At 35.7% G+C, this 129,320-nt stretch overlaps 6 protein-coding genes, 2 long non-coding RNA genes, 2 other non-coding genes and 1 pseudogene across 17 annotated transcripts; 5 read left to right on the plus strand and 6 right to left on the minus strand.

The window, feature by feature from the left end:
- Positions 1–9,451: 9,451 nt before the first annotated feature.
- Positions 9,452–22,014, minus strand: LOC111883626 (riboflavin synthase-like; annotated as a pseudogene).
- Positions 22,015–24,793: 2,779 nt separating this feature from the next.
- Positions 24,794–27,836, minus strand: LOC111883640 (uncharacterized). 2 transcript variants are annotated; one of them, XM_042901019.2, is made up of 10 exons: positions 27,628–27,836; positions 27,300–27,477; positions 26,590–26,733; positions 26,197–26,299; positions 26,047–26,106; positions 25,894–25,950; positions 25,645–25,806; positions 25,468–25,552; positions 25,185–25,402; positions 24,794–25,078 (listed from the first exon to the last, which is right to left on the minus strand). In XM_042901019.2, exons 3-10 carry the CDS (start codon positions 26,703–26,705, stop codon positions 24,989–24,991), a joined length of 891 nt encoding a protein of 296 aa, XP_042756953.1. In that variant the 5' UTR covers positions 26,706–26,733; positions 27,300–27,477; positions 27,628–27,836; the 3' UTR covers positions 24,794–24,988. The 2 variants fall into 2 exon arrangements, with proteins under 2 accessions (XP_042756953.1, XP_023735729.1); XM_023879961.3 differs by lacking the exon at positions 27,300–27,477.
- A 1,084-nt stretch (positions 27,837–28,920) lies between these two features.
- LOC111883634 (50S ribosomal protein L3, chloroplastic) lies at positions 28,921–30,306 on the minus strand. Its single transcript, XM_023879956.3, has 2 exons — positions 29,589–30,306; positions 28,921–29,358 (listed from the first exon to the last, which is right to left on the minus strand). Exons 1-2 carry the CDS (start codon positions 30,181–30,183, stop codon positions 29,069–29,071), a joined length of 885 nt encoding a protein of 294 aa, XP_023735724.1. The 5' UTR covers positions 30,184–30,306; the 3' UTR covers positions 28,921–29,068.
- Positions 30,307–46,857: 16,551 nt separating this feature from the next.
- On the plus strand, positions 46,858–46,964 carry LOC111883657 (small nucleolar RNA R71). Its single transcript, XR_002847503.1, has one exon. It is a non-coding gene; the product is annotated as a small nucleolar RNA R71 (small nucleolar RNA).
- Positions 46,965–50,255: 3,291 nt separating this feature from the next.
- LOC111883652 (uncharacterized) lies at positions 50,256–54,589 on the plus strand. Its single transcript, XR_002847499.3, has 3 exons — positions 50,256–50,394; positions 50,883–50,944; positions 54,197–54,589. It is a non-coding gene; the product is annotated as an uncharacterized LOC111883652 (long non-coding RNA).
- Positions 54,590–55,731: 1,142 nt separating this feature from the next.
- LOC111883636 (beta-hexosaminidase 2) lies at positions 55,732–57,673 on the minus strand. The gene is made up of 2 exons (XM_023879958.3): positions 56,808–57,673; positions 55,732–56,708 (listed from the first exon to the last, which is right to left on the minus strand). Exons 1-2 carry the CDS (start codon positions 57,586–57,588, stop codon positions 55,765–55,767), a joined length of 1,725 nt encoding a protein of 574 aa, XP_023735726.1. The 5' UTR covers positions 57,589–57,673; the 3' UTR covers positions 55,732–55,764.
- Positions 57,674–66,007: 8,334 nt separating this feature from the next.
- Positions 66,008–68,048, minus strand: LOC111883637 (beta-hexosaminidase 2). Its single transcript, XM_023879959.3, has 2 exons — positions 67,229–68,048; positions 66,008–67,129 (listed from the first exon to the last, which is right to left on the minus strand). Exons 1-2 carry the CDS (start codon positions 68,007–68,009, stop codon positions 66,180–66,182), a joined length of 1,731 nt encoding a protein of 576 aa, XP_023735727.2. The 5' UTR covers positions 68,010–68,048; the 3' UTR covers positions 66,008–66,179.
- Positions 68,049–73,463: 5,415 nt separating this feature from the next.
- LOC111883651 (hypothetical protein At1g04090) lies at positions 73,464–75,486 on the plus strand. The gene is made up of 2 exons (XM_023879976.3): positions 73,464–73,617; positions 73,823–75,486. Exons 1-2 carry the CDS (start codon positions 73,503–73,505, stop codon positions 75,376–75,378), a joined length of 1,671 nt encoding a protein of 556 aa, XP_023735744.1. The 5' UTR covers positions 73,464–73,502; the 3' UTR covers positions 75,379–75,486.
- Positions 75,487–75,542: 56 nt separating this feature from the next.
- On the minus strand, positions 75,543–75,614 carry TRNAD-GUC (transfer RNA aspartic acid (anticodon GUC)). Its single transcript has one exon. It is a non-coding gene; the product is annotated as a tRNA-Asp (tRNA).
- A 918-nt stretch (positions 75,615–76,532) lies between these two features.
- On the plus strand, positions 76,533–79,019 carry LOC111883653 (uncharacterized). 7 transcript variants are annotated; one of them, XR_008231532.1, is made up of 4 exons: positions 76,534–76,976; positions 77,067–77,571; positions 77,815–78,759; positions 78,874–79,019. It is a non-coding gene; the product is annotated as an uncharacterized LOC111883653 (long non-coding RNA). The 7 variants fall into 7 exon arrangements; XR_008231535.1 differs by having other exon boundaries at positions 76,535–76,976; positions 77,067–78,411; positions 78,519–78,759; XR_008231534.1 differs by having other exon boundaries at positions 76,535–76,976; positions 77,067–77,972; positions 78,062–78,759.
- A 9,400-nt stretch (positions 79,020–88,419) lies between these two features.
- Positions 88,420–90,448, plus strand: LOC111883627 (hypothetical protein At1g04090). Its single transcript, XM_023879950.1, has 2 exons — positions 88,420–88,540; positions 88,872–90,448. Exons 1-2 carry the CDS (start codon positions 88,420–88,422, stop codon positions 90,446–90,448), a joined length of 1,698 nt encoding a protein of 565 aa, XP_023735718.1.
- Positions 90,449–129,320: the final 38,872 nt, after the last annotated feature.

Raw genomic sequence — 129,320 nt, forward strand, 5'->3', positions numbered from 1 at the left:
TGTACAAAAAATACAATTGTACTTTTTTTTGTACACACATCACCAATCAACTATAACTTTTGTACATATATGACCATTAAACTTCACATTTGTTCAAAAAATACCATTATATTACCGGTAATAATAGGTCATTAGCCACGTAGCATGCCACGTGGCTGCTGACGTGGATTTTACTGTTTATTATGTATACATTATACCATTAAACTATTTTTTGTACACATTATACCATTAAACTTTTTTGTATACATTTTACCATTAAACTTTTTTTTGTACACATTTTACGATTAATGTTATATAACTTATTGAAAAAAATATCATTTCAAAAAATACATATTGTTACATAAAAGTAGGTTTCCCATCACCTGATGTGGATTTTACTGATTTTCTAAATTTTAGTAAACTTATCATTATAAGTCATTTTCCTATCGGTAAACGACATAATTTCAATGCACTTTTTTAATCATCAACCATAATCAAGAAGAGGGGGGGGGGGGGGGGATTATAATAAGGTAACATGTACAAAATGTTTCATCAGTTTATAAGTGTGTCTCAAAAGTAGTTTCCTAAGAAAATGAATTATAAGAATATGTTTATTTATTAGACATTAGCTAAAATAATGAACAATTGCGTATTTCTTCGCCGCTCCAGATAAAAGTCTCAGGTTCAAACCTTGTGGGTTTCAATTGATGTATGACCAACATAAATTCACAATGTAGTTGTAAAAGAAAGTCCTTAGTATCATTGTAAAAAACAAACCGTTTCCCCCAAACCTTACAAAATCATGGAGTCACAATAGGTGATGGAAAACCCATTTTATGTAAAAATATGTATTTTTTGAAATGATATTTTTTGAATAAATTATATAAGATTAATGGTAAAATATGTACAAAAAGTTTATTGGTAAAATGTACACAAAAAAAAGTTTAATGGTATAATGTGTCCAAAAAATAGTTTAATGGTATAATGTGTACATAATATACAATAAAATCCACGTCAGCAGCCACGTGACATGTTACGTGGCTGGTGACCTACTATTACTGGTAACATAATGTATTTTTTGAACAAAGGTGAAGCTTAATGGTAATATGTGTACAAAAGCTATAGTTGATTGGTGATATGTGTACAAAAAAAAAGTTCAATGGTATTTTCTGTACAAGTCTAATACTTCATTACCCTTACAAGTTATTTTCCCATGATAATATTGTTCAGAATGAGATATACATGGATTTTTGTGCATTTACTCCCAAAAAGCAATTTGAATTCAATTGTGTCGGTTGTAATAAATGAAAATAATATTTTATAAATTATATTTTCAATTAATTTCTTGTTTTTTAATGCAATATTATAATGTACAATGAAAACTTTTCAAATAAATTTGAGATATTCAACTATAAATACCCATTTGCATTTTAATATAGGCAACATATAGTTCTAAAATCATGAGATTGGTTGCTCAACAATTTAAATATCATATAAAGAATTTCTTTGGTCAATTGTCAAACTTGGTTGAATTTGCAAACATGGTTAGGGTAGCGATCCACAAGCCAGAGCTGGACTTGATGAAGATTATGCTTTTGTTACTTGTGATGACACCTTTGATGTTGTTATGTATTTACAAGTTTGCGTTGCAAATATTGGTGTCACTGATGATGATAACTGTTATTGTGATGTGGGTTGAAGACGTTATGGTGCATCCACTAGTCTTACTTCTGTTGGTAATTGTTAGTGTGATCATGTGTCAGATTTTGATAATGTCATCCAATACACAAAAAATGGAAAAGATGACATATTTCAAAATTAAGATTAATTATACATGAATATAATTTTGAGTGCTTTGTTTCACTCATGATCCATCTATATCAAAGTTTATTTCCCTTTTGATAAAATATATAGAAAAAACCAAATCATTGAAAATATATCAATTCTCTATGTTTATGTCCTTTTATGGTTGTTAATGTGGTTTACCCAAAGTTGATAGTTTTAATTAGGGTTAATTTTACATAATACTAACAACTTTTGTTAAGGAAAACAAGTATTTTAAAATAGAATTGTTCTACTGATTTGAACCCTCAATCTCATGGAGGGAGGCGACTCATCGTACCGCTAAAACTGTTATACTTTGTGTAAATTCATCGCCCTTGTATAATAATTCGGGTGTCACAAACTTTGTATAGGATAAATCCAGACTAATAACATTTTAAATTTATGCAAAAATGATAAATCCTTCGAACTAGAAATGTGTATGGGAACTCAAAGTCTAAGAAGAACTAAAAATAGGTATATAATTATTATATATAACAACAATACCCAAAAAAAAAAAGATAACGATATAATGGTTTTTGTAAGTTAAAAACAATTCTTAGTCATCTAAAATCAACAATTGTAAATTCATTAAAGGGAACCTCCAGGATGAGCCTGGCTTATTAGAAACTTGGTATGAAACATTGTTGGTTCTATTATTATATAATCTATGGATTTGTTAAGAATATGTAAAGTATAATTATTTATGGATACTTTTTGATTAATGAGTTGTGTACGGATGTCAAGATTGATGAACATAGCGGATTTGACAGATAAGAAGTACTTTCTTGAAAAAAAATGTCAGTCTGAAAAACTGCTCATAGCCAGGATAGGGGTGTTCGTTTGAAAGTATTGGTTCGATACGATCTTATCAAATGAATCCAAATTGATTTCAGTTTTCAAAACATTGATCTAAATAGTATAAAAATAAATTCAAATCCGATATGATCCACTTCAATTCTGACCTAAAATTTTGTTTAGGTTTCAAGGTGATGCCTCTTAACCATGTCACTTTTCATGTTTTGGATCAAACTCACCTTATACAAGGGTCAATTATGCACCACCTAACTTGCATTAGATTATAGTTTGAGTCCATTTCGTTACTTGTATAACTAGTATTAAATCATAATTTGAGTCTCATTTGACATTAGTATAAATTCAATTTACATTAAGAGTTCATGTGACAATAAAAATCACCAACACTACCTTTTGATATGTTAAGGTTCCCCAACTTCACAAGTTCAGAAATTCAATAAATGCCCATATATGAAGTTTAGGAGTTCAAAAGGTGACCAAACTTTTGATGTTCGCAAGAATGGCTTAGACATTTTCTTTAGTAAAATTGGATCCATTCATATTAGTCTTCTACTTCTGTCCATGTTTTTCTACCGTACTTACAATTAGGGGTTAGCAAGACTACTGAAATTCTGGGTCCAAACCGGTATTGGTAACGGAACAAAACTATTTATGTTAATATCAGAGAGTACTCGATACTCTGAAATTGAGAAATTTAGGATTTGGTACCATCGGCTTCGGTGCACATATCGAAAATCGATAAATACCAGGTTACCAGTAAAGGTAGTTTGGTTTGGTATTTAGTATCGTTTTTCACCTATTTTGGTACTCGATATTATTGGGTAAGTACTAGTTTTGTACCACGCTCATCCATACTTACAGTACCACGCTCATCCATACTTACAGTCAAAATATCTACTTAGGTAACGGGGTTCGTTAACTGTGCAATGCATGTTGCCCATTGATCCTTACCATTCGACATGTTCGGAACAAGTTTACACACAGTACCGCATGACTTGTATCTTATTATAGGTCAGATTCCCTTTGAAACTTGTATAAATTTCAATAACGTAAAATGACCTGATGACATTAAAATCACTAACAATGAACATAATGATATGGTTAACAAGGTGGGTTACCTTTTTATATTTTAGGATTACCATTTTTCCTAATTATATTATTATTTTTTAAAAATGACGTGTTTGACTTGAGATACTATTTATTATGAGTATTTATTATCTAACGGTTTCTGTGTATCTAATTCAACAACAATTTATTATAGACCGGTAACGGCAAGGATAACAAAGAAATAATGAGGGTCAGATTACAATTACTAATAATAAAAATAATAATAATTTGACATGGTTACTATTATTGATGGGTTTTCTAGGTTATAAAATAAAAATTTACGCAGCGGAATCATAAAACTATTTATAGGCACATGTAACCTAGAGATCTATGACATTTCTCATTATAGTAGCATACTATGAAACTAAAGATCTAATATACTAATTTTGTAAATCAACAAGACTAGAAACATATACCTTAAGCTATAATAAAAAATAACAACCTTGAATCTTCAAATCATCCTTTGGAAAACAAGCACCAATAATATGAATGCATCTAATAGCTCACACCCAATACACTAGAAACCCTAGGAATGAAATAGGAGAAAGGATGGAGAGATGAAATCCGATCTCTGCTTGTGTATGCTTAGGGATCGAATTTTGCTAGGGTTATGGTCCCTATTTATAAATGTTCGGTCTTCGGGATAAACCCTAATTTGAATAATTAAATAATAGAATTTAACCTATCTAAAGTAGTTATCCTTATCAGCTATATATAGGCTTCTAGAACCTTTTCGGAACCCCTTAAAACCATCCACTATAGGGAGGTTCCAGAATTGTCTCCCTTGATCAACAATTAAACAATTGCAATTCAACTCTTGCACCTTTAAATAACTTTAATTAATTTCCAATTAATTCTGATTAATTCTAAACTATTTCTAATTAATTTATTAATCATATAATAAATTAACAAATCATTTCTTCACTCTCCTAAAGTCGTTTCTAGCTATTTCTATTTATTAAGGGCAACCCAAAAAAGACTTTACTTTTATTTCATAAAGTTATACCAATTTAGTTATGATCTTACACACTTAATCCAACAGTCACCCACTTGGATAAGTCATCAACTATAATTACAAATATAGACTTTGAATAACCAGAAAAGTGTGCTTTCCAAAACCATTGCCTAACTCTGAATTAAATCACACATTGGCCCTAAGATAAGTGATTAACTATTGCATCACTCTAAAAGATATCGTATGAACACAAGAAATGGATACAAACCAATCTCATAGTCCAATATTTTGTTTCCAGATTTCTAATTTATGATGATCCTATTAGACTACAAATCGGGTTAGGCCCATCACTATAATGTTAACATCAAATCATCGAAGAGACCAAAGATATCACTTTCCTTTTAAAGGAAAAAGCAATAAATAAAATTTGATTACATAATTATAAACTTTACTTATAATTCTATACATGGAACTACATTTTATAACATCTAGTTACAGATGAGTTAATGTAATACCAATGCACAATAGAGTTGTAAACTATAACTTATGTATCTCTGCTTGAAGAATAGAAAATATTATCGTCTTAGAAGTACTCATGATTGAATCAGTAAAGTAATCTCTAAGCGCATGTTTAACCAAATCTTAAACCCATGTTTAAATACTCGTGAGTATAGCAACAATCTCTATACCATATCCAATCACTATAACAAATAATCTACTAATACTCCATGACAGTCTTTAATCAGTACTTTACTCCCAAAAGTATGACCGAATATGGCGTTTTGAATAATTTAATACTCGGGAAATAAACATGCAAAACAAAACACAACAACAAATAAATGAAGATAGTAGTACACAAACTCATAAATAAATTTCTATTATTTAATCACCACAAACAGTTACAATTTATTTTGTTACATGGTTTCAAACTATCAACTAACTACTAAAACTAGCATCATCTTTTAATCCAATGCTCTTAGTATGCTTGAAGTGCTTGTGCTTGCATAACCCCTTTGTAAAAGGATCAACATGATTATTCATTGATGATACTCGATTCACCAAGAGGTCGCCATCTTTAACTCTATGTCAAACGTAATGATATTTTCATAGAATATGCCTTGACCTCCCATAGTCATCGATGCCGAAACATCCCAAAAATACAGTCCAAAAATTTCGTTTTTGAATCATTATTATAACCATAAAAATCATCATCATAATAGAAAATCATAAAATATGTATCTCAAAATATAGTATCATCTTTCAAAGACGCCAAATCTTAAAACAATTATCAGAGTAATCTCCCAGGCCAAAAAGATTGTGGTGTGTGCCATGCTATCAACTCGAGCCCTTCCCTTTGCTAGCTGAAGTACCTGAAACCAAAACTGAAAACTGTAAGCACGAAGCTTAGGGAGCTCCCCCAAAATACCACATACCATACACATAAAATATAACAAATAGCATAACTCTAGGACTACTCCCAACTGCATCAGGACGAACCCGACATCGGGCTCACCCCGGCATCAGACTATGTCTGGAATCGGGCTCACCCCGACATCGAGCTTACCCCGGCACATACACATCATAACATATATCATAAACACATAACATAATCACATAACCTGCATCAGGCTTGCCCCGACATCGGACCGAAGTCGGAATCATATAACATATAACATATAACATATAAACTGGCATACATTGGGCTTGCCCCGACATCGGACTGAAGCCCGGAACACATAACACATAACATATAATATGCATGAATCACAAAGACATCAAGCATACATAACTTCTTATCGGGACCGCCCCGACATCATACCAAAGTCCAGAAACATGTAATCTGCATCGGGCTAACGCTGGCATCGGACCAAAGTCCGACATACTGTAACTACATAAACGGGCCGACATTGGTGCCTTAGACCCGTTCCTACTGGAGGAAAACTCACCTCTCAATCTGGCTGCTGAAAACTCGTGCAAGGTAACTCTATTCGTTGCTCCAACTACTCCCCTACTATTATGAACAAATAAGCACTTAGTCAAAAACTGAGAATCCTTCTAAGGGTAAAATGACTATTTTAACCCTTTTGATCTAATTTGGGCCATGACCTAGGCCCAATCCTTTCTAGTCCTTTCAAACTCATTAAAGCCCATTAAAGTCCCCAAATGGCCCAATTTTCTAAATTGGGCCCAACTCCTCAAATGGGCTTTCCTCTCAAGCCCAACTAGTCCTTGGGTCCTTGAATGACTCCTAAAGTCCCATCACGGCCCAACTACTGCTATGTCCAAAACTTGGCCCTAACCGAGGCCCAATAACATAAAGCCCATTGTCTGAGCGTACGATGAGTGTACCCTTATGTACGTTGTGCGTACTGCTTGAATGGCTTGTACGCTATGCGTACTGGCGTGTACGCCCAACGTACTCTCCTGTTAAGCCATTTTCTCCAAAACTGCTTAATCCCTTAAGACACTACGTCCAAACTACATATCTGAGTCCAATACTTCGTCCTAACCCATAAAGTCAATCACTTGGTGGCTTGCAACCCACCAAATGAACCCAACTCTAAAAATAACAATAAACTTCCTTGGAAATGGCTAGATCTCATGCATGGCTACATAAAGGCCTCAAAGCTTGAAACATTACTGCTAAAGGAACACTTTGAGCTTCAAGGGTGGCAACCCTAAGCTCAAAAGCGAAGTTGCATGAACAAGATCCATACTTTGGACCTAAAAAGGTCCAAAGTTTCAAAACCCTAGATCTAAGCTTCTAATAGGAAAGATAGGAGCTTTATACCTCCTTTGGGTGTCAAAAGATGAACTAGTTCCAGATCCTTGACCTCAAGTGTGACATCCCCAAAATCTCGGCCAGAAAAGACCGATTTTCATTTATGCTTTTAAAATAATTTCAAAGTAAATCCTTTTGATTTGAAAGAGTTGTGAAATTTGTTCCCAAAAAAAAAGTATGATAAAATAATATTTACCAAAGCATTTCATAAAGAAATGTATTTTCATTATATAATCAAAACTCGGGATGTCATGTTCCGATACAGACCATAAAGCATAAACGATAACATTACAAGTCGTTCAACAAATATATACATATACAGACTTGTAAACAAAACAAATTGATAATTCATCCATCTTATGCCCTTCCGTCACTTCCTGTAATACAAATAAAACTGAGTGGGTCAGGCTTGAGAGCCTGGTGAGCATATAGGGTTTTCAACCCACAATAAATAATTATATTTAATTCCACCAACCAACAATAACCCAATTACCCATTCCCGTTATTCTCACTTTACGTCCCTAAGACAACTAACATAAGGGACGTAGTCTAAGAATATTTTACCGGGACGACAACACATGCTTCGGGGGTTCCTCAGCAATATAAGTCAAATAAGGCAACCATGGGGGGGATGGAGTACATCGAATGAACACCCGAGTTCATTAACACCTACAGGTGGCGAACCTGCTAGCGTTCCACAGGACTGTTTAGAAAAGTTTGTGGTCATCATCTAAACTCCGCTAGATGACTAAATCAAAAACATCGAGGCCTCTCATCTTTTTATCACAAGACAACTATCTACCCATGTTCTAACCAACATGTTAGTAGATAAAATACACATTTTTATACATAGTTTAAAACATTTATAGTATGTTCATTCAAAACACATTCCAGATAAAAGATGAGGCACATAAACATAACACATATTTCATAGAGAATAAATCATATCTATGAGATTAGAAGATAACATCGATACACTCACATAACACATATACTTAGTACGTTAAATCGATACTTGTATAAAATTGTGCATTTGAAAGAGATTATGTACCCCCTTCAAATCAACACCAATATATATATATATATATATATATATATATATATATATATATATATATATATATATATATATATATATATATATATAAACACATAACACGTATTATAGTAAATACTTCGTATTTATGTGACACACTCACTTGATCAGAAGATGATCGGACAACACTACGGCTTATAGAAGTAGTATTCTTCGGCAGATCTGGAAGATCTTCACAAAAACCAGACTCCTCGCCGGCAGAGCTTCGGCTCGGGAATTGCACTTCTCGGGATCTTCGGGGCTTCGGGACTTGCTTCGAGGCTCGGGAATGATACCGGGGCTTCGGGATAATTCTTACACGAAAAACGATGAAAAAACGCGAGAGAAAGGGAAGAAATGAGCAAAGAACTCGGCTGCCCTCGACATCCTTTTATAGGGGCTGGAACTTCGAATTACGCTGGGTGTAATGAGGATCAGCTCGCTGACTCCCCCCCTTGGATAATATCGGATAATTTATATATAAATTAAATATCGAAAATATTTAATAAAGACAAAACTTCAAAAATGGTCCCTGTGGTTTTAAAAAATATCAAGTTTAGTCCCTAAGTTCAAAAAACCTCACAGATGGTCCCTGTGGTTTCAAAACTTTTAACAAATGGTCCTTTTCGCTAACTCCGTTAACTTTTGACCGTTAGGTGAAGGGTATTTCAGTCATTTCACAACCACATGGACCATTTATGAAGTTTTGCCTTAATTTTTTTAAAAAAAGAAAAATAAATATAATTATTTAATATTAAAGGCTCTCTCTCTCTCTCTCTCTCCTAAATTATCATACACTTAGAGGTCCGACAAACACAATATAATTCTATTTGAATGAAACTCACATACTTGTTACACAAAACAACATTGCATATCATATTCAAACTACAACCTGGAAAAACAATGGAGCACCTGATCATCTTGATTTTATACTCTCTACAAATCCACTGTTAAGAAGCCTCTCTACATATTTCCCCAATATATCCACTTCAAGATTCACCTTCTGTCCCGTTTGCTTCAGTGGAATCACAACTTTCTGCTGTGTATACTCCACCAACAGGAAATTGAAACACTCCTCTTCATCAAACACATCCACCACCATCAAACTAGTTCCATCCACCGTAATGAACCCCTTCGCCACTATAAAATTTGAACTCTCCGGCGACGTCTTCACCTTAATCCATAATGAATCCCGTTCCACCTCCATTGAAACAATCTCCCCTGTTCCATCCACATGCCCCTGCACGAAATGTCGACCCATTTGTGTCGATGGTTTCACGGCTCTCTCCAAATTAGCAACTGCACCCTTTTCCAATTTGATTAACAAATGTTTCAGGAGCCAACTCAACTTTGAATTCCAATCGCTCGGAGTTGAATTCTGTAACTGTTAAAGAAGTTCCATTTACCGCTATGTTGTCGCCGAGGTTGACATCTTCGAGGACGATCGGCGAACGGATTACCATGTCGAATGATTCGCCGGATTCGTCGAAACTGAAGAGGCCTTTAGATCAATCAATTTATCAAACAATAGCAGAAAATAAGAATAAGAGGAATTCACGAAGAAAAGCTTTCACTAAGAAAGATAATCTCACAAAGAGATTATCGTGTGCACAAAGCAACGATTAGGGTTTGTGAAAGGCGTAGCCATTCACAAACCTATACAGAAGATTATATACTGCTATTCTAGACAATCCCTACAAATCAGGGATACGCCAGCTAACTAATTAGGCTAACTATGGAAACAAGATAAATACAAGATTTGTTACAATTCACTGAATAAACTGAACTATTACAAACTGAGCGCTGACACGCTGATGCTGATACTGAGATATGCGCTAATGCTGAGTCTGTTTTAAACATTATCATATTTCAAGGTTTGACCTTACAATTTCCCCCAATATGATGATGTTCAAAACAAACTAATCTAAAACACCTCTGGACAGGAACTCTTCATACTCAGCTTCAACTTCTATTTTTACTGGCCAGTAAGGACTATCCAGCAACTCCTGTCTTCTGTTCAGCAGCTCCATGGCATTAAGAATGTGAAATTCTCCGGAGAGATCTTGATGACTCATGCACATTTGCCTTAAGCCAACAAGATGAGTGGTTGGAGCCTTTGGGATCTCAGCAGTTTGCTGAAAACACATCTTTCTGTTTTTATCAAGATAAAACATCCCGTGTTTAGGAGCTGAGATAAACTTATGCTGAACCGGATCAACACTGATAGGAAGAGAATTGTTTATTCCACCAGCACCAAAGTCCAGAACCAATACATCTTCACCATCAACTTGAAACTTGGTTCTTCGAGTTCTAGGGGCAGATAACCTTTGGCCTTGATGCTGAGGTCGTTCTTTGGGAACAAGATCCAAACGCTGAACTTTCTTGATCAGCAAATGAAGAGCACAAGTCAGTTCCGAAGAGTGAGCTGAGGTTTGCTTGGATGCTAGTTCAAGTAGTTCCATCCATTCAGAATATCCATACCTGATCAGCTCATCCCTCTTGACAACTTCAGTGTATGAATGCTGAGGACCTTGACGAGTGATCAGCAGCGTAAGGATTTTCTCATTTCGTGGTTTAGAAGCTTTGACTTTGATGATCTTATCACCACACATTCGTCGATTAAGAACATCTTCAAACCTCTTTCGATCGATCTGGTCAAGAACACTGTCAGTCTTAGGCTTACTATTGCTAGGAGAAGGTTGAGAAGATTGAGATTTGGACTGGAACTCCAGGAATTTCTGCATCTGAGCTTCAAAAGATCCTTTGGCCTGAAGTTTGTGCTGAATAAGAGATTCATCAGCTTGAGCAATGTTCTTTAGAAGCTGAGCTTGATTAGTTTCATCAAGAATTTGCTTAACTTGATCAGGAGACATGTTCCATTCAGCCGCAAGATTTGATATACTGACTATGGACCTGGGTTTCTTGCCAGGCAGAGAAGTATCAGTTTGAGAATGAGCCAAGTCAGTATCTGCTACCTTACGCTTTCGAGATAGCGGATGAGAGTCTTCACTGGCAACGTCCGAATCTTCTCCTTGGACCGGAATAATGGGATCAGCAATAGGATCGACTGATTTCATGTCTGGACTTCGAGATTCATTATCAAGATCATCAGAACTTTCTTCTTGAACTGGAATAAGAGGATTAATGAAGTTCATATCCAGTATTTAACAATCATCATCTGGTTCATCATGCTCTTCATCATGCTCACTATCTTCAATCAGCTTTTCAGTAGCTGCTGGACTATTATGCCCCACAGAGTCAGTTGGCTTTGGTGACTCAGGCTGAACAATGGTGTTGTCAACAGGTTCGGTGTCTCTGTCATTCGGTTCATTATCAGCATTATCATCAGCATCAGCATCATCATCAGTATCTCCCCCTTTTTGAGCATCATCAGATTGGGGACTAGAGGGAGGAGTATGCAGGAGAACTTCCTTTAGCTGATGAACATCAGCCTCAATGCGTAGAAGACGCTGATTCATGTCCCGAGTCAGTGTCAGAAGTTCAGTAAATGCCGAGGGCGGAATTTGAACAACTGAAGTAGCTAGAGCTGCTGGAGAGCTAGGAGGCATTACCGGAGAATATTGGTCCCCTTGGGGTGGATACTCCCCCTGAGATGGATGCTCCCCCTGGGATGGTTTCTCCTCCTGAAATTGTTGCTCCCCCTGACTCAGTGAATCCTTTTGAGCTGAGGGAACATCAGCAACTGAGACGATATGATGAGACAGTTGAGGAGAGAAATGACCACCATCATGTGGTTCATCCTCTTGACTGGCATCATCTACTTGGTTACCATCAGCGCTTCCTTCATCAGTGTCAGCGGTGAGAGAAGGAACAGTGTATGGATTTGCAATCCATTCTCTCATCCTATCAGAGATTCCGATGTCAGTATCCAGGGGATCATCTTGATACATGCGAACAGACATGCGAGGGCATTGGATGGGATTCCCAGAATGCGAAAAGTAGTCTGCAGCGAAAAATTTGTCGAACACAAGAGCAATCCAGCGTGGAAACGGAACATGATCAGCGCGTACATTTGCACGAAGAAGCTGAACAAGTTGATCAAAGAATAGGGCCCCATAATCATGTCTTTTGTTGAGAAGAAGTGAGCAGACGACTTGTTGCTCATAGTTACTCAATTGATCACCACTTCGAGACTTGTGACCCACACACTTGCACAGAGCACCGGTGAAGAAATTCCATCCTGGGGTCATACATTGGCGCAAAATAAGAGCTGATCGAGCACCAGCCTTTGAGTGATCATATCCCAGTTGATCAAATAATCGTCGACATCGTTCAATAGAAGGAGGTTCAGAAAAGGGTTCAAAAATAGGTAACCTTAGTGCAGCACTGAGAAGTTCTGCGGTGATAAAGACAGAATGTCTTCCACGGCCAATTGTCCCGGTAATGGCATTGTTGTCGTCATTGATAGTTGCAGTGTAGTAGAACTCACAAACTTGTTCAGGAAAGAACTCTGATGCAATGTCACTGATTGCGTATCGAAGGCGGCAAGAGGCTAAATATTAGCAAAATCATCAAGTCCAAGACCTCGATGAACCTCGGGAATATCAGGGTTGAACACAACGTTGGTGGCTTTGATGTATATTGGGAGAGGAGGAGAGTTTGGGGCAGGGATTACCCTTCGTGAAGTAGAAGAGAAGGTGAACAAAGAGGCAGCCATTAGAGAGTTTTTAGGGTTTTAGGGTTTTGAGTATAGGTGAAAGAAGGTTAGATTGTGGAAGGAAAGTTTGAAATAGGGAGAGAAGAGGTTTAAATATGGAATTAAACGGGCCTTTCAAAAAGGTAATGATTATCTTCTTTAAAAGAAAAACGGCGTATCGTAACAACCTGTCAGATAAAAAGTAGCCATTAAAAAGTAGCCGTTGGGTAAAAGAGTCGTTGACTGAAGATGAAACGTCAATCAGTGTTTGCAGAAGCGCTGAGATCAGTGTCACAAAAATTACATGCTGAAAGTATATCTCCGTCAATTCAAGGTACAACTTGCTCAATTGAGGCTAGCAAGGAGATTGGTGCGTGTGATAGATACTAGTTGCATTATCTAACCATCGGCACAGAGTGTTGTGACTTTATCAGTGAGTGGTTTATCTTACTGAATCATTAGACACTGAATGAGAAGAAGGTAAAGAAAGGATTGTTGCGTGTGATAAACCTTGGTGTTTTGGTCTAACCATCGGCAAAGATTTTTAAACTCTCATCAGCGTGTGTTTTGTCACACCGAATCACAGAATCAGTGTAAGGTTGGTAAGAAGGGATAGTTGCGTGTGATAGATCTTGGTGTTTTGATCTATCCATCGGCAAAGATTTTTAAACTCTCATCAGCGTGTGTTTTGTCACACTGAATCACAGAATCAGTGTAAGATTGGTAAGAGGGGATAGTTGCATGTGATAGATCTTGGTGCTTTGATCTAACCATCGGCAAAGAGTTTCAAGTTGTTATCAGTGTATGGTTTAGTACAGTGAATCATTCAACTTTAGTTTAGAAGACTTGAAGAAGAGAGAAAGATGGGAGATCAAACCAAGTACTCAGTATGCAAAAATCATCAGCATGTCATCATCAGCACAATGTACATCAGCTTATAAGACAATACCAAACATTAGCATAATTAAACAACAAAATTAATTACAAGGTAATCATTCCAAGTTCTCCAATAATGTAAGCAGTTGTTTGAGAATCCAGTGCCTTAGTGAAGATATCAGCAAGTTGCTCCGAAGTCTTGACATGTTCAAGAACAACCTTTCCCTTTTCAACATTATCTCTGATGAAATGATGCCTGATTTCGATATGCTTCGTCTTTGAGTGCTGAACAGGGTTTTGTGTGATTTTAATGGCACTGGTGTTATCACAATATATGGGAGTCTTTGAGAACTTGATCCCATAGTCGAGAAGCTGATTTTGAATCCATAAGAGCTGAGCACAACATCTCCCAGCTGCAACATACTCAGCTTCAGCAGTTGAGATGGCTACTGATGTTTGCTTCTTGCTAGACCAGCTGATGAGACGATTTCCAAGGAAGTGACATCCACCAAATGTACTCTTTTTGTCTAAATTGCATCCTGCATAGTCTGAGTCAGTGTATCCAAAAAGTTCAAATGCTGAGTCGCGAGGATACCACAGTGCTAGGTTTTGAGTCCCTTTCAAGTATCGAAAGATACGTTTGACGGCCATGAGATGGGATTCCTTGGGATTAGCTTGGAATCGAGCACAGAGAATGGTTCCAAACATGATATCAGGACGACTTGCCGTGAGATATAAAAGAGATCCAATCATTCCTCGATACAGAGAGTGATTTACATCAGTTCCAGTTGGATCAGCGTGTATCTTGTCAGTCTTGGACACTGGAGTGGAGGCTGGTTTGCAGTCACTGAGAGAATACTTAACAAGCAAGTCAGAATATATTTACTTTGGCAAATAGAAATACCTGACTTTTGTTGCTGAACTTCAAGACCTAAGAAGAAGGTCATCTTCCCCATCATGCTCATTTCGAACCTTTGAGACATGATCTCTGCAAATTCCTTGCTCAGCTTCTCATTTGGAGAGCCAAAAATGATGTCATCGACATAAATTTGAACAAGAACCATATCTGAGCCTTTGTTTTTGATGAAGAGAGTATTGTTGATTGCTCCTCGTCTGTATCCATTTTCAAGAAGATACGATGTCAGCGTCTCATACCAAGCCTTGGGTGCTTGCTTCAGTCCATAAACAACTTTGTCTAATCGGTACACATAATCAGGGTGATCTTTGTCAACAAAGCCTGGGGGCTGATTGAGGAAAACTTCTTCTTCTAACACACCATGAAGAAAGGCTGTTTTCACATCCATTTGATAGACAATGAAATTCATGTAGGATGCGTATGCGAGAAACAGTCTGATTGCTTCAATGCGAGCAACTGGAGCAAAGGTTTCGCCGTAGTCGATGGATTCAATTTGAGTAAACCCTTGAGCGACAAGCCTTGCCTTGTTGCGAGTAATGATTCCATCTTTATCAACCTTGTTGCGATAGACCCAGCGAGTTCCGGTGATAGTCTTTCCTGATGGTCTTGGGACAAGAGTCCAAACTTTGTGCCTTTCAAACTCATTCAGTTCTTCTTGCATGGCCTTGATCCAATCAGCATCTTGAAGAGCTGTGTGAATCTTGTCAGGTAAGATCATTGAAACAAAATTAACATACATGCAAAAGTTATTAGATACACGAGATTTGGATTGGACACCATCATGAATATTCCCAATAATTTGATCAACTGGATGATATCGATGTTCAGAAACTGATGCTGATTCCGAAGAGTTTGACACTGACAAGTTATCAGTTGCAGGAGAGTCTTCAGCTTCAAGGATTTCATCAGCACCTAATGAATTATCTGCTGATCTGGCTGCAGTATCTTGATTCAAGGAACATGGAACTGGAACGATAGAATCAGAAGAATCAGCTTCATCTCCAGCAAGAGGAACTTCGTCAAATGGACAGGAGAGAAGCTTTTGAAAAATAGATGAGGAATGAGTGAATTTTTCATCAGTGTATGATTCCTCATCAAACTTCACATGAATGGATTCTTCAATGCATTGCCTGTTCACATGAAAAACACGAAAAGCCTTTGAAATAGATGAGTACCCAACAAAAATACCTTTATCAGCCTTAGGTTCAAACTTGGATCTTGGGTCACGCTGATTTAGAATATAACAAATACATCCGAACACGTGAAAAAAAAGATACATCTGGCTTTCGATCTTTCAGCATTTCATATGGTGTCTTCTTATGAATCCTGTGAATTAGAGATCGATTCTGAGTAAAGCACGCTGTATTGACAGCTTCAGCCCAAAATGACATAGGAAGACCAACATGGATCATCAAGGTCCTTCCTGCCTCAATCAGTGTTTTATTTCTTCGTTCAGCAACTCCATTTTGTTGAGGAGTGCGAGGAGCTGAGAAGTTTTGCCCAATTCCTTTATGATCACAAAAATCTTCAAGAGTTGAATTTCGGAACTCAGTACCATGATCACTTCTTAGCCGCTTAACTTTGAGACCTGTCAGTGTCTCATTTTTACGAATCAGTGAAATAATTTCCTGTGCAGCATGACTTTTCTTCTTCAGGAAAACCACCCATGTAAATCGAGTGAACTCATCCACAACCACTAGAGTATACTTATTTCCACCTAGAGAACAGACAGGAATAGGTCCAAACAAGTCCATGTGGAGTAAATGAAGAGGGACTGATATACTGGAACATGACTTGGGTTTGAAAGAGGACTTGGTTTGTTTTCCTTGTTCACAAGCTGAGCACATCTTGTCTTTCACAACGCTGAATTTTGGGAGCCCTCTAACTAGATCTTGATTGGATATTTTGGATAGGTTCTTGAAGTTCAGATGAGAAAACCTTTTGTGCCAAATCCAGCTAAGATTGGTCTGAGACTTAGTAAAGAAGCATTGCATCAGTGCCTTGTCATATGAGAACATATCAAGAACATATATATCATCCTTTCTACTTGCTGAAAGTACGATGTTCTTGTCAGTGTTGACAACTCTACCTTCCTTCTTTGTAAAGTGAACTTCATAGTCAGCATCACATAATTGACTGATGGAGATAAGGTTGTGTTTGAGACCCTTTACATATGAAACATTTTGAAAAACCACGTTATTGCATTTGATATTTCCATATCCTTTAGTGAACCCCTTTCCATTGTCTCCATAAGTAACTGCAGGACCAGTTTTCTTGACATAATCTTCCAGGAGAGACTTTGATCCTGTCATATGCCTTGAGCAACCACTATCTAAGTACCAAAGATGCTCCTGACCCTGCAGTGCTGAGAAACTAGTTAGAACACACTGACCCATTCGAGGATGGGTCATTCACAAAGTTATTTGATAATAGATTATAGCACTCCTTAGGAAGACAGTTTAAAGAATTTGACTTAAGAGTCCATTTTTTATTTCTAACTTTAATATTATCAGCTCTTAAGGATGATTTATCAAATGAACATTCACTGATCTTGTGAGAGGTATCACCACATCTGTAACAAACTCTAGTACCAAAGTTCTTCTTGGTGAGCAAATTTTTGGATTTAACACATTTTGACATGTAAGATTCACCAAGAGAGCTTTGAATCCTTTTGTTTATCATTGAGTCACAATTGAATTCAGTGTCAGAAAGAATTTGATCAGTGTTAGATGATGAGCTATCAGTGTCTGATTTGGACTCATTCACAGATGAATTGCAATCAGGAAAATGCTTAAGTTGTTCATGAACAGCATGAAACACTCCATTTGAGATAGGAAAGGCAATAATATTCTCAATGAGTGGAGTTGGTCTTACAAGATGTGCAGGGTAAGAGGTTGGATCAATTCCGATAATTTCAACATTACACTCAGTAATACCATCAGAATTAGTAATACAATATTCATCAATTAAACTCTGATTAATAAAAGAGTTACTGACAAACTTATTTTTGAAATTGTTTTTCATCTCATTCATGGAATAAAACTCAGATTCCTTTTCTTGTGATTTAAAAACCTTTTCACCTTCTGCAAAATTACCCCTAAGAATTTTCTCACATGAATGTGGAATTTGAGCCGAAATAATATAATTTGCATTCTTATGAGATTTTGCCCAAGTATGAAGCACAATTTGTTCTTTGATCAAAAGATTTTTAACATTGTCAATTTCATCAGACAAAGAAGAATTTGACAAACTAGTGATTCTAAGATTTTCCTGAGTGGACTCAATAATGTTACTTTTCATGGATATATCAGTTTCAAGAAGATCAATTTGATTTTGCAAATCTCTTATTGTTTGATTCTTCTTAGAATTAATGACGCCCAAATACTCAAACATTTTGATTTTTTCATTCATTGAATAGGAAACAAAGTTTTTAACCTGGTACATTGAAGAAGAGTCAGTGTTGTGCTTCCTGGAATTTTCAACAGCATCAGACATATCAGCATCAAATGTACTTTTGCCTTTTTCAGAAACATCCGGGTCTTCTATCTTTACCATTAGACACTTGACTTCATCATCTGATGACTCCTCATCAGTCTTCCATTTTTCTTCTTCAGCAACAAGAACTTTGTGTTTCAAGTTCTCTGCTTTCAGCTTCTCAATCAGCTTGTTGTACTTCTGCTTCCAGTATTCATCTGAGCCTTGTTTCTTTTGTTTACACTCCTTTGCAAAATGATCAGTGCTCCCACAGTTAAAGCACTGAGCCTTCTCTTTCTTATCAGTACCATGCTTTTTATCAGCTTCTGATCTTTTTGAAAACTTTCCACCCATCTTCTTCTGGAACTTTGAGAAGTTTCGACCTGATTTCTCAAAAGTCTTAACAATCAAAGTTGCACTAGCCACAACTTTTTCAAGATCATCAGTGTCAGATTTAGAGGAATCATTATCTGAATTACTTTCAGTGTCTGAATCTGACACTAGCTTTTTGTTTGAGAACAAAGCTACAGATGATTCACGCTGAGAATCTTTCATCAGTTCCTTTCTTTGAAGCTTAGATTCTTCATAGTATCGAAGATTTCCATAGAGACTTTGTAAGTCCATAGAATTGATCTTCTCACTATTTTTCAGCACATCAACATGGTTCTCCCAACCTGCACCCAGAGAATCCAAAAACTTCTGCACTAGAACAGTTCTATGCTTCAACTGATCTAGTCTCCGAAGATCATTAACAAGAGTATTGAATCTGTTAAAGGTTTGAGTCAAGGTTTCACCTTTCTTAGCAAAAAAATGTTCATACCTTCGGTTAAGATCATTTATTTGAGTAGCCTTGACTTCTTCAGTGCCTTCAAAAGATACAGTCAGAGTATCCATCATCTCTTTTGCTGAGATGCAATTTTGAACTAGCCCAAAAATATTGTATGGCAGAGCGTAGCTGATTGCGGCACGAGCACGAAAATCTAAACCATTTTTTCTTTTGTCATCTGCCGTCCAGTTTTCTCTAGGTGTTTTCTTCATGGCACCATCAGGAACGTTGTTTTTCAGAGGCTGATACATTGGGACATATGGACCCTTTTCGACAATGTCCAACATGTCTTCAACTACTGACTCTAAAGCATATAGAGCCTTTATTTTCCACATAGCAAAGTTTGTTTCATCAAAAGGAGCAATTTTAGCGGAAGGATGATTTGATGAGTTCGACGAAGAAGAAGATGAAGCCATTTGTTTGATAAGAGAAACCTGCTCTGATACCAATTGAAGAGGCCTTTAGATCAATCAATTTATTAAACAATAGCAGAAAATAAGAATAAGAGGAATTCACGAAGAAAAGCTTTCACTAAGAAAGATAATCTCACAAAGAGATTATCGTGTGCACAAAGCAGCGATTAGGGTTTGTGAAAGGCGTAGCCATTCACAAACCTATACAGAAGATTATATACTGCTATTCTAGACAATCCCTACAAATCAGGGATACGCCAGCTAACTAATTAGGCTAACTATGGAAACAAGATAAATACAAGATTTGTTACAATTCACTAAATAAACTAAACTATTACAAACTGAGCGCTGACACGCTGATGCTGATACTGAGATATGCGCTGATGCTGAGTCTGTTTTAAACATTATCATATTTCAAGGTTTGACCTTACAGAAACCTAGTTCCCTGACTTTTCCCATTTCTTCCATGATTCCGGTGAAGAGGGATGTTATTTGGTTTCTTCAGTTGGGTTTTAGGGTAAGTGGTTTTGGTGTCTGCGATTGCGATTTGAAGATAAGAGATGAAGGGAGTTTAGGTTTGAGATTTGTTAATCTAAGAGAGTTGTAAATTGCGAATTTGGGGATCGAGGTTTATAAAATTTTCAACAGGTTAATCCGAGAGAGAGAGAGAGGGAGAGAGAGAGAGAGAGAGAGAGAGAGAGACCCTTTAATATTAAATAATTATATTTATTTATTATTATTTTTTTTTTAAATTAAGGCAAAACTTCATAAATGGTCCCTGTGGTTGTGAATTGACTGAAATACCCTTCACCTAACGGTCAAAAGTTAACGGAGTTAGCGAAAAGGACCATTTGTTAAAAGTTGTGAAACCACAGGGACCATCTGTGAGGTTTTTTGAACTTAGGGACTAAACTTGATATTTTTGAAAACCACAGGGACCATTTTTGAAGTTTTGTCTTTAATAAATTTCAAAAATTCATATCTTCCTCATACAAACTCCGTTTTCGACGTTCTTTATATCCACGCGTATGTGAGACTACTCTCTACAAATTTCGTTTAGACTCCGTCGGCTAATTTTGAATTTATTTTTATTATTTATTTTTAGTAGGCCGGGACAGGAAAACTCCGTTATAAAATCATAACTTCTTCATCCGACGTCCGTTTTCGTCTATCTTTTCATCGTTTCACTACAATTAACGAGATCCTCAATTCTCGTTTAGATTGTTTCGGCTAAAAACCGCTCGATCTCAAATCGAGTATTCGGGCTGCATACTGCTAAGTCGAAACTTCGAAAAATCATAACTTCCTCATACGAAGTCAGATTTGGGCGTTTTTTTTATGCACGCTTTCGGTTTAACGAACTCTAAGAATTTCGTTTAGATCACTAAGGCTAAATTATGCTCTAACGTAAATTTCACTTTTTACATCAGTCAGCGTTGTCGGTTCTGTCGCGAAACTTCGACAGCTCATAACTTCTTCGTTATAACTCGGATTTCGGCATTCTTTATATCTTCGGAATCCTTGTTTCAACCACTACATCTTTATGCAAAGATATCGGGCTTATCTCACACTTCAAATTTGATGCTTATTTTATTCTTAATTCATTTAAATTATAATAATTAAGCAATTAAGCACAAAACACATAATACTCAAATAATACAGTTCTATTATTTCAAAACGGGTTACAAAGGTTAACATAGACTATTATATCAACATTAATGACAAGCCCAGAAACACAGGCGTTACATCAAGATACTCAAGTGCTTCTCTTCCAACTTCTCTTTACTTCTTCCAAGCCTTTCTTCACCAAAATGAGCTCAAAAAGGTCAAACACACACAATAATTGAGTATAAGGCGAATTAGGATTTTCTGAGGATGAAGGACTGGTGAGGAGGCCAAAGGGGAGGCTATAATGGGGGTATTTGTATGTCTTAAACCATAAAAAATAGGGTTTGACATCTGCCCTCGTACGTTGGGCATACGCTCCCGAGTCCCTCGAATCTAATAGGCCACTACGCCCCGCGTACGCCAGGTTACGCCCAACGTATGGCTTATGAGCAGCCCAACTTCTTGGCTTATTTTGCTAAGGTCCACTCCAAAGGTCCATTGTCCAAGTGCTAGTCCAAAACTAATATTAATTTACATAATTTGAATAATACCTCGAGGGACGGATGTTACAGTCGCAAAAAATCTCCATGGGTTCTTGGATTGATGGAATAACTATGAGATCACCAATGAAGTTCTTTAACCAAGTCCCTTCCTCTACTGCCTCACTAGATGCAATGCAATCTGACTCACAAGTAGAATTAGCCACCATCTTCTGCTTGGAACTTTTCCACGTCACCGCTCCACCATTTAGTAGGAATATCCAACTGGATTGTGAAAAAAAGTTATCTCGATCCGTTTGAAAGTTGGCATCACTATAACCACTCACTCTTAACTCATATTTGCCACCAAAAACTAAGAACATTTCTTTGGTTCTCCGCAAATACTTTAGAATATTCTTTATTGTTGTCCAATGAGCTCCCCCAAGATTATCCTGATGTCGACTAACCATGCTCAAGGTATAATATACATCATGACGAGTACAAGTCATAACATATATAATCGATCCAATAGTTGAAGCGTATGAGACTCGACTCATAGCATCTATTTATGAGTCTTGATCAATTTAACAATATGATGTACGAGCTAATCCCCTTTCTTAGAGTTCTCCATATCGAAACACTTCAATATTTTATCCAATTATGGTTGTAACGTCTTGTCCCGAATCATTGCCCATTTGGGTGTGGGTGATGTAATGTAGATGATTCGGGTGTTCGGATTTGGTTTTGGAGCCAATGGCAGCACGAGTTTTTATGGAAATTGGATTTTTCTTCGGGAAATTTTATGGCAAGTATGAGTTGATTAAAGCGTAAAGCTTCTCGTTACATTTTCATGGATGTAAGGATCGTCGAAATCGGATTCATAACGAAGAATTTATGGCATTTAGAGTATCTTAGGGTTTAAAGGGAAACCCTAGTATGCGGGGCGTACATAGTGTTCCGAGTTGGCTGAATACTCTTCTGAGTACTCGCTACTCGGCTCTTTACTGAGGCGAGTCACAGAATCTCGAGTACTCCCCGATCGGCCCCTTAGTGAACTGAGTAGTGTTGTAAAACCCGGTCAACTCGGTGATTAATATGTATAATATACTTAGTGATTTATTATTTAACACACACACACACACATGTGATTATTACTACATATATATCTTAAATTTCCAGTAATTATTTACGAAGTGAGACCATTATGTGTTTTTCAGTTTTTGTGTATTCACATGTATCTAATTTTGTTATATATTTCAATCAACTTATGATTTTGACATATATAGTTTTTTCTAAAAATATTTCTACATGAATTACCAAATCCGAGTACTCTCTGAATACTCCCTAATACTCGCTACTCGATAGTCGGTCGGACAGACTAAGGGTGTTGATCGGGTAAAATTTTTGGGTTTCGGGTAATTCGGGTTTTTCATATAAAAAAATTTACTCGTTACCCTACCCAAATTAAATTCGGGTAATTCGAGTATGGATAATTCGGGTAATGGGTCGGGTAAGGGTAATTCGGGTATTACCCGATTTTTAAATTTTTTAATGGCACCTAAAAATAAATGTAATGAAATAAGTATGTTGTGCCAAACTTTGAACATTGAGATTTTTACTCAATAATATTTGAGATATCAAGTATTCTTTCCAAACTTTCGATCTTGGGTTGAATTCTTTTTTTTTCTATTTTTCTTGTGGAACTTGATCATTGGTTGGGTTGTCAACTTCAATCGTCTCATCTTCTACTTCAATATAGTTATCCATTGGTGACGAATACCAACAAAGAGCAGACGAGGTACGAGGGGTTTTTGATGTGGAGAAAATAGAACGAGCCTCAACGAGGGAAATTGGGATTTGAGAATTGGGAGGGTTAGATAAACTCATAAAGGGACATTATTTCTTATATATATTTCGGGTAATCGGGTATACCCGAAACCCAAACAACTTACCCTTTACCCGACCCGAAAAAAATTCGGGTTACCCACTTACCCGAAAAAATTAAACCGATACCCGATTTACCTGACTCGATTTACCCGTTACCCGAAAAAATCGGGTGGGTAATTCGGGTAACGGGTATTTTTGACAGGGTTAGGACAGACACCGAGTAACGAGTTCTACAACATTGATTATATATATATAAATTATCTTAAATTACTATTACGAAACATTTATAATGTCACTGTTTATAATGGTAGAAGATGAAATTAAGTAATCTAACAATTATAAATGAGGTTTTAAAAAAATCTTTTTTAATCAAAGATTTTTTTAAAATTTTCTAGTGTGTTCTAGTAATGTTCATATTTCAAAGTTTTTTTTTTTTTTTTTTCTTCAAAGAAATCTTTTTTTTTTGGGATTCTACATTTCAAAATATTTAATGTCACTGTTTTTCAATAAAACATTTAATTTTATACACTAATATCATATATAGTTCATATTACTATGTTTGTTTAATCAAATTATTTGAAAATTTGAATAAAGAAGGTGAAAATAAAAAAAAACAATTAGTTGAAAAGTATATCAACTTAATATATTTTTGATGATATAATCATGTAAAAATCTGTATATTAAAAATAAACAAGAAAATCTTTATGGTACGATTTACACCGTATTAAAAGAACCATTCATGTTATTAACACTCTCAACCTAGAGATCACTTACACAATTAAAACACTTACAAATAAACCCTCTCGTTGAAATCTCTCCGACATATATAGATATATCACTAATCAAGTAAGGGGGGAATTAATGTGAGTTTAGAATATTCGTGGATCAAGACATATGTGTTCTCTTACAAGCCACATCGACTCTTATATGCTTATCATTTTTATAGTGAAGAGCACACACACTTATAAAGATGTTGGTTTTTGAACCATATGGTCAAGTGGAAATTGTCTTTCATCAACCATTTTCCATGTGTCACATTAGGACAAGTCTGTCAATGGACAACAGCCTTTAATCTTGGCCATTGAAGTTTGTGTTGTGATAAAACAATTAAAATTACAAGACTTTGACTTTGGTATGTTTTTGAGTGAATTTTCATATATGTTGGTTTTATGGCATTACAAAAAAGTGTTTGAAGAAATACAGTACAAGGCAAACCAAACCATTATTGACAATAAATAAACCTCAAAATCATTCAAAAGACCAAACTAATAATAAAATGACAAGTGGCAAACACCACAATAGTTGGATATTTTAACTTTAATCTTGAGGAGCTTCAAATCTTGTTGGGGTGTCGATACCCGCCATACAGCAAAGACCCGAAATCAAAATTATCAGTAACACAAGCCCCTGAAGAAAAATCAAACACATCACAACATAACATTAATAACATATTTACTTTTTTACCCCTGTCCGACATATATCATTATGTAAAGATAGATAAGCTATTAGTTACCACAAAAAGTCCCTCCAACAATGATGATTTAATTTGACAAACTCCATCACAAGTTGAGGAATTGTTTGATGATGCATTTCCAGATGACTCAGCAAGAAACCTGTCCACCTGGCGATATGAAGGGTAACGCAGGACATTCACAGGGTCAGACACATATAAGACTGAGTATTTTGCTCCTGTCTCCTCCACTGAACTCATCAGCTTTGACAAAACTTCCCCTGAAATCAACGCATTTTCAATTTTCAATTTTCAAATAATAATTAATTACAACAATTCCACATACCTTCAGAGTCATCTCCTTCATTGGTAAAGACAACCACTGGTGTCTGCCCCTCAGGTTTCTTTTCCATACTTGAAGCTACATATTTCTGTCATTCCACATGGATATTTAATTATATATTAAATATATACATTATGAAAGTATATGATTTATAAATCTTCCAAATATATTAATTATTACATGGACAGAGTTGATGTCAGAGAGTTTCTCAATGTTTAATCCTGCATCATTTCCACATGTTTCTGAAAACTCAGAAACTAATTTATCTTGCACAGCTTCATCCTCTTCAGATGCAGATATGTAAGGGTATGCTAAGGAAAATGTCGAGCTCATGAAGGAAGCCTGTTAACAATGGTGTGGTTATAAGAAAAACAGAATGAGGGGTAATTTGGTAAATTTTCCAAAAACGATCTTTAGTTGAAGAATTACCCTGAGCAAGTTAAAAAGTGGTTTGTCTTCTTGTTTACGTCCAGAAATATCGAGAGGCTGTTAAAAATTGGTAATGACATTAGAAAGAATCTGGAGGGTAGAAATGGAATTCTTGGATTTTTTTTTCTTTTTGTAGTGTCGAGTGATTCTTACCTCTTTTCCAACGAAAACAATTGCAAGATCAATGGATTGTTCAGGTTTTGGACTAGAGCACTAAGAAAATAAAAGTAGATTAAGGCTTCCAAACAACTGTATGAAATATAAAAAATAAATAAATAATGAAACTAAGTAAGAAAAAATTACCAGTAAGTTTGACCAGCCACCTTCTGACATGACAGATTTGGCCAAGTCCTTTGGAGAAAGGGTTTGGTAACTCACACCTTCCTTTACTTTGCTTGTAGGAGATCTGTGGTTTCCATATCAGTAAAAGATTTAAAAAAGAAGAGCAATAATGGAACATAAAAGATATACATAAGGATATGATTAAATAAAAACAAGTTTAACCCTTTTATGACTGCTTATATCTTTATACAACTGCAAATTAATCTCATAATAAGTTTAACAAGCTCTCTTATTTATCTAGAGGATAAAGAGATCATAGGATTACCAACAATGACAAGTAAAATAGTATGATTAATTTTGAGTTCTAACAGAAACAAGAATTATTGAAACTTCTGTTATGAAATGTAGACATACTCTTCTTTGATGTTTGACCACAAAAATGCAGGGGATGTAGGTGAGAAGGTAAGCCCGAGTGGCAGTTCAGATACCACAAGCAAGACTGCTACAAAAACTGCTGCAATTGTCTTCATATCTCTCTTTTGGAGACAATATTGTCACCTGAAATGAGAGTGCACATGGATTAAAGTAAGTATACGTATGTATTTATGTAACACATATAGAAAAAACAAGACATGAACTAGTGATTATAAGAATTACATAAAACATTCTATATACATGCATGTGGGGGTATATATGAGATTCATGCATGAGCATGAGTTTACATGTTGGATAGAATCATAGAAGCTTGGTTGTAAGTTGTAACTTGTAAGTTTTTGAATGCAAAATAACATGATTTGAGTAGAATGGGAATAGAAAGGAAAATGAATGAGATCAGACAGTAAAGGATAGAGAGATCAAGCAGTGTAGATGCCAATAGAAAGGAAAATGACGACGAAATGGAAAAAAAAAATTCTGATATATCAAGCAATATATTGTAAAAAAACAAGAAATAGCCATAAAGTACATAATTCAGACCCAATCTAATGACCAGAAGTGATGGCAAGCAAGGAAAATAACAACATTCAAAAGAAATATGCAAGTGTGCACCAATGGAGATGTTGCTAAAAGAACTTTCTGCTATTCAAATGTTAAGTTTATCTTAAAGATTGTTTACAGAATCACACCTGAGATAGGGAGTAATGTGTTATAGCCAAAAGGAACAAAATTATTAAACTTCAAATCTGAAGCGATAGGCTACTATGCAGTACAAAAGTACACTGGCGATTAACAATTTCTTCATACTCTAGCACAAGAACCTGATATAACTCTAGAGCTCAATCCACAGACCAATGAACTATCGGCCTACGTGTTATAAAATTATAATAAATTATCTTCTAATCTAGATTGCAATCAAACATGTAGATCAAAAGATATATTTTTTTCAATTAAAGCATTACAGGAACATTTATTTTATATCAGATTGATTGGAAGGGGATCTAGATGGATAATTACCTCAAGGGGATTTGAGGAAGAGATATATAGGAGAAGCGGAAGTCGAAGAAACTTTGGAGGCGAGATCGCGGTGGTGATAGGCGGAGGTAGGTGGATCTTGCAAGATCAGAATACGATTTTCCGGTGAGTGCTAGGGCAGAAGGCAGATGATGAGATCGTTAATCGATTCTCAGAAACTCTCCGCCATTCAATAGATGTAATTAGGAACTTTGACAAAACGATTTTTGTACCCCGGTTCTTCAGTAAGACATATTTTCATTTAGGGTCCTTATTTTATAACATTACTCAAATTACCCCCTCTAAATAATAACGACGACAACAATAACAAAAATAAGGTAGGGAGGTAAGATGGTGGTCCTCTAAATAATAACGACGACAACAATAACAAAAATAATGCTATATCTCCATAAGTTATAATACTAAAATATAATGCAAATTATAGGAATTTGGGCATGCTAATACCAAATTGATTATATTTGTTGTTTTCATCATTTCATGTCTCAAAATTATGGTCGTATGATTAAAATGGAATTTATATATACTACCTATTTTTTAAAAAAGTTTACCTATTTCAATCATCGCACATCTCCATTGCTTTATAATTAGTTCCAACATTTATTTTTTGAGGTATAAGTATGGGTGCAAAAAAGATGGGAACAATTTCAATGGTCTATTTTTTGATGAAACATTGAAAAATATTTATATGTCGTAAAAAATGATAACAAGCCAAAAATGTGATTTTCATGTGAAGCGTGTGACCAAAAATCTGTTAATCTCAACCAATAATGAGTCAATTCGTTATAAATAAAACGACTTTAATCTTCAATTTTAACAATTAAAACGTTTGGACTAAACTACATATGAAGAGATACTCCAAGGACTAAATTCATAATTTACTCTATTTAAAAACAATATCATCTCCAAAAATCTAAAACCCTCTTTGTGAAATCACATGTGCTCTTCACGTCTTCAACATATGCTCATTTTCAAGAAATTGCTACAATCATTTGAATTTAGGGTTGATGCCATTAAATGAAAATGGTACGTTTTTTTGGTCATTTATCTTTTACTTGCGTACTCCATGAAACCTTTTCTGGGTTATCATACACAATTAGAGTTGATTTCAACTAGCATACAAAAGACAAAATCTGTCATATTTCATGTCATGTAGTTTATCTGGTTGAAATTCAATACAATGAACCCAAAAATTTGTTTATTAGTCAATTGAGTACATTAAAAGATGAGCACCTATAGATAAAATTGATTGTAATTTTATGATATTAACCCGATATATAGTCATAGAGTTTTTTGGATACCCATTCATCAGAATCATGATTCACATTACAAAATTTGAAGAAAAATGACATGGAAATAGCTTAATAGACAACAAACAATAATCCAAAAAAGAAGATATAAACCACGAAAGAAGCAAAGACACTAACTAACTCTTGGGAATATTCTTTCCAACAATCTTGGCTGGAGTTATTCTGATGAGGTTTCCAGGTTTACCAGGAACAGCCCCTTTGATCATCACAACTCTAAGCTCAGTATCAATCTTGACAACTTTGAGTTTTCTGATCTTTGTTTTTGTCCCTCCCATTCTTCCAGGCATCTTCTTCCCTGGATACACACGCCCTGGTGTTGTTCCTGCTCCGATTGATCCAAGAGCCCTATGACTCTTTGATCCATGAGACATTGGACCTCTTTTGAAGTTATACCTCTTGATACCACCTATTCACATCATAACATTCATAAGAACACCAACAACATGAAAGAAATTTAACTTTTCGCAACTAGAAGATGATAATTCCAATTGTTTGATGAGTAATTGTATCATTAAGAAAATTGGTCGCCTTATTGTATCAAATTCTTGATTCTCATGTGTTCTATGTTTTGAAAATGGTTGCAGTTTTGATGTGGTTAGATTTTAATGGTAAAGGAAGGGAGATGAGAGAGAGGACCTTGAAACCCTTTGCCAATGGTGGTGCCAGAAACATCAACCAAATCACCTTCTTTGAACAATTCTTCCAACACCAATTTCTGATTGGGCTCGAACCCATCAACGGATTGTAACCTAAATTCTTGAAGATGCCTCAATGGAATTATTCCTGATTTTTCCAGATGACCCATCTCGGGTTTTGTGAGTTTCTTATCTCGGACCCTTCTGTACCCGACTTGAACCGCATTGTACCCATCTGTATCCTCGGTTTTCACTTGAGTCACAAGGTTTCCTTCTCTGAAACCTATTACGGTGACCGGAACCACCTTGCCGGTGGATTCGAAGTACGTCATCATGCCCAATTTGGTACCCATTAACCCGACTCCGGCCTCCATGCTCATTTGGATGGAGGAAGGTCTGCGGCTGAGGGATTTGGTGGTTATGATAGGGGTTATACGGATAGGGTTGAAGAAGGAGGAGTTGGAGCAGCGGAGAGAGGCATGGTTAGTTCGGGTTTTGTGAAGGCGGAGGGGGAGGATTGCGGCAGGAGAGCAAGAGGAGTGAGATTGAGGTGTGATGGTGGTCGTAATTGAAGAAATCCGACCGGCGACGGACATGGCTTACGGGTTTAGCTTCTTAAAGTGTGAGAAAGAGAGAGGGGTTTCAGATGGAGAAGATTTGAGCAGATAACATAGGAGAAGAGGGAAGAAGAAGGAGAGCCTTTCTTATCCACCTGTTATATACCATTAAAAAAAATTATATATGTATATTGTAGAACCTTTTTTAAGATTTTAAAGTATTGAATTGATACAGAAAATTTTAAAAATGTTTTCAAGTTAATTAGAAGGTAATATTAGTTTTATGTTTAGATGTTATTTTAATATTTTAGGTTGAGCAAGTCATTTCATTCTAAACTTATGTTTTTTATTTAGATTTTAAATTTTATTATGTATTTGATCTAAACATTAGATATAATCAAGAATTCATTCCAAATTTAGTTTAACTCATAAATTTATTTTTCTATATTCTTTTTAGAACTATTTTATAATTTTTATACATTGTTTTTAAATAAATAAAAGTATGTTGTAAATATTAAAAAATTTACAACTTTTTATATGGTTTATAAACCTTTTTATAATTTTAATACAATGTTGTAAACTTGTCTTACATTTTTCTAAGGGAAAATGACTCTTGAGGGTAATTAACTTTTGCGTTTGTACTCATTTGGTCCCTTTTCTTTTTTTTTGTATTCAATATACCATCGAACTTGTTGTTGGTGTTTACCATAGCCCTTTTGACCGACTTTTGACCTGTGATAGCCGGTCAAAGGGTTATGGTGAACACAGACAACAAGTTCGATGGTATATTGAGTACAAAAAAAAGAAAAGGGACCAAATGAGAACAAACGCAACAGTTGGTTACCCTCCTGATTCATTTTCCCTTTACTCATTTACAACAAATCCCACATCATTTCCTACTGATATTAATGACTTTTATGAGATTCATTCTTGCTTCTCTTCAAAACATAACCTACGAAAGGACATTATTCATACATGTACAACTTTGTAATGCACTTGAATATTTATTAGGGGAATCTTGACTAAGCAGGCGCATTTCATGACTACATTTACATTTCCAATCAAATGATTTATCGTATCATGGATTCTAGACAAGTCTACAAACGAGTGGAATCACAAGTGCTATGATTTTTGAGTTTACTTAGCTTTAAGATCGAACTCATGGGATAAGATACAACATCCGTATGTACAATACAATGGTGTATTGTACATACTGATGTTGTATCTTATCCCATGAGTTCGATCTTAAAGCTAAGTAAACTCAAAAATCATAGCACTTGTGATTCCACTCGTTTGTAGACTTGTCTAGAATCCATGATACGATAAATCATTTGATTGGAAATGTAAATGTAGTCATGAAATGCGCCTGCTTAGTCAAGATTCCCCTAATAAATATTCAAGTGTATTACAAAGTTGTACATGTATGAATAATGTCATTTCGTAGGTTATGTTTTGAAGAGAAGCAAGAATGAATCTCATAAAAGTCATTAATATCAGTAGGAAATGATGTGGGATTTGTTGTAAATGAATAAAGGGAAAATGAATCAGGAGGGTAACCAACTGTTGTGTTTGTTCTCATTTGGTCCCTTTTCTTTTTTTTTGTACTCAATATACCATCGAACTTGTTGTCTGTGTTCACCATAACCCTTTGACCGGCTATCACAGGTCAAAAGCCGGTCAAAAGGGCTATGGTAAACACCAACAACAAGTTCGATGGTATATTGAATACAAAAAAAAGAAAAGGGACCAAATGAGTACAAACGCAAAAGTTAACTACCCTCAAGAGTCATTTTCCCTTTTTCTAAAACTTCTTTTACACTTTCATATTATTTATCTTTAATAAAAGTATTTTTAAATGTTATACAAATATATAAAAAAAGTTAACAAAAATCTATGGAATGTTTAAAAATGTTATAAAAAAGTTTAGCAAGGATTGTATGGAAGTTATAAAAAAATTGTATGAGAAAATAAAAATAAAAATAAAAAGTTATCAGAATGATTTTAAAAAATTAAAAAAAAAATTGGTTTAAAAACAGTTGTATGAAAATTTTATGAAAATATAAAAAAAATTAAAAATTATAACCAGATTTAAAACGTTGTATTGTATTGACATACATATAAATAAAAACTAAGAAAAAAAACTTTTAAAAAAAGCTATAAAAAATTCTAAAAAGTATTAAAAAGGTTGTAGAAAATTAATTTATAAATTAAACTAAATTTGAGATTAATTCGTAATGAAATTTAAAATTTGGGTCAAGGTTGTAAGCTTGAAAAGAAATGACTTTTTCAATCTGAAATAGCAGGTAAATATACATAAACATGAGTTGGTTATCTTTAAAAGAAATATGTTTGTAGGCCATTCGAAAACATTCTAAAAAATTTCATTTTAAAATTCAATAACAACCCCTTTTCTAAATAACAAAAGGTTATTATGGTGCACGAAGTGTTTTTTTGTCCTACATCAGGCCGGTAACAATCCATCATAATATGGGTTCAACTGGTTTAGCGATTATTAGGTTCATCATCTCTCTCAACCCTTTTTATTTGGTTTTTTTAAAAAAAAATTCTATCATTTTATTACCTATCTAAAGCACTCTAAAACCATTTTAAAAACTACTCTAACATGCAACGACATTCAGTTATTATATGATGCATGCCTATATATATTTTCTGTATAACTAATTTATTCTAATTATCGTTTTTTATGTTTCAAATCCCCTTATGTAGTAGCATGTTTTTTCTTAATGAAATGTTATTTTTATTTTTATTTATTTAATTGTATGTTAATAATTGTTTTAATTTTTAACTCATCATATGCATTTCACTTGTTCTTACGCCTTGTTCCCAAGTTCTATTTAACGATAAATATGAATGGAAATGAAAAGAAAGTGAGGTATGTCAAAGGAAAATCATGTTCTCAAGTTGTATTAATGGAAGTAAAGTGAGGGGAAGAAAAGAATTTTGAAACCATATTTTCCTTCCAAATTTTCCTTATAAATTGGACGGATTTAGAAATAAAGTGAGGGAACACAAAAACTTATAATTTTCCTCTCATTTTCTTCGAACTCGGAAACACAGAATAAATAAAATTTATTTTCCGCTCTCTTTCTTTCTATCAATATTTTTCTTCCATTTCCTTTACTGAATTTACAAAAAAAAAAAAAAAAAAAAAAAAAAAAAAAAAAAATACTCGTGAACAAGCCATGAATGTCATAGTATGTTAAACACCACACTCGACTCTGTTACTTGCTTCTGTTTTCTTGTATTCGACTTCCTTGTGCTAACATTTCGTGCTCACAGATAAGAAAATTTGCATTCTTTGGTGTTTTAAATTTCATGTTTAGCGACTAAAAAACCATAATTGTTACTATAAAGCGTCTAGTCTTTTTACTCTTCTTAGTAATTTAGAAACCATCATTGCCCTTTTGCCTTTTTATTTAGGGGTGTCAATTCTAGATTCAACGCGTAACTCGTTACTCGACACGAAAATAACTAGTTTTGTTGTGATTTCTGACCCGTCAACCTTTTTGCTTCATGGGTCATGTGTTTGGGTTCGCAAGTCAACCCGCCAATATATATTATATTTAAAAAATAAAATTTATTTATGAATTATAACTTGAAATATTGAATATAGAGTGCCCTACTCATCAAAAATCCAATCCTTGACTGATGAGTCATTGTTACTCAAAATGACCATAGACGTGAGATATTAGACCACTTATTAGGTGATCAGGTATGAAACACTTATTAGGTGATCAGGTATGAAGAGAAAGATAACAAATTGTAGTTGAATGTGTGACTTTATCTCTAGTCAAGGTTGACCACCAGAAGCCTTATGGAGAGTTACAACAACAAGAGATTCCAGAGTGGAAATGAAATACGGATACTATGAATTTTGTCACTAAATTACCAAATAATACGCGATGTAATGACATGATTTGGATGATAGCATGTCGGATGACAAAAACACTCACTTTTTTGCAACCAAAGAGAATGAGAAGTTGAAGAAACTTGGCAAAGTTATATGTTAAGGAGGTTGTCACCAAACATGGAGTACTCATGGTCATTTCGCTTTGAGGTTTTGGCAAAAGCTTCAAGAGGAATTGGGTACGAGCGTATATTTGAGCACAAACTTGAAACATTGTCACTGGCTGCAAGGTTGTGTTGTCATAATCTTACTCTGACACGCTGTTTATATTTATTTGTAATATGTTTCCTCTAGCACATTACTAGTAAGGTGTGTTTATATAAAATTTAATTATTAGAAAAAGATTTTATTTTTTATACCACTTACTTTAATTAATCCTTAAATTCAAATATGCATCAAGTATTTTTTTTTAGCTTAAAGGTAACAGGGTGTTATATATATATATATATATATATATATATATATATATATATATATATATATATATATATATATAAAATTTAATTGTTAAAAAAAAATTTAGACTGTTTACTTTAGTTAATCCTAAAATCCATATAAGCATCAGATACTCTTTTTAGCATAATTTTTTACCTTTTCTTTATGAATCTAAATTACTATTTCTAGAATTCTCATAATAAGGCTATACGGTGTCGCAAAGATTTCACCGGTGGTATGTTGATGTTAGGCCTGTCGAAAAAACCCGAAACTCGTTCTACCCACCCGACCTGTTCCGAATTCGGATAGAATGGGTCGGGTAAAACGGGTAACGGGCATGAACATTCGGGTAATAGGTTAACCCGATAATAATATAGGTCGGGTTTTAGGTATGAATATTTATTTTCGGGTATACCCGAATACCCGAATTCGTTTTTTAAATAATACTAAATATACAATGCAGTCATGTACACACACTTCAAATAAAACAAAATCTTTCGTTTCCTTCTTATGAACGATGGCTAGATAGTCGATGCAAACTTGCAAAGGGAATACGACGCTGAAGCTGAAGTCCTGAACCGTCATCTCATTTCTCAGTTTCTCACTATCGCACGGAATGGAATTAAAAAAGTACATAACATATTATAATGATTTGTATTGTTATTATATATGTACTTGTTAATTGTATGGAGTATTTTCCTACCCAATTCTTTATTAAACCAACCAACATGTAAAAAAAATTATCAATAAGTGTCATTTAAGAAATTTTCGGGTATACCCGATAATTACCTGACCCGACCTCAAACCCGAATACCTGAAACCCGAAAATCCGAATTACAATATAGGTCGGGTATCAGATATTATTTTTTAAAGGAAATACCCGTTCTACCCAAAACCCGAAAATTTTACCTGTTCGACACCCCTAGTTGATGTGGAGGGTTTCACAGGCGGTGAACACCACCCCCAATAGTATTATTGTCAGCGGTAATATACCGACGGTGACAATTGAAAATCAATCTATTTTCCTCATCTTTGCCATTGAAAATCAATCTATTTTCCTCCCTTTTTATCAGTGTCAATCCTAAACACCACACCCTAATACCCAAAATTTTCATAGGCAAAACATTAAATCCTTTGTGGAATCTAGGTGGCATCGGTAAAACCTTTAGGACACCGTTCAGCTTAATAATTTAGAGTTGTATTTTTCTTGTTATAAGTACACACTTTATATCTAACTTTGTCATCTCATTTGGCCAAGTGTACCTTTTTGTTGAATATTTGCACAATTTTGAAAAGACTCTTAATAAGTGCTAATCTAAAATTATTAACTGAGGTGGTGCCTATTTTGATTTTTATTGATTTGTTTTTTAAGTGGTAAGATCAAAACTACTAATTATGAACAAAAAAAACTTTTTTAATGGAATATACGTATCAATATGCATGGATAATACATTTCCTTCAACTTACGACTCCTGTGTTAATATGGTGTCATGTTAAACATGTGGTAGGAGTGTGAAAATGGTGACATCTAATGTCATTTAACCGCAAGAAAATGATCTTGAGAAGTGTTATTTGTATAAGTTACCCAAAATCTTTTTTGTGTAAATTACCCCAAAAATGCACAAATTCACTTACATACAAGAAATTGAAGTATGTATTCGTAAATGATTGTACCTTCTGGCTGTTAACAGTCTCGGAATCATGAGCAATATTCCAAAACTTGTGACCTGAAAGTTCATACAAACATTCACATTTGTCTAAACTTGTGTGCAATTAATTTAAATAGTTGAGGGGAAGAAGGAAACTAAAGTCGACCATTTTATGTTAGTTGCAACTATTTTACACTCCAAAGATTTTTAAAATTTAAACATGTGACTTGTGTGTGTGATATATAATTATAGGAAGATTCTCGTAATATAGTTTGATCTTGGGTGTTGGGTTTTTGCTAATTAAAGTAATCAAGTATATATAACCAAGGTAACTGTTGTGATTCTTGATTGGGAAAATGACTCTTGAGGGTAATTAATTTTTGCGTTTGTACTCATTTGGTCACTTTCCTTTTTTTTGTATTCAATATACCATCGAACTTGTTGTTTGTGTTCACCATAACCCTTTTGACCGACTTTTAACCTGTGATAGCCGGTCAAAGGGTTATGGTGAACACAAACAACAAGTTCGATGGTATGTTGAGTACAAAAAAAAGGAAGGGACCAAACGAGAACAAACTCAACAGTTGGTTACCCTCCTGAGTCATTTTCCTTTTACTCATTTACAGCAAATCCCACGTCATCTCCTACTGATATTAATGATTTTATGAGATTCATTCTTGCTTCTCTTCAAAACATAACCCACGAAAGAACACTGTTCATACATGTACAACTTTGTAATGCACTTGAATATTTATTAGGGGAATCTTAACTAAGCAGACGCATTTCATGACTACATTTACATTTCCAATCGAATGATTTATCATATCATGGATTCTAGACAAGTCTACAAACGAGTGGAATCACAAGTGCTGTGATTTTTTAGTTTACTTAGCTTTAAGATGGAATTCATGGGATGAGATACAACATCAATATGTACAATATCATGCTGCTTTTGCAGACACATCACCATAATATACCTTGAGGTACATGTTTATGCTGATAAATATACCTCTTGATGTGTGTGAAACCAACTAGTTTTAATCCTACTTTAAATTATAAAATTAACACACAAAGACAATGGACCTATCAATTGTGGTAAAGCTAAATAAGTAGGGTATCGAACACAGGGAACGGTAAATTAAAACTAAAAACTAATAATATCTAAAACTTAATTAATAAAGGGGGTTTTCTCTAGTTTTGCAAGACTAGAAACTTAAACAATTAATACTTGAACTAATTAACTAAAAACTAGAAAAACTAAGATTCAACTAAATTCAATAATGAAAGAGACTTCTGTTTAGTTCAACGCAATTGATCCTATGGTTGATATTATGGTAATAGTGCAATGGATTAATTCTTCTACTGGCTACCGATTCAAGTGATTAGATTCACGTTCGCTGCACTAATCCTTAGAGAACAAACTACGTCAAACAGTGGTCAGTTGTCTAATTTAATTCAATTCACTAGGTTATTTATTCGGGGTTAATTTAGACTTGTAATAGTTAACTAATTTGGTCCTTTAGTTAACCTCTTGTTGATGGTCACCACACAAGCTCACACATGAATTTACCTATTTTTCTTATTAATTCTAGTTTCATGTTCATTAATCCTAGACATATGATGAAGTGGTCACATAAACATATGAGGTTGACAATTAAAAGATGTTCATACTATATCATTATTTTCCTATTAACAGAAAAATAGTTATCATTCACACACAAGGTTCTTTAACAAGCTAAAATCAACAAAATCACCAATATTGAATTAATCCTACCATAAATCAAACCATAGTTTCAATATTGTATCCCCAAACAGAAGTTTAAGAGTTTTAGCTCATGACTGAGGTAATTAATAGCAATAAAACGAATTTTGATTGTCTAACCATAATTGAAAACAATAGATTAAGTAGAATGATGAGAATTTGCCTCAAATCTCCTTCGGAATTGGATTCTAGGTTGTATCTTCGATCTCTAGGGTTCTTCTGACTCTCCAATCGCAACTCTTCTCTCCAAAAAGGTTCCAGAAGTTCTTGTGTCGATCTGAGAAGTTATTTTTATAGATGCGACCCGACTTGCCGAGTCCATGACTGACTCGCCGAGTCCATCCCTTGATTCCCGTACACAGTAAGTCACGGAGTCTTTATCTTCTCGAATCTTCGATCAGACTCACCGAGTAGTCGACCCTACTCGCCGAGTAGGTGTTGTTTTTGGTGTTTTTCTTCTTTGTTCAACTCTCGAGCTCCCAACGGCTTCTCCTGCTTCCTTTTGCTTCCGAGCTTCACTTTTGGACTGAAAACACAATTTAAACACTTTTAAGTATCTTTTATCCATGATATGCAATTAATTAGCTAACAAATAATAAAAATCTATACTTAAAATAAGGCTAAATATGCAAATATCAAAATAACTCACACTTGACTTTTGCTTGCCCCCAAGCAAAACTGAATTTTAGCACATTAGAATCACATAGGACAACTCCAATCTAACCCATCCATTACGCCAAAACCGCAACGCGTACATTTGTTTCTAAATTTTCCTAAAAATCCCCCAATGTTCCAAATACTTACAATCCTTATAAACATTCACCCACTTATCCCGAACACTGCTCATTTTATGCATCCCTCCGAATCCATCCGCAGAAAACCTCCTATCCTCAAGGTATTTTTGGTTGAGCAACCCAAGCATACATAATCTAGAATTACAAATTATGATACCACTATAAAGCTCTTCGGAATTCATCACTTCTTTGATATTTGATCTTTAATTTCTTTGAATTCACCACCTTGTTTGTTTGATCTTTGGTATCTTCAACTTTTTGAATCTTCGGAATTTTGATTTTTTGATCTTCACTTTGAAAGATCCAAAATTCTTCAAACTTTTCTTGTAACTATATCTTTTTTTAAACATGTATCTCACTTTTTTTCACTCAAAACCCTACATGCTTAAGCAAGTGCGCTCAACTTCAACCTTTATTGGCTAAAATAATAATTTTTCTGGATACATCTCTGGTACACGATGCTAAACATATTGCATCCCTCGGGCTGAGCAAGGTCGTGTTTTTGTCCCATGATTTCAGTGGAATAGGGAAGCCACAAATTCACTAGAACGTATATAGGTCCAACTAAATCTTTGGGTCTTCATACAGTCATCAACATAATTCCAACATGGAATCCTAGTTACTTTTACCAAAATTTTCTAAATTAAGTCCTAGCAATTTTATTTATGCAAATTTTTTTTCAAAATTAAGCGTAAAATTAGGATTCTAATTAACTAACATAACCAACCCCTACCCCACACTTAATTCATGCAATGTCCCCATTGCATGCTATGCATGAAAAAAAACATGAAATGTAAAGGGAATTGGAACAAACTCCCCTGGGGTAGCAGTCGCTAGGCTGATCCTCTTCCATTAAGCTCCTACTTCAATCAACTTTAGACATGGGAACATCTCATCCATGTCTTGGGCATCAAATCGCATGTAGGTAGCTCCAAATGTGCAGGAAAAATATTGTAAAACCCTCAGGAATTTATTGCAAAGATAAAGTAGTCAAGTGATATGTCCAACAGCATCGAATCAGCAGTCTTCACGGTGTAAAAATAAATGACTCGTCGAGTCATATAAACGACTCGTCGAGTATAGTCGCGGAAAGTCTCGAAAGTGTGAAAATATATTGCGACTCGTCGAGTTTGCTTAGTGCACTCGGCGAGTCTGTGCTGGGTGGAAAAAATAAAAATTCTGCACTTGTTCCAGCTTGTGACAAACCTTAAGAACTTCCCATAACTTCTAGAATTATTCACTCATGTCCCTTAGGACCGGACTCGACACCTTAACTCTAAACTTCGCCCTTTCTTGACTCTTTTCTACTCTTCTTTCTTTCTCTCAAACTCTAAACCCTTTATGCAAGCATTCCTAATCCAAAATCTGAAAGACACCATGGCAAATCACACATCAAGCATATAAATTAAAGTCTTAACTAAGAATTCAAAACACACCAAACAAAATAAAAACAAAAATAAATTGTTCAACAAAGCATAAATAAAAAGAAAAACTAATCATCATCCTCCTCCTCATCATTGCCATATGCAGCCTCGCTCCCACCAGCTCCACTCCGCCTTTCATTAATGATCTCGTCCCAAGATGGTATGTAGGGGAAGTTACCCCCATCAATGTGCGGAATATGAAAGTGGTCAAAAAGCCAAATGTGGGACTCGTTGCTAAAATTAATACCTCTCGCCATTTGGTCTTGTAGCCGTCTCATCTCGACATTGTACCAATCCATTGGTACTTCATCATTGTCCCCCAGAATCACCGGCGGTTCCTCTTCCACTTCCCGTGCACGTCTCGATCTAACCCTCCGTCCCGGTGCCTTGGGGCCGATCACCGGATCGTCATTGGGAATAGCATAATGTCCACCTCCATGGTCTTCAATAATTCTTGCCCTCCGAAAAAAGAATAGAATTAAAGGGAGGGACAGGAATCATTGTCATCAAGTTCCATGTACCGCGGGTCATCAACCCATATGAGTTGGCTAACCGGGTCACGAACATTCTACCGTTAATCTTGGAGGTTTTTCGGTCCTTGACCGCGCCCTCCGCCAAGTAAGAGGCTAAACACCAAGGAAGGTTGTAGAAGGTGTCAGGCGTGATGATAATCCAAAGATAAAATACGTCAAGGTTGGAAACCTTGTCATCTTCCTTTCTTTGATTGATTGTAGTGGAGATAAGGCGGTGGATGAGGCGGTGTGTGGGCGACCTAATGCTCCCTTCTTGAGCCGATTTCGGAATATATAATTTGTTGGCGATTGTGTTCCACCACCCAGTACTTGTAACACCATCGGGGAACACCTTATGAGATTGTTCCAAGAAGGCGCGGAAGACAGCAGTAGTGACCAATGGTTGGTCATAAATCCCCAGTCGGCATGCAAGTTCAATGACAGAACATTGATGGTATTCACCCCCAAGACAAAAACTAAAGCTCCCAGGGTGGTAGCAATCATCTACTTCTCGGAAAGATACCGTGGAGAAAAATTCCCAGTAGAGTTCTCGAAACACCGGCTTGAATTCTGAAAACTCAGCTCCATTCATCACATGTAATTGACACCCCATCGTAAGTAAATTCCTTAAAAAGTGTAACACCCAAAGTTTTGGAGGCCAAGAAAGGAAAGAAAACCCTAATTTTTAGGGGCGACTCGGCGAGTCCAAGGAGGGACTCGGCGAGTCCGAGCGGGATCCGGGTCGAGGAGTAAGTGACCGACTCGGCGAGTCGGCCAAGGTGACTCGGCGAGTCTGGTCTGTGCGTGGAAAACCCTAAATTCTGGACTTGGAGCCTATATAAACGTCTTAATCTTCTTCCTGGGGTTCCTTACTGCCTCTTTAGCCCTGGATACCAAACCCTGTCATATCCTTTGATCGAGCCATTTGTTTCCTTGGAAGGTGCATTAAAGCTTGGAGAAGGAAGAAGGGACTTGGAGGAGCAAGAAGGGACTATAGATCTGGGATTGTGAGTTCATTCTGAACATTTGGAGGTAATAAACTAGTTCCTGGACCCTTTTTGCACCTAGATCTATGTGTGGTTGTTGGGGCTTTTTAGCCATAATGTTATTATTTTGAGTTAGAAGCCAGATCTGAAGTTGCTACTTCAGATGTAAGCATATTATGGTCTTGAGAAGCATAAAGTAGCAGCCCTTGAGTTGATTATGGAGCCTCCTTGCCTTAAACCCTAGTTTATGGTGTATTTTGCTTAGATCTCCTTCTCTACACGTAAAGTTTGCAACTTTACGTGAGGAATATGCTTGGGAAGGGTAGATCTACAGATTTGAGTCCCTGCATGACTCAAAAGTCCTCTGCATGTATGAAGGACCGGATGGACTCGGCGAGTCCTTTGAGTGGACTCGGCGAGTAGCTTGAAGATGAGGAGGAACTCGACGAGTGGGATGAACAGATCGTCGAGTCTGATGAAGTTGGGCATGAACTCGGCGAGTTGGAAGAACAACTCGGCGAGTTGGATGAAGATTGTCTTGGACTCGGCGAGTCAGGTCGCGGAACCCCAAACCCTTCGAGTTGAGACTCGAATCAGTGAGCCGAATGGAGACTCGGTGAGTTGGACAGGTCAAGACTCGGTAATCGGTAGACTCGGCGAGTCATGGACTGACTCGGCGAGTCGAGGCGCTAAGAGAAGGACTCTGAACATATGAACTCGGCGAGTCAATAGGGTGACTCGGTGAGTAGGGTTGACCTGGAAGGTTGACTTTGACCAGAACTTTGATTTTGACCAGAGTTGACTTGGTTGTCTTTCGGGGGTCAGTTAGACTCAGTGTTGCTTTGACATTGGTAGCTCGGGGAGCGAGTGGAGCAGGAGCTCAGAGAGTTGTCGGTCAGCAGCCAGAGGATTATCAACAGAGTTCAGCAGTGCGAGGTGAGTCTCCTCACTGTTTGTATGGGTCTAAGGCACCAATGCCGGCCCATTTAGAATATGCATGAAAGACCAGGGGGTGGCTCCTGGCACACTGTATGTTATTATGGATGATAGGAAGACCCGGGGGTTAGCCCTATGCAATATGCATGAAAGACCAGGGGGTGGCTCCTGGCACACAGTATGTTATTATGGATGACAGGAAGACCTGGGGGTTAGCCCTAGGCAATATGTATGAAAGACCAGGAGGTGGCTCTTGGCGCATTGTATGCTATTATATATGAAAGACCAGGAGGTGGCTTCTGGCACACTGTATGTTGTTTAACTAAGTAGAGTAGTATGTACGGTTGTCTTTGTGATACTTGCATAAAAGACCAGGGGGTGCCCCTTGGCACATGTCTGTAAGACCAGGGGGTGGCCCTTGGCACTTGTTTGTAAGACCCAAGGAGTGGCCCAGGCTTGACCAGGAAGACCACGCACGGCCCGTGGCATAATGACAAGACTATGTTTGGCACATAACACCTTACTTGATTATGGATAAGTCGGTTACGTATGGTACTTGGCTATGAATGGTTTGTATGGTATGTGGTATCTGGGGAACTCACTAAGCTTCGTGCTTACGGTTTTCAGTTTTGGTTTCAGGTGCTTCCGGTAGCGGATGATGGAGCTCGGGATGATCGCATGGCACACACCATAGATTAGTCAGCCTGGGAATGTTTTACTCTGATAATGAACATGTGTTTTGAAAACTAATACTCTGTTTATGTTTTGAAATGATGATTTTACTTTAAGTAATATTTTATTAAAAGAAATTTTTAGTCTTGAATTTTGGGGCGTTACAAAAAGGTAAGGCGCCAACTATTCCTCATATTGGACATTCTTTAACCAATCCCAGTCAATCCTATTAGGTACATAAACCTCCTTCTTCCTGATCTCAGCCAACTTCTTCCTCCACCTTGTCATCGTGGAAGCAGATTCAATCTGAGGGAAATTCAACCAAGGAAAATCTCCTTGGTTTCTACTTGAGCTTTGACCTCTTGAAAACATATTTCTGCAAAACATAAAACACCAATAATCCAGTAACACAAGAATACAGTAAACAGATATATCTGGGTCCACGACTCGACTCGGCGAGTCCATGAACGACTCGGCGAGTCCGACGAACTACACGAGTCAGTCGACGGGTCAGTCCAATTTTACCCATAACACTTAAAATTTCCTACTGGGGTTTGTCTCGCGATGTTCATACAGTATAATAGTGCAAGAAATTTCATGTAAAACATCCTAATTGAGTGAAAATCGAAACCCTAAACATGCTAGATTTTCAAAAACGGGTTTTCCACAAAATTAACACTTTAAAACTCTAAAAATTGAAAGTTTAACAGTAAAATAGAAGAGATTACATACCTTGATTGCTAGATTTCAAAACTTGGAAGACAATTGGAGAAAATGGGAAGAAAAATAAAAATTTGAGTGAAAGAGAGATGCACCCGTCGAGTGTGTCGGCTGTGTGTGTTTGAAATTAGGGTTAAAACCCTATTTACCCAATGTAAAATATTTATTATATTTTTTTCAGTAAATAACGTCGACTCGTCGAGTCGGGGTCTGACTCGCCGAGTCGTGTCGCGATTTTAAATCTCTGAGTTTTGAATGGACTCGTCGAGTAAGTCACCCCACTCGCCGAGTCACTGATTTTTTCAAAAACTAATAATAAATTTTATAAAACTTTATTTCCTCTTAAAAATTAACTTCAGCCCACCCCACACTCAAACCATGCAGGCCCTCAAGCAATCATTTTGAACAATGAAGAAGATGAAGATTTAAAAATCCTAAAAACGAAAAAATAAACTAAAAAAAATAAAAGAAATCAAACTCTAATGACGGGTTGCCTCCCGCTAAGCGCTTCTTTTTAAGAAGTCGTTAGCTGGACTCCTTCCCGCTCTACGTTTCTTCTTTGTGCTGCATCGGGAACTCACGCATTATCTTTTGTGGTTTATACTTTGTCTTATAAGCGTGCACCTTCCTGTTGTATGCCCGTCACAATTCTTCTCTCTTTTTTCGTGTGGCATCTTCTTTAATTGTATGTTTGATCCGTTTTCCAGCCTTCTTTTTCTCCACCCCACTCTTCGGACCCATCCTTTGAACTTCCTTTTCTTCAAACTTAATGACCTCATATGTAGAAAACACTCGGGCTCGAGGTTTGGTTAGCTTGATCACTCTATTTGTGGATGAGTTATTAGTATTACCCTTCCACACCTTTGCATTCTCCTTTTCTCCCAAGCTTGCCTCCTCGTCAAGTTGAGTTCCCTCATCTTCTTGCATAATTGAATTAAGGTAAGCTATTTGAACATTTTGGAAGTCATAATGTTTTTCAAAAACTTCGCCATCTGCTGTTGGACCTTCCAAAGTATTAGGACAGATCTTCATGTCAAGAACATGCAAGGAGCTGGTAACAAGCAAGTCAAGGCTGTCTTCTTTTCTGCACTTTTCGACGAGACTCGTCGAGTCTGTCAAATCGACTCGGCGAGTCGGAGCGTATTCCATAAAATCCTTTGTTTCTTCTGGATCAACTCCCCTAAGCAACCTCTCCATCTCTTCTAAGTCTTTATCAGCATCAAAGTTTTCTTCAGATGATAGCAAAAACTTACTTGGATCTTCTTCTTGCAAGAGTGCAAGTTCTTTTTGTAGTATTTCATCATCCAAATCAATAGAGGAAACTTCTTCCTTTCTTGTGTCTTCTTGCTTAGTCTGTGGTAGAGCTCTAAAGACTACTGACTCATCTCCTACCCTCAATGTTAGCATGGAATCGCATACATCTATCAATGCGCATGTGGTATTCAAAAATGGTCTCCCAAAAATAATTGGAATTTTGGGGTCTTCTTCCATGCCAAGCACTATGAAGTCCACAGGGAATACAAATTTGTCCACCTTAATGAGAAGATCTTCACAAACACTTCTTGGACGAATAATCGTGTTATCCGCCAAATGGATCTTCATATTAACAGGCCTTGGCTCCGGTAAATTCAGCTTCTTAAAGAAAGAAAAAGGCATTAGGTTAATACTTGCACCCGAATCGGTCAATGCTTGAGTAGCAAGTATATTTCCAAAATGACAAGGAACTGTGATGCTTCCCGGATTGCCCTTCTTTTCTGGTAGCTCACTCAATACTATCTTCGCGACTTCTGCCAAATCTTTTCTAGCAGCAAAGAGACCCTTTAGCAAGTTTAAATATTTGGGTGTTTGAAGCATCGTTTCACCAAATGGGATGTTGACTTGAAGGGATTCGACATGTTCCATGAAAGCTCTGTATGCTTTAACCTTTTCATCGGGTATGGATCTGATTGGGAATGACAAAGGAGGGTTGTAAGGCTTTAAGGAAACAACAGATTTGTCATAAGGGCATGGACTCGTCGAGTCCATTAGAGGGACTCGGCGAGTCTGGTCGGGTTTAGCTGAACTCGACTCTTCTGTCTTTTCTGCATGCACCTTAGTTGAGACCTTCTGTGCAGGGGTCATAGGAGTGAAAATTTTCCCATAACTAGATGTTATAGCATTCACATTCTCCATTCTCGGATTATTCTCGGTTTTACTTGGAAGTTCACCCGGCCTCCTCTCGTTCACTTGATGTGCAAGTTGTCCTAGCTGTTTCTCAATGTTAAGAATAGATGCTTGCTGATTCCTAAGTATATTTCTGGTCTCTTGTATTGCAACATCATGATCATTGTGCCTTTTCTCGGACGCGGCTATAAATCTCGTGAACATTTCTTCTAAATCGGCTCTTCTTTCCACAGTCGGTTCTTCCTTTTGATAGAAACCCCTCTGTTTTTGCTTGTATTTCTCTTCCTTTGCCTTTTTATATTCTTCGTACGGGAGCCATTCCTTCTTGGGTTTCCGCCAATTCTCGTCGTATTTGTCCCCGCTTGAGTAGAACACTTGCGCCTTCTTGTTTCCATTTTCATCCAAGTCACAATCCTTCGTGAGATGAGGTCCTCTACAGTTCTCGCATCCAACTCGAATAGCATGGATTGTTTGATCCATTTTTGTCATCCTTTTATCTAAACTATCGAGCTCAGCCATCATCGTCGCCATTCCATCATTGACCGAGTTCACTACCCCCGACTTACTTCATTTCTTGGGTTGTGGTATTCTCTAGAATGTTTAGAGAATTCTTCAATTAATTCCTTGATTACCGAGGGTGCCTTCTTTGTGAGCGGGCCTTGCGAGTCGAGCAATTGCCTTGTGGTAACATTGACTCCATCATAGAAGATGGAGACTTCTTGTTGGCTATTAAGGTCATGGTGTGGGCAATTTCTGAGAAGACCTTTGTACCTCTCCCACGCCTCATAAAGGGACTCTCCGGGTTGTTGCTCGAAGTTGGCGATAGCTTTCTTTAACTTGGCTATTTTAGAAGGCGGGCAAAAGTGGTCTATGAATTCCTCTTTCATCTTAGCCCATGTGGTGATGGATCCGGGCGGAAGTGACTTGAGCCAATCTTTTGCAGCACCCTTGAATGTCACTGGAAGCATACGAAATAGCTGGGTCTCGCGAGGCACATTCAGAACGTTAAAGTAATCAGCCACATCATTGACTTCATCCAAATGCTTATATGCATCTTCATGATCTTTTCCATGGAAATGGATTTCCTTTAGGTGAGCGAGTATGTGGCCCTTCAATTTGAAAGTAGCAGTAGCGGGAATTGCGGGTTGTACAAGTCTCGGGCCGGTGTCGTCACGCATCTTCTTCTTCCATTCCCCCATGGGGACTTCATCGATGTTCTCCATGGAAATTGCTAATTCATCTTCAAAGTCGGATTCGTGCCCAAAAGTGGGATCTTCGTCTTCTCCTTCGGATTCGTACTCGGTGTCCTTTTTAATCGGATCGTCGATGGCTAATGAGGCGTTGGATGCTCCTAGTTTGCTGCCTTTCTTCTTGCTGAAAACGGACTTTAAATTCTTCAACAGTGAGCTCTTCGAAGAAGCGGTTTCTCCAACAGCTTTTCCTTTGTTCTTCTTTAGTGCGGATTCCGGGTCTTCGAGTGGAGGGACCAAAGGTGTATCAGATCCTCGGGTCATGAAATAACTGCAAACAAAACAAAAACAAAACGCGTAAAAAGAACAAAAATAAAATAAAAATTAAAACTGTGAACGGCGATGGACTCGCCGAGTCGACACGAGTGCACTTGGCGAGTTCAAGGCAAAAACAGAAAAACTTCTAATTAACTTTTTTTTAAAACACAAAACTATCAAAAACTATACTAATTACTAAGTCAACTAAAAATTAACTTTGTGTAATATAAATCCCACACAAAGGATCGATAAAACTAGAAATTAGTGTTAATTTAGAACCGTTCCCCGGCAACGGCGCCAAAAACTTGATGTGTGTGAAACCAACTAGTTTTAATCCTACTTTAAATTATAATTTTTAACAGACAAATGCAGTGGACCTATCAATTGTGGTAAAGCTAAATAAGTAGGGTATCGAACACAGGGAACGGTAAATTAAAACTAAAAACTAATAATATCTAAAAATTAATTAATAAAGGGGGTTTTCTCTAGTTTTGCAAGACTAGAAACTTAAACAATTAATACTTGAACTAATTAACTAAAAACTAGAAAAACTAAGATTCAACTAAATTCAATAAAGAAAGAGACTTCTGTTTAGTTCAACGCAATTGATCCTATGGTTGATATTATGGTAATAGTGCAATGGATTAATTCTTCTACTGGCTACCGATTCAAGTGATTAGATTCACGTTCGCTGCACTAATCCTTAGAGAACAAACTACGTCAAACAGTGGCCAGTTGTCTAACTTAATTCAATTCACTAGGTTATTTATTCGGGGTTAATTTAGACTTGTAATAGTTAACTAATTTGGTCTTTTTAGTTAACCTCTTGTTGATGGTCATCACACAAGCTCACACATGAATTTACCTATTTTTCTTATTAATTCTAGTTTCATGTTCATTAATCCTAGACATATGATGAAGTGGTCACATAAACATATGAGGTTGACAATTAAAAGATGTTCATACTATATAATTATCTTCCTATTAACATAAAAATAGTTATCATTCACACACAAGGTTCTTTAACAAGCTAAAATCAACAAAATCACCAATATTGAATTAATCCTACCATAAATCAAACCATAGTTTCAATATTGTATCCCCAAACAGAAGTTTAAGAGTTTTAGCTCATGATTGAGGTAATTAACAGCAATAAAACGAATTCTGATTGTCTAACCATAATTGAAAACAATAGATTAAGTAGAATGATGAGAATTTGCCTCAAATCTCCTTCGAAATTGGATTCTAGGTTGTATCTTCGATCTCTAGGGTTCTTCTGACTCTCCAATCGCAACTCTTCTCTCCAAAAAGGTTCCAGAAGTTCTTGTGTCGATCTGAGAAGTTATTTTTATAGATGCGACCCGACTCGCCGAGTCCATGACCGATTCGCCGAGTCCATCCCTTGATTCCCGTACACGGTAAGTCACAGAGTCTTTATCTTCTCGAATCTTCGATCAGACTCGCTGAGTAGTCGACCCTACTCGCCGAGTAGGTGTTGTTTTTGGTGTTTTTCTTCTTTGTTCAACTCCCGAGCTCCCAATCGCTTCTCCTGCTTCCTTTTGCTTTCGAGCTTCACTTTTGGACTAAAAACACAATTCAAACACTTTTAAGTATCTTTTGTCCATGATATGCAATTAATTAGCTAACAAATAATAAAAATCTATACTTAAAATAAGGCTAAATATGCAAATGTCACATCTCATACACAATCATATCCTTTTGAAGAGAGGTGTTGACAGCTAATCACAGTAAGCATAACATAGACCATGTTTTAACGAAATTACCCCTCTGAAACGCTCTTCATATACGTTATAGCCAAAGAAGGTTGCAGTCTTTGATAATTTTGCAACTTTAATTTCATTTAACTTTTCGGAGAAAATGACTCATGAGGGTAACCAACTGTTGAGTTTGTTCTCATTTGGTCCCTTTCCTTTTTTTTGTACTCAATATACCATCGAACTTGTTGTTTATGTTCACCATAACCCTTTGACCGACTATCACAGGTCAAAAGCCGGTCAAAAGGGTTATGGTGAACACAAACAACAAGTTCTATGGTATATTGAATACAAAAAAGGAAAGAGACCAAATGAGTACAACGCAAAAGTTAATCACCTTGAAAAGTCATTTTCCCTTCTTGATTTAATTGAAGTTTAGGCATTTACCAAATCTCTTGATTTCATTTATAAGGATGTCCAACCTACATATCATTTCATTATTATATACAAAAACCTTTTGTTTTAAGAAAATAACGTGTACTTCACGAATGCAGTTTCGTTTGGCGCGTGAAGACCTTTTATCCCACTCGCACCGTTTGTGTTGCCCAATGCATGCTTTCCACACAATAATACATGCAGCTTCTTCTCCCCTCTTGTCTTCTGGCTTCCACTTCCTCGTTTTCTTCAATGCGTCTCCCCCATGCCATCGCTCAAGACTCGCTCACAGGAACAAAAAGGGGTTGGCTAAAAAGACACCACATTTTACCATTTAGACAACCCTAATTAATTTTTGAAATTTTTTTATTGGTTGAAATTATATTGTTTTCCGAAAAAACTGATTACAAGCAGTTATAGGTTATTTTTTTATAAAAATTGACTACAGAGTGAGTAAAGGATGTAAGCCAACAAAAATTATTCCATCTTCAACCTCCGCTCCTCTATAATCGACACCACCATGCTTTTGTTATGATGTGTGTTTTTTCACTTTCTCCAACGCTAGTCACCCAGTTGGCTCCGCACATCTACTTCACGCCTCCTTTTGATAGGTATTTGCATACCGGATTACCGGGACACTTGCCCTCTATTATCCCTCCACCGTCTCCATTCCTAATACCTTTCCCACACCACCTACTTCTCTCTTTCTTCAATAGACACATCCAACTCTTATATATCGATTTACTATAACTGATTTGAGATTAAAGATGTTTTCTATTCGCTTTTCACATATTGATTTGAGATTGAATTTGTTTGGGTTCGTCAAAATTTCCAACAAAGCGATCATGGACTGTGAATAGATGGGCATCGACATGCATATGATTTGAGATCGAAGATGTTTAGTCTTCCCTTTTCACATATTGATTTGAGATTGAATTTTCTTGGGTTCCTCAAATATAATTTGAAGAATTTATAGGAAAACAATCATCACATGTGACTAGATGAGTATTGACAATGTGACTTAGGTTTCCGAAATCACCTATTTTTCTTGCTTTTTCGTCCTAAATGGAAGTCATATGCGGATTTACTCTTTCTACAGGAACTAAGTCGGATGTTCATTTTATAGATACAGCTCCACCGGTCCTCATATCTTCTCTCCAGGTGATAAAATCGATATTCGTTCATTAGATTTCTACAACTTTTTTGTTTTCGTAATTAAACGCAACCCCAACTTCTATTTGGTGGGTCGACGTCCATAAATTATAATCAATTGCAGACTCTTGATGCGTCTCAAATGTTTGTCTTGTGATATGAAAAAGTAATTTAAGCCCTGTGTGCACTACTGGTTTCTCACCACCTGATCCAAATAGGTAATAACCTTTCAAATCAATCTATATGCATCGCACCCTTTACCAAATGTAGTATTTGAAAATGTAAACTAAGATACCCCTTTCATTTTGATTAACATAAGGTTTATGGTTTTTACTTTTTACAAGTTTCAAGACTATTCATGGATGAGTGTAATATTTCAACCATGAGTATGACCTTCCTGAAAATACTAAAGAACGATGAATAAATTAAGGTTCAATCTTTTCTAAGAAATAGTGGGATCGAAACAGAAATAGGGTCTGAATCACATCATAGGGTAGAGCTGATTGATCTTCATCGTGCTAGAAGTTTACTTGATAGCTAAGTAACACATGTTCACTTATATGGTTAAATGAGCTGGATGTTAAAACGGTTCCAAAGCTTTAACATTGACATAATTATAGGTATCATGCTTCTAAAGAATTAGAAAAAGCTCTCAAGTTTCAGGCTGTAGCCTTGCCCATATTTAGTCAGATTTTATATCAAATTGCATCACATTCTTATGCTAATGGCATTAGATTTTGTTAATAGAGGTCATTGGCTGTAAGTTTGATTGAAGTCACTCCCCATTAGTTACATGTAGTGATTGTGGGAAGAAACTATGGATTTGAACTTTGTAAGCTTATCTCCATGAATTATATTGTTTGGAATCATCAACAACCTGCATTATTTTGAACTATCCTTCACTTCAATCAATTTACTTTTTATTATGATTTTAATACTTTAGATTGCAAAATCTATATCCAAACGGCCCCTGATATCACATTTCTTATGTTTAATTACCTTGAATAGGAGCTTGATCATACATTAATATGAAAATCTAAAATATTTAGGGGGTGGTTGGTTTTGTGCATTTGAGGTGATTATTGTTACCATAAGAATTAGAATTAAGATGTAGTTTGATATATATTAGGAAGAGTATGGTATTTTTGGATTTCCTATGACTACTTATCTCCCGTTTTGATTATTTTGACTTTAATAAAAGTAAGGAGGTGATAAGATATAACATAGGGAGGTGATATTTACACTTTTTAATTTGATGCTTCCACTTAAATTAAAATTGTTTTTACATTTTTACCCTTAATTAAAATTTGCAAAAATAAAATGAGATATAAATGAGGGTTTATACGTTTGCCTCTTATCCATACCAAATTTAAACTTTTCTTACAAAAATTAGTTTGTTTTTTAATTTCCCTTTCTTTTTCCCCCTTATTTACTTACAAATTAATTAATTTTTGTTTTTTCTCCTCGTTTATTCCTTGCAAAAAATAGTTTGTTTTCTTATTTATTTATCAAAGTAACCCGCTAAATGATAAGTGATACTTCATATTAGACCAATCCATTTAAAATTTTAATAATTTATCTCTTTGTTCATCCACTAAATGATATATATTATGTAATGGAAATTATTTTATTTCAAAGTTATGTATATCACAACAATAAAATGTTTAAATTAATACATATTAAATCATAGTAAATTGTTACCAAGGAAAATAGTCAAATCATTATAATGTTAAAAAAAAAGTATGACTATAAAAAAAAATTTCACCTTGCATCAATTATATATTATCATTTATACAGTTGGATATGCATTTAAATCAAATAAGTTGCTCTTAAACATTTTATTATTCTTTTGGAAAGACACGAGTAAATGAAAGATTATGTGTTTATGGTGATTCCACAAACTCAAATCTTGAAGGGTTTCGTACAGTAAAATTTATTTTATTTTTCTTTTTTAATTCAGGAGATATATCCGTTGTCTAATGAATCATTGGTTCAAAGAACATATCAGATTTAGTCAAAAGTTTAGTAATATTTCGTTTACTCGTGTCTTCTAAATGAGCTATAAAGTATCTAAAAACAACTTATTTGATTTAAATGCATATTTATTTTTTATAAGTGGTAGTATGTAATTGGAGTACGGAATGTTTTTTTTATCATCAACTTTTTTTTTTTTCTAAATTATTGTGATTTATAAATTTTTGTTAGACGACATTTTAGTGGGTAATATAAATATTTTTATTTGATATGTATTAATTTAAATATTGTGTTGTGATATGCATTGATATGGAATGAATTATTTTTCGTTATATATTATTGTGATATGTATAGATAAATAATAAAGAAAAATTACTTTTTGTTAGATTTTATATTCAAATGGAAAAGTTTAATTGATCGAGTAAGATGGAATCCTTTGGTGGGTTTGTTTGATGAAAAAAATAAGAAAACAAACTAATTTGTTTTGTAAGAGAAAAACATAAATTAATTAATTTGTGTAAGTGATAAATAGGGGACGGGGACGGGTACGTTTAAATTTGTTATGGTAAGAGGCCAATCGTATAAACCCCTCTATATAATTTTGTAGATTTTAAATAAGGGTAAAAATGTAAATGCAAATTTATATTAAGTGGAAGAATCAAATTGATAAGTGGAAATATCATTACCCTATAACATATTGAGTTTGTTTTGTATTTTTTTTTATTTAATTATTAACCATATCATCGTAAACATTGTTTGGTTCATCATTAAACAACCGACGAGATACTTTACAGGTCACTAAAAATGCAGAGTTGTGGTTTTTTCTATATGGGCCATTTATATGGTAACTCATGTTTTAGGCAACATAATTACATTAGACATCCTATAATTCGGTGTAGTTGTAAGTGCACCACCATCTATTAGTTGTTTATTGGATTCAATAGCAGGAAGTACTGACATTTCTACAAGACCAAACCCATTTTGTTACTGGATTTTCTTTGTTGTTTCATGTCATACTTTTGTACGTTATTCATTTATTGTGCTGGTCTTTATAGGTGTAAGTGCAATTAATGTATTTCTGACTGACTTGTTCTATAGTTGGAAGAACACAACAATGTTTACCGACTTAATTGTTACTCAACACTTAAGGAGATACTAATTGATTGATTAGTTATGAGACTTGATATTTTATAACTAATTGTTTTGTAATTGTACTTTTATTAAATTACTCCTGCTATTATTTTTGGATTAATAATTGAATTTTCTAAAGTTTGTATATTGTGGCAGCTTGGCAGAAGGGTCCGGTGACAACTGACATGAGGGAAAAAAGAATTGCTCCTACAACTCAAAAGTTCGAGAAGAAAACATCAGTGGCTCAATATTTTACCATCTTTTTCCAAAATTTTGAATTTTTTGTATAATGAGCTTTCATAAGTTTATTCAAGTGTTGTGTTGAGTTCAAAACTTGTATAAATCCAAATTCAAGAAAAGAAGCTCATACAAACAGGATAAACATGATCTAATTGCTTTAAGATTGACCATAAGGGAATTCCTAACTAAAGAATGGTTTGTCTAGGAAAAACGAATGCTTAATGGAATTTAATCATCGTTCGTTCATTTTGTATGTATGCATGTTTTGAATACTCATGAATAGTTTTAAGAGATTTATAATTTTGCTTATTGCAGCAACAAAAGATTCTTTGAATCTACATGGACACGAGGCAAACATGATTTCGGCAAATGCTATTCCTGAATTGTATGTTGGCTTTTTTTTCTGTTCTTTCTTTAATGTGCTTTACCAGCAATGTTCCATGTGGTTTTGTTAATTTTTGTGTTGCATTTTTTTTTTGCTGTGGCTTTAAACTGGAAGAATTTTGATGAAAATGAACAGTATGTAGGGAAGGCTCAAAAGAAATCTGAAAGGCATGGAACTCGAGTCTTGAACAAGTTCCAAGGTGTTATTCAAGAATATCCATGAAACTATTGATGATGATAAGCTACTGGAGTGTTTGTTGAGTAAGGGTACAGTTACTTTCTGCATGGTTTGCCTCGAATTCAAAGTTGTAGATGCATTAATTGATCCATCAATTAAAGGGTATTTTGGGAATTATCGACATACCTTTTATTTTTTTTAGTTATCAACATATTTACTTTAAAAGGTACAAAAAAGTCTAATTACTCTAAATAGTTAATGCATGATTAAAGTCTGAAATGAATGGAAAACAGAATTCAACAATAATATCATCATGAAGTTCTTAGAGTTTATTTAAAGCTCCATTTACAAATCATGGGTTCTTTGTACTTTGATCTTGGAATGAAAGCTCTTGATTAAGTTACTGGTTCTATTTTCATACGGAAAAATTGCAGAATATAAATACTTCATTTCTTTATACCAATCGATAATTCACTTCATCTTTTACTGCACGTTTACCCATAATAGTAAGGCATCTACAATTTTTTTTTTACTAATTTCGTAGATGAAGATTTATAGAATACACAAAACACCTTTCGTGGTATGACCCTTTGACATTGCTAGTCTTGAAATATTTTATTGGTTGATGGAGTCACCTACAAAATCAAGGCCACTCTTATGGCTCAATGGTGAGTCTGGATGTTCTATATTTTATGGTGTTTGCTCAAGAGGTTGATATAATTATTATTACCATCTAGAAAGAGCGAGAAACTTAAGTAATTTCTATGTTTGGAGTAAGTTCAGGTTGATCTTGTAATTCATAATAAACTTACCTAGTAATGTTAATAAAAAGAGCTTAATCACTCATTTTTTGTTAGATTTTTTCAATCGTATGATACGAAAATACAACTTAAAAGAACATGTTTTTTGCAAAAATAAAAAATCAAGCAGTCATAGCGTTATTACACATGCCAGGATTTCTAATGCACCAAAGCGGTTGAATCGGTTCAGCCTTCACCCCTCTCTTCACCATTCTATTTATCCACTCATTCAACCTATCCGTCGCCTCCCCGGATCTCTTCATCCCCGCCTCATCACGGTTGCCGGACCACAACACCTCCGCCATTGCCGACGACCTTGGCCAAATCCTTGAATCAAGAACCGTCGCATCCGCCTGCTCCGACCACAAAGCCACCTCCCCACCCAAAACCAACTTCGCCTCCGCTTCCGTCAGCCCGTATGTTATATCATAGTTGTATATCAACTGCCATGTCTTGAAAGGCCCACACCAAGATCCGCCGTTTCCCTGTTCAGTACCTGGTGGTTGATCGTATATACTGTTATTCCCGGTGAAATCGCCATGCCCGCAGTCCAAGTAATAGTAATCCGCCGACGACACGATTGTCCGGTAACCCGCCGACACCAACCGTTTCGTGTTGTTGGGGCCGCCGTTCCATGTCTGCATAATGGTGGTTTCCGGTGGGAGAATCGAAGGATTTACCTTGATTTCGCCGTCGAGAATAACGTCCTCCCAGTAGACGGCAGTGCGATTGAGCGACAGAATGTAGGGGTAGGTAGAGTTGATGAAAATTTCGAGGACTTGACTGAGAGTGCCGTTGTTAGCAAGATACTTTTGGATTGTGGAGTCGGTTTTCCAACATCCGGGAACGACCTCATCGGCTCCGCCGTGGAAAAATGTATCTGGAAATAGAGTTGTGAGTTCTGTGAAGATGTTTTTCAGTACGTCGTACGTTTTGGGGATTAAAGGATTCAGGTGGCCGGTTCCTGGCTCTGCTGCCAGCCGGTCTTCCGCTGCCCCCGGCCACCAAAACATGTTAGCACAAGTTACGATCTCCGGATAAGCTTCCGCCCATGACCCTGTGTGCCCTGCCAAACGATAAGAAAAGAAGCCATTGTTTACATCGATCGGTTGTGGTTGTAGAACATGAAAGAACACTGACACATTTATCAAAAACGAGATTTTACCTGGCATATCGATCTCCGGAATCACTCGAACGCCGTGTTCCAACCCGAATTGTACAATCCGCTTTACATCTTCGGTCGAATACTGCATATCCGATCCATACGATCCATTTCCGGCGAGAGCCGGTTCCGATTTCAGAACCAATGGAAACGAATGCGAATCCGTTATGTGCCAATGGAACACGTTCAGTTTATTGGCACTCATACCTCCAATCAACCTCAAAAGATCCTCAACACCATAGTAATTCCTTGATGTATCCAGTAGAATCCCTCTATGTTCGAAGATTGGCCAGTCGGAGATCACCAATCCGGCCGCCACTCGGGCAGGGCTTCCCCACACTAGCTGCGAGAAACTCTCCAGTCCTCTCATAGCTCCCCAAGGCGTCACCGCTGTGAGAGTAGCGGAGGTGCTTTTGGACGGGATAGTGAGGGTGTAGGATTCATTGACGGCATGGGAGAGCGTTGCTTTGAGATCTGATATGGTGATCGTTAAAGTTTGTAACGGCAGGGAGGTGGTGAAGTTGATCGCCGGAGCAAGTAAGGGGTTGTAGTTAGCGGTTTGGATTTGGCTGAGGTAACGGTTAACCGCCGGTGTTAGGTAGGGGTGCGGCGGAGAAGTAATGGCGAAAGATGGGGAGAAAGGGATTGCCTGTGGGGTGGTCCAGATGAAGGATCTTGGTTTGGGCCATATGTTGATCGGGGATCCAACGGCTGAGGTTGAAGGAACCAAAGTGAGAAATAATAATAGTAAGTTTAAAATAGTGGAAAAATTATTGGTACCCATTTTTGGTTATGAAAAGTAAGGTGTGTGATGAGTGATGAATAGAAGAATGGAGAGGAAAAGTTTATATAGTTTTTGAATTATGATATAACAAGTCAATGGAACGACCGATATTTCATTTGTTTTAGCTTTTAAATGTATATATATTTTTTCTGATTGGTTTCTTCCATTTGGCATTTTGTGTTTAGTTCATATAAATAATTGTGTATTGTGTTTAAACGATGATTAATCGGCTATAAAGTGTTATGTATGGTGCATTATAAGGGTAAGTTGGTGTTTGAGATAACTTTTCAAAAAACTTAAAAAACTAGTAAGTTAAAAAAATATTTGTGTATTTAAAAAAAACGTTTTTTAAAATAGTTTATTGGATAGGAAAAAATAAAGCTTTTAAAAAACTAAAAAATCCTAACTTTTTAGCTTTTTAACCATTTTACTCCTGGAAAATCAGTTTTTCTTATCTAAATATTTTTTAAAATCAGTTTTTTTTTTAAAAAAAAAACCATAAGCTAATAAACATTTTTTTTAAATCACTTTTGAGATAAAAAACTAAACCAAACATTCCCTAATTTGTTTAAAAGTACTTGCAAATGTTTTATAATACATCACGTGATGCGTATGGATTGATAAGCCATATGAAATGATCATTACACGTGGAGTATGATTTCATGATGATTTGCTATGTGTTAAGCCATATGATATTTAAATTAATATTTTGCAGGAGATGTTTATTTAAATTAACATATTGTAATAAATGGAGTATGATTTCATGATGATTTAGTATGTGTTAAGCCATATGATATGATCATGATGTTTAAATTAACATTTTGTAATAAATGGAGATGTTTATTTAATGTTGATAGTACGGAATAGTAATAATGATGTTAATTTTTATTCATGTAGATGATAACGATACAAGCTAGCATAAACAAATTTTTTTTTTTTTCCAATCAACATACATTAAATTAATTTTTTAATTCACCTTAAAATTTAAATATCTAATAGTTGTTTAATTTTATTATATAAGAACATGTATTGTTAATCGGCCACTAGTGCCGGCGAGCAGTGGATTGCGTTGGTTTTCTTGAAGTGCTTTCGACTGCCGGATTTCTATTATTTTATTAACTTCTTGGGGGCATATTTTACTGTATTAAAAGATAAAGGAGCCGAATGTAAACTTTGAATATTCCTAGGACCCTTTCTAAACAAACTAAATAATTGATAATCTAATCTTTTGAGGATATAATTTTGTAAGATTCTTAGGAATATGTTTAATCTTTATCTTGGACCCCAGTTGTAATTTTTTTATGAATCCGCTTGAAGACATGTTTCTAGTCAGTATATATATGTGAAGCTTTCGGTTGAGGCAGTTGTTGCGTGCATTACGTTGACGTTGACTCGTTGACCCTTTTGACTCAAGGGTGTAAAACTAGTATGCCTTTGTAGCAATCCTAAACTGGGAGCGTAACAATAGAGCTTTGAATATGATCCACGTAATTTCTATTTCTATTTGTATTTGTAAGGGATCACTAGAGTTTCATGTGATGATGGACTATAATTGTCGTAAGTATGCTCTTGGCATCGAGGAAATCATATTTATACTCACATAGTCATAGATATATATGTAAACTATTTATTTTCTCTTGGTATCTCATTATCATTATCAAAAAATATATAGGAAAATTACAATGCATACAGTGGGCCGAGCATGGGCGGATCCACCTTGGAGCCCGGGATCCCCTAAAAAAAAATTTAGTAGTATAAATTTTTTTAGAAAATTTCGTTTATGTTTATGTGGCTGTGACACCCTAGAAAATAATTTAGGCTACCATAATTTTTTTTTTTTTTTTAATTTGTATATGGTAAATTCAATTACAAACTAGTCTCATAAGTGCTACAAACTTGTTAAACCCAATTGGCCGGTTCCCAACACAAAATTAATTTAATGACACAAAATTTAGCTTAATACCAATTATGAAAAATCGAAAATTAACAATTCAACAAATCAATCGACTTCTTATGACTTCCCCCAACCCCCCCCCCCCCCCCCCCCCCCCTCATGCGGCAATGCAACTAACGCACGCTGCAGTCGCTACTGTCGTTACTGTCTTCCTTCTTTTTGTCGATGATTTGCCTTTGGTGGTGGGTCATTATTGATCAAAGTGGACAATGAAGCAAGTAAGTACAAAAATTAGTGATTATTGTTAGGTTAACTGAAATTCAATTTTTTTGGCATTGTGTTGAAAAATTAGAAATTACCAATTAAGATTGTCAGATTAGGGACTTAGGGTTAATGAAAATATGCCATGGTTAGTAATTAGTGATTATTTATTGTTGAAACTTGAAATCAAGTTTATCGTTGGTATATTTTGATAATTTGATTGTAGGTTGTATTTGTTGTTGAAACTTGAAATCAAGTTTATAGTTGATATATTTTGATTGTAGGTTGCTATTAACAAAATTTTCAAATGACAACAACAATGGTGAAAAAACTTCAAAAAAATGCTAATAAAAATACACAAGTTCCACAACCTAATCAACCTATTCCAAAAGCTCAAGAACCACAATCTAATGAACATACTCCAAAACCACAAGAACCACAATCCAATTACTCGCTTTCGTAAAATAAAAAAATGAAGATGTGAACTTTAAAACTTAACTTTGTTATGGAAGTTGAACTTTATCTGTAATGAAATTGTGGTTTTTATTTTTTTTCTTATTGTATATTACATCATTTTTTTGGGATACCCGTTTACTTTTACCCTGGCTCCGCCACTGGGCCAAGAATATAAACATAAATAATACATAAAATAGCATACACTGTCAACCTCATGTAGTCTTAAAAGGAGGATGATTCCAAATGTTGAGACTAAATTCGAAATCAAGAAATCCCGTCAAAAGAAGACCCTTAGTAAAATGCCAGCGTATTGAGACGTAGAGGGTACATGAAGAACTTGAACATGACCCTTGGCGACTTGATCACAAGTGGATATCAATCTTGATGTGCTTTACCTTCTGATGCTGAAGCATGTTGATAAAAAAACCACAACACTAGTGTTGTCGTAATAAACAATATTGGTTTTGGTAAGCGGTCAATGCAATTTACATAAAAGATTTTTTAGCCAACATTGTTCAGCGAAAACATTCGCAACGCCATGGTATTCAACATCAGCACTAGATCTAAAAATCGTTCCTTGTCACTTTAAAGATCAAGTCAATAAACTTTGACCCAAAATACATAATAACCTATTGTGGAGTGTCTAGTATTAGGGAAGCCAACCTAATCAACATCATAATAAGTTATAAGGCCATGTGACGAAGAAGCATAAAGTCGTAAACCATAGTCTATGGTTCCCTAATAATAACGAAGAATTCTTTTGAGAATCGAGAAGTGTGACTCCTAAGAATCACACATAAATAAGTCAATATATCGGACAACATAAGTAAGCTCTATACGAGTAAAAGTAAGATATCGTAGTGGACGTACGAGACAGAGATATAGTTTCGGATCTATAACTAAAGGGTTGGTGTCATCGAGTTTCACATGTGTATATGGAGTACGAGCAAACTTATAATTAAGCATGTTAAATTTGTTCAAAATCTCCTAGGCATGCTTATGCTATTATAAAAAAAACATATTGTCCCGAGACACAAAAATACAAAAAAAATGAGATTTTTAAGGCATTTTTCTCTTCATTCGATCTTGCCCCTCTCATCTCTTATGTATTAAGCTGTTGAGTTGCTCTAACTTAAGGTAAATCATTAATATTTGATGTGGTTCTTCTAAAATCTTTGTGGTCGCTTCAGTTTCTTAGTTAGATGAATACCAAGGAAAAAAAATCAAAAGTCTTAAATGTTTATGGAAGGCTTTATAGACATCGTTAAGTAGTTTAGTTTAAATTTCTAATGTTAGAGACCCTTCATGTACACCTGATTACATTTGTGGATACTTTTTCTAGTGTGTCTTGGATGATTATTAAAACCAAGGTTGTCAAGATCATGATCTTGATTGTAAGATCCTATGATCTTACCTGTGAAAACTGTAACACCCGTTTCCCATAATGGATCAGTTAATGATGTAAATGATTACGTGTCTCGGATAGACTCCATAACGTGACATGAAGGGTGTCAAGGCGAGGAGGCTGTTTCAGTCCAAGCCCAGAATTTTTAGGGTTTTCTCTATATTTAACCCCCTAAACTCAAGGTTTAGGGCATCCTCTTCAGCCCCCAACCCTTTCAACGGAATCATATCCCCCATTGTTGATTTCTTGAGCTTTTAGTGGTGTTTTTGGAGTCTTGAAGGAGAAGGAAGTATCATTGGTTGAAAAATGTTTAATTGAGTGGGGGTTAAAAAATATCTTGACTATAAAAGTGGATAATGCTAGCTCTAATGATGTAGCTATTAACCATTTGAAAAGTGTTCTTAACCATTAGGAATATGGTGTTATGAAAGGGGCTTTTTTACATATGAGATGTATGGCTCACATCTTAAACTTGGTGGTCAGAGATGGGCTGTTGGATGTCAGTTTGTCTATTAAAAAAATTCGCACTCTTGTAAAATATGTAAGGTCATCTCCCGCTAAGCTTCAAAAGTTCAAAGCTGTTGTTGAAGAAGAAAAGATAGAAAGCAAGAGTCTTGTTTCTATGGATGTTGAAACACGTTGGAACTTAACATTTCTGATGCTCGAAAGTGTCATGAAGTTTAAAAAAGCTTTCTCGAACTTGCTTCTAAAAGATTCTAATTATGCGAAAGAGCTAAAAAGTGTGAGGGTGGTTTGATTAATGATGAAGATTGGGTTAATGTTAATAGTCTGTTGCCTTTTTTGAAGATCCTTTTTGATGTTGCTAAAAGGTCTTTTGGTTCTTGTTATGTGACTTCAAATGCTTATGTACATGAGATTTTGGGAATTGGTAATGTTATTGATGGGTTTACCATGCACGCTGATCAGTCCATTAAGTCCATGACACTTAAAATGCAAGCAAAATACAAGAAGTATTGGGGGGGGGGGGGACATAGCGAAACTTAATTAGTTTTTGATCATCAGGGTAGTTCTTGACCCAAGACGTAAATGGCAATATATTGCATGGCTTGTGGAAGAAAGCTTTGAAGAAAAGAAAGCACGTACTTTTCTTTTAAATCTAGATTCCAACATGCGGGTCTTGTTTGATCTCTATAATGCTTCCATGCCTCAAAAAGAAAAGGATGAGGAGGTGTCATCTTCTACTTCTAAAGCTAGTCCTAATTCTATGTGGGGGCATGAGGTAGTCATGGATATTGAGGAACTTATGACTAAACGTTTTGAAATGGCTATGGGGAGTTCTGAAACCATTTTGAAGAAAACAAAATTAGACAAATATCTAGGGGAAGACCATGAAGCTATGGATGCCAACTTTGACATATTAAAATGGTGGAAGATTAAAAAATGTAGATATCATGTTCTTGCAAAGATGGACCGAGATATGCTTGCTATTCTAGTTTCTACGGTTGCCTCTCAGTTGGATTTTAGCATAGGAGGACGGGTGTTTGATTGCTTTCGAACATCTTTAATTCCTAGAATGGTGGAAGCCTTAGTATGCACACAAGATTGGGTGCATGATTCTCATGATGCAATTAATGTTGATGCCATATTGCTTGAAATAGAGAAAATAGAGGATGAAAGTTGGTCTTAAATTCACAAAGTTTTTATTTTTATTTATATTTGTAATGTTTTCTTTTTTATTTTAATTCACAAGTTTGAATGACTTAACTGTGGAGCAACCTACCATCATAATTGATGAAACAGTCGATGAATTACCTGAAAACATTGGAGGTATTATTTTATTAAAGTTTCTATACATTAAAAACAATTTAAAAATGTATCTATTTTTCTACCCCGATTCTGTTGTCAAAAAAATTAAAGCTTAATCTGATTTTTTTTACTTCCTGCCATTAGATTGGAGGTTTTCAGAATCTGATTAAACTCAATTTCTACCAGATTATACATGAATCAAGGTAATCTTAAGTAATAAGTAGGGGTTGAGGTGTATGATATTACATAATGCATGCGTAATACGTACAATGATACAATCTGTCAGTTTTGTCTTAATTTTAATGTTATTTATTTATTTATTTTTTTTCTTTTTCAGAAAATGGTGTTGAAGTGCTAGTTGTTCGTTGCATTGCCGGAAGATGGAAATAGTGAATGGATATTTTGAAAAGTTAATTGTGTGTTTTAAACTTTGAATTGTTTTTTGGAATCTTGTTTGTGTGCTTTAAACTTTGGATGTTTTTTAGTTCATGAGGGTAACAAATAAACTAGAATGTTATATGTTGTCATTGTTAACATTTGAATTAGTAATATGTAATGTTATTTTTTTAATATTGCTGACATTTGAAAAAAAACAAATATGGATGATTGCATTTTTGGATATCCAGATTAATATCCGAAATTTCGGATCTTCGAAATTTCGGATACGGAATCGAATATCAATATCTACTTTTCGAAATTTCCGGATATCCGGTTATAAACACCCCTAATGAAGATATCAAAAATCAAAGAATATGATTTCTCTGTGTGTATCCACGGTCAAGAATAAGACGCTTGAAATGCTAGTTCCTTATTGTATTTTTGAGTATCTTAAGCCTTTAAGTGCTTAACCCAAATAAACACCAAAAAAGACAACTCAAGAAAGCTTTAATTCATCAGTTTACTTCAAAAGTTCCGACTTATTAATTCATACCATATGAAATAATATTTAGTTGTACTCTCTTATAATTATTATTTTCACAAAACAATAATTATTCTTCAATTTAAATACAATAATTGATATTATTTATTAATAGTCATATTAATAATAAATATACAAAAATGTGTTAACTTGATAAATGTGTGACCCTATAAGATCATGTATTATTAGCAATATCAGTCAATTATGATTCTTGGGCATATAGATTCAACATATTCTTTGTACTCTATTAAGAAGTTTCACCGCATCCGACACGAGGAAATTAAACGTATCAAATACAAATGGTATGAACACGTGTTGATTTTCCATGCATGATTTCTCATGTTTGGTGATCTTGTATGTAGCAGTTTTTAAAGCAGTCTGTCTCGCCGTGAAACCCTAACCCATCCAAAAATCAAAACCCCAGTCGGTTTAAGGGTTAACATTCCTTTTACCGGGTCGGTCAAGAAATTCATAGGTGTCTCTTTCTTGGCGGAAACTCCGACACGTTTAAATATGTCAAACAAAACATCCATAACCAAAGAACAAAAGTCATAATTGGTGTAAAAGAGTCAAAATTGGTGTTCCAATAAATTCTGATCCAAAAAAGGAGTTGAAAGTCAAAGATGATATTTGTTGTTGGTTGAATTGTAAGATTTTGATGAACTGGTTTGTGTTTTGATAGCTTCCAATTAGATAAAAATTGGTGCCGATCAAACTTAAATTTGTTTTTCGTTTATTATACATTTGAATGTTAGTTTCGTTGGACTATGGATTAAGAATTGATAAATTACGTGATCAAATTCAGTGGTCAACAAAAAAGTCTAAATTTGACTTTTCGATATTTTAAAATGAATTAGAAGTTGAAATCAAAGATGTTGATACTATCTTTGTAGTGCTTTCGATGTTAATTAGTCGAAAATGCAATGAATGATTTTGTGTTATCGAAGGGCTGAGAAACTTCGATGATCGTTCGATAGTGGCTCTTCAATGACGATTCAAACGGAAAAATAGAATTTTTCGATATTGCATTTTTGAGGGTTAGAGGTCGAACTGGTATTGAAAATCAGTGTTATTTTGACATTGTAAGATTAGAATTATTAAAATTTCGGTATTAAAAACCTATTTTAAGTTTATAAAACCGATTTATTTAAATTTCGGTTTATTGTAGCAGTCTACAGATGTTAGAAAACAAACAAAATTCTTATTACATGTTGCAAGCCGTTTGGTCTTAAAAAAAAAAAAACAGCTTCTTAATCTCAACCAGTACGACTCGTTGACTCATTTCGTTACAAATAAAACTACTTTAAACTTCAATTTCAACAATTTAAACGTTTGGACTAGACTACGTATCAAGAGATACTCCATAAGTACTCCACTGACTAAATTCCTAGTCTACTCAATTTAAAAACAATATCATCTCTCACCTCTAAAACCCTCTTTGTGAAATCACATGTGCTCATCTAGTAATTTTTATAGAACTTAGTAATCATCAACACACTTTTTAATAAGCGCTAGTGACAAATGTGTCGAGTATAATGATTTAAACCTAATCTTAATCCTCGAAAAAGCCTCCTTTTCCTAAATCGACTAAATAAAAAAACCCTAAAGTAACTAACTAATTAGAATATAGTTTTCTAACAACCTCCAAACTTTTAACTCAAATTAATGAAGTATATGGCTTATTAAAGGGTTTTCATGCATAAAACTTTGGTGGATGTTTAAACAAAACCAAATCTTTTTTCCATTAAATTCTTGATGCAGAACTAAAACGTGGTTACAAGGTAATGTTAATAAAAAGAACTTAATCACTCATTTTTTGTTAGACTTTTTTCAATCGTATGATACGAAAATACAACTTAAAAGAACATGTTTTTTGCAAAAATAAAAAATCAAGCAGTCATAGCGTTATTACACATGCCAGGATTTCTAATGCACCAAAGCGGTTGAATCGGTTCAGCCTTCACCCCTCTCTTCACCATTCTATTTATCCACTCATTCAACCTATCCGTCGCCTCCCCAGATCTCTTCATCCCCGCCTCATCACGGTTGCCGGACCACAACACCTCCGCCATTGCCGACGACCTTGGCCAAATCCTTGAATCAAGAACCGTCGCATCCGCCTGCTCCGACCACAAAGCCACCTCCCCACCCAAAACCAACTTCGCCTCCGCCTCCGTCAGCCCATATGTTATATCATAGTTGTATATCAACTGCCATGTCTTGAAAGGTCCACACCATGATCCACCTTTTCCCTGTTCAGTACCTGGTGGTTGATCGTATATACTGTTATTCCCAGTGAAATCACCATGGCCACAGTCCAAGTAATAGTAATCCGCCGACGACACGATTGTCCGGTAACCAGCCGACACCAACCGTTTCGTGTTGTTGGGGCCGCCGTTCCATGTCTGCATAATGGTGGTTTCCGGTGGGAGAATCGAAGGATTCACCTTTATTTCGCCGTCAAGAATAACGTCCTCCCAGTAGACAGCGGTGCGATTGAGCGACAAAATGTAAGGGTAGGTGGAGTTGATGAAGATTTCGAGGACTTGACTGAGTGTGCCGTTGTTAGCAAGATACTTTTGGATTGTAGGGTCGGCTTTCCAACATCCGGGAACGACCTCATCGGCTCCGCCGTGGAAAAATGTATCTGGAAATAGTGTAGTCAGTTCTGTGAAAACGTTTTTCACGACGTCGTAGGTTTTCGGAATTAAAGGATTTAAGTGGCCGGTTCCTGGCTCTGCTGCCAGCCGGTCTTCCCACGAGGCCCCCGCCGGCATCCAAAACATGTTGGCACAAGCTACAATCTCCGGATAAGCATCCGCCCATGACCCCGTGTGCCCTGCAGAACGATAAGAAAAGGAGCCATTGATAACATCAATCGATCGGGAATTACGAATCGCCGGAAAACGTGCACACAATGATAAAATTGAGAACTTACCAGGCATATCGATCTCCGGAATCACTCGAACGCCGTGTTCCAACCCGAATTGAACAATCCGCTTTACATCTTCGGTCGAATACTGCATATCCGATCCATACGATCCATTTCCGGCAAGCGCTGGTTCCGATTTCAGAACCAATGGAAACGAATGCGAATCTGTTATGTGCCAATGGAACACGTTCAGTTTATTGGCACTCATACCTCCAATCAACCTCAAAAGATCCTCAACACCATAGTAATTCCTTGAAGTATCCAATAGAATCCCTCTGTGTTCGAAGATAGGCCAATCCGAGATCACCAATCCGGCTGCCACTCGAGCAGGGCTTCCCCATACTAGTTGCGAGAAACTCTCCAGTCCTCTCATAGCTCCCCAAGGCGTCGCCGCCGTGAGAGTAGCGGAGGTGCTTTTGGACGGGATGGTGAGAGTGTAGGATTCATTGACGCCATGAGAGAGCGTTGCTTTGAGATCTGATATGATGATGGTTAAAGTTTGTAACGGCAGGGAGGTGGTGAAGTTGATCGCCGGAGCAAGTAAGGGGTTGTAGTTAGCGGTTTGGATTTGGCTGAGGTAACGGTTAACCGCCGGTGTTAAGTAGGGGTGCGGCGGAGAAGTAATGACGAATGATGGGGAGAAAGGGATTGCCTGTGGGGTGGTCCAGACGAAGGATCTTGGTTTGGGCCATATGTTAATCGGAGATCCAACGGCTAAGATTGAAGGAACCAAAGTGAGAAATAATAATAGTAAGTTAAAAATAGTGGAATAATTATTGATATTCATTTTTTGTAGTGGAAAGTAAAGTGTGTGATGAGTGATGAGTGATGAGTGATGAATAGAAGAATGGAGAGGATAAGTTTATATAGTTTTTTGAAAATATAAAAAGTCAATGGAACGAAGGATATTTCATTTGTTTGAACTTTTAGATATCTCTTTTCTCATTTTGTTTCTTCCATTTGGTGTTTTGTGTTTAGTTCATATAATGATATAAATAATCGTGTAATTTTTTAAACCATGATTAGTCGGTAGTAAAGTGCCATGTATGGTATATGATTTCATATGGATTGATAGTATTTTTAAAGTATATTTCTAAATATGGTATGATTTCATGAATGATCATGATGTTTTTTAATATGGTAGTAAAGTGTCGTGTAATTTTTTAAACCATGATTAGTCGGAGATTGTAGCTTGTGCCAACATGTTTAATGTGTTAAGCCGTATGAAATGATCATGATGTTCATGGGGTGTTGAGGGAGATAAAGTGGGCTTATAGGGTCTAATTTTTTTTATTATATATTTTTATTTAAAAATAACAATTTATAATAACGATAAAAACCTTTTTTTATTCGTCCTGGACCTTTGAGGATATTTAATTCCTCAGGACCGACCCTGATGATGTTTAAATTAACATTTAACATTTTTTAATAATTGAAATAAATAATGTTATACAAATTTAAATCCAATTTAATTTATATTTTCACTATGTATGTTATAGAGTCTCTTGTTGGCTTTTATTTTGAAAATACAAATTAAATTCACTTGGAATATTATTTATATACAAGAAATGAGTCACTAATTTAATAGACAAAGAAATAAATTTGCTTTGGAATTTTCACTGTATCGGTTCATCCCAAAAATATAAAATATAGATGATAATGATAAAAGTTAAAATAAACATTGTTTTTTTCGATCAACAAACATACATTAAATTAACTGTTTACTTCACTTTGAATATGTAATAGCTGTTTAATTTAATTTTATTGAAGTAGAAATAAGTCAAATTTGCATAAAGAACATGTATTAATAGTTAATCGGCGACTAGTGCCGGCGAGCCGTGAATTGCGTCGGCCGGATTTCCATTATTTTATTAACTTTTTGGGGGCATATTTTACTGTATTAAAAGATAAACGAGCCGAATGTAAACTTTGAATATTCCTAGGACCCTTTCTAAACAAGCTAAATAAATAGTAATCTAATATTTTGAGGATATAAATATAATGGCTCCAAAATTCATGAGTGTTGGTGAGATTCTTAGTGACATATTTTACTTGATTGTGACCTTAACCCCAAATTTACATTAAAAAGAAAATAAGGAATATGTTTAATCTTTATCTTGGACCCCAGTAGTAATTTTTTATGAATCCGCTTGAAGACATGTTTCTAGTCCTTATATGTGTTAAGCTTTTTAGCCTTTAGGTCGAGGCATTTGGTGCATGCATCACGTTGAGCCTTTTGTCTCATTTCTCAAGTTATGGTGTGTATAAATCAGTCCAAAAACTAGATGCGTAGAATTTCATTTTAAAGTCATAAACCCAATTTTATAAGAGCTCCGAACAATTATATAGTTAAGTAAATGTACCGAAGCATATATCATAGTATAGCATTGGTGAGACTGAATGTCAAACTAAAGAGGGACAAAGTGAATTAATGTTAGAAAATCAGATAACTAGTTAAATTAAAGACATCAAAACAAAGAGGATGGATTCGTTTAAACTAAAGAATACTAAGAAATAAGCAACTTATCAAATATTAAAAAATAATTAGTAAGCAGGTAACTAAATGTACTTTTTACTTCGAGTCAATTACACCCCTCAAATATTGTTGATTACTAAAAGTGCAATGTATATTAGTTGTTATTTATCGATTCCTAAGTTGATTCGTTCCTTTGGTCTGTTCTCAAATCCTAATGATGATAACGGCAAATAACACAATATTTATGTTTTTAATTAATCCCTAAAATTAGTATTTAGTTCGTATTATGTAAGATTTGATCGATTAGTTGAAATTCAATAGTCATGCCAATCAATTAGGTTCATAGAATGATCATATAATGCAAGCACATACATTAAAGCTCATAACTTTATGAACCTAACCTTATGATTTGGTTCATCACTATGATTCAAGCAAACATAATAAGGTTGGTCCTCTAGACCGCATAAACTCAATAATAGGCAATAAAATCACAATCTTTAACTATATGGATCTTTGATTAAATAAACAAGATATATTAAATATCTTTATAGATCCAAATAACAATAAAACCACAAAATCAAGGTTCATTTACATCTAAGCACAAAGAAAAAGGGTTTTAAGCCCCAAATTAGAAGTAAAACATAAAGAAAACATAAATGAGTCGCTAATGATTCAACCCAAGATCCTTCAGATTCGTGTGTCATATTTTCTAGCCAAATCCATTCCGATTATTCCAATATTTTAGGACTTATTTGTTTGTCGTACAAAAAAACTTTTGGAATTCCCAGTGGAAAGAGATTTCCCTAATGACAAAGCTTTTGATTCGGACCAAATGTGGACTTCCACGGGAATAAAAAAAATGGATTTACTTCCTTTTGGTATTTTGGCCAAAAGACTTTCAAACCTGTCCTCTTCGCTTCCCAAGAGATTGGATTTAGGTAAAAGGGCCTTGTCGGCCACTGCTTTTACCTTGGAATCTACGTTTAGACTCTAAAAATGACATCTCTAATATATATTTCATTCCAATATATGACTAGGACAAAGAGAATGACTCTAGATTAATTTTTGTGGAGTATTGAAGGCCATTTGTTGCATTGATTTTGTTAGATATGTTGGGGAATAATATGTAGTTGAGGTGTAAATATATTGTTTTCTTGTTGCGGATGGGAAGATAGGTGATGTAAAATTAGAAGATGGTTGGATGGACGTTTCCATTGTGTAGTTGGATATAGATACAACTTAGTGGACCATTGTTATGATTGAGCCAAGCCCAAGATAGAATTTGAGTTGAAAAAGGATGCATGTAGTGTTGGTTATTGTAGTTTCTACGGTTTTCACAGGTATAACCATTAATTACAGTGTTAAGGATGTTGTTTTCAGAAACCAATATGGCAGGGCTAGTAGCGGAAGGTTATTTGACGGTCATAGGGATAATGAATATGGTTGTGGTATATAGTGTGGAGCTAGTTTAATTTGTGGTTTGTTTGAGATGACAGGTTTCTTCCAAAATAAGTTTGGAGCGAGCTTTATAAAATAATGACAATGGGTCGAATTGTTGGATAATTGTGGCAACAAAATCACATGCATCAGTAGTAAGGTAGTGATATGTTGGGGGGGGGGGGGGACAAGACAATGTTAATATATAATTATTTAAAACTGTTGGATGGATGTATTGGAAAATTGTTTGAGTTTTGTGCGCGATAATTATTGATCCCACGCTTGCTTGGCGATCAAGTCGAGTGAAAGTATAATCTGTAGGAGATTGTGAAAAATAGTACTGTACATGCACCGAAAAATGCTAACATCAAGTCTTACCCAAATTGTTTTTTTTTTTTTTGGCAAAAATAGCGATGGAAGGTGGTGGTGTTGCCATGATATGATCAATTACTTGATATACACAAAATTAAATTTTAAAGTGCTTGGACAAAGAAGTATATTGGTTCTTTCCATCTTCAAAGTGATGGGAATTATGGATTTGATGTATTAAGTTGTGACGACCGGTGAAACTCAGCATTGTTTGCTATTGATTGTAGAAGAGGCAAAGAGGGTAAGAAAAAACAAGAAAGAAGTTAGGTTGGAGGGTGAGTATGTGTTTCATTGATTAAAAGTAGTGGAAGGGTTTTATTTTGTTCCACGACTAGACTAGAGAAAGAAAAGAAGAATTTAAGCTCTCATACTATATAAGTAATATTTAAAGAAAAGACGAATTAAAGCTCTCATACCATTATAAGTAATATTTCTTTGATTTATTTTCAATCTCAATATATAAGGTAATGTGGGGGAAAAGAAAGGAAAGTACACACACCAATAAGATAAATACATGATAATTACTATACGGTTTAGGTTCTTTGGAAGACAAAAAAACCCTAAAAATCATAAAAATCCATAAAAAATACCTAGAGATCACAAATCTTTTTTTTTTTACTTTATATTCTTAAAAAGCGCAACTTTTTTTTTATAATTTATCTGAATTTTTTTTGAAAAAAAAACATAAAAAAATAAAACATAAAAAAATCGATTTTTAATTTTTTTTTTCCAGCGAATTTATAAAAAAAAAACTGCGATTTTTAAGAATATAAAGTAAAAAAAAATATTTGTGATCTTTAAGTATTTTTTATGTAATTTTTATGATTTTTTTTACGGTTTTTTTTTTTTTTTTTTTTTTTTTTTTTTTTTTAAATTTTATTTTATTTTCCGTATAAACCTTCACTTATGACACCTAATTGAGACCTAATAATTATTTTTAGCAATACCAAATGAAAGGGCTTAGAGATGATGCAATCATTCAAGGCCTTCATTTATAATTTATAAACATCGATACTTTCATGGATCCATGCTATGCTCATTGTCATTGAAGAGAAAGTAGAAAGAGACTAGAGATAAAAGAAATCTACAACTTAAATATATTTTTAACATAATACTATTTTGTAGGAATAAGGTGAGGTCATAAAGTTATGAATAGTTTTACATTTATATACGTAAACTTAACCCAAAACCCAACTCATATTTCAAAGTCGAGTTTCGCTTTGGTTTTCAACATTTTAAGTCTCTCTAGATACCTACTTCTTACCTCAATACCTCCTCCCCCTCTCAAAACCGAATGAAACTCTAAAATTGTAATCTATCATCAAAATCTACCAAACATGAAACATTGCTCATTGTATTTTATTAAAATTACCACCTTAACTTATACGGCATAAATCCAAAAAGAGCAAAAAAGATACCAAGTCCAAGTGGGGTTGGTTAAAAGCCTTGGACGCCTAAATAACCATTTTTCATGGATACCTTGCACGCTATCCACTTCTTCCAACGATTCTTTTTGTCTTTCTTTTATCTTCTTTTATTATTTTCTTTCTGAAATATTATTCTCTATCAAACTTAGACTCATAAAACTTGGGTCAATATCAATATTTGACATCTTTACTAATTCTCATATGCTTATTGAAACCTAAGTTCTTATTCAAAAGATTTAGGTTATTCAATACAATCGAGTTGGACAAGATTAAATACACGATTTTTAATTGCATCTTTATAGAAAATACTGCATTATTTGTATTAAGTTGTCTTTAAAATGTAGTATTTCGTTGCTTATAAACTATCCAATATATTAAACATAAGATAAGATTTAAACTTATAAAATTTCAATTTATCATAACGAAAATACCAAGAAACCTATTTGCTGTTATATTCTCATTCTTATTTATAGAAAACACTTTTTTTGGCGTACGAAACTTACAATACCTTTTCCTATAAATAACACTTGTGTACATAGAGAAGTTGAAGTCTTGAAACGCCCAAATTAAAATGGGACTTCTAGTAAGTTTATTAGCAAATATCTTCATCAAGAAAAAGAAGCCGTTGCCAGTTGAAACCATTTTCAAATTAACCTCCGAGCCTGAGCCACCCAATTTTCCTCAAGGTAATACTTTTATTCTTTTACTTTCTTTTAGGTGGTTATAAGTATCATAATATAAAGTATCAATTCATACACAGAAGAGTTATGCTTCATACATATTCACATTAAGGATTAAGTTTCCATAGATCATGTCTTTCAAATGTAGTTTATTTGCATATTTAATTGTTTATGTTTTGAAGATAAGAATTTTCTCCTAAACTGATGATAGGAAATGGATTTGCAACCGGTACAATCGATTTAGGAGGATTAAAAGTGTGTCAGGTGACTTCATTCAACAAAATTTGGTCCACCCTCGAGGGTGGACCAGATAATCTGGGTTCAACATTCTATGAACCATCTGCAATACCTGACAGCTACCGTGTTCTTGGTCACTATAGCCAGTGCAACAACAAGCCACTATTTGGTTGGGTTCTAGCCGCCAAGGCCAGTGCAAATGACCCATCATCGCTAGCCATGCCCATCGATTACTCTCTCGTTTGGAGCAGTGAGTCCCAAAAGATAAAACAAGACAAAATCGGATGCATTTGGCTCCCTGTTCCTCCCAATGGCTACAAACCCGTTGGATACGTCGTCACAAACTCGCCAGAAAAGCCCTCATTGGAAAAAATCCGATGTGTTCGATCGGATTTTACAGAAATTGTTGAATTTGATGGATGGATTTGGGGGTTAACGAATGAGATTGATCCCAATGGTTTGAATGTATATGGGTCAAGACCAAAAGATAGAGGGGCCCAAGCCACGGGTGTTTCAATAGGTTCATTTCTAGTCCAAAACGGTTTGGCTGATTTGTCATTACCCTATTGTTTAAAAAATAACACAAATACCCTTTTGGCTATGCCTACTTTTGCTCAAATTGAGGCTTTGATTCAAGCTTATTCACCAATAATTTATTTTCACCCTGATGAAAAATATCTTCCTTCTACGGTTAATTGGTACTTTGAAAATGGAGCATTGTTGTACCAAAAAGGGTTAGAAAGTAATCCTAGCCCGATTGAACCAAATGGTTCGAATCTTCCTCAAGGTGGTTCGGATGATGATTCATATTGGCTAGACCTTCCCATCGATGATTCAGCTAAAGATAGAGTCAAGAAAGGTGATCTTGACAACGCTAACGCATATTTCCACATAAAGCCCATGTTTGGTGCAACATTTACAGACATAGCCATATGGGTATTTTACCCATTCAACGGGCCCGCAAGGGTGAAATTGGAATTTGTCACGATTTCACTAGGCAAAATAGGGCAACACGTTGGTGATTGGGAGCATTTGACGTTAAGGATCAGTAATTTCGACGGCAGTTTAAAATATGTCTATTTTTCAGAACACAGTGGAGGTACACTGCTTGATGCTTCGCAAATCGAATTTGGAAATGGAAATAAACCGGTTGCATATGCGTCTTTAAACGGGCATGCGTTTTACTCCAAACCGGGGCTTGTTTTACAGGGGAAGGGTGGAAATGGGATACGAAATGATACTGGTAAAGGGAAGGCGGTGATGGACACCGGAGTTAGGGCGGCGGTGGTGGCGGCGGAGTATTTGGCCATGGTTGAGGAACCACCGTGGTTAAATTATAGTAGAAAATGGGGTCCAAAGGTAAGTTATGATATAGTAAAGGAGATAGAGAAAGTGAAGAAGGTTTTGCCAGGGAAACTAAAAGAAGTATTTGAGAAAGTTGTAAGTGGTGTTCCGAATGAGGTGTTAGGGGAAGAAGGTCCTTCTGGTCCTAAAATGAAAAATAATTGGAATGGAGATGAGAAATATTGAATGGCATTATCTACTTTTTATAGATTATTTTACGTTATACCGATTGTTTTATGTAGATGGGTAAAATAGAGAAACTGGATTAAAAAAAAATAATAATAATAATAATAACAGCCTGGTCCACCTAAGAGTCCAATAAGCAAAAAAATAGGCTTTGAAAAAGAAAACGCCGTTGCCGGGGATCGAACCCGGGTCACCCGCGTGACAGGCGGGAATACTTACCACTATACTACAACGACAACTTGACTCAATCGCTATTTTAAGCAATATAACTCGATATTACGTTTTGTTAAGCAAAGAATTATAAAAGAATCTTCGTAATTGTTAGTGCATTTGAAACGAAGAAAAGAATGTCAACGAGAATAACTTTTCGTTTCAAAATAAAATGTAATATATGAGTTTGTATATATTTTATAACGATTAATGAAGTAATTCAAGTGTCCCTTAATGAAAGCAAAACAAAATGTGTAAAAGTAGCAACTAATTAACAAGTAGTAATAGTTAATATTGATCGGTAGTTAGATAAACGTAAGTTTAAAGAATCTAAGAAAGCAGTCGTGGTGTATTTATCTAGTTGGAATCTGTTTACTAATAATAGTTCTTACAAATCATAGTATTTTAAGAACTAAATATTTCATAGATTTTGCTTGACTAAAATGCAACCTTGGTGATTTTTGCATTAAAGGTATATGTATAAAATATTATTTGAATAAGTGTTGGTAATCAAAGTTGCTATATGCTACCCCGACTGTCATGCATTTTAGATTTATTCCTGTTACGATACACAAAAAAAAAAAATCATAAAAAATAAACAATATAAATAGGGGTGTAAATAACTATGTTTGATTAAACATGTTGTTTAAAAATACATGGTCATCAACTAAATCTTCATTTATGCAACAAGAAAGGAAAAAATCTATCTTCTCTAATAAGCGAAACCCATTTTTGTTGTCTATTCTATCCTGCCACTTTGCCACTAGACTAGATTTTCAAAATTTAAAAAATTTTCTATTATTTACTTTGTTATATTTTCAAAACATTCCTTAACTACGTCTCATTTCCTTTTTAAATTGCAAAAAATTATAACGAATTCCGAAAAATCGGGAACAAAGTTAATTTAAATACCCATCTTCCTTTTGAGTTCTGTGTCACAATTTGCAATCAATTTTGTAGTTTTTTTGCTGCAAGCTTTCGTTCTGCTTGATCGTAACATCCTCCCAACCACATTATTTTGTTTACACAACTTTTAACAGCCACCAAATGTTTTCTTTGTATTCGATCACTCCATAGGGATATCGAAAATCCTAGCCATAGACGATGCTTACTTCATTAAATCCTCTCCATCGTTTACCCCGACAACCATCCAACCAGTCGTTGTTCGTGTGACGCTGCCAACCAACTACCGCACCATAATTAATGTAGGGGATTAAAGGAAAAAATGATGGTGTTGTTAAGACATGAGATCTGAATTCCGTATGACCTGATCGCAAATTGGTCATTTCTTCTTCTTCTTCTTCTTCTAACCCAACTACAACTCAATAAATAAGTTTACTGTGAAAATTCAATCCTTTCTCCATGGTAGCTGATTTGTTAAACCTCTGGTAAGCGTCCATACCACATGGTCTAATTCCATCATTCTCTTTATTTACTGAAATATTTTGACATGCTCAACGTTTTCTTTTAACTTACAGATCTCGGTCTATAAATATCCTTATACAAATCAGGTTATATCTATTTTTTTTGGCAGCCTATAAAATGATTGTGGTTTTTTTTTTTTTTTGTAACTAATATAGTTACTATTTATATATTTTGGAATGCTTATATCGTTTCCATCTCGAATACTATGATAAGTTGGCAGACAATGTTGGATTCCCCACTTGGGAAAGGAAGATAAAATATCTTTGTATTTTAGCTTTGGTAACTCAGATATACACTTGGAGACTTGTCAGGGTTCTATATGATTAAGCATATAGTGTTTTGGGAATTAAGTCATCTTATTCATGTGATGTTTTTATGTTATTTTTAGAATAGTTATATTTGGTTTCTTCGATTGTGTTCCTACATATCTTTTTTGTCCTTGGTTTACTTCTTTTGATCATATGCCTTTCAACTCCAATCTATTTTCTAGTCATCTGAAATGCATCAGGAATTTCACAAACACGGTGGATTTGGTCAAACTCCTCTTAAAGTGCTAAGGTTATACATATTTCTTTTGTGTTTTTTCTCTTGATTTAAATGAAAACTCTTAATTTTCAAGAACTTCTAGCTGGCTATTGACTTGAGTTGTAATGGTCAAAGTATGGAACAACAAGATGATATAAGTGATTTTAGATAAAAGGGTTAATGTCATTATAGCCAATCCAATTTTTAAAGTTTATTTTATTTGGTCATTGAAGTTTTTTTTTTGTGCATTCTAAGTCACCAAAGTTTCAAATTTAGTGTTAAAAAGGGGAATATCACCAAGATGAAGGGGTCACCCGGTCATATAGGTGAGTTGGTGGATATGTGGCATTTTGGTCAATTGAACTCTTCCATGTGACATTTTGGTCGACCACATTAATCATCTTTTTATAGAGAAATAAATCTCTCATTTATGAGTATGATTCAAAATCTATTATCTTTCGTTTGTTATCTATCGTCTTTCTCTCGTAAATATGGTTTGTATGTGTGTATCTTCGAGTTACAGGTTTTTGGGCTTCTCGTTGCTGCAAATAGACATGGATTTCTTATTGCTAGGAAGTTCAAGTAAGGTCTTTTAAACCGTAAAGCTTCAAAAAACATCAGAAACAAATCCTGGTTTGTAATAAATGTATAACATAAACAAATTTTTCACTAAAATATCTTATTCACACGTTTTTTTTTCTCAATTCCATATAGGGATAATGACTTAAAAGGGGAATATATTTTTTGATCTGTATACATTTAGTCACTGTGTTTTTTTTTCGTCCACATTTACCTCTTCAACTTGTTAAACTGTACATATTTAGTCCTTATGACCGGCTACTCCAGGTTAGCCGGTAAAAATGACTTAATAGGGTAATATATTTCTCACTTTGTACACATTTAGTCCTTAATATTTTTTTGTTGCAAAATAAATCCTTTTTGTTTTTGTATTAATTCAGTACTTATGAATGATTTTTTAGGTTTTTTCTCACGACATCTTATGTGGAATGGTCATATGGTGATGAGATAGGTTAAGATGGTCCTGCTATATGTTTTAGGACAAGATACCTAGTGCGGGTCAGCTATAAGCTATAGGCACGGAGACTCGAGAAGAGCGATTGGGTTAAGGCGGCATGCCAACAAACCTTGGGTATTCCAGTCTGATGATTGATTAGACCTGTTGCATGTTGACATTCCAGTCTGATGACTGATTGGGCCAAGGTATTCCAATCTGATGAGTGTGGATCCATTATGCATGATAATACGTTTGTTGTATTGCGTATTTTGGGGGAAACTTACTAAACTTTGTGTTTACCTAGTTGTTTATGTTTTCAGGTTCTATCATTGGTCGTGGAAAGGAGAATGCATGACTGTACACACACATCAACAATATTGAGGACTCCACATTTCTTATATTACTTCAATTTTCGATAAATGTATTTTGGAATAGACATTTTTTCTTAATAATGGCTTTATAATTAGAGAGTTTTGCCTTATTTAAAAAATAAAATTTTTTGTTGTGAAAACGAGACATTACACATAAATATACACAGCCCCATACACTTCATCAATGATTGTCCCATGTAAGGTGTCGTGAGAAAAACCTAAAGAAAACATTTATAAGTACTGAATGTGTACAAAAATAAAAATGACTTATTTTGAAACAAAAAAAATATTAAGGACTAAATGTGTACAAAAATATTAAGGACTAAATGTGTACAAAATGATAAATATATTACCCTATTAAGTCATTTTCCCGACTAACCTGGAGTAACCAGTCATAAGGACTGAATGTGTACAGTTTAACAAGTTGAAGGGGTAAATGTGGACGAAAAAAACTCAGTGACCAAATGTATACAAATCGAATAATATATTACCCTTTTAAGTCATTATCCCTTCCATATATCAGCAAAATCCCTAGTGCAACAACTACCACTGTTGATTTCAAGGATTTAATCATTTAAGACATAACTTCGAGTCTTCAAGAACATGCTCCCAGTCAAAACATACATTTATTCCACCACCATCACAATCGATTTCCCAATGAAAACTAAATCAATGCAACAAAAGTCAAACCTAGTGAAAACAAAATAAAACCCAACAAAAACTAGAGATTAAAATCGGACCTGGAACACAATTTTGGAACAAATCTAGAGCATATTTGGAGCTTGACTATAAAGAAAGGAATTTCTGGAAGGGAGAAAGAGTTCAACGATGGTGGTGGTGTCGATCACGAGTTCATCCATGTTTGAACCCACATCAACGATATTAAGAGTTCATCAATGTTTGAACTTTGAACCCAACAATGTTTGAACCCAAAAAATTGAAATTAAGTGTTGATCGTCTGAGACCTAATGACGACATGACGGTTAGTAGCGAAGTTCATTAGTGAGGAGGAGTTTTCACATCATAATTTTGCCGTTGGAGGATTCATTACGGTAGAGAGAAATCGACTGTGTGTGTATTTGTGTTTGTTGATTGAAGACTTGTCTCTCTTATCGGCAACGATTTAGTGGTGTGAAGTTGTATTCAAGAGAGGGATGAACACAGGAGATTTGGGGAAAGAGAGAAATAGATGATGTTAAAGAGGATTCTAATTTAGTTTCATTTTTATTTACTAAAAAACCCACATAAGATTGGCAACCGACTACTACAAGTGAAGGATACTTTTGACAGTTAAAAATAAAGTTTATGCGTCTAAAGTGCAAAAAAAAAAACATTAAGGACTTTTTAAAACAAACTGTAAAAGTTTGTAGGGCTAAAATGACATTTACCCTAGATAAAAATGGTTAAAGAGGTAGTGGGTGCTGAGAATACATGGTGGGAGCTCATTTTAGTGTAAATCCAAACCAAAAGACATTTCTTACAATTGATACTCTTTCTTGTAGTCTAATTTGCTCTTAGTTTCATTATTTGTTTCATATTCATCAATCAACCATGATAACATATATATTGAAGATATAATGTTTTCATTTGTCATAGTTGCTTTTCTGTAGAATAGGATTTTCAAAAAAAAAAAAAACTAGGAATTGGTTATGGTGGGAAATAATCCCAATTTTGAGTATGGGATGGATAAAATGTTACAAAATGGAAGATGAATATTGTTTATAGTTTCTATGGGATACTATGTTTGACTAACACATTATTTTTTATGTTCTTAGGTTGCAAAGAACAAGTATAGAGGAGGAAAATGACTCAATTGATGTTTGAATTTTTAGATTGCCATGGGAGATTACTATATGCATATCTTAAACTTGAATATTTTAAACTCGGCTCTTTCGGTAGAACTCTTTTACATAGCTTCCTGAATAAGACAGTAAGTTTTTAGATAATTTTTTTTTACTGGCTTTAGACTTTTGGTTTTGATCTTCATGTGTTATTGTTGATAGTGCAAATCATAATTTCAAGTTTAAAATGTCAAATATAAGATTATGTACTTTAGTGTTAAGAATGTTGTTGTGTAAAGTAGTTCTCATTTTCTAAGTGAGTATTTAACTACTTATTAATTTATCTTTTTGTGTATAAAATATATAAATTAAGAGTTATCTCATGTAAGGCCAGATTGTTTTGAATTAGAAGCTTAATTAAAACCAAAGTACAATGCTTACTTAAACTAACTTATATAGAATGATGCTTTGAACCAATTTTATTAGCAAAATGTATTGATGTTATGGCGTACTTCATATGTGCATAAGCAGAGGAATCTAAGGCTATCATTCTTAATGAAAACCATGCTAAATCATGTAAAGAATACGATATCTGTCCAAAATGGTTTGGAGCCAACTCAATCATTTCTATAGAAAAAAAAACAGTGACTGAAATATGAAAAGGGTGAATGGTGAGCCGTAATATGAAAAGGGTGGCAGTGGCAAAGACGTGAATGGTGAGGCACAATATGAAAATGGTGAGGTCCGGACTTATTAGAAAATCAAAGATTGAGAGTTTTTAAAATTTTGATAATTTGAAATTGAACGGTGAAAAACAAAGTAATAGTAATTTTCTGCAATATGTTGCAATGAGAGTGAAATTTTAGGAATGGTTAACTCAGCAATGGGTTGTCTTGTCGTATCATTATTAATTAATCTTTATTATTAAACTAGGTTAAAACCCGTGGAAACCACGGGTAAAAAAGAAAAACACTGTTGATAATTTAAAACGATAACAAAGTCAAAAATTTATAAAAATTATTAAATTACAAAGAGAGAAGTTTTGTCTGTAATTTTATAATGATTAGTTAAAATTAATATATATATATATATATATATATATATATATATATATATATATATATATATATATATATATATACAATGTTGTGAATACCGATATATGTTTTGTATGTATAGACATTTGATAAAATTATGATTTTATACAATACAATATAAATTTAAATAGAGTAAAAAAACACAATAAATAATGATAATGATATTGTTATATGGTAATTTTCTTTTTATCTAAATATAATTTCCTTAATTTTCTTATTTCTCTATTTTGAGCGTAGTAGGTGTTCTTATTTGTATTGACATAAACAAAAATATTGTATATTGTTTCAAATAGTATAAGAGTCCAGTTCTTATTTGTATCGGCATAAACAAAAATATTGTATATTGTTCCAAATAGTATAAGAGTCCATGTTCGTGGTGGATGCAAATGTATAGCCCCCGATGACTAAATTTTTTACATATAAGGCCCTTTAAATTTTTGGAAAAAAAAATCAAAAATTCCCTTTATGTTTTTGAAAAAATTCAAACATGCCCGTTCAAATGAGAAAAATATTAGAATCGCCACTGCCCATGTTAATGTTTCAAACTGAAAAGTAAAAAGTACTTGGTTTATAAAAGCTTGTGAGTAGGATTTCAAACATTACGTAAATTTAAGGAAATTGAAATACTAAACTTGAAATGGATGCAAATATGAATAGAATTGAAATAAAAAATTGAAACATATGTCAATTTAAATAGAATTAGACAACATCATCGGATATATGAATAGTAAATTAAGTTGATAAATCTTATTAAATATGTTTTGAATATATAAACAAAGTTCGTTTTTGTTGATTAATGATAAAATTGTGATGTGGTAACTTAATAAAGTTCAAAACATATGGACGATCAATAATGGATACTTAAATGTATAATTTTTCTATTATCCAAATAAAGAAATCATGTGTATACAACTTAGGATGCAATAGTTCATTTAATAAAAATAAATAAATAATATATAATTAAGTAATTTGAAGTAATTGCAGGGGCAACACCATCAAAAGAGTGAATTTCAACAAAACTGCACTAAGGGCAAAATGGTAAAGACGTGGACCAAAAAAGTATAAGGTTTTCATACATCAATCCACTAATAGAATGTTAGAGGAATCTTTTAAAAACCAACAAAAACATCATAGAAACAACATCAACAACCAAATAACCCAAAAACTCATTGATAGGGTACCAGGACAAAAGGGTCAAGACTTGAAAAGTTGCAATAAATTTAAACTTCAATTTAACTAAAATGATAGGTACCAGCCATACACACATAGCCATCATTTATTTGCATACAAAGTTTGATGTGTTGATCTTAACTTTATCATCATCATTTTAATTTGATATTGTATCATTGACATTTAATTTTATATTATCATGTCGTAGAATCAAATTGAATACTAAAAAAAGATTGAAAAAAAACCATATAATACAAATGTTGACTACTCAAAATATTAAAAGAAAATGTAAGTTACTTGGTATAAAGGAATAAACAAAAAAAAAACTCATATATATATTTTTTTATGAAATCAAAAAAATTTAGATTATAAACTAAAATTTTAATGAGAGACCCAACTCTCAGACATTGAAATGAAAGTAACATCATTTGTTCTATAAAAATGAAAGGAACAATGTATAAAAGTAAAATAATTTATTAGACATCACGTTATTAAAATACTATTACTTAATGGTTTTTTGTTCTCCTACACAACCAATCTACTATTCTAATAGTAAAAATTGCTTTATTTAATTAAAAATCAAAGTAAGATGTTATATTAGATAACAAAATGAAAGTACATTGCTATTTTTTGCATTTAGCTCTAAGAAAAAACAATATTCTTTCATTTTGTTGTGTAATATAGCATCTTACTTTTATCCCGTACTCCTAATTTAATGATTTTTAATTTCAAATAATGTCTAATATAGCAATGTATTGTGCTAGAATTAGTTACGTTGCTATTAACTGACTGTACTTTGAAAGTAAAATGTTAGAATTAGCTAAACTTTGCAAAGTATAAAACATTATTTTCAACATTATGCATTTTATTTCACTATTAGTGATAATAAATATTGTATGTGCTTTAGATTTAGTCGAAAGGGAAATGGTACTTTTAAAAAGTTGACGACTAAGTAGTTAAATCTAATAAGTGAAATCCCATCAAGCATGCCACATGGAAGCTCTACTAACAAATATAATTAGTTTATTTGATATTAATGTAAGAAAAAGGCTAATGTCACTTTACACGCATACTCTTATTTAGATGGTTCTTCCTAATCATTTTCGTCAAGATAAGCTTCAAGTGGCTAACTTGTCGAGTTTTCCCTTCTATTGGCAATGCACCCAATAACATTAAACTTAATTTTTTTGTAACATAATCCCTTTCATTTTTTTCTTACCAGCCTCATCAATTCCACCGGTTATCATAAATCCAATTAACTACTACAACTTAAACTACCTAAAAAAGTTGAAAAAAGTTCATCAAAGCATTCAGCTCCCAAAAAACCATATTAAAACTCAATCATAACTATATGAGAATGTCGGAAACGACTACGTGGAATTCACTGCACCAGCAATAAACATGGGGTTGGATCATTAAAACTGTTCTTTATTATTTAGTCCAATACTTTACTACTTCAAAAAGAATCCGTATTTTTAAGTAGAATGCTATAAAACATCAATCAAATGAAAGTACGTTGTTATTGCAACAATAGAAACTTACTTTTATTTATTGGTGTTTTAACATATTTGCAAATTTATGCTATTTGTTTCTATTCCATCAGATGTAACAAAAATCATATTTACTTGAAATATATAAAATGTTACCTTGACTTTGTACATGGCCACATTTCTTCTTCCTATCATTCCCCACCAAGGCTTTCTATACCTATCAGATCCAAACCAACTGAAGTTGCAATCACATTGATTATTAGCTACAAAGTCTTAAAGTATAATTGTTTCCAAGGGTTACTTCAAAACCCCCTATTAACAAAACAATGGGCCTACTCATCTTTAAAAAATAAATCAAGTAAAGATCGTCTAAAAATCATTGTTAGTATTTATTTTAAAAAAAATACTTATAAAAGTTCAAATGAGATGATATCTATGTGTAAGACATATTGTTTCTTATCTTTTCTTTTACATTAAGTCCTGGATGGTAAACTCAAAACCATAAAAAAACATTAATAGATGAAAAAAAGTATACATGTTCAGCCCTTAAAAGACATCCATTGAAAAAACATTACTATAATGTAAAAAATATGCATATCAAAATAGTTTACAGAAACAATTTCATTTACAAAAACATTACTATAATGTAAAAAATAATCGATGTAGTGGTTAGGTATATTTCTATAATTTTGAGGAGCAACGACACATTTAAAATAAACAAACAATTTGAAAGTATGTTTTTTATAAAATTACCGATTGGATTGAACTCTTTGATTGAACAGAAAATTTTCGACTGTGATGATTTGATCCTTGGAAACACGATGCTGTAAAGCATCACGTGGACTGTGATGATGCAAATCGTTGGAAAGACGATCTTGTAAAGGAACGATTCATATCATATAATTGAAGTGTATATTTAGCATAATATGATCAAATTGAGGTAATAAAGAAAATTAAATGCAATTGATATCATTCCTTAAATACGAATACGAAATCGGATACCACAATAAGATGGTATTAATCGGGTATGTAATGAATTTTGAGTTAATATGTACATCTCACCGAGTAAAAATTGAAACAAAAACAGAGCGTTCTTTTTATCATTATCAAAATAGATGTGTAGGTGAAAGAAAGAAGGGGTATTATTGGTATTTAACTTTTGGCATAATTCAGTCGTTTAGAATGGACACGTGGATTTTTGGTTTTGTTTATTAGATAGGTAGATTAAATTATCTTTTATTTTTTATGGCTACAATTATTATTTTAACTACTGAACAATAAAAATAATATCTTAAACCTTATAAAACAAACTTATGGTAGTGTCAATATCAAAAATTTAATAAATTTTGACTGTTACACATCCAATCAATTCTATGTTATTTTAATTTGCACCAAAAATTGAAGCTGTTAAAGAAATAAACGATCGTCTAATTTCAATGTTTCCTAGAGAAGGAAAAAAAATATCTTAGTTCAGATAGCATCTGTCAGACAGTTTATTCACAATTAGTTTGATGAGAGTTTATATTCACCTAATGTTCTAAATGGACTTAAAATCTCCGGTTTGGCGCCAAACCATAAGTTGATTTTAAAGGTTGGTGTTCCGGTTATGTTACTAAGAAATATCAACAATAAAAATGAGTTATGTAATGGAACTAGACTTCAGGTGGTATCATTGGGTAATCGCATCATAGAAATAGTAGTCTTAACTGGAAGTAACATTGGATTTCGAGTTTTTATTTCAAGGTTGTCTTTAACACCTTCAGAAAACAAAATTTCATACAAGTTCAAAAGGAGACAATTTCCCCTAGCGGTTTGTTTTGCTATGACCATAAATAAAAGTCGTGGCCAATCGTTGAAAAATGTTGGGTTGTTTTTGCGAGTCCCGGTTTTCTCACACGATCAGTTATATGTTGCTTTATTTAGAGTAAAGAGCAAAGAATGATTGAAGTTATTGATTTTAGATAAGAATGATAATTTGACTAATAAAACTTCCAATGTTGTGTTCAAAGAAGTATTTCAAAATTTATGTTAAACTCTTATGTTTATTTTACTTATCAAATAAAGTTGTACTTACTTACCATCCAAAATCAAATGTTTTTTTACGGTTATTAATTTTTTGGTCTATAATTTTTTTTAACTTACCTTCTGTAGTTTCCACGAGTTATAACCTACTAAATAAATAAATAAATAAATAAATAAAACACAATCATCCAACTATTTTTCTGTGCAGTTATTTAGTCAATTGTTTTTGGAGGCCCAAAGTTATTTGATTTCAAAATTGTAGCATTATACTATGTGATCTGATTAGGCCTGACAATTGTGTCGTGTTCGGGTTGGCATGTCGCGGGTTGGCGGGTCAAAATATGTCAACCCAAACACGACCAATTTAAATATACAAGTCACGGGTTGACGAGTTTGGAACATAAACCCATATATGACCCATCAACCCATTTATTTATACGGGTTCACAAGTTGGCGGGGTTCGTGGGTCAGATTTGGGTTCATGGGTCCGAATTTTAGATATTTAAGTCTTAAACATCCAAATGAAAATTAAAAACATTCATAGAAACATGTTACAGACTTAGCCGTATAGGTTACGAATTATGACATTAGACCATCCACCACGAATCATAATGTCAAAACAGTCAAATGGTCTATGAATAAATGGTATATATTATGTAATATTTATTAAATATTAATACTTGATACAAAAATACATTTAAAAATAAAATATTTTTTTTATTAAGAATATAAACGGGTTGGTGGATCAACCCGTTTATTTTTTGAGAAACTCATATATGACCCGTTTAATAAACGGGTTGGCGGGTTAGCGGGTTGGTGAGTTGAAAAACTCAACCCAAACCCATTTATTTCATGTCGTGTCGCGGGTCGTGTCGAGAATTGTCAGCCCTAGATCTGATATCGGTGGTTATCTAAGTTCCCAAGTTCACTTAATTTATCATGAATTTGATCCCAAGTTTTTTACTTTATTTATTTATTTTAATATTTACTTTGTATTTTTTTTAATAAATTTGCCCTATTTTCTGAATAAAATTTTGTTCCGATTTACTATATATTACAATTTTCTTTTTACATTTTTTTAATTAGAATTTAACTGTATATATATACATGCTTTTTAATATGGGTATCATACCAGAATTATTAAATATTGTATATAATTTATATTTAAGCAGTGAGAGTAATATTTAATTTTTTAAAAATACAATTTACAAATCACATCCAACCAACTTATTACACGAAGAATCATACATATATACTTAAACCCAACAGGCTAACAATGTATTGTTCACTCTATAAAACGACAGTTTAGCATGTAGAGTAAATAAAACAGAACGTCAAAATCATAAACATTTACATCCGACGAAAACAATGTTCAAACTACTGTTGTTCACTTGTTTGTGGAGAAACGTGCCAACTCATTTGATAATAACAACTTTTCTGTTTTTAATTATAAATAAACCATTCCCATAAACAAAATATTATGATAACATGCCCATATATGTTATACGAAAAACACGTTGCATGCATAGTAGTTTAAAACCAAATAAATTAATATTAGAGATTGAAGGATAATAAATATCCATACTCCACTGATCCACTCCTGAAATTTTACCCAACAAAAATAAATTAACGTGTCATTCTACCAAAGTTAGGCAACTTCCCATCTATTTGTCTCTATGTTATCGGCAATTTCCCATTCACATACACAGCCATAACACCACACACAAATTAACCTTTGATGATACCCAGAATGACATATACACACATACAAACACAAAACCAACTAAGTTAGGAGCAACCCCTAGAATTATACATAGAAGAAAGCATCTTTTGTTGTTGTTATCCTAAGTTGGGTCCATCTCCTTCAAGATGCATTCTTTGGTCTGTGTATTCTTCACTGTTGTTATAACCTTCTTGTTCTTCAATGGTGCAACAATGGTGGAATCATCAAATCGATCATTAGTTTATGATCAGAAAGATGTTTCGCCTAGGAGAGAGCTTGTGGGGATCAAAACCAGCTTCAAACTTCCTTCTCCTTTGCCCAAATGGCCTCCTGGTTTGTATCTTTCTTTTCATTCCAATGCACACATGTTAGCCGAACTAAACCACAGTCATTAGAGTTAGTTATTACTAAATGGTAGTTTAGTTAATAGTTATTACCAAATCGTAGTATCTTTCTTCTTGTTGTACATGTACATATATGTATTTTGGTAGCTTGTTCATATTCAATACACAGAAAAAAGTCTTTTTCTTCCTATTGTTAATTATAGATTACAACAAGCCACATTTATATTTCTCTTCGTTAACACAAGAAACCACATAACAAAACTCGATGATATTGACTTGTAATCACAATGGTGATTTATATTTTTTTATATTTATTTTAGGTGGAGGGTTTGGTGGTGGAACCATGGATTTAGGAGGATTACAAGTGAGTCAAGTATCAACATTGAACAAAATTTGGGCAGCCAACGATGGAGGACCTGGTAATGTTGGTGCAACATTTTATGAACCAGTTTCCATACCTCAAGGATTTGCAATTTTAGGGTTTTACAGCCAACCCAACAACATGCCTTTATTTGGGCATGTTCTTGTGGGAAAAGATGTTACAGATGACCCTTTAAACCCTACTCTCAAACCACCAACTGATTACACTCTTGTATGGAGTAGTGTCTCTGTAAATATCAAGAAAGATGGTGATGGCTACATATGGTACCCAAACCCACCAGATGGCTACATGGCTGTTGGCTATATCGTTACTACTTCATCAGAAAAACCCGCTCTTGAAAGAGTTCGATGTGTTAAGTTTGACTTGACGGATACTTTAGAGAGCGACGTATGGATATGGGGTTCAAGCAAGAGTTTAAATGTAAATGGGTTTAATGTCTATAGTTCTAGGCCGATGAATAGAGGTGTTGAAGCCATGAGTGCACCAATAGGAGGTTTTGTGGTTGAAAATGGGATAGGGGGCAACACATTGTCAATATCTTGTTTGAAGAATTTGAAGGGTAGTTTGGTAAATTCAATGCCAAATTTGGACCAAATTAAAACCCTAATTCAGACATATTCTCCTATGGTTTATTTTCATCCTAATGAACGCTACCTTCCTTGCTCAGTTGATTGGTTATTTCAGAATGGTGCATTGGTTTACCACAAAGGGGACGAGTCAAACCCTATCCTTGTTGACCAAAATGGTTCAAATCTCCCTCAAGGTGGTTCGAATGATGGTACCTATTGGTTGGACCTTCCAAAAGATGGTTCAAGTAAAGAAAGGATCAAGCAAGGTAACCTACAAAATGCAAGTTCTTATTTCCATATCAAACCAATGTACGGAGGGTTATTTACAGACATTGCCATTTGGCTTTTTTACCCTTTTAATGGGGCATCAAGAGCCAAAGTTGAGTTCATCAACATTTCATTAGAAAAAGTAGGAGAACATGTTAGTGATTGGGAACATATCACATTAAGAGTTAGTAATTTCAATGGTGGATTAAAAAGTGTATTCTTTGCACAACATAGTTCGGGGACATGGGTGAGTGCTTCGGTTCTTGAGTATGCAATTGGCAATAAACCAGTAGTATACTCATCACTAAACGGTCATGCATCCTACCCCAAACCTGGACTAGTCTTGCTTGGCCCCCATGGAGTCGATATTGGACTCAGAGATGATATGGAAAAAAGTGATAAGGTGATGGACACTGGAGACCGGGCAACCGTGGTTGCAGCGGAGTACCTAGGCTCAATAGTAGTTGAACCACCATGGTTAAACTATTTTAGAAAATGGGGTCCAAAAATTCAGTATGATCTTGACAAAGAACTTAACAAAGTGGAGAAAGTTATGATATGGAAGTTGAAAAAGGCTTTTTACAAGTTTAGGAAAAGTGTTCCTAGAGAGGTTTTAGGTGAGGACGGGCCACTTGGACCCAAAGCTAAACACGAGTGGAGTGGAGATGAGATGGGATGAACATTTGTTTTATAGATTTTCATTTATAATTTATAAAATGTTTTATTTATCACATTATTTGCTTATGAGATGATCAAAAAACTTATATATATATATATATATATATATATATATATATATATATATATATATATATATATATATATATATATATATATATATATATATATATATATATATATATATATATATATATATATATCAAACAGTATTACATAGCATGAAGTTGCATATTTTTCCGGTTTGTTTAATAAATTGTTATATTTAATGATCTACATCCACATGTCACCCCCACCTTTTATCAACATCATGTGCGAACAAAAGAGCTTATAATCAAACTAACTTCTACAAGTGAGTGTGTAGAAAATAATTAGCATAAACCATATATAACAACGACCTCACACATGACTCAAAAATATTCATTTCTATGTTCTAAACTTTAATACTTTGGTGAAAGTTATGACAATTTGAAGTGGAGATAAAAGTATGTTGCTATTATGAGAAAGTCAAAAAAAGTCAAAGTCAAATGGTAAATGGCCATCTGACACAGCACGACCTTGTTCTCACAGTGGCATGGAGGCGAAGTAAGTCGACGGGACATGTGACGATCATACATGACACATGGCAACGACTACGACATGCGACGTGGATGCGGTGCGGCCACCTAATTACTTCGACACCATTTCAGTATAGTATATATATGAGTGTTTTGTGTCATTCGAAGAGTCATACTAGCATACGGGATACGAGGGTTGAGTTACGGGATTAGTTGATGTATCTTTTACCCTATTATTACATAATTACGCTTATGTAATACTTTGTGGTGGGTTGTTAGACCCGAGTATGTGTTATAGGAATCCGTGTTATTATGCTATTATGAATCCTATGGTAAGATTAAAAGATAAATCTTACAGTTAAATACATAGTCTAGATAGTAAGGGTTATAAACCCTAATTTATAGGAGTTACCAAATGTGTGAAATTTAGCTAACGCTTACAGGTTTAAGCCAATAGCAGTATTATTATGAGGTTTAATTAGTTTGGTGACAAATGGTCACCGAGTTTAGCTCATAGTAAGTGGTGACAAGTTTTAAGGAACTTGTTAAGTTATTGATCATGTGTTGGTATGTGACAAGTTAAAAGGTGGCGAAGGCCAGGGACCAACGCTTGTAACATCTCGATATTGAGGTATTTTCATTTTAAACCCTATTTATGAGAATTTATTTCATTTTAGACCTTGGATGTGAATTGATTGCAAAATTGGGTCGAAATGGCATTCTCATAATTTTGGGAGTTGGGTACGTACATCGGGCGTAGGTGGCCAGAGTGCAAACCTGATGTGGTTGATATATATATATATATATATATATATATATATATATATATATATATATATATATATATATATCATATCTTAATATTTTAGCCTTTATTATTCTTATTTAGGACTAAAAGGTACTTATAATGCTTTGAATTATAATTTACAGCTACTAGTTGTTGATAGAGCGGAAAAGAAAGGATTGGAACGAAATTCGGGCTTAGAAGCAAAAAGAAAGAAAATTACTAAACGCAGCCATTACGCCCAACGTAATATCATTTAAGCCAAGTGTACTGCTGAGATGAAGAGTACGCCCCACGTAGTTAGTGAGTACGCCCAACGTACTGGGCTTGGGTCCGAAGAATGGATCGAGATGGTTTTCTTAGTACGCCCATCGTACGTAAGTCGGTTTCAATGTTTATAAATAGCAAATTTCGGCCAACCAGAAGGGAGATTTCGACTACCATCGATCCTTAGTCAACAAGTAACACATATATGGCGGTTTTGAGGGTATAAAAGGCGGCCGGAGGGCCGTTAAGCTGGCAGGAGTGAAGATCTGAAGGATTAGATAGCGGATTCGTGTCAGTAATCATGTGGTTTGTTAATATGACCATGTTTAGCATTCCATTGTGATGCCACTATGTTTTTACTTTCTGATTTTGGTAATAAAACCATTTGCTTTGTGTTTATGATTAGATGAAACCTTGAATTTGTGGATTAATTGCTATATTGGATTGTTTTATTCGTGTTTAATTTATCTTGCCGAGCTTGTTAAAGATCTTTATGTGTTGATGATAATTATTTTCTGTTAAATATCAAGTTATTGAGTTGCATGAACATCTTCTTAATTGCTTGAATCATATAGTTTTTTGAACATAAGATTATATGCCTAGGAATAGTGAACATGAAACTAGGGTTAACTAGAAAATAAGTAAATCAATGTATGAGCATGTGTGATGAACAACCACATAAAAGTTGATTGAATTGATATATTTAGTTAACTAATATTACAAGTCTTGCTTGATACGAACTGAACACTAGGAAACATGTTAGTTTAATCAACTGATCACTATTTGAATTGACTTGTTTGCTAAAGGATTAGTAATAGTGAACATTAACCTAATCATTTTAGAAATCGGTGAGCATGAATAAACAAATCTGTGTGTGCAATTATCTATGATTTTAAGATGTAATATGTTTAAACCAAGGTACCTGAAGAGATTTGTTTTCTGTCAGTTTATCGATATTTACTATTTAGTTGTTTGGTTGAGATTTAATTTAATAAAGCTTTTCTTATTACTTTTGTGTGTTTTTGTATAACCTGTAATCAAACGTTCTAATATTAATTCACTACCGTTCCTCTTATGTTCGACACCCTTGCTTATCAAAGCTATACTATACTCGATCGGGTTCACTGCCTATAAGGTAGGGTTTAGATGCGATAAATTAGGAATTATAAATAAAAAACTAGTGCATTATATATTCACATCAAGTTTTTGGCATCGTTTCCGGGGGACGACTTTCAATTAATTTAGTTTATTTGATTATTCGTTATTTGTTTTTATTTTATTTTTGTTGATATCATTTCACTTGTTGGGAAGGTTTTTGTTGTTATTTGCAGGAATTTATGATCATACGCATTGTTTGGCTTTACCTTTTGCACGGGTTTCGAGATTGCAAGCGATTAGGGAATTCTTGACTTGTTTAGTCTACTATTTTGGTGATTTGTCCAACTCAATCCATAAGGCGTAATATAGAAAAGTGTATCATGGTGGTCAAGTAGAAGACCGAGCTCTTGCTATTCTTGACTAGTTGGGTCAACTCTTGTTCTACTTTTAGTTAATGGTGCAAAGAAAACAAATGAAATAGCCTAACGGGTCCTGAAAGTTGTTGTTTCCACAAACCACTTCTTGCGTGCAAGGGATTTAATCAACAATTGTTGTTTGATTTCGACGAAGACGAGTGATCATGATATCCTATTTACTTTTAGTTATTTTATTTATTTTTATCATAACGTGTCACTTGTCGGAAAGTTGTGGCTGCTGTTTGCAGAAATTAAATATTTTGAAGTCCCCATGTAACACTCTAAAAATTCCAACCAATTTAAACGTTTCAAAAACATCCCAATTTCATAAAGTTATTACAAAAAGGTTTTCAATACATTTATTATCAGAGTATTTCCCAGAAACCACATCGTAAATACATAAAACCTGAGGAGCGGTACGATCATGCCTTTGCCTTGCCACGATCTCCTGAAGTACCTGAAACATTTAAACCACAACTGTAAGCCCGAAAGCTTAGTGAGATACCCCCAAAATACCAACGCCATACAAACATAACCATAACATATAACCGATACAGAACAGCCATGCACTTCGGGTCTACTGGGTGACTGGTCCGCCGCACCGACCTACAGTCCACCTGGTCCACCCTCTGAGTCTAGCCATATACATCGAGTCTACAGTGTGATTGATCCGCCCGCACCGGGCCTTCAATCCACCTGGTCCACTCTCTGAGTCTATAGTATGACTAGTCCGCCCGCACCGGGCCTTCAGTCGGCCTGTTCCACTCTCTGAGCCTCGGCACGTCTGGTCCGCCCTCGTGGGGCCTATAGCCTATCTAGACCGCTCGCTGGGCCTTTGGGATAACCGGTCCGCCCTGGGTATGTTGGCCTACAACACAAAGCAGGACCCGCCTCAACCCAACCCCAGTCCAACAACCATGTGCACATAAACATATAATCATATAACAATCCACATCCAATCAAACCGATCTAGCAGATCACATAACATAACCTCATCCCAGCACGGATAACGACCTAACCGGTCACTAGCATAGCATCATCCTATATACCAGGATACCGACCTTAACCAGGTCTCTAACATATACCATCCTAACTACCAGGATGCAAACATAGCAAAGCAATAACATAACAACAATACTTGGATTACAATCCGATAAAGGGTTGGCCTTGGTGCCTTAGACCCTGTTGATATAGTGAAGATAACTCACCTCGTAATTGCTGACTGAAAGGATAAGATCACACTGCTCCAACCTCCGACACGAACTCCACCACTAATCAATACCAAAAGACCGAACTCAGTAAATACCCATAGTTACCAAAATACCCCTGGAAGTCAACTGGTCAACTCTTGGTCAAAGTCAAAGTCCTCAGTCAAATTCAACCCTCCTGACTGACTCTACTCGCCGAGTCAATCCGCTGACTCGTCGAGTCCCCCTGCTCTGAAACTCCCATAACACGACTCAACTCGCCGAGTCGCCTCGAGACTCATCGAGTCCCACATCTCTGAGTTTAACCAAACTCAACTCACTGAGTCATCCCTTGACTCACCGATTCACAGCTTAACCAGAAAAGGTTTGGACCTCACGACCAGACTCGCCGAGTCCAAGAACAGACTTGCCAACCCCAAGGCTATCTTCAACCAACTCGCCGAGTTGTTCTTCCAACTCGTCGAGTTGCTGCCTATCTTCATGCAACTCGCTGAGTGCCACTAGCTCTTAACTCATATAGAGGCTTTCCAAGCCATGCATGGTCTTAAATCCATAGATCTACTCTTATACAAGCCATCCATTACGTAAAGTGGCAAACTTTACGTGAATCCAAGGAGATCTAAGCATAAAACACTCTTGGCTAAGGTTTGGGACTAAAAGGCTTCATCAATCAGCTCTTGAACAGGGACTTTATGCTCTTCTGGATCATCACTACTCTAGATCTGAGGTAGCAACCTTAGATCCAACCTCTAAACTCAAGATAGCACTAGATATACTCCCAAAAATCCCACAAATGATGGATCTAGCTGGATAACAGCCCAAGCAACGAATCCTTACCTCCAACAGAAGACTCCAACAGAAGAATAAGCCAAAACCTTGCAAAGCCCCTTGCTCCAAGCCTCTTAATCTTCAAAGATTTCTTCAACCAACACTCCTTCAAGACCCAAATGCTCTCTAATTCTCTCTCACACGAAAATTAGGGTTTCTGGACTTCAAGGGGGAGCAAAGAGGCTGGGGAGAGGGTATTATGTTCTTTATATAGGGCTCAATCCCTGGGATTAGGGTTTTCTCCACACAGCACCAACTCGCCGAGTCCAGCCACCAACTCGCCGAGTTGGCCACTTAACACACGACCAGAATCGCGAACCTACTCGCCGAGTCCACCCATGGACTCGCCGAGTTGACCATTCACATTTTCACTTTGAACCCTGAACTTGCACTCCTGAACTCGGGATGTTACACCCCAATTGAATTTGTTGGAAAAAGAAAATTTAAATAGGCAAAAGGAATTAAATTCATTATATTTACGCCCAGTGTAAATCGAATTACGCCAAGCGTACGCAACAAATGATCGCGACTAAGTAATTCACGAAATTGTAAGTACGCCCCGCGTATTTTGAAGGTAGGCCTAGCGTAACTCAGCGATAGGTAATGTCTTTATCCCTTAGACTTTTTGTTCCTCTTTCATATCTTATTCCAACCTTACGCTGTGACGGTTGAGTTCTTCACAAAAATTTTGATTTTTCTTCTTTTCTTGTAGAAATCGACACAAAGGTATCATATTCGGTTACCCTTTGGCTTAAATTTATGTTTAATTTCTAAAAATTGGTTAGATTAAGCTTTATAAAAATCTAGGGTTTATTGCACTTCTTGAATTAGGGCCGATTCCATGTGAATTTATGTTTGATTACGCTCAAATAGATTGATTCAGGCCAATAGACTAAACCATTGGACTTAATTTAGCCTCTAACTCATGTACAAACCAACGATTTGGTCTTCAGATGTACGCCCATCGTTCGCTAGACGTACACCCAGTGTAGAACCCTCGATTTTTGACTGCCCTGCGTATTTCCCATGCATAATTTTATTGAATAATGATCATGGCTAAACCGAGGATGAACAGAGACCTGATTCGCGCTCCTGGAAGTACGCCCAGTGTAAAGGCCTTGCTCAACACATTTTTTTCCATCTAATTTTATGTTGTGGGTATTTTTTGTTGGTTTTGTTTTGTTCTTATTGTTGCAGATTATGGCTCGAAGAATTCAAAGACGGAACCCACCCGAGGACGTAATCGATCACCGCTTCTTGCAATTCCCACGAAGCTTGAATGATGAAACTCGTGGCAAATATTTGAACAATTTAAGTTTACTGCTCACCAAAGAGATTGACATCGCACCTTCATTCAACTAGGGTTTGGCGTCCCAGAGTGGACTGGACGAATTGATCCGAAATTTTTTGCAATACACCTACTCGGACACGAGTGGTGTGTCATTGTTTGTATGTCAAGGTTGGGACAGACTGTTCAGGATTGTGGACCATGTTTATCGGGAATTTTTGTTAGAGTTCTATTCTACAGTTTCCTATGACCTTAGGAAGACACTCAATGACAGGACAACTTTTTCTTTTAGACTTGGTGGTGTGTGTCGGGAGTGCAGCGCGATTGAGCTTACCACCAAAGTTTAGGAATGGCAACGGGGCGGGTTCAGGGCGGGGCATGGTTTCTCAAACTCGCCCCGATATTTTTCGGGTATCTTATCGGGGCGCCCCATTGGGTTTCAGGTTTTCCCGTTGGGTTTTGAGTATCTTATCGTGTTTATAACAATTCATAACAAAATCTTTATTCCGTTTTAAGGTACCCCGATGTCTTATAAAAAAATACATGTTCTAGCCTCTCTTTTAAATTAAAAATATGATGCATCACTTTAATAAAATAAAATGGACATTATATTAAAAATTATTTGATTTAAGTTTAGTATAGTATGTCAAAACATAAATAATTGTTAATAACTAAAAGGATTATTTGATTTAAGTTTAGTGTAATATGTCAAAACATAAAAAATGATCATTCACACCATATTTTTAAAAACTAAAAAGATTGTCTACAGTAAATATTTTATCTTTGAATGCATGCAATTAACATCAAAAGGATTCGTATGTGTGTGTGTGTGTGTATATATATATATATATATATATATATATATATATATATATATATATATATATATATATATCATCGGGGCGGGACGGTTCGGGGCGAGGAGAACCCACTCCCTGCCCCGAACCTGATAAAAAACCCGATAATGACCCGTTACCTGACCCGAAATGATAGGGTTTCGGGTTTCCCCGTCGGGTTCGGACTTTTTTTCCATCCCTACCAGAGTTGGGATTTGACTGCAGACGAGACGAGGAGTGTCCACTTTCCGACATTCCTTGTTGATTGTGTTATGAAACGGTCGAATGATTACAACGAAAATACTTTTTGGGCTGAGATTACTAGGGGAGTTTACATACCATCCACTGCTCGGGAGAAGATGATTCGATCCACCACTTATAGATTATTGCATCGTTTGATTTCTATGTATCTCACACATCATAAGAATAATGAGAGAGTGCCTTCTATAGATTTGTATTTCCTGTGGACTCTTGTTACTCCAAGGAGGCACCTGAACCTCCTGGTTGCTTTAGCTGCCAGGGGGATTCGTGAGGATAGTCCGATTTGTGGTGGGCACTTCATCACACGCTTAGCTCGATCATATCAGTTGTTGATGAGGGAGATCACTAGATCTATGGTGTTCTATGATACGAGGCCAATGAGTTTACAGTTGATGGATTCGATGCAAGTACTTCAGCCATGTGAGGATGGTATTATCTGGATACGACCAGATAACGTGGTCAACGAGGAGGGGGCAGATGAGCCAGTGCCTGAGAGACGGGGGAGGCGTAGACTAGCTCCTCGAGGAGCACAGCAGGGACCTGATCCTGAAATAGATTTACATTACTTGGCTCAGCATATGGACGAGGGATTTCAGCGCATAGACGAGAGATTCCAACACCTAGATGTGCGCTGTGCGCACATGAAGAGTAGACAATAGTGGTATGGGGATGTGATGACCGCATTCTTTTCCCATCAGAGTTTTCATTACTCAGTTCCTTTTCCTCCACCATACCAGTCGCGACATGATGGAGCAGGCACATCAGGGACACAACAACATGACGACAGGGATGATGAGCGACCTAGTTATCCTTTTATGTTATTTTATTTTATTTTGTTTGAAAAACCCCAAAATTCAAGACCAAAAATTTCATTTTTAATTAGGTTATTACATAAAATCAGAGTGTGAATAATAAAAATATAATATTATGAAACCATATCAGAGTATAATCCCAAGGATCTCGTGTGCAGAAAACATAGTGTGATGCGTTGCGACCAAGCCGACTCCTTTCCTTTGAAACAATGTACCTGAAACCAAAACTGTAAACCATAAGCACGAAGCTTAGTGAGTTCCCCCATCATAACACATACCACCTAATACCATCAGTATCTTTCAACCGGTAACTGTCATCGGTATCTTTCAACTAGTAATCGGGGACTATTTCACCCCTACCGCTATCACATAATAATATATCATAAACATACTGATCACGTACTAACATCATAAACATGCTGATCACATACTAACATATCATAAACATACAGATCACATACTAACATATCATAAACATATAGATAAGCATTGCATGGGTTCTGTATACCCCTTCGGTATCTTTCAACCGGTAACTGCCATCGGTATCTTTCAACCGGTATCCGCCATCGGTATCTTTCAACCAGTAACCGGGGACTATTTCACCCCCTACCACTATCATATAATATCATGATATAATCATACAATCAGACATTTCTGGGGTACTGACCTACCCTTCGATCCTAACGACCGAGTCAGGGAAAATTTATTCCCTGCTACTACCACTACCACACATAGCATATCGCATAAGCATATCACATAAACATATCTCATAAGCACATCACATAAGCATATCTCAAGAGCATATCACATAAACATACCAAGATAATTATCACAAAGACAATTATCTACCAACTACCCCTGTTGGTGGGCCGACATTGTGGCCTTAGACCCACCCCTACTGGAAGGTAACTCACCTCACACTGCTGAAGTCCCGTAGACACAATCCCACACTGCTGAAGTCCCGCAGACTCAACCCCAGCTGCTGGATGACAGATTCCCAAACTGTCAATACCAAAATAACACCTAATTAATAATCGGGTTCCACTACATAACCATAACACATACTTGGATAATTACTACATTACCCCAAGCTTGGCGTATTCAAGCCCAAGGCCCAATCCATAGGTGCAAAGTCAACTAGGAATCAAAGCCCAGCATATGGCCCAATTTTCCAAATTGGGCCCAGGCCTATACATGGTCTTATTCTAAGGCCCAATATCATATAATCATTAAGGCTCAACTATGGCCTAATTTTCCAAATTGGGCCTAACCCCTTACATGGGCCTTGCCCTAGGCCCATTAAATTATTTCAGTCCACATGATTATTCTTGGATGACCCATTAATAATCCAATCATCAAGGCCCAAAAGAAAGGCTCAACAATAAACCCAAGTGAAGTTAGGGTTTCTCATAAAATGCCGATTAGGGTTAAGTTTCCTACTTAACCCATTAGGGACTTAATCCACTAAGGACTTAATCCATTAAGTCCAATATTGCTTAGATTAGTTTTTGCCAATGGTTATTATTTAATATCTCCAGTTATTAAATAATTCTTGTGTGTGTCCCGATTAATTCTCAAAATTAAGGTTTTATCGTCATTAGGGTTTCCAACCCAAATACTAGTCCATTTATTAATTTGTTGGACTTTTAGGTTATTTAGGGCTTTATTGGGCCTATCAAGCCCACTAGAAAGTCATCAAGCCCATTAGGGTTTTATTGGGTCAATTAGAGTCCATTAGACTCATTAGGGCTTTCACTAAGCCCATTTGGCTTCATTGGGCCCATTAGGGTTTCAAGCATCCCCAATCGATTCAACTCACAAGATAAGCACACCGCCACCCGACAAGGCGGCCGGTGGCGGCAGCCACCACCTCACGGTGGTGGTTTTCAGTTTTCCTTTCATTATTCAATTTGTAATTTACACTTTACAATGAAGATACCAAAATAAACACACACACTATGCTAAATAAACACACACATGCAACCACCCTTGCGGTGGTCGGCGGTGGCATATGGCGGCAGCCACCACCCTATGGTGGCGGTGAGGCCTTTTCCGAGAATTACAGCCATACACACATCCACTCACCAATTGCAACACACCCACCTTCACGTTTTTTGCTCGGAAAAGGAAGCCAACCACCCGCCTGGCAGCATATGGCGGTGGCAGCAACAACTCTTGCGATAACAGCCACCACCTCACGGTGGTGGCGGCGGTTCTGTTGATTCTCAGCCAAGAAACACACGCCCATAGCACCAAAACTCGCACATCCATCTTTGAACACGCACTAGCACCCGCCACCCCTGCGGTGGCGTGAAGCAAACGAGCAGAAAACGACAGAATATTCATCGGGATCCCAAAGCATCGCAAAACCGGGCAGAAGCGGAGAATGAGAGGAATAATACAGCAGGGAGGTGGTCGTCCGACATCCAAACAACAGCAACGACTAGGCTATCTTGGACCTCCACCGCTCGTAACTAGACATCGACTTCACAGCTTACCCTTCGCCGTTCACGGCGCAGAAACCTGGCCCCGGTGGTTACGGTCATTCACGGTGTCATTGCCAGCAGTGGTCTCGACGGTCTTTGGTTGATCGGAACAAGAAGAGACGAAGGGAGTGGCGGCTATGCACAAAACGTGGCAGCTGGAGGATTAGGGCGCTTAGGGTTAGGGTTATGAGATCAATAACACAGTTAAATACCCTGTGTTTGAAACTCACGACCATATTGACAGGAATGGTCCCTCTGTCTCCCCTTTCTTTCAAAACAAACCCACAAATTACCATTTGGACCCTGCCTCTTCAATTCCTTTACAATTTAAGTCCAAATTTTACTAAACAACCCCTCTCTCAACAAATCCTTTTCAAAATCAATCCATAATTTATCTTTTTAACCCCTAATTCTCAGTTATGACATAATCAGCCCTTCCACCTCATTTCCTTTTAAATTAAATTCAAATAATTACCACAGAGCCCCTATCTTCATAAATAATTATAAACTGAGTCCGAAAATTATACTTTTAACCCTCGACTTCTAAAATGGTGACAATTAGCTCTTCGAGACTATCCTTTTATACATAATTATTTATTTTAGGGCTACGAGTCCTTTATTTCTTTATTTATTTAATAAATAAACGGGTGTTACAACTCTCCCCCACTTAAATTAGATTTCGTCCTCAAAATCATTCCTTACCATTCCTTGCTCGCCCAACCACTCTAGTAGCATGGTCACTAACCTGGCCACGCCCTAGCCTTCCCAGGGTAGCCATGACCAATCCTTGTAAAGCCCTAAAATCCGCAGGTGAACGAATTCCTCACAACAAGTTCACATCTATTTCGTCTGAATCTATTATCTCGAGGTGGTCTGATTCCCTGACAGACCACTAATATTGATTCATCATCGATGAATCCAGTCCGTTTATCCCTCGACCAACTACTCAACTTTCAATAACTCGAGGCTCCCACTATAAAACAGGTTCATAGACCTAATTACCCCTGCAAATCACTTATTCTTGGTTGAGGCTCAGCTAATCCCGCTGGGAGTGACTAGTCACTTCCCCGTCAACCGGCTATTCCGTCCGTACTTGCAACCTGAAACACAAATGCCAAGACTGCCCAAACACTGAAACTGCCCGAACACTGAACTGCCTGAAGCAGTATGTTCCCACATGGCTGCTTTCCAAAATCTAACGAGACCTGCCTGGTCTTAATTTATTCACCAACCATTTGAAATACCGGGTTTCGGCCCGACAGTGGAGCCAAGGGACTCCCACTTAGTCGCCTCACACGAATTTCGAACGAAATCCTTCTCCAGAACTAGTTGCCACTAGTTATCATGCCATTGAGGCTCTAACAACTTTCTGATCTAACCGATCGAGTCCATGCGTCGAATCCTATCATCATCAAATCCAAGGCTAACAGTGATTGCCAACTAACCGATGGTAGCCTTAAATCACAATGAATCTCATACAGTCCATTGCTTTCCTGATCCCATAACTGTAGCGACGCCCCTACAGTCTCATTACTGGCTTAACCAGATCTAATCCATTTGAGTAAATCCGAAATCCAATCTGTGGATTTCCATATCCTCACTGTTGCACCCGAACTGGTGGGTACTATTGCTCCTTCCGCATCCTAACAACACACTCATGCTCTCTACCAACCTAGAGAATGCCACAGCTACATCCGTAGACTTACAACACTCCCCAAACTAACTGACCACTAGTGAATGCTATGGCTACCCCCGTAGTCTTACAACACTTTCCATACTAACTGACCACTAGTGAATGCTACGGCTACCCCCGTAGTCTTACATCACCTTCCAAACTATCTGACCACTAGTGAATGCTACGGCTACCCCGGTAGTCTTACGATACTTTCCGTACCCGGGTCGAGCACGCACTCGACCTAACCCTCAACTCGAGTCATAACCAGAAATCTAACCTGGTTCCCGAAACCTGCTATCACATGTGTTGGATAAGGTGTCTAAGTCCATAACTTATTTGGTATATACTTGACCCGACTGGCATGGTCCATTTGGGTTGCATCTCATCCAAACTATTTATGGATAATTTTATGAGAGTTATACACATATGTTTATTAATATATTATAAGTTATAATATATTAATATGAAGTTATGTTATTTAATTAGTATTAGTCTTAAATTAATTATGAATTAATTTAGAGATTAAAAGGAAGACTAATTAGATTATGGGCTATTGGTTTTATATGGTGTGGGCTAACACTCATTTGTTAATGGGCTAAGCTTTGATGGAAGTCCATGGATGATCCATGGAGCTTTTAACCCATGGATCCTTGGAAAAGGAAAGGTCATGGGTTATTAGGGTTTCACCCTAACCATGTACACTATATAAGCATGCTTATGGTGCATGAAATGGCAACTAGTGAACTAGTGTGTGTGTGCTTGTGTGTGGCCGAAAATATACAAATGTGTATACTCTCTCAAAGTTTTCCAAGAGTTTGTGGTGTTTTGTGATTCCATTTGAGGCAATCACACTATTGGTGCTTGGCCCTCAAACTCCTCAAGAACCAAACTCATCAAAAAGGTATGTAATCTCTTCTAACTTTTATGTTGAAATGTTCCCCATGCCATGTTAGATAGGTTATAAACCTTGGAAAATTATTATTTTGCATGTATTTAGACAAACATAGATCCAAGGTTTATTAGGGTTGCATGCACACTTAGGAAGTGTTAGATTGCTCAAAACCCAACAACATGACCCCACTGTTACAGTACCGCGCCCATGCCCATGATCATAGCGTCACAGTAACCCACGAAATCATCTACACCATCTGACATGGTGAGAATAAGTGTCTCCCAGAACCGTTGTCTGAGAGTCTCTAAGGTTGCCTGCTGCTCAGGCCCCCAACGAAAGGCCACCGACTTCTTGGTCAGTCGGGCCAAAGAAACCACAATCTCCGAGAAGACCCGCATAAATCTCCAGTAATAACCTGCTAGACCCAGGGAATTCCGAATCCCAGATGGAGTGTAACACCGTAAATTTCAAAACAATTTTTCACATTTTATAAAAACATAATTCATTTAATACTCATAAAAACATCAATGTTTGAAACTCAATCCATGACATATAAAAATCCCAAGATCTCATAACATAAAAATCCCGTGTGTGTACTGATCAAGTCGGCGCCTTCCCACGGTCATCACTAGTACCTGAAACAAATAACACCAAACACTGTAAGCACAAAGCTTAGTGAGTTCCCCAAAATACCACACATAGCACATATTAGCCACTCAAGGCTATAACTTTGTGGGTCCGTGGACCCTACTCTGTGAACCCTCTGGTTCTAACTCTGTGAACTTTCTGGTTCCAACTCTATAAGCATGCACAACATAAGTCACATAGAAATAATGCAGTACAACACATAACATACATATAGCATACAAATACTCTGTCTCATAACTCTGATTACCTACTCAAGGTAAAGTATAGTGAGAAGACTCACCTCGCGTGTTTCGATAACTCGCAAATCCCTGAAATCACTAGCACTCGATCTCCCGAGCTATAGTCCTCCTATAACACAATATATCTCTAATTAACACTTTCACAGCTAAGGTTGACTAACCCTATCAAGTCAACACTGGTCAAATTTGGTCAATGGTCAACAGTCAACTTTGACCGGACTCGGCGAGTGCACTAGAGCGACTCGGCGAGTCTATACGTGTTCACTGACTCCCTCGGATCCTCTCTTGACACGTCGAGTACTTCCCTAACTCGACGAGTTCCACCTGGCATGAATCGCGGGGCCACCACGACTCAACTCGTCGAGTCTCAAGAACAACTCGGCGAGTTCCGGCTTGACTCATCCCCCCTTTGACTCTCCCTGACTCACTGGGTTATCCCCCAACCCGGCGAGTCTACTCGCTGAATAATTTACGTGAAACCCAAACCCTACTCGTCGAGTCTCAAGAACAAGTCGGCGAGTTCATGCCATGCACAAACTCTATTGACCTCCTGAGGTCAGATCTGTTTCCCCAAACCATAGATCTGGCCTTCCCAAGCATGAATGTCATGTAAAGTTCGAAACTTGATGCTTGTATAACCACAACAAGGCATCAAAAGGAGATTTGGTCCCAAAAATGACAACCTAAGTCCAATAACTCCATACTAACCCAAGAAGCTCCAATGGTTAAGGTCTCTGGACCTCTTTGAGTCCAGATCCATGGCACAAACTCGAAGAGGGACCACTTGCTTCACATAATCACTCTCCAAAGGGGTTAGAAAACCCTAACTCTAAAGATCAACCCTAAAACTGAAGGAGGTTCGAACTATTACCTCAAAATGAAGCCTCTGGACTCTAGATCTGCTTGAATCTCACCTCCTCCTTGCTCTTGTCACCCTCTTCTTGATAAAAAAAAGGATACAAAGATCCAAAAGTGACTTCTTCTCTCTTAGAGCGATTTAGCTCTCTTAGGGTTCTCTCAAGGGACTGGTAGCCGCAATGGGAGGCTATAAGTGCCCTTAAATAGGCTCCAAACCCGGGGAATTAGGGTTTCATTAAACAGCGTGGACTCGCTGAGTCCACTTTTGGACTCGCCGAGTCCAAACGCGAACCCGCACCCATAACCGCGATCATACTCGGCGAGTTTGGGCTCCAACTCGCCGAGTCTCCTCACAATCACCAAAAAATTCAATAATATATAATACCTGGGAATTCGGGATGTTACATGGAGATCTCGGAATCTCCCACTGCATCACGGCCTCTATCTTGGCCGAATCAACTAGAATACCCTTCTGGTTGATAAGGTGGCCAAGAGATTGCACCTTGCGCAACCAGAACTCACAGTTGGAGAACTTTATAAAAAAATATCTCCCCCACTTAGATTTGACTAAGTCTTCACATTACATGAGAATTGAAGGATTCCAAGACCCGAGATCAGCATGAGGAGCACCTTCGGGAGTTATTGGGAGTTTTGAGACGGGAAAGACTTTATGCCATGTTCTCAAAGTGCAAGTTTTGGTTACACGAGGTTCAATTCCTTGGACACCTCGTTAACCAGGAGGGGATTTTGGTCGATCCGGCCAAAATCGAGGCGATTATGTAGTGGGAGGTTCTGAAATCTCCTTTGGACATCTGGAGATTTCTTAGATTGGCAGGGTACTACCAGAGATTCATACATGATTTCTCCAAGATTACAGTACCCCTCACTCGTCTGAGGAGGAAGGGGGTGGATTTCCGGTGGGGCCCCGAGTAGCAGAGGACATTTGAGACCCTCCGACAGCGTTTATGCGAGGCTCTAGTATTAACTCTTCCGGAGGGAATCGAGGATTTTGTGGTGTTCTGTGATGCATCCATCACGGGACTGGGAGTGGTCCTCATGCAGAGAGGACGGGTGATAGCCTACGCATCTCGGCAGCTGAAGTCGTACGAGACGAGATACTTACTCATGATTTGGAGCTGGGAGCGGTGGTATTCTCTCTCAAGATTTGTAGACATTACCTCTATGGGGTCCATTGTACCATTTACACGGACCAAAAGAGCCTGAGACACATCATGGATCAGTCGAACCTAAACATGAGACAGTGCAGGTGGCTAGATGTAGTCAAGCACTACGACTGTGAGATCCTTTACCACCCAGGTAAAGCGAACGTGGTGGTGGACGCTATGAGCCGCAAGTCAGTTGGATCTTCCACTCGGGCAATATGTATGAGGATATCAGTGGATTCTCCGATTGTGGGTTTGATTAGAGAAGCTCAAGTTGAGGGTATGCGTCAGGAGAATTGGAAGCTTGAGAAGATTAGGGGTGAGAACAACCAGTTTGTGCAGGATAGCTGGGGGCTATTGACTCGCTACGGTTGGGTCTGGGTTCCGATGTCTGGTGGGGTCAGATAGACTGTATTGGAGGAAGCTCATAAGTCTCGCTTCTCTATTCACCCGGGGGCCACCAAGATGAACCGGGATTTGCGATTGAGTTACTGGTGGCCAGGTATGAAGAACGAGATTTCATGGTATGTCGAGAGGTGCTTGACCTGCCGGATGGTCAAGACCAAGCATTAGAGGCCGCACGGTCAGCTACAGCCCTTGGAGATTCCCATGTAGAAGTGGGAACATATCATGATGGATTTTATCACCAAGCTGCCGAGGACGGCGAAGGGCTTCGACGCTACTTGGGTCATCGTGCATCGATTAACCAAGAGCGCCCACTTTTTAGCGATATAGGAGAGTTCATCGGCCGAGAAGCTGGCCGACATATATATTTGCGAGATCATTTCCCGCCATGGGGTACCGGTCTCTATTGTTTCAGACCGTGATGTTCAGTTCACCTCCCGTTTCTGGCAGAAGTTCCACGAGGAACTGGGCACTCAACTGCACTTCAGTACTAGGGATGAAAGTGGGTCCAAACCCGGACCGGATGGACCCGAACCCAGAAAACCCGAAACCGGTTAATGGGATTTTGAAGAACCAGAAATTGGACTGCTATGTAGGAATCGGTTCCGGTTCGGTTCCGGGTACGGTACCGGGTAAAGTGGCTCTAGAACCGGAAACCCGGAAACATCAAAGTGGGTAGGTTGGAACTGGATAAAGTGGGTTTAGAACCGGAAAAATCGGAAAAACCGGAATTTTTTGGTAATTACTTACTACTTAGTGGGTTGAACTTTGAAAATTTTCATATTGATATCCCGATTTTGGGGGACTGTAACTCACTGAATATGAAACCAAAATTAACAAAATTATAGTCTAAAATCATGTCCAAACTCTAAAATATACTTTGGAAAAAACCACATGTCAATCCGACTTTAAACGAATGAGATATGCATGTGTTAACATTTTCACAGAATACAAAGTACAAAAACAAATAGCTAAAAATTTGAAAATTTTTAGTTTTGATATCCCAGCTTCGGAGGACTGTAAATCATTAAATATCATACCAAAAATGACAAAATTATAGTCTAAACTCATGTACAAACTATAAAATACAAGTTGGAAAAAACCACATGTCAATCCGACTTCAAACGAATTAGATATGCATGTTTTAAAACTTTCACCGAATACAAAAAACTAAAAAACTAAAAACTTCCAGCTTTGATATCTCGACTTTGGGGGACTGTAAGTCAATGAATATAAAACTCAAAAAGGCAAATTTATAGTCTAAAATCATGTACAAACTCTAAAATACATGTTGGAAAAAACCGCATGTCAATCGGAGTTGAAACGAATGACATATGCATCTTTTAAACGTTTCACAAAAACGGTTCCAGCCCTAAAAGTGGTTCCGATTCCAAACATCGGTTCCGTTTTTTAGACCCGGTTTATGTCACACCCCGAAACCAAAGGCGGAAATGTTTCCGGGGTGAACTCCATGTTGAGTATCAAATCCAATGTACATAGTAAGCATAGTAAACACAAAGCATTACATTACATAGAATTATTACATTTGTTTGAAATCAAAGTGTTACAAGTGTCATACATATATATCATATGAACAAAAGTACAGACGTGTCTTCTACGCACTCCGTCTTCGCCAAATGGATCGCTGGGTACCTGTCTAACGTGGACCTGAGAATACAAGCAGTTTGAAAATCAGCATAAAGCTGGTGAGTTCATAAGAGGTTTGTTTTTCTGAAAATGTACAAGTTTCCTTTGGTTTTTCCGAAAAGTTTGTTATCCAAGAAAATCCTATATTTTCTTATAAGTATAATTTAGTTATCTGATTATTATACCATCCGGTTATGTACAGTTTGTTGTCCCAGGAAAAACCCTTATTTTCCTAACAGTAAAGTTTAGTTAAATACCACAGTGTATAGTTTAATACATAAAACTATATATTGAAAAACCACTAGGAATTACCATCCAGTATAACAGTAGATATTTTTAATACATAAAAATATTGATTGAAAACCATGGGAATACTATCCCGTACTAGATATAAATTCAAAACCATGAGATTAAGATCCCGCACTAGATATAGATTTCAAAACCATGGGATTAATATCCCGCGCTAGATATAGATTAAAAACCATGGGATTAACATCCTGCACTAGATATAGATTCAAAACCATGGGATTAATATCCTGCACTAGATATAACATTGTTTCAATACACAAAAACTATAGATTAAAAGACATGGGACTACCATCCCGTAATAGATATAGATTGAAAACCATGGGACTAACATCCCGCACTAGATATAGATACTATAGATTGAAGATAGATATAAAATCAAATCAAATCCGTTAATAAACTTATATTAATACGTATTGTGATTCGGGTAACCATGCTGATGCGACACCGAGACCTCCTTGACGTTCGTCAGACGTCGGACGATATCCAGAATTTGTCACCCCAGGCGTGCCCGCCTAACTGTAGCTAGCAGTTTAGGTGTGGGGTTGTCAGTCCCGAATAGATCTATTCACAAATTCCACGCTCTCCCTCCAGGAGACTCTGGTTACACTTCCGGGGAGGATTTACTGATAACCCAAAGGGTAATGACGAATCTCACAAGCTAGTATTTAATTATTCACGGTGTTCTCAGACGTTATCAAACATACTAATCGTTTAGAAACAATATACAGTGAAAACAGTTAAATACAATGGAATTATCTGGCAAAATACTCTAGATTATACAGAGATAAACTGAATCAAACATAGTTTATCTAAAAGCTTTACATAAATCTGTTGGATTAGTGTCTAAGTCCATAACTATTTTGGTATGTACTTGACCCGATGGTGCATGGTCCTTTTGGGTTGCCTTCACCAAAGCAACTTGATAGGATGAATTATGGAGAAAAAGGATTAAATATGATTTATTATTATATTATGGGAATAATATATTAAAGGAGAAATCATATTGTTTAATTAATATTAGTCAATAATTAATTGGTAATTAGTTTTGTGACTAAAAGAGATTAATTAAACTTAAGGGACTGGAATTGTAATTATAAGATAATTGCAATTTGGGCCATGGATTGCCTTTTATTATAAGGTGGACGAATTCTATGGGGGAAGCCCATATGAAATCGTCCAAGGCCTTAAGGAAAGGGCTCCATGGGTTGCTTAGGGCTTAAGCATCCAAATTAGGGTTTCCTTGTTAGATAACCCTAATTGCCTCCTATATAAAGAGATCCCTTATGACCAAAAACGTGGCTAAGACTTGTTCTAGGGTTTCACACGTTTTTTGGGCAGCCTCTGACCTATCTCCTCTTCATCCTCTTGCTTATGGTGTTTGTGAACCATTAGAGGAGTGACACTTGTGACTCTAAGCCTTCCAAAGTCAATACAAGGAGATTTGGGATTGTTATTGCTACATAACAATCAAGGTAATATCTTAAACCCTAATTATATGTTATATTGATTGTCATATGCTAGATCTAGGGTTTATAGTCTTGGATAACTTGCATGTACAATAGAGAAACCTAGATCCAAGCATTAGGGTTTGTATGAGCACATAGGATGTTCTTATGACCAAAACCCATCAGTGGTATCAGAGCCTAGATTGGTTTCTATTGTATTGATGATTTGTATATTAAAAAAATTCGATTGTTGTGTTTCTCGGGGCTGAACTCGCCGAGTTTTTTTAGAGGAACTCGCCGAGTTCATGATGAACTCGACGAGTCCATGCCTGACTCGACGATTCGGCTGGTCAGTGAGAGGGAAAACCGGGATTTCTTGTTGTTTTTGCTTAAGGGTAGTTGCCTTATCATATTAGATCAATATAAATCCGATTTTATGATATATTTGACTATATTCTTGATCCAATTGAAGATATTTATCAATTAATAAAATATTTGTTTCCTTATATGATAATTGATTAATTATTTTGATTAAATTGGTAAATTGTTTTGCAAGAAATCATTAAATAAATCAAATATGGATAATTATGTGATTAAATGTTAATTTAGATTATTTGTTATTTGATCCTTGTGTTTTGAAAAGTTTCATATTTTCCCCTTTAGGTTTTATAGTTTAAATTTGAACCCAAAAGTTTTGTTGTTTTGAAATTTAAATAGTTGAAACCCTAATGTTTTGAAAAAGGTTTCAAAACTTGCCCTCAAGTTTTGGAATATAAATTTTGATTAATTGTTTGATTTTGATGTATATTTAAATTCTAAACCCTAATGTTTTGAAATGTTTCAAAACTTGCCCTCAAGTTTTGGAATTTAAAAATTGATTAAAAGTTTAATTAGGAATGTTAAATTCTAAAACCCTAGTATTGTTTTGAAAAGTTCAAATCACTCCCTTATGGTTTTATTAATTAATTAAGGTGTATAATTAAAAGAGGTTTAATAAATCCATAAAAGTTTAGGTTAACAATTTAATTGAATTAAAAGTGTAATTATTAAATTTGACCACATAGTATTTTAAAAGTGTAAAATACACCTTATACTATATATAACATTAAAAGTCTAACATTATATATATGTATGAGTAAAAGTCAGTCTTACCGTTAGTAGGCCTCATTCACAAAGGTGGTCTATAAGGGGTGTTTAAGGAAATTGCCTATAAAATGGTGATTGAATGGGTATCAACTCTTACCCACCGCACTCTTGACTAGTGGAGGGTCGTTAGCCGAACGGGTAGGATAGGACGAAACCTTCCATTATAAGTATAACAAAGTATAAAAGTAACTAAATGTTTTCATAAAATTCTCAATCTTAGTTACTTAGGCAAAAGTGAATTGATGCAATTCCATGAAATTACACTTTGTGCCCTTGCGAAGACGTTAGTGGAGCGTGTGTGGTTTACCGGCACACTAAATGGTTCTAAGCAAAGGTAGCAAAGGGTAACTCAATGTTTGTCATAGTTCGGTGGAGCGTGTGTGGTTTACCGGCACATCGAATAGGTGACTGTAACATGTGAGGGCACCATGTAATATTATAATGTACAATGAAAACTTTTCAAATAAATTTGAGATATTCAACTATAAATACCCATTTGCATTTTAATATAGGCAACATATACTTCTAAAATCATGAGATTGGTTGCTCAACAATTTAAATATCACATAAAGAATTTCTTTGGTCAATTGTCAAACTTGGTTGAATTTGCAAACATGGTTAGGGTAGCGATCCACAAGCCAGAGCTGGACTTGATGAAGATTATGCTTTTGTTACTTGTGATGACACCTTTGATGTTATTCTGTATTTAAGTGTTTGCGTTGCAAATATTGGTGTCACTGATGATGATAACTGTCATTGTGATGTGGGTTGAAGACATTATGGTGCATCCACTAGTCTTACTTCTGTTGGTAATTGTTAGTGTGATCATGTGTCACATTTTGATGATGTCATCCAATACACAAAAAGTGGAAAAGATGACATATTTCAAAATTAAGATTAATTATACATGAATATAATTTTGAGTGCTTTGTTTCACTCATGATCCATCTATATCAAAGATTATTTCCCTTTTGGTAAAATATATAGAAAAAATCAAATCATTGAAAATATATCAATTCTCTATGTTTATGTCCTTTTGTGGTTGTTAATGTGGTTTACCCAAAGTTGATAGTTTTAATTAGGGTTAATTTTACATAATAGTAACAACTTTTGTTAAGGAAAACAAGTATTTTAAAATAGAATTGTTCTATTGATTTGAACCCTCAATCTCATGGAGGGAGGCGACTCATCGTACCGCTAAAACTATTATACTTTGTGTAAATTCATCGCCCTTGTATAATAATTCGGGTGTCACAAACTTTGTATAGGATAAATCTAGACTAATGACATTTTAAATTTATGCAAAAATGATAAATCCTTCGAACTAGAAATGTGTATGGGGAACTCAAAGTCTAAGAAGAACTAAAAATAGGTATATAATTATTATATATAACAACAATACCAAAAAAAAAGATAACGATATAATGGTTTCTGTAAGTTAAAAACAATTCTTAGTCATCTAAAATCAACAATGTAACTTCATTAAAGGGAACCTCAAGGATGAGCCTGGCTTATTAGAAATTTGGTATGAAACATTGTTGGTTCTATTATTATATAATCTATGGATTTATTAAGGATATGTAAAGTATAATTATTTATGGATACTTTTTGATTAATGAGTTGTGTACGAATGTCAAGATTGATGAACATAGCGGATTTGACAGATAAGAAGTAATTTCTTGAAAAAAAATGTCGGTCTGGAAAACTGCTCATAGCCAGGATAGGGGTGTTCGTTTGGAAGTATTGGTTTGATACGATCTTATCAAATGAATCCAAATTGATTTCAGTTTTCAAAACATTGATCTGAATAGTATAAAAATAAATTCAAATCCGATCTGATCCACTTCAATTTTGATCAAAAAATTTGTTTAGGTTTCAAGGTGATGCCTCTTAACCATGTCACTTTTCATGTTTGGGATCAAACTCACCTTATACAAGGGTCAATTATGCACCACCTAACTTGCATTAGATTATAGTTTGAGTCCATTTCAGTACTTGTATAAGTAGTATTAAATCATAATTTGAGTCTCATTTGACATTAGTATAAATTCAATTTACATTAAGAGTTCATGTGACAATAAAAATCACCAACACCACCTTTTGGTATGTTCGTAAGGTTCCCCAACTTCACAAGTTCAGAAATTCAATAAATGCCCATATATAAAGTTTAGGAGTTCAAAAGGTGATCAAACTTTTGATGTTCGCAAGAATGGCTTAGACATTTTCTTTAGTAAAATTGGATCCATTCATATTAGTCTTCTACTTCTGTTCATGTTTTTCTACCATACTTACAATTAGGGGTTAGCAAGCCTACTTAAATTCTGGGTCCAAACCGGTATTGGTAATGTAACGCCCGTAGATCCGGGCTAGTCAATTTAGAGGCAATAAGGGTCGAAAACAACTTTTCGACAAAAGATTATTTAGAATAAATAATTTGAACCATGTTGTAGTATATGTCTTAAGGTTTCCGTACATATAAAGAACACCGAAATCTGAGTTATAACGAAGAAGTTATGGCCAGTCGAAGTTTTACGGCAAAACCGGCACGGCACCGGGAAGCGTAAATAGTGAATTTACGATAGAGCGATATTTAGCCTTAGCAATCTAAACAAAAGTTGTAGAATATGTTAAAATAAGAGCGTCGATAAAAAGAACGCCCAAATCTGACTTCGTATGAGGAAGTTATGATTTTTCTAAGATTCGGCTTAGCAGTGCACGATAAAATAAGAGCGTCGATAATTCGAGCGGTTTTTGGCTTACGCGACCTAAATGAGAGTTGAAGATCTCATTAATAGGAACTCAACGGTAAAAAGATAGACGAAAACGGAGTTCGTATGAAGGAGTTACGAATTCTTCGCGGTCATTTAACAGTCTAAACGCCTCCGACTGTTAAATTTGAGATCGGTCGAGAATTAGCCGACGAAGTCTAAATGAAAGTTGTAGATCTTGATTTTACCTACGCGCGGATATAAATAACGTCGAAAACAGAGCTCGTATGCGAGAGTTATGATTTTTCTAAGTTCGAAGGCTGATACGCGATAGGGGGTGACGTGGCACCACCAGAATTGGACACGTGGCACCACCAGAAGGCCACCACATGGACCAACTCGGCGAGTAGGTCCCCCCTACTCGGCGAGTAGACCAGTCATCACCCCTATAAATAGAGGTGCCGGGCATTCCAACTTTCTCACCCCTCAACCCTCTTCTTTCTCTCTCTAAACTCTCTCTCTAAGCCTCCCTTACCCCCCAAAGCCTAGGGTAACTCCCTAGCACGAGGCGGAAGCCCTGGAGCGCCCGACGGCTCCGAGAAAAAGGGTCTTTCGGCTTGGAAACGCTGCTCCACCGAAGCCCGGTTTTCCAGAAAACCCGCTGTAAGTGAGCTACGCCTAACCTATCTTTAGTATAGCTTATGTTTTAATATAGTAACATTATTAGGAACTTATAATGAGTATTTGGGCTATTATTATGAGTTATATTGAGTGTTATTTAACGCTTATATAATAATAATAATAATAGTTAGACTATTAGTTTGTCGCGGTTATCGTTAGACTAAACCCTAGTGATATTGATACTAGGTTTTATCGAAGGAAATTGTTTTGAGAGTATCGAAGCGCTGTTTGAGTGCTGAGTCACCACCTACTCAGGTGAGTGCATAGTCCCTTTCATCTTACACATAGATATGAAGTATTTTAATATAAATTACATGTTGTGTGTGCATATTGTCTGAATACTTACTGTCTATGTTGGGTGAAAGATTTTTATACATGTTTTAAATGATTTAAACTGTATTTGTATTTTATATCTACAAAATGTGTTGGGTAAAACATGGGTAGATGAAATAGTTGTTTTGTGATAACATGATGGGAGACATTAATGTTGTCAGTGATCCAGTCATCTAGTGGAGTATAGATGATGACCATGGGCGATACTAGACGGTCCGGTGGAACGCTAGTAAGCTCGTAACCTGTAGGTGTTTTTGAACTAGGTGCTCATTAGGTATTTTGAACTGAGTGTGTTCACTACGTATCTTTGAACTGAGTGTGTTCACTAGGTATTTTGAACTAAGTGTGTTCACTAGTTACTTTTGAACTAAGTGTTTACCAGATGTTTTGGACTACGTGTTCACCGGTTGTAATCTATAAGCTTTGGTAACGATGGATTCGTGCCGATTCCTTAGGATAATCCTTAGGAATGAATGAACGAGAAATAGCTGAATCTTAGGGTAGATCCTTAAGAGTAAAGAAGATAATGGGGATGGGTAATTGGGTTTAATTGCTTGATTGTTTAAACATAATAATTATATTATTGTGGGTTGAAAACCCTGTGTACTCACCAGGTTTCCCAACCTGACCCACTCAGTTTATTTATATCACAGGTGTTGATATGAAGTCACATTACACTGAGAGATTAAAGAGATGTAGATCACTAGTGTAAATAAATGTAAGTTATGTTTATGCTTATGTTTATGTATTGACAATGACATCCCAAATGTTTTAAAATGAATAAAATACGTTTCTTCGAAAATGTTTTAATAACGTATTTATCGTGTTTTTCTGGGAACAAATTCCGCAACATTTTTATGAAAAGAAGTACTCTGACTTTTATAAAGCATAAACAAAATCAGTCTTTTTTGGCCGTGAAAATGGGGATGTCATAAGTAACGAAACAAAAATATTTATGTTAATATCGGAGAGTACTCGATACTCTGAAATTGAGAAATTTAGGATTTGGTACCATCGGCTCCGGTGCACATATCAAAAATGATACATACCAGGTTACCGGTAAAGGTAGTTTGGTTTGGTATTTAGTATCGTTTTTCACCTATTTTGGTACTCGATATTATTGGGTAAGTACTAGTTTTGTACCACGCTCATCCATACTTACAATACCACACTTATCCATACTTACAATACCACACTTATCCATACTTATAGTCAAAATATCTACTTAGGTAACGGGGTTCGTTAACTATGCAATGCATGTTGCCCATTGATCCTTACCATTCGACATGTTCGGAACAAGTTTACACACAATACCGCATGACTTGTATCTTATTATAGGTCAGATTCCCTTTGAAACTTGTATAAATTTCGATAACGTAAAATGACCTGATGACATTAAAATCACTAACAACGAACATAGTGATATGGTTAACAAGGTGGATTACCTTTTTATATTTTAGGATTACCATTTTCCCTAATTATATTATTATCTTTTTAAAAATGACGTGTTTGACTTGAGATACTATTTATTATGAGTATTTATTATCTAACGGTTTCTGTGTATCTAATTCAACAACAATTTATTATAGACCGGTAACGGAAAGGATAACAAAGAAATAATGAGGGCCAGATTACAATTACTAATAATAAAAATAATAATAATTTGACATGGTTACTATTATTGATGGGTTTTCTAGGTTATAAAATAAAATTTTACGCAGCGGAATCATAAAACTATTTATAGGCACATGTAACCTAGAGATCTATGACATTTCTCATTATAGTAGCATACTATGAAACTAAAGATCTAATATACTAATTTTGTAAATCAACAAGACTAGAAACATATACCTTAAGCTATAATAAAAAATAACAACCTTGAATCTTCAAATCTTCCTTTGGAAAGCAAGCACCAATAATATGAATGCATCTAATAGATCACACCCAATACACTAGAAACCCTAGGAATGAAATAGGAGAAAGGATGGAGATATGAAATCCGATTTCTGCTTGTGTATGCTTAGGGATCGAATTTTGCTAGGGTTATGGTCCCTATTTATAAATGTTCGGTCTTCGGGATAAACCCTAATTTGAATATTTAAATAATAGAATTTAACATATTTAAATAGGCTTCTAGAACCCTTTCGGAACCCCTTAAAACCATCCACTATAGGGAGGTTCCAGAATTGTCTCCCTTGCTCAACAATTAAACAATTGCAATTCAACTCTTGCACCTTTAATTAAATTTAATTAATTTCCAATTAATTCTGATTAATTCTAAACTATTTCTAATTAATTTATTAATCATATAATAAATTAACAAATCATTTCTTCACTCTCCTAAAGTCGTTTCTAGCTATTTCTAATTATTAAGGGCAACCCAAAAAAGACTTTACTTTTATTTCATAAAGTTATACCAATTTAGTTATGATCTTACACACCTAATCCAACAGTCACCCACTTGGATAAGTCATCAACTATAATTACAAATATAGACTTTGAATAACCAGCAAAGTGTGCTTTCCAAAGCCATTGCGTAACTCTGAATTAAATCACACATTGGCCCTAAGATAAGTGATTAACTATTGCATCGCTCTAAAAGATATCGTATGAACACAAGAAATGGATACAAACCAATCTCATAGTCCAATATTTTGTTTCCAGATTTCTAATTTATGATGACCTTATTAGACTACAAATCAGGTTAGGCCCATCACTACAATGTTAACATCAAATCATCGAAGAGACCAAAGATATCACTTTCCTTTTAAAGGCAAAAGGAATAAATAAAATTTGATTACATAATTATAAACTTTACTCATAATTCTATACATGGAACTACATTTTATAACATCTAGTTACAGATGAGTTAATGTAATACCAATGCACAATAGAGTTGTAAACTATAACTTATGTATCTCTGCTTGAAGAATAGAAAATATTATCGTCTTAGAAATACTCATGATTGAATCAATAAAGTAATCTCTAAGCGCATGTTTAACCAAATCTTAAACCCATGTTTAAGTACTCGTGAGTATAGCAACAATCTCTATACCATATCCAATCACTATAACAAATAATCTACTAATACTCCATGACAGTCTTTAATCAGTACTTTACTCCCAAAATTATGACCGAATATGGCATTTTGAATAATTTAATACTCGGGAAATAAACATGCAAAACAAAACACAACAACAAATAAATAAATGAAGATAGTAGTACACAAACTCATAAATAAATTTCTATTATTTAATCACCACAAACAATTACAATTTATTTTGTTACATGGTTTCAAACTATCAACTAACTACTAAAACTAGCATCATCTCTTAATCCAATTCTCTTAGTATGCTTGAAGTGCTTTTTCTTGCATAACCCCTTTGTAAAAGGATCAACATGATTATTCATTGATGATACTCGATTCACCACGAGGTCGCCATCTTTAACTCTATGTCGAACGTAATGATATTTTCATAGAATGTGCCTTGACCTCCCTTGGTATGTACTTGACCCGATGGTGCATGGTCCTTTTGGGTTGCCTGCACCAAAGCAACTTGATAGGATAAATTATGGAGAGAAAGGATTAAATATGATTTATTAATATATTATGAGAATAATATATTAAAGGAGAAATCATATTGTTTAATTAATATTAGTCAATAATTAATTGGTAATTAGTTTTGTGACTAAAAGAGATTAATTAAACTTAAGGGACTAGAATTGTAATTATAGGATAATTACAATTTGGGCCATGGATTGCCTTGAATCAAGAGGTGGACGAATTCTATGGGGAAACCCATAAGGAAATCGTCCATGGGCTTGATTAAAGGAGTCTATGGGTTGCTTAGGGCTTAAGCAACCAAATTAGGGTTTCCTTGTTAGATAACCCTAATAGCCTTACTATATATAAGACCCTTATGACCCAAAAACGTGGTGAAGCTTCTTGCTAGGGTTTCACACGTTTTTGGGCAGCCTCTAATCTCTCTCCTCTTCATCCTCTTTCTTATGGTGTTTGTAAGCCATTAGAGGAGTGACATTTGTGACTCTAAGCCTTCCAAAGCCAATTCAAGGAGGAATTGGGATTGTTATTGCTACATAACAATCAAGGTAATATCATAAACCTAATTATATGTTAATATTGATTTCCATATGCTAGAATTAGGGTTTATAGTCTTGGATTCAAAGCATGTACAATAGAGAAACCTAGATCCAAGCATTAGGGTTTGTATGAGCACATAGGATGTCTTATGACCAAAACCCATCAGTGGTATCAGAGCCTAGCTTGGTTTCAATTGTATTGATGCATTAGATATCTGGAAAATTCGTTTTTTGGGTTTCTGGAGGCTGGACTCGCCGAGTACATAGCTGAACTCGCCGAGTCCAAGGTGACTCGACGAGTCCAAGCCTAACTCGACGAGTCAACTCGTCAAATGGGGATAATCTCGGGATTTCTTGCTGTTTTTGCATTGGGATAGTTAACTTATCATGTTAGATCAATATTAATCCGATTATATGATATATTTGACTATATTTTTGATCTAATTGAAGATATTTATCAATTAATAAGATAATTGTTTCCTTATAAGATAATTGATTAATTATTTTGACTAAATTGATAAATTGTTTTGCAAGAAATCATTAAATAAATCAAATATGGATAATTATATGATTAAATGTTAATTTGAATTATTTGTTATTTGATCCTTGTTGTTATGAAAAGTTTCATATCTTCCCCTTAGGTTTTATAGTTTAAATTTGAACCCAAAAGTTTTGTTGTTTTGAAATTTAAATAGTTGAAACCTTAATGTTTTGAAAAAGGTTCAAAATTTGCCCTCAAATTTTGGAATTTAAATTTTGATTAATTGTTTAATTTTGATGTATATTTAAATTCTAAACCCTAATGTTTGAAATGTTTCAAAACTTGCCCTCAAGTTTTGGAATTTAAAAGTTGATTAAAAGTTTAATTAGGAATGTTAAATTCTAAAAACTCTAGTATAGTTTTGAAAAAGTTCAAATCTCACCCTTATGGTTTTATTAATTAATTAAGGTGTATAATTAAAAGAGGCTTAATAAATCCATAAAGTTTTGGCTTACAATTTAATTGAATTAAAGGTATAATTGTTAAATTTGACCACCTAATATTTTAAAAGTATAAAATACACCTTATACTATATATAACATTAAAAGTCTAACATTATATATATGTATGAGTAAAAATCAGTCTTACCGTTAGTAGGCCTCATTCACGAAGCTGGTCTATAAGGGGTGTTTAAGGAAATTGCCTATAAAATGGCGATTGAATGGGTATCCACTCTTACCCACCACACTCTTGACTAGTGGAGGGTCGTTAGCCGAACGGGTAGGATAGGACGAAACCTTCCATTATAAGTATAACAAAGGAAATTGCCTATAAAATGGCGATTGAATGGGTATCCACTCTTCCACTCTTACCCACCACACTCAATGTTTGTCATAGTTCGGTGGAGAGTGTGTGGTTTACCGGCACATCCAATAGGTGACTATAACATGTGAGGGCACCATGTAAGTTTGCATGGTTATTCACACCCGCTTTGTGATCCTCGGCATCCCAGTCACAAACAAGAGGGGCATATCGAGATTTAAACATGCCGATGAAATGTTCAATGAATCTCATAGGATCTAGGAGTTTTCATAGATTTAAAACTTAAATTTCTTTTTCGTTTTTCATGGTGGAAATTAGTGAATCGTCATTCACTTACCTTCAAATGTTCTGCAATTTGGGTTACGGCATCCCTCTCCCAAGTTGTAGAATATTGTGTTGGGTCCTAGCCTTAGTATCTCATTTAGGTGATTTACTAAGGACTCAATCAATCAACTAACTTGAATTCGTTTTCTCCCGTTTTGTAGATGTCAAAGTTTGACAACTATGGTCTTCTCAAATCCCTTGGAACAAGCATTCCACATGAAGTTGATATTCCACGATTCGATCGAGGAACAAGAGATCATACTTCAATTCCTCCTCCTCCTCCGATTATTCTCCCTAACCCACAAGCTCAAAGGCTTGAAAAGTTCAAGATCACTCAAGCCCTTTTGGCAAGTAAACATAAAGAAGGAAAGCCGGTGTTTGCACACATCCTAGGGATGAAGTCATACATTGACAAGTTAAGAATGTTGGGATCCGTTGTCTGTGAGAAAATGGTTGTTGATTGGGTTCTTCAGTCACTTCCTAACTCATATAGTGAGTTCGTAAGAGAGTACTATATGATGAACCGCGACGTGACCCTTATAGATCTTACCGATATGCTTATTGCTGCTGAATCAGCAATGGTTTGGCGTAATAGAAAAGTAAAGTTGATTGGTGAATCTGCCTTCCAGACCTCTATGGATATAGGAAATGGCAACGAAAGACATGCTATGATCGAAAAGTTTGATCATAAGAGAAAGGCAATGTCTGAAGTAGTTCCATGTCATGTTCCAAAAGAGTAAATTTGCTTTTATTGCCAAGAGAAAGGGCATTGGAGACGAAGCTGCCCCATTTACCTAAGAGATCTAAGAGATGGGAGAGTCGAAACGTATGACTCTAATATAGGTAAAATCCATTAATACATAATGTGATAAGATCACAATTGATGTTTTGTAGGATCGACGAAAAGAAAGGAAGCTTAAGGGAAGAAGTGAGCAGAATCTAACCATGAAGGAATGGATTTCGATCGCATTTCTCAAAGATTAGATTCTTGAGCTACTACTTAGAGTTAGAATTAGATTGCTAAGAAAGATGCATTAGCATAGTTTTCAATGAATTGCATTGTAAGGACAAATTTTTCCGCAATAAAATAAATTTTGATTTTATATTATTTATTTATCCTTGCAATGGCGTATATGAAAAATTGATGTTTGAATGTTTCTATTATTAGCAATAATGGATTTGGTTCTTATTATGTTATGGAAAGTCGAGAGTTTACCAAATAGGGAGAGTTTCTCATCGCCCAAGTTTCAATTGGACAGAAACTTGGAATCATGCAACTTGGTTGCACTATGAATGAGAAATTTCATATTTTGGAAATGAGACTAATTCATTAACAAAGTGTCAAGTGAAGGACTAGGAGATTGAGCACACAAAGTTGCGTGTTGATCAAGTTCACCATAAGAGTAACAAAGATATTCGTCATGATTTACTAAAGCTTTAGTAAATATGATTATACTTATAAGATTAAGGGTAACTCTGAATTGATTGAAAAGGTTTAAATCAATAGCAGAACGAATAAGAAGAATCAAGAAGCCAGAAAGATAAAAGTTTCTCCATTCTAAGAAGAAGGGAGAGTACCTTTTATGCTTTATGATGGGTCTTAATGATTAAGAACCATATCTCAATTGATCCTCTAAGTGAGTCTTAGTACAATTGTATGTCTAAAAAGAGGAATCAAGAATTGAAGAAATGGTTAAATCAAGAAGTCAATCATACTTCGTTCCAAAAACAAGCCTTAGAGTTAAGATTGTGAAATTGAGTGATAAGTATTAAGAAGGTTTATAACATTCATCAAATGTGGAAAGTTGTCATGTCTTGGATAAGACAAAGACCAACTAGGACCAATTTATGAAGTGTTTTGATAAAAACTACACTAACTCATAAATAAATTTCTATTATTTAATCACCACAGCAACTTGATAGGATGAATTATGGAGAAAAAGGATTAAATATGATTTATTATTATATTATGGGAATAATATATTAAAGGAGAAATCATATTGTTTAATTAATATTAGTCAATAATTAATTGGTAATTAGTTTTGTGACTAAAAGAGATTAATTAAACTTAAGGGACTGGAATTGTAATTATAAGATAATTGCAATTTAGGCCATGGATTGCCTTTTATTATAAGGTGGACGAATTCTATGGGGAAAGCCCATATGAAATCGTCAAAGGCCTTAAGGAAAGGGCTCCATGGGTTGCTTAGGGCTTAAGCATCCAAATTAGGGTTTCCTTGTTAGATAACCCTAATTGCCTCCTATATAAAGAGATCCCTTATGACCAAAAACGTGGCTAAGACTTGTTCTAGGGTTTCACACGTTTTTTGGGCAGCCTCTAACCTCTCTCCTCTTCATCCTCTTGCTTATGGTGTTTGTGAACCATTAGAGGAGTGACACTTGTGACTCTAAGCCTTCCAAAGTCAATACAAGGAGATTTGGGATTGTTATTGCTACATAACAATCAAGGTAATATCTTAAACCCTAATTATATGTTATATTGATTGTCATATGCTAGATCTAGGGTTTATAGTCTTGGATAACTTGCATGTATAATAGAGAAACCTAGATCCAAGCATTAGGGTTTGTATGAGCACATAGGATGTTCTTATGACCAAAATCCATCAAAATCTGTGCTGGTTAAATAAGAACTAAAGACCCCAAATTATTCCCATAATAATTTGATTGATTTGATTGTTTCCTTTATTGAAATCCATGTAGTTATAATCGATAAAACATCCCTTATGCTCAGCATAATACATAAGGGGTAAAGATATCTAAAAGTTAGCCAGATATTTATAGAAATATATCAGTTTTAGGTTTTGAAAACATTTATAGTTTGCTTGTATTCCCCCCTGAAAACATTGAAAAACACTGAAAAAGGCGTAGGGGTATGAACTCACCAGTCGAAGAACGTGTCGTCTAGGATGCTAAATGTCGGTTCGGGGCTTGATAACGCGCGAGGTTCCTATGAAATATGAAATGAGATACAAATGTATCTAATTAGACTTTAAATCACTAATTAGATATGATTATACACTTTGAGGCGTGAAAACACTTCAATTCAAGTGTTCGGAGTGACCCGGGTGGCATCTATGGATGTGTAGGACCTAGATATGGAGTTTACTCTTCAAGAGTAAACTCCTTGAGGAGTTCACGATCCATTGACCATAGCCCCATGGGTTTATGACCGTAAACTCATGGGTGGTGGGTTCTTGGATGCCAAATGGTCATACAATGCACACGGGAAGGTTCTAGGGTTGATTCCATGGCTTAGGAAGTGATTGGGACTCTAAATCACCTTGGATAAGAGTTTACGGTCTATGAAGATGTTCTTCGGGAGTTTACTACCTTAAACACGAGTTTACTACCTTAAAAACGAGTTTACTACCTTAAACTCATGTTTGTCCATGATTCATGAGTTTTAGTGGTTGAAAGTCATGCATACTAAGGTCTAGACCCATTTCTAAACCATACAAGGTGTTAAGGGAACTTTAACACCCATTGGATGAGTTTAAGGTCTAAGGAGATGAGTTTATGGTCTAAGAATGTTCTTGGACCGTAAACTCAAGCTTGTCCCATTTGTCTAAATTTTGGTTCATTTCTTGAAGGATTATAGGGTTCTATACTCTCATGGAAGCTTGTTGGAGGTGTTTAGGGGAAAACTAACACCTTAAATTGAGTTTACTCCCCAAGAATAGGTGTTTATGGTCCAAGCATGTGCTTGGGCCGTAAACTCAAGCTTATGCCCCAAATGATGAGTTAAAGGTGTTCTAAGTCCATGCAAACAAGTCCTTAGGTCATATCTAGGCTCCAAATGAGTTTTGGATGGGTTTTAAGGCTCAAAACCCCTCATTACATGTGTTCACGGCCTAAGGAGGTTCTAGGACCATAAACACATGTTTATGGCTCTATTCCTCATATTTTCACGAATTTGAAGGCCAAAGGTGATATACTAAGAGCTAGGATAGTTACCTTGACGATTTGGAGCTTATTTTGGATGATTTTGGCTTGATTTCGATTTCTAGAGAGAGAAAGTAGAGAGAGAGTATAGAGAGAGTGGAAAAGCTTCAAATAAGGCTCTCTCAACTTTATATATGCTCAAGGTTTAGGACATTGTGGAATTCTACCCGATACTGCTGATAAGCGGGGCTTTTGGTCGTACCCGATTTAATTATTTTATAACTTGACGGAATAAAACTAAAATTTTTCTAAATAACATTCGGGATGTTTCCACGAGTTTCTAATGTGTTTTAAACAATTATTAAGTCATAAAAACAAACTCAAAATGACTTAATTTAGAAACGAAACATAATTAATTTAAGACGACGAATTTTTAACGACGGAATGGGTTACGACAACGGAACGAACTTCGGGTTGTCACAGTTTACCCGGACCCGATGGACCCAAACCCGGATTACTCGGAACCCAGATAAAGCCCATTTTTAAACCCAGAACCGGAACCGGTTTTATATATTCCGTTTCTAATAGTTCCGGTTCCGATCCGATTTCGGTTCCGGTCCGGTTTTCCGATTCTTATCTCATCCCTATTCAGTACAACCTACCATCCGCAGACAGATGGCCAGAGTGAGCGGACCATATAGACTCTCGAAGTTATGCTGATAGCCTGTGTTATTGAATTTGTTGGGAGCTGAAACTCCTACCTACCCCTCGCAGAGTTCTCTTATAACAACAACTTTCATTCCAGTATAGGAGCCCCACTATATGAGTTGTTGTATGGACGGAGATGTCGTACCCCAGTCTGTTAGGGGGGGTCGATCACAGGGTGATGGGTCGGACCGAGGTGGTCCTACAGACTGCCGAGTGGATTTAGTCTATCAGACAGCGGTTGCAGTCCGCACAGAGCTGGCAGAAGAGTTATACTGACAGACGCCGATCGGAATTGGAGTTCCAGGTCGATGGCATGGTACATCTGAAGCTCTCACCCTAGAAGGGTGTGATCCGCTTTAGGAAGAGGGGGAAATTGGGCCTCCGATACATCGGGCCGTTTAGGACCATTTATAGGGTTGGCAAGGTGGCATATATACTAGAATTACCAGAGGAGCTTAGTCAGATCCACAACACTTTCCATGTGTCACAGTTGCGAAAGTGTGTATTAGATGAGGAGGCAGTAGTGTCCTTGGATGACACACAGGTTGACGAGCGCCTGAATTACATAGAGAGGCCAGTAGTCGTACTGGAGAGGAAAGTGAAGGTTCTACGGAACAAGGAGGTACCTTTGGTAAAGGTATAATGGGAGCACCGGAGGGGATCTGAGTGGTCGTGGGAGCTGGAGGCTGAGATGCGGGAGCATTATCCGGAGTTGTTCATCGTAGCGGACTTCGAGGACGAAGTCTAATTAAAGTGGGGGAGAATTGTAACACCACGACTATCAGGTATAAACTTTACAGTCTCATATTTTCATTTTGAAAGGTTTACTCGACGAGTTGGATGCCCTGACTCGTTGAGTAGGAACGGATTTGGCCGCGTGTCTTAAGTGACCAACTCGACGAGTCAGAAGACACGATTTGACGAGTTGGAGCTGGAGGATGAAACCCTAATTTATGGGATTTTGCACCCATATTAAAGGGTGTGTTATTAAGCTTGGAAGGAAGATCTTGGTGAGAGGGGCTTGAAGATCAAGAAGCTTGGAGCAAGGAAAAGTTGTGGATCTAAATTCTACTCCTTTCTAGCATCACTTGAAGGTAACAAGTTGTCACCTTGACCTCTTTCTAGCTATATCTTTCTATGTTTGAGATTACGACATTTTAGCATGATTGGCATTAGTTATGTTATATGTCGACATGTTATGTAGGATGGGTTGAGGTTATACTGCTCCGTGCGGTATCCAACAAACTCTAGAGCATTCCAGATACGAGCTGAGGGTCAAGCAGGGCATGCCAAAATCGTACTATGGGCTCGGTGGCAAGCTAGATGTGAGAGCTGTGGGCCCGGAAGGCAAGCCAGACTCACACTGTGGGCCTAGGGGTAATCTAGTCTGTAAAGTTGTGGACTCATTACATGTTGTTATTTGTATATGTGTTATTTGTTGTGTATCGGTATTTTGGGTGAACTCGGTAATCTTTGGGCTTACAGTTTCAGTTTTGGTTTCAGGTACCTCAGATGATCGCGGGAAGGCAAAGGCGTGATCGTACAACTCCTCACATTTTATGACTATGTTTCTGGGATACTCTGATATAGAACTGTTTTGAAAACAATTTTTTAATAACTGTTGGTTTCTAAATGTTTTTAAAAGTTTAAATTTGACATGATTTTTATGGATGTTACATAGACAATCTTTAGAATAAAGTAAAAAAGAGGGGTGTCATTTACCAGTGTCTGTGTCATTGTTTTGGCAGCTTTACTTGTAAATATGAACATAATAATTGTAAAAAAATATAATAGTTGAAAGGAAAAATTAAACCAGTTTTTTAGAAAAATTATATCACTATATCTACACAATTATAATATAAAAGTATATAGTTTTATTCAAATAAAATTAAGATAATAACATAAAAAAATGCTAATTCAGTTATTCTTTTTACTTCCTATTGTAGACAAATGGGGTCTTTGGTTATGTCTTATAAAGATGCAAACATAAACCCGATTGAGTAGCCTCACTTAGAATTCACTTAACCCATTGTTAGGAAATTTGATATTTTAACTTGCATCATCTTTCTCACGTCATAAATCAAATTTTAGAAATAGTCACGAATTTAAAAGTCACTTGGGATATCCAGTGTCGATGACCATAATATCTGGTGAAGTGTTATCTATAGCGACAGCGAAGTAATAACGACAACCTACATATATGCTACATAGTGATAGTGATGGAATAGTGACAGTTATTTCATATTTACTGATTGTCTATTAAAATATTAATACTATTTTTACCTTCACCTATTTAGTTATTATAACTAATAAATAAGCTAAAAACCAATACTATTAGCTCAAATAAGTTCTAAAACATGAATAATACATAAGTGATTAACAATGAGCATTCAAATTATAAATAAGAACAGAACTCGTAAGGTGTACAACAAATAAAGAAACTAAACAAAGTGTAAAAATATATGGGGAAAAAATCTTTGAAGCTGATAGGGAGAGAAAGAGTGCAGGAAAACTTTCGTTTATCACATTACTTGGCATCAAACTAACATAAATCTCATAAAACTTTACTTAAAAATAGAACTTCCAACACTTCAAACCAAATTTCAAGGAACTAATACTTTAAATAAGGAAGCATAATAGAAAATTAGAACAAAAGTGGTAACACTGGAATTGTGGTATAGCTAGGCAATTGAAGGAATTGTAGAATATAAGTATATGAATCTAGAATACATGATCAATTGAATCTATTGGAAGTGTTATTCGAAGCATCAAAATCAGAAAAGAAATCGAAGAGGTTGTGAAGCGCAGTTTTTTGTCTGATTGATGGTTTTCTCGCCAATCTCCAAAATCGGCGATCCTAACTCCAAATTGGTGATCCCAAATGCAAAATTGGAGATCCCAATCATGAATTGGACTAATTCTGATCTTTAAAAACATGTTCCAGTAATCAATTTTGTCATTTTATTAAAAAAAATCAATTTATATTAGTTTAAAAGAAAACCTTTAGATCGTTACATCACTATTACCTCGTTATAAACCCCATAGCGACACACTGTCACCTCGCCTCGCTAATCGCTATAGTAATCACTATGATCGCTATTGACGACACTGCTTCGGTGATTGTATTTGTCACTTTTTATGCCAAAATGCAAGAAAGCACAATAAGGTTACATGGGTTCTAGAATACTTACAAGTGATAACAGGACCTAGGGCCTATTTATACTCTGATGAAGCCACTGCGTCATTACAAAATTAAATGTCAACTAAAATTGCAAACATGTTACTTTAGCTTAAAAAAAGAGAGATGATGGGTTCTTCATAAAATTTAAAACTTTTTTCACAGTTTATCGAATTTGCCATTGGAAACACAAGAAATTTACCCAAATATTTTAGATTAAAGATGCAAAAACATGCAAAGAGAATTGTATTCATCATGAAAGAATCAACTTTCCTTGAAAAAGAAAATCAAGATCGATCATTTTAAGAGACGTACTAACCACATGTTCACATTGATGTATTGAGGCAATCCATCGAACACTTGTTG

Source organism: Lactuca sativa, chromosome 4 (assembly GCF_002870075.4).
Source record: "Lactuca sativa cultivar Salinas chromosome 4, Lsat_Salinas_v11, whole genome shotgun sequence".
Lineage (NCBI taxonomy): Eukaryota > Viridiplantae > Streptophyta > Magnoliopsida > Asterales > Asteraceae > Lactuca > Lactuca sativa.

What these genes read in the sequence shown, in the direction of transcription:
- LOC111883640 (XM_023879961.3), bottom strand. Translation starts at nt 26,705, where the DNA reads ATGAAGACAATTGCAGCAGTTTTTGTAGCAGTCTTGCTTGTGGTATCT. An exon ending in TGAAGGAGATGACTCTGAAG is followed by an intron (nt 25,403 to 25,467) that starts GTATGTGGAATT and finishes CGTTGATTTCAG; the next exon opens with GGGAAGTTTTGTCAAAGCTG. An exon ending in TGTTGGAGGGACTTTTTGTG is followed by an intron (nt 25,079 to 25,184) that starts GTAACTAATAGC and finishes ATTTTTCTTCAG; the next exon opens with GGGCTTGTGTTACTGATAAT.
- LOC111883634 (XM_023879956.3), bottom strand. Translation starts at nt 30,183, where the DNA reads ATGTCCGTCGCCGGTCGGATTTCTTCAATTACGACCACCATCACACCT. An exon ending in CATTGGCAAAGGGTTTCAAG is followed by an intron (nt 29,359 to 29,588) that starts GTCCTCTCTCTC and finishes TGATGTGAATAG; the next exon opens with GTGGTATCAAGAGGTATAAC.
- LOC111883636 (XM_023879958.3), bottom strand. Translation starts at nt 57,588, where the DNA reads ATGGGTACCAATAATTTTTCCACTATTTTAAACTTACTATTATTATTT. An exon ending in TCCGGAGATCGATATGCCAG is followed by an intron (nt 56,709 to 56,807) that starts GTAAAATCTCGT and finishes ATCGTTTGGCAG; the next exon opens with GGCACACAGGGTCATGGGCG.
- LOC111883637 (XM_023879959.3), bottom strand. Translation starts at nt 68,009, where the DNA reads ATGAATATCAATAATTATTCCACTATTTTTAACTTACTATTATTATTT. An exon ending in TCCGGAGATCGATATGCCTG is followed by an intron (nt 67,130 to 67,228) that starts GTAAGTTCTCAA and finishes ATCGTTCTGCAG; the next exon opens with GGCACACGGGGTCATGGGCG.
- LOC111883651 (XM_023879976.3), top strand. Translation starts at nt 73,503, where the DNA reads ATGGGACTTCTAGTAAGTTTATTAGCAAATATCTTCATCAAGAAAAAG. An exon ending in GCCACCCAATTTTCCTCAAG is followed by an intron (nt 73,618 to 73,822) that starts GTAATACTTTTA and finishes AACTGATGATAG; the next exon opens with GAAATGGATTTGCAACCGGT.
- LOC111883627 (XM_023879950.1), top strand. Translation starts at nt 88,420, where the DNA reads ATGGTGGAATCATCAAATCGATCATTAGTTTATGATCAGAAAGATGTT. An exon ending in TTTGCCCAAATGGCCTCCTG is followed by an intron (nt 88,541 to 88,871) that starts GTTTGTATCTTT and finishes TATTTATTTTAG; the next exon opens with GTGGAGGGTTTGGTGGTGGA.